Here is a 143,275-nt window from a genome sequence, read left to right as displayed (position 1 = left end):
TCAGAAAGTTCCCTCCCGTCCCTTCCTAATCAATCCCTATCCTCAGACCTCAGGGTGAAACTATTGCTCTTATTTTCCAGCCCTGGATTATTTTTGCTCATTCCAGAATTGGAATTCTACGTTATGTCTATCTATCGATCGATCTATCCATCCATCTATATGATGGAATTCTATATTTTATATATACACACACATATGTTGGAATTCCAGAATTGGAATCATTCTATAGATAGAATGATACAGTATGAACCCCTTTGTGTCTGGCTTCTTTTAATTAGCATAATGCTTTTTAGATTCATCCATATTTTCTAAGTATCAGTAGTACATTCCTTTGTCATTACTTATATTCCATTATATAGATTTATACAATTCATTTCTCCATTCAGCATTTGATTTTGGTTGTTTCAGGTTTCACATACAAGTCTTTGTGACGACATGTTTTTCTTTCTCCTGGTTAAATTAAGTATTCAGGAGTGAGATTGCTGGGTTATATCGTAACTATATGTTAAGTTTATAAGAAACTTCCAAACTGTTTTCCAAGGTATCCCATTTGACATTCCTACCAGCGATGGAAGAGAGTTCCAATTGCTCCACATCCATGCCAGCACTTGTTATGTCACTTGTTTTAGATCTACAGAAAAATCCAAAGGTAGTAAAAGACAGTTCTTGGGTATCCTGCATCTAGTTTCCCTTATTATTAACACCTTACATTGGTATGACATATTTGTTACAATGAGTGAACATTATTAGTACATTTTTATTAACTAAAGTCCATTCTTTACTGAGATTTCTTTAGTTTTTACCTAATGTCTTTCTTCTATTCCAGAATTCCACCCATAATACCGCATTACATCTAGTTATCATGTCTTCTTAGGCTTGCTTCCCTTGGCTGTGATGACAAACTTGAGTTTGAGTTTGATGACAAACTTTGAGTTTGATGACAAACTTGAGTCTCAAGTTTGACAAACTTGAGAAGTATTAGTTATTTTCTAAGATGTCCTCAGTTGGGATTTGTATGATTTTTCCTCAGTATTAGACTAAGGATTTTGGAAAAGAGGACCACAGTGGTAAAGTATCATTCTCATCACATTGTATCAAGGGCACATACTGTCACCATGATTTATGACTGTTAATGACCTCAATCATCTGGCTAAGGACAGAGAAAAAAAGTATTCAACATAGCCACATATTTATTTACCAATTATTTACCAATTCCTTCTGTAGGGTCCAATCTGCTTTATCCAATCCAGTGAATTTTTAATATTTCAGATGTTTTTCAGTTCTAGAATTTCTATTTGGTTCTTTTTTGTCATTTCCATTTCTCTGTTGAGATTCTCCTATCTGTTCACTCATCATGTCCATTTCTTCCTCTATTTTTAAACCTACAAATTGATTTAAAAATCTAGATTTTTGATTTTGGCAGCCCAGGTGGCTCAGCGGTTTAGCGCTGCCTCCAGCCCAGGGCCTGATCCTGGAGACCAGGGATAGAGTCCCATGGTGGGCTCCCTGCATGGAGCCTGCTTCTCCCTCTGCCTGTGTCTCTGCATCTCTGTGTGTGTGTGTGTGTGTGTGTGTGTGTGTGTGTGTCTCATGAATAAACAAATAAAATCTTTAAAAAATAAATAAAAATAAAAATCTAGATTTTTAAAAAAGATATTTATTTATTTATTTATTTATTCATGAGAGACACATAGAGAGAGAGAAGCAGAGACATAGGCAGAGAGGCAGAGAGAGAGAAGCAGGCTCCATGCAGGGGGCCTGATGTATGACTCTATCCCGGGACTCCAGGATCACACCCTGGGCTGAAGGCAGGCACTTAACTGCTAATCCACCCACGTGTCCCCTAAAAACCTGGATTTCTAAGTGTATTTTTATATCAGAGATACATTCAAAATGTACGTATTGATAATAGCTATGTAAAGATTTTATCTACTAATTCTATCATTTTATCAACTCTAGGCCTGTTCTTACTAAGTGTTCTTCCTTCTAGTCTGGTGCACATTTCCCTGCTTTTTTTATGTTTCCAGTAATTTTTGTTTGTTTGCTAGACACTGTTGATATTATGGTGACAGTCTGGATTGTTACCTTCCTTTAAAGAGTGTCATGTTTTTTGTTTCATTTTGTTTTGTTTGTTTTGTCTGGCAGGGAGTTAGCTTTATTTTAAAGAGAGAAAGGCACAGACTTCCTGGGGTCTCAATTGCCTGTCCAGGGGATTGAGTGAGGGCTCCCTAATACAGCTAGGCAGAAATCCAGTAGCCATGAGCACTGTGAGACTACCAAAATCTCTGTTGACCTCATAGCCCTCTGGGAGCTGTTTCCTGCCAGGTTTCTCAGAATCTCACTCTGTGCATATATAGCTTACTTCTCAGCAAAAGACTTAAAGGGACTCCATGAACATTTCACATTAGTGTTTTTTAAAGTTCCTTTAGTGATTACAACACACAGCCAAGGTTGAGAACATTGACCATTATTAACTCCCTAATTGTGAAGGAAATGGGGGAAAAAAATGCTCTGCTACCAAAGAAAATGCAGGACACCTCAAGGTGAACTGGTCTGGGACGAAGTCCTAAAGGATGGTGATAAAGGAGCTCTACTCTCAAATGACACTAATCTGGGATGCCTGGGTGGCTCAGTGGTTGAGCATCTGCCTTCGGCTCAGGGGGTGATCCTAGAGTCCTACATCGGGTTCCCTGCGGGGAGCCTGCTTCTCCCTCTGCCTGTGTCTTTGCCTCTCTCTCTCTCTCTCTCTCTCTCTCTGTGTGTGTGTGTGTGTCTCATTAATAAATAAATAAATTTTTTTAAAAAATAATAAAATAAAATGATGCTAATCTGGGAGACATAAAAGCACAGAATCTAAGATAAATCAATGAGAAAAGTTCAGTGTACTTCCTGCTCTAATAGGAGTAGCTGTGATACTCTTGCTCTGCCTCAGTAGTCTCCTTTAGGACTTTCCTAATCACCAAAAATGTAGACAGTAAAGTGATATCTGGTTTGTTTCTTTGTTTTTTTATTATTTTTTTCTTTATTTATTTATGATAGTCACACAGAGAGAGAGAGAGAGAGGCAGAGACACAGGCAGAGGGAGAAGCAGGCTCCACGCACCGGGAGCCCGACGTGGGATTCGATCCCGGGTCTCCAGGATCGCGCCCTGGGCCAAAGGCAGGCGCCAAACCGCTGCGCCACCCAGGGATCCGTGATATCTGGTTAAAATGAATTCTTGATGCACTAAACCCATCAGGTAGAGGAATTTCCATCAACTCTTAGTGAATTCCTATCAGTCACCAGGTTCCAAGCTCAGAGGATATAGAGAAGTCTAAGAGGTCATTCCTGCCCCTAAAGTAGTTCCCAATCTAGTTGAAATCCCAGTATAGGGGATCCCTGGGTGGCGCAGCGGTTTAGCGCCTGCCTTTGGCCCAGGGCGCGATCCTGGAGACCCGGATCGAATCCCACGTCGGGCTCCCGGTGCATGGAGCCTGCTTCTAACCTCTGCCTGTGTCTCTGCCTCTCTCTCTCTCTCTCTCTCTCTCTCTCTCTGTATGTGTGTGTGACTATCATAAATAAATAAAAATTAAAAAAAAATAAATCCAAGAAATCCCAGTATATAGAGAAGTACATTTCAGACTGTGATATATCCGTGGCACGGTAGAGATACATTCAAAGCACTTTTAGGAGTGTAGGTTTCTAGCTCTGGGTCTGAAAGTCTTCACAAAGGAAATGGTTTTAAGCTGAGTTCCATTAAGGACAAGAAGGATGAAGAAGGTGGGGAAGCAGGGAAGGGAAGGATATTCTAGGCAAAGAGAACATAACATATTCAAGGGAGAATAAATAGAACATTAGGGGAAATTTGGGAAGTTCCGAGTAGAAGCATAGTTTATAGAAAGGCAGAAAGAAGATGCCATCACCCTCCCCATGGGGTGAAATGAATCAAATTTAGGAAGTCAAAAATAACTTAAAAAGAGTTCCTGCTGATTTATAATGAATCACACCTCACTTAGCAGATCCTTAGTAGAAGTTTCACAAAGGTCTGTTGTAGCGGGGGACATCTGAACAGTGTACACAGAACCAGAGGTGTCTGACCATGTGAATCTCATCCGAAGAATGTAACCTCACTGAAGCCACACATCACATTTTAGCCTAAAACTGGAGAGCGATCATTACACCTGGCTGGTGCTCCATGTGTATTGGCAGAGGCAAAATCTCTGGGTGGACTGGGAGGCTCAAGGATCAAAGACACTGGGCCATCGTGCCTCGGAGAACTCTCCTGGTCAGTGATTGGGAGTCTGAGGCCTGCGGCTCCCATCTACTGCAAGTCGTAAAGTCCTGGGGTTCCTCCAAGCCTCAGTCCCCTCCTCCGTGAAATGGGCACATTAAGGCCTGCTCATTTGCTGTCTCATGGGATTCCCAGGAAAGACCAAAAGACCTTCTTTGTGTGGAAAGGCCTTGTAAGGTTTAGAGCCCAATTGTGATGCAAGGAGTTATTATTACTAATAATAAACAAGAAGAATGTGTGACAATGACCAGAACTTCCTGTTGAGACAACAACTCCATGAAACCATTAAGAGAGGTAGGATGTTTGTCGATTCCACAAAGAGAGTTATGCGCTGGTATTGTTTCAACGTCTCCAGGGAATAAAGGGTTTGACAGCAATAAAGAATGAGCCACTTTGTCCCAAAGATTCTTGTCCTCTTTGCAATCATTTCAATAGCTTTCGGTGCCTCCCCCGGCCTTCCCCAGGCCTGTGCTGCCATGACTGAAGAGAATTGAGCAGTACTCAATTAATTTTTTTCTTAACATTTTGTCTTTCCTTGGGCTGGTACTCACATAATTCAAGTCTGTGGCTACTCCTCCCCTCCCCCAGGCAGCCCTCAGACACAGTGCTGGGGCCCTGCAGAACATCGGGTTCCTCAATGGCCTCCCAAGCTGCTTCTACTTACCAAGAAGAGGGAAATGCGTGCCTGACACCAAACCAGTTTGCCAGAACCCCATCATTCCCTTCTATCAGCTCAAGATGAGATGCTTTCATGTGGATCCCAGTTGGCATTTTCAATTTGTTAAAGAAAAGAGTGTGGACAAAGCCTCCTGGGGAACACACGCTGCCCTTCAGAAATACAACAGAAAGATTCTTTCTTGTTGGTCTAATGATGCCTGGTGGTGATTTTGATGACCTTTGGGATGTCTTTTTCATGTCATGGATTCTTTTTTTTTTTTCCTAAGATTTTATTTATTTATTCATGAGAGAGAGACACACACAGACACAGGCAGAGACATATGTCACGGATTCATACACAGTAGCTGACTGCCTTCCCCTACACCCTGTTGTTGAGGGAGCAGAAGGCTAGCTGAGGACAAAACAAACTGACACCCTGCAACCTACCCATCCTTCCACCCACCCACCCCACTCCTGGGTGGGATATGTGTGACATTTCTCCAGGAAGCTCCCAACTGTCTCAATGCTAATGCCTTGCTAGAGGGAAAAACAACCTTAACTTGACAAAGGCAAGGCCTCCAGTGTCTTGTAGGTCCTCTTTAGCACATGAAAGTTCTTTTGAGGGGCACTTGGGTGGCTCAGTGGTTGAGGTGTTGCCTTCTTTGGCTCAGGTCATGATCCTGGGATGAATCCTGCATCAGGCTCCCTGCAGGGAGCCTGCTTCTCCCTCTGCCTATGTCTCTGCCTCTCTCTGTGTGTCTCTCATGAATATATAAAAAAATATTTTAAAACAGAAAGAAAACTCTTGTGAAAATCTCCCTTTTCCTTACCTCTTCCAATTCCCAAGTATCTAATCAGCCACACCTCACAACTCCAGGGCAGCAGCTCTTTCTGTCCACAGGTCCTGTCCTAATAAACCACCTTTTTGCACAAAAGACGTCTCAAGAAATCTTTCCTGGTCTCAAGAAATCTTTCCTGGTTCTAGACCTCATCCACCCCAAACCTCACCTATATTCCAAAACTACATCACTGTTACAAAGAGTTGGTGGGTTCTGGTCCCATATGGTTGATATAGGAAATAAAGGCAGAAGGAACTATAGATAAAATTAAATGTCCTTATAATATACAGCCCATTGACAAAAACTCGAGGCAAGCAGAATATAATGTTCTTCCTGGAAGTTCCCACTGTCTTATTGTAAATGCCTTGCTAGAGGGAAAACAACCTTGGTTTAACAACAGGAGGACCTCTGGTATCCTGTGAGTAATCTTTAGCAAATTAAAATCCTTTTGAAATTTCCCATATCTTTACTTCCCCCAACCTCAAAGTGTATAATTAGTTGCCCCTCAATTCCAGGGCAGCAGTTCCTACAGCCCACAAGTCCTGTTCCCTGTGCTTTAATAAGACAACCTTTTCACATCGAAGACATCTCAAGAATTCTTTCTTGGCCATCAGCTCCAGACCGCACTCCACCAATACCCACACACCAACATTCAAAATCTACATCATGGTGATCCAAAGCCTTTTCCTGAACTTCTTCCAAATTGACACTAAAATAATCAAACTCCTATAATAATGGGGAAAGTCTGTATCACCACTAAGTATTTAGAAAGCGTTCCCTCCTGGCTAGAATTTTATGACACTTCTCAAATTTTAATGGGCCTGCGAATCATCTGGGAATCTTTTAAAAAGCATTTTCTGGGGATGCCTGGCTCCATCATTAAGCATCTGCCTTCAGCTCAGGTCATGATCTCAGGGTCGGTGGGATCGAGGCCAGGTGTTGGGCTCTCTGCTCAGCAGGGCATCTGCTCCTCCCTCTCCTGTGCTCTCTCTCTTAAATAAATAAAATCTTTTTTAAAAATACAGACTCTGACTCAGTAGGCCTGGGATGGGGCCCAAGATTTTGCATTTATAACAAACTCCTGGATGATGCTCATACTGCTGGGCTCTGGACCACGCTGTGAAGAGCCAGAAGTCAGAAGACAAATTCTGAGCAGCTCTCTCAGAACTCAAAGGAAGTGGTTTAAGAGACACACATGATGAAAGAAGAATTGAAAAGGGAGCCAAGAACTACAACGGATCTTCTACATATAGAAAAGAACAGAGGAGATTGAGAAGAAGGATGGAAGTTGCACGTATGCTTCCACTGCAGAAAAACTTACTCATGTAATTCCGCATATTACTCTAGCAAAGCAGAAATACCACACAATTATTTTGATAAATGACCAAAATCATTTGAGATTTTTCAACACTCCATCCTCCTCTTCCTCTCCCTCCTCCTCATCATCATCACTGCCAGAGGATGAATTATTAGAGGTTAGAGGAGAATTTATTTATTTATTTATTTACTTGTTTGTTTATTTATTTGTGAGAGGCACAGAAAGAGAGAGAGGCAGAGGGAGAAGCAGGCTCCCCACAAGGAACCTGATGCGGGACTCGATCCCAGGACCCCGGGATCATGCCCTGAGCCAAAAGCAGACACTCAACCAGCTGAGCCACCCAGGCGTCCCAAGGAGAATGTTTTCTTAAAGTGATAAATGTACTCTGGGTAAAATCAAGTCCAGCAGGATGCTTACTGGTGAGATCCTAGAGCCATTCCCATTCACGTCAGTAATCAAAAAGATGTCCGTGCCCTTCGGTGTGATTAACATTATTCTGCAAATCCTAATCCAGAGAGCCAAATATGAAACTGAAATTAGGTGTGATATTATGGGGGTGATACTCAGTTTCATGTGATCATGGCTTGAACAAAATAGAAGTGTCTTCCTCTCTTGCCTAAATTGGAGGGAACAGAGCAGGATGGCATAGCTGCAATCCTAAGACTCCAGAGACCCAGGCCTTTCTGGTTCTCTGTTCAGTCTCCAACAGAAGAGGCTCTCCCACTGCAGCTCTGCTCTAGTTGGCACACATATTTAATATCTAGACCTCATGAATATGTAGTGCTTCCTTGGTCCTTCCAGCTCTCTTATGCTCTGCCTACTTTACCTAGAATGTGTCACACAGCTACTTGGTTCTATTGTTCTCTAAGGCAGAACACAATTTTTTAAATAACATAGAAATACATGTCACATGAAATCTATTACCTTAACAGATAAAGCTACACAAAAATAAGAAACATATGATAATAACCAGGCCTTTTTTTAAATGAGTGATAATATAAAATTATCCTAACAAATATGAAATTGTATCATAAAAGAATAAGAAATTTACCAGTGTGCTAGACAGATCCATACAGAAAAGAAAGGTCAGAAATAGTCTTGACTATAATTAGAAAGTAGGAGATGCTAAGGCTATTGTTTTCAAATCAATGAGAAACTGCACGGAAAAAAAACAAAATTAGGTGCTTACCTCACACCATTTATAGATTCCAGATGAATAAAAGCTATAAATGTAAAAATGAAACTATGAAGATAGGGCAGGAAAATCTGTGTATGTCTTTAAAAAATCTTGGGTTGAAAAATGATTTTTAAATCTGCCAGCAAAGATGGAACAAAAAATGAAAATGTCAATTGATTTGATTCCTAAACTTCTGGTTTTTTTAAGATTTTATTTTTACGTAATCTCTACACCCAATGTGACCCCAAGATCCAGAGTCATGTGCTCCATTAACTGAGCCAGCCAGTCTCCTGGATTCTTAATTTTAAAGATGTGCATGATTCTTGTAAAGGGCCAAAATTGAACTGGAGTAATGATGTAAAAAGGATCTGGAACAGTCCTTTCTAGACTAGGCTAGTGCTTCACCAAGTCCACGAAGAAGTGTGGATAGGTCACACCAAATGGACACTCTAGTTTTTTCTGTATACTAGCTGAAAGTTGATACACATATATAATTTTTAATTGTTCAAAAAGTATATGATCAGCATGGGTGAATCTTGAAAACAGTACTCTAAATGAAAGTCAAACCTGATAGGCCACAGGTCATGGGATTATTTTTTTAATGAAAATTCCAAAATAAGCAAAACCATAGAGACAGAAAGCTGATTAGTGTTTGCTGAGACTGAGGAGGGAGGGAGTGGGATGGGGTGTGATGCTAATGTATGTGGGGTGCCTTGAGTATGATGAAAACGTTCTGGAATTAGTGGCGATGGTTGCATTAACTTGGTGAATATACTAAAAACCATGAATTGTATACTTTAAAAGGGCACGTTTTATGCTATGAGAATGATATCTCAATAAAAAAAAATGTATATGCTACAATTCACTACCAAGAGTGGATTCGGTTCCTCTTGACTGATCCTCTCACCTCTATAATACAGTGAGTTAAAATAACTCCCTTACATTTACTAAGACTTGGTGCCTGAGCAAGGCTCGCTGAATTTCAGAATTTCAGAATTTCAGAATTTCGCTGAATTTGGCTTGATGGCCAGGGTGGCTAGCTGGGGACATGCCTCCTCACTTGATGATGTGGGCCTCATATAAGATGAGCCAATCCATAAACCCACTAAATCCAATAAACCCACTGGCCAGGTAGATCTAGCCATACATCCACTAAACAACTCAAAAAACTCTGCTTTTAGTTTACAAATTTGAGTAATTATGTCTGAACTTCCAGTGGGTGGATTTGGCCATCTGTGGTTTCAGAGCATTTCTGAACTTTTGGTTCCAAAACCATGGCCTTGAACTCATGAGGATTGGGATCCACTCCCAGAATTCCATCCACATCATTGTCCAGCAACTCCATGTCAGTGGGCCTTTTGTCCGTCGGATATTGTGTAAGTTACAGACGTGGCTTATCAGAGCCGGAAGGAAACTCAGACATAATCAGTCTGACTACTCTAACTCCCGCCTCCTACAATTACATTGAATGGATGAGGTCCAGAAAGGAGAAGGAGCCATCCACAGTTTACCCCCACAAATAAGTGAGGAAACTAGAATTAAGTTAAATTTCTGTGTCCCAGTCCCCAAAGCCCATGTGGTTGTATATCCAATTATTTCTGTTGCAATATTGGCCTCAGTAACTCTAATTGCAATTAAATAGTCTCCCACACAGTGAAAAGCAAATGGAATGGCACAAGCCCAGCATCAAGACAAGGGTCTTAACCCTTTCAGGATGCTCTTGACAATATAGCAATGTGAAATCCAGGCTCAGGACACGCCCCCTTACACAAACACTGTGAGAACATATACCTTCTCCAAGTTCCTAGGACTCAGTAAAAATATCCTTGTTCATAGCTACAGATGGTATTAATAGGAGGGACCCAAGTACCTGCAGAGCACATCTGATAGTCTCATAAAATCCTACTATAGAAAGGAAGCATTTTCCTCCATCTCCCCCATCAATGTAGAGGTTTCTTCTATGATGCCAGATATCCATTCATTCATCCATTCCACCAACACACATTTTCTAAACATCCACAGTGTGCCTGGCCCCATGTTGGACACTGAGACATGGAAATGGATCAAGCATAAGCCTGCCTTCAAGGAGCTCCCAATCTATTGGGAGATGCTCCTATATGACCAGCCCTGATAGAAGGGAAAGGCAAGAATCAGAGAGTTTACACAAAACACCATAGAGACACAGGAGAGGTCATGATTTTGACTCACGGGTCAGGAAAGCTTCACAATTTGGATGACATTTAAGACGCGTCTAGAAAGTCTTCAAATGACAGAGTTGGGGGAAGCTCTTATGACATAGGGAACAGATGAGCCAAGGCACAAACATGGGGAATATGGGGAGCTCAAGAAAGGGGAAGAGACTGGGGTCCCTGGAGCTGTGGTATGCTGACCTGTTCCCAGTGAGTCTCTATCACTAAAATATGGGTTTCTTGGGGTCAGCCAGGGACTGCACATTATCCCCTGCCAAATCTCCAACACCTGGCATAGTTTCTAGTACCTAATCAAAACTCAGCAAACTTTTTCCAAGTGAGTAAGAGCAAAGAAGAGGTAATATGCATTAGCCACTAACTATATGGCAGGCATTGCAGCAAACGCTTTACATACATGAAATAAACCTTATGAACTTGTATTTCTATTATTACCCCCTTTTAACACAGAACATGATAAAGACACAGAGGTTCCCAAAGCTAGTGAGAGGACTGTCTGGTCTTCAGATCCAGGTATCTGCTAGATGAATGTCCCCTCCTGCTTTGGGTCTGTCTCTATACTACCCCACAGACAAGGCTGCATCTAGTTCTTGGACTTCTCTCTCTTAAATGCTGCTCTCTCACTGTAGGGGGGATGAATGGTAGAAGAGGCAGGCAGGGGCCAGGTCATAAACAGCCTTGACTGCCAAGTACAGTGGGAGCTTGGATTGGACCTTAGAGATGGTGGAAGGTTCAACACAAGCCAATACACGTGCCCAGTCGTTTCAGTACTTAGCATGAGTCTTGCCTTGGACTCTGAAGCCAGTACAGATTTCCTAGGAAGAAGGAAATGAAACCCTAAATTCCTTTGTTCTGTGTCATGGCAACACAACCAGATATCCGAGAAGTGGTGAGTGGGACAAAAGCTCCCATGGGTTAAGGCTTTCTCCGCGTGATAGTCTCAAACATCTGGCTCTTTCCTATGCTTTAAATTTAGAACGACTAGATATCTACTTCCTCCTAATCAAGATAAGCCCAGGGCTGAGAATCCAGACAATTGTGCTAGGTCATTTAATTGCCTTCCTTTTGGAAACCTTGAGCCAGCCATAGGGAAATTCTCTGGTCAAAGCAAAGAATAAAGGTCAACACCATGTCGTATCCTGATGTCTTTTACAGACCCCAGGAGCCACGGGAGAAATAAATTCCAGTCAAACGAGTTTTGAATTTTTGTTGTTTTCTTTTTTTTTTTTTTTTTTTTTGAGTGGAGCCAATATCTTAAGATTCTCCAGGTAATGGAAAAATAGACACTAAGAACATGAGAACAACACTGTCTCCAACAGCACAAGGTTTACTTCTCATTGTTGTCTAAAGAAAACCAGGCCAATTCCATCAGGGGGCTGTGTTCCTGAACCCACCATTAAATGATGTGTTATGAAACACTAATGGAAAAAATAGTATTACAAGTTATTCCTACTTTTCCTGGCCGCCCACAATTTTGTTATTAATCGTGCTTGCTTTCGTAAAGCTTTTTTTTTTTTTTTTTTTTTTTTGTACTATGAAAGTAATAGATACTTATTGTTGAAATTCTGGAAAATAAAGAGAAAACCAAAAAAATACAAATCACTGCAACCCTCTATTAACAAGTTGTTTTTTATTTTTATTTATTTATTTTTTAACAAGTTATTTTTTTAAACAAAAATTGAGGTCACCCTGTATATAAAATCTGAAGTACTTTTTTCATTTGTCTTTTATAAGAAACATAATCCTACACATCCAGTATTGTTCAAATACATCATTTTTAGCAGTTCTGTGAGATCGCTCAGTGCAGAAGTGCCATAATTAATTTAACTAACTACCACCCTAGGGATACTCAGGTTGCTTCTAGTCTTTTGATTTTTACAAATGAGTGTGTGAATGTTCTTATATAAATGGCTTCATCCTTCTCTCCAAGGGTTTCTTTAAGAAGTAGAATTCCTAAACCGAGGGGTATGACAAACCTAAGGTTCTTGACAGATATTGCCAAATTGCCTCCCATTCATTCATTCGACACATATCCATTGGGTGTTTAAATGCCAAGCGTGTTTCTGGGCATGAAGTGAACGGGAAACCTAACTTCCTGCCCTCAGGAGCTATATTCTAGTGAGGTACCAACTTAGCTTCCCACCTATGAGTAAACCTGGGGTAATTGGATAGTCTAAAAATGTTCTTTTTTAATTATGGATTTAATTTGCTAGCTTTTAATTAACATGCTTTCCCATCTAGATGGCAATTATCTCCATTCACATGTGTGAATCGTGTGCTCATGCTCATTTTGTATGAAGATGTTTGCCTCTTCTCATTGGCCAAAGCTTGTCATAAATTCTAGACATTAACTTGCTGCCTACCATTTTGTACAAATACTTTTATCTGCATTCTGGATATTTATAGTGCTAATTTTCACTCATTTGGCAAATCCTGAGTGCCTACCAGCATGAGGGATGGAGAGGTGGGCAGACATAGACATGGTCTCACTGGGGAAGACAAACTGCTTCATGAGAGAGTAAGGCAAAGGACTGAGGGAAGGCCTCCTCTTATGACTGAGGGCATGAATCTTGGGGACAACTCCTGAGAAGCAGACGCTGAGACATGGGGCTGGGGGTATCCAGGGAGCACTCTTGGAGGAGGGGGTATCTAGAGGGACAGAGGAAGGCAGAAAGGGAAGGGAAACACTGGCACAAGAATGTGTTGGCCTGTGAAGTCACTCTTGGTTGGTCCTGATCCCTGTGGGCTCCATAGTAAAACCTGCACAATAGAGATTGTCTCCCTGAGGTGAGGGTGGGTGGTCTTTTGTGAATCCAGCCACCAAGTCAGACACTTGGTAATGAGATGCTTCTGAAGGAAGAGAAAGTGGCCTCCTGGGTAGGTAGCCCCAGAAGCAGCAGCTGGGAGCACCAGTGGTCAAGGCTGCTACAGCTGGAAATGGGTGCAGGGGCCTGGAGAGGGGGATCTGGGTGGGGCGCCGTGGTATGTTCCACATGTGTCAGAGAAGCTGAAAGTTCTGGGTGGCAGGAAGGGTGTGACATGGGCAACAAGATCAGTGTTGCAGTTCATAGAGATCAGTTTGGCTTCAGTGTAAAGAATGGGCTGGGAGAGAGGGCAGAGACGGACTGCAGGGTGCAGTGAGTTTGGGGCTTGCACAATACACAAGCCTCCCCACCAATGCCTGGAGTCACTGGGCCCATGATTAGCATGCCAAAGCCTCCAAGAAACCCACAAAACCAAAACTTGATTAACTTCGCTCAAACCCACAATTCTTAAGAAATCACAGAGGAACAGATGAACAGAAAGGACAGCATGAAAAAAAAAAAAAAAAAAAAAAAAGAAAGGACAGCATGACAATACAAGGGGTCAACCCCAATATAAAGAGACTGTGGCCTGGACTATAGGAGGCCAGAACTACAGAGAAGTGGGTGTGGTGAAAGCATATTTAGGAATTAAAGACCACAGCACTTAACTGAAGATTGGATATGGAACAAGAGGGAGAGAAATGTCAAGGATGACTCCTATGTTTCTAATTTGAGCATCTGGATGGTGATGACACATCACTCTCGGAGAAGGTTCGGGTCTGAGATCGAGTGGTAGGGGGGAGGACCGTGCATTTGCAGAGAGATGTTACCCTTAATGTTTAAGTTAGTAAATGCCAGCAAAATGTGGCACATGGGCAGAGCCCTGCATGCAAGACTTGGGTTCTCCATCCAGCTCTACCAACAAATGACTCTATAACCCTGAGCAGGTCCCTTCACCTCAATGAGTCTCAGTTTTCCTGCCCAAAAAATGGAAAAAAAGCCCTATTCTAACTATCTCATACTGCTGTCATTTTGATCAAATAAAAAAATAGATATAAAAATATGCCCTAACTTGTAGAATGCAACCCAAACAGGAGTGGTGTTATGATTGCTACTAGCAATCTTTAGAGGGCACCCCAGCTGTAACACCCCAAGGAATTAAGTCAGAGCAAGCCATGAGGTCAACAGACCCAAAGACATAAATCTAGGAGGTGGTTAAGTTATAAAACTAATTACATAAATTGACTTAGAATCATCCTCACCATTTTGTCAGGCAGGAAACAATTTTCTCCTCTGTCACTAATGTCTCTTCTCTCCCTCTCTCATTCTCACTCAACCAGTCCTTTCAAGCAGGGTCACCTACACCATGCCCTCCCCGCCATCAAAACCTGTTCTCAAGGAATCACCCACTGACTGGAGTTAAACAGAGAGTGTCAGTACAACCCGGAGCGTGTTCTTCCCCACGGATGCTTGCCCCTCCTCAGCAGAGAAGCAAATTCTCTGACAAAGGCCGGGTTCTGAATAATGGAATTGGGGCCCAGGCAGCCCACTCAAAGAAGTCCTGAGGGTGCAGTGAGCTATCACAAAGGACAAACACTGGAGGAGTCCCCTTATATGACATATCTAGAGCAGTCAAATTCATAGAGACAGAAATTTGAAGGGTGGCTGTGGGGTGAGGGTGGGGGAAGTGCGAAGAATAGAGGGTCAGCGTTTAATGGGGACAGAGCTCTGGACGTGGATGGTGGTGATGGTTGCACAATAACACGAATGTATAACTATCACTGAGCTGTACACTTAAGAATGGTTAGGATGGTAGATTTTGTGTGTATTTTGCCATAATAATAATAATAATAATAATAATAATAATGTATTGAGGAGGTTCAGGGTCACATCATTATAAACTTGTCAAACCCATCGAATGTACGATAGAAAGAGAGAAGCCTCATGTAAGCTAGGGACTTTGGGCTATGGAGGTCTCCCAGTTGCAACAAATGTCACGCTATGGAGCAGGAGAGGCTGCGAAGGCGTGGAGGCATGAGGTTTATGGGAAATCTCGATTCCTTCTGCTCAATTTTGCTGTGAACCTAAAACTACTCTAAAAAATAAAAGTATTTTTAAAATTAATAATAATAATAATAGAGAGGCACGAGGCAGTTTGTCCTGGTACTGAAGCAATCATTAGGCAGAGGGAGCTGCTACCACACATGCACATGTACACACACACACACACACACACACACACACACATCACGGACATGCACACAGCCCTGCCCAGCCTTCTCCCTCAGCTGGGTGAGGGGAGCTGGTCACAGTCATTTGGACTCAGTTTGGGGCTCACTCTGGACCTTTGAATATTCAAAGGAATCTTTGTTCTCGCCGTGGAGCCATTCCTCATCCTCTTTCACTCTTACATTAGACATGCTTTGGATCTGATATATGGGGGAAAAAACCATTACCCATTTTACTCATTTTGAATAAACTAAAAATAACGATCCTCCCTAAAAGGAGCCAATAAGGACTCCTTGGAAAGAACAGAGGAAAAAAAGACATGGAATATGAAAAAGAACCCAAGGCTGCACATACAGAAGCCTGGGTTCAAAACCTGGCTCTGCCCCTCATCTGCTGTGTAAGTCGGGCAAGCCCCTGTCCTTCTCTGGGCCACAGGTGCCTCATCTACCGAATGAGGGGATTGTGCTGGAACCTCTGGCCTTTGAGATTCCCTTGGTTCTGACCTACTTTTCTGTGAAAAGTAAGATGGAGAGTTGAGGCATCTTATTTTGCTAGCCATCCAGCAGATGAATCATTTTTATTATTCAGAAACTTTTCCAAATTAATTTTGACGCGATCCTGTGTGGTAAGAAACAGCCAATGTCATCTCTCCTCCCATTCCTGTTCTCATGTCTAGAAATAGCCATTAATACTCACAGTCTCCACTTCCTCCACTCCCGCTACCCACCCTGCAGTCCAGCTCTTGACTCCCCAGCCCTTTGAAACTGCTCTCGTCAAGGTCACCATAACCTCCTGTGGTGGAATCAACACGCATGTCCCAGGTCTTCACTTCCTCCCTCGACCTCTCAGAAACACTTCGCCCTAAGTGCCCACCTCTCTTTCTTGAGATCCTCTCCTCCCTGGGACTGAGAGGGAAAACTCCCTCCGGAGCTCTGAGAGCCAATGCCAGGGTTGGAACCCATGTTATTACCGAAGCCTGGGCCTCCAAGGGGTACATACCACGTCAGTGTTTGTAGGGATTTGCTATCCCCCGGGATTATTTTACCACCAGATTCTAGATTCTCTGGGCGATTCATTCATTTACTCATCTTTCAATTATTTGTCAAGAGCCAACTCTTTTCCAGACACTATATAATACAATGGGGGTAGAGCAAGACTAGCATGACCCCTACCCTCTCAGCATTTATACCTCAGAGCAAGAGTCAGTCATTCAACAGGTAAGTACAAAAGACATGTATGGCTCCAAACACGGTGAGTTCTCTGAAGGAAAATACCAAATTCTGTGAGCAATGGGAACAAGGTGCACCGATAGGAGGTGGGCAAATGCCATCTGGAGAGAGTGCCAATGACAGGAGAAGGAAATGGCAGGATAGAATGGGTGGGAGGGTGGGAGCACTCCAGGCAGAGGGAACAGCACACCCCTCATTGGGGTCTGGCTAGGGGTGGCATCTCAAAAGTGGTACCCAGGGGACTTGACCTTGTCATGTACCAACAACCTCCTGCTTTTACTTACATGGAGGTTTCTGGGGTCACTTGGGGAATCAAATGAAGACTCTGGAGGGATGCCTGGGTGGGTCAGTGGTTGAACATCTGCCTTCCACCCAGGGTGTGATCCTGGAGTCCCAGGATCGAGTCCCACGTTGGGCTCCATGCATGGAGCCTGCTTCTCCCTCTGCCTATGTCCCTGCCTCTCTCTGTGTGCCTCTCATGAATGAATAAATAAAATCTTAAAAAAAAAAAAAAAAAAGGAGAAGAAGAAGAAGAAGAAGAAGAAGAAGAAGAAGAAGAAGAAGAAGAAGAAGAAGAAAACTCTGGAGGACCTATACCCCCATCACCACCCCACCTGAGCCCTCCCTTGGCATCGCCGCTGGGGCCAGGTCCAAAGGAGACTGCGGCTGGACCATCTCAGGGCCAACCAGGGGCCGGAGTGAGTGAGAGGGCAGAGCCATGGACAGGGGGGCAGGCAGGGCTGGATCCCACACAGCCCGGGGGACACCCTGAGGAGCAACCAGTTCCTGCTTCAGAAAAAATACTCTGCTGATCTGTGGAGACTCGGTGGGGAGGTGAGGGAGCGGTGGGGGCAGAAGGGTAACTTGTAGAGGCCAGTTCTTTTATAGGATCCTGCTTATTCCCAACAGGTGTAGAATCAGAAATATTTTGCCATGGAGGGAGGAACAAAGGCCTTTTCCTCAGCTCCCTTGTGGAGGGCAAGCACTCCTATCGTTCGGAAGCCCCACAGGACCCGAGGAGGTGCCCTGGTCCCCCTCCTCAGTGCAAAGATAAGGACACTGAGGCCAGGCAGCCACAGGGACTCCCAGGAAGGATCCTCCCCCTTGGAAGCCACCTGGAGTGGCTGGCTCTGTCCTACAGACCAGGAAGGGGACAGTCACGGGCTGGAGCCCCAGCCCCAGAGGTCTGACCCTGCTCTTGCCTATGCTCCAAGCTGCCTCCTTTGGGATGGCCAGAAGAGTAGAGGCCAAAAGCACGCAGTTGTGGACAAAGCGTGTCCCCAGCAGTGTCCCTGTGGCGGGGAGCAGCCCATGGCCCATGCAGAGAGCTGCCTTCCCCCCCAGCAGCTGGCGAGGGAGCTGGAGCCACGGCCAGTGGGCCCTTCTCCCAGGAACATCCAGCTCAGGAAGGTGGGGGGAGCCCGTGGGAACTGTCCTGCGCCCCCCTCTCCTGAGCCCACAGCCACTGCTGATGCTCCTGGAGAAATTCTGGCCCAACATCGGTGGTGGTAGTCGGGTGCAGGGAGCTGGAGCCACCAGGGGCCCACCACGAGTCCCCCTGGGGCTGGGGCAGGGCCCTGCACCCATAACCTTGTGGAGACAGCAGTGCCCGGAGTGCACGTTCCGAACCTGGAAATCTGGAGCGAGTTCTAGGGGAATTTTTTTTTTAAGATTTTATTTATTTATTTATTTATTTATTTATTTATTTATTTATCTATTTATTCATTCATTCATTCATTCATTCATTCATTCATTCATTCATGAGACACACAGAGAGAAGCAACAGAGACACAGAGGGAGAAGCAGGCTCCCTGCAGGGAGCCCGATGCGGACTTGATCCTGCAACCCCTGGGATCACACCCTGAGCCAAAGGCAGAGGCTCAACCACTGAGCCACCCAGGTGTCCCAAGTTGGGGGAATTTAGACAGATGTTGCTCTTTCCACTTTCCTGCAGAAATTCAGCAAAACCAGGAGGCATCTCACTCCGGGGAGGAGATGAGACAGAGAGGTACAGGAAGAGAAGAAAGACAGGAGGCGTTTGTTTGCAAAGCAGTTGTCCCTCCCTTGCCGGGAGCTCCCCAGGAGGAAGTGGGCCTCCAGGAGGGCGCTGGGCAGCGAAGCTAGCCCTCGGCCAGCCCCGGCTTCCAGCCTCACCCCCGGGTGCCCACAGCGGGGAGCCAGCTCCGCACACGTGGTGCTGGCCCACTGCCGAGCCCTCCCACAGGCCGTTCCTCTGTTTGCAATGCCCTTCCCTCCCTTCTCCCTCTGGAGAGCCTCTACTCAGCCCTCATGGACTGAGCCGGGCTCCCTGCCTCCCACCTGGCCAGGCCACCTGTCACCGGGAAACACCTCCACAGCACGATCCGGCCATGCCACTTGGCTTGGGAGGCAATTAGCGTGTCCTCTTTTCCCCCCCTGAGCCCGTGACAAGTGCTCTACCTCAACTGTCTCCCATCCACTGGGCCAAGCAGAGGGCCCGGTGCAGAAGAACCCTGTAAGTCTTGGAGGATAGATGTGGGGAGAAAGAGATGGAAGGAGGGAAGGAAAGACGTAGGAAGGAAGAAGGAGGAAATATGGATTTCTTCAGGAAATTTGCCAATGCCTAATGCTTCCCGATGGACTTGAGCCAACAACACCTGCTTCTCAGAATTAACATGCCTCCAGAAAATTCCTCCATGAGGCTGGAATAAGGCTGAGCTGAGCACCACAAATCATAATGGCTTAAAGGAGACAGGAGATCATTTCTCACTCACATGAAAGTTGTCCTGAGCATGGAGAGGCTGTTCCTTGAAGTCATCATGCGCCCAAGCCCCTCCGTCCTGTTGCTCCAGGGGTGTTGCACTCGTACTGGTGGTTCAAGACGGTGCACTACCACGTCCCCAGTTGGAGGGGCAGAGGGCAAGGAAGGCACACTCCGCCTTGCAGAGCACGACTGGATTTTGAGTGCCCGGCTCCCCTCACTTCCCAGGGTCACACCTTGTGCAAGAGAGGCTGGGATTTGTGGTCCTGCGTGGAGCATCTGTGTGCTGAGGTGAAAGTTCTATTTCAGTGTAAGAGAGGGGAAATGGATTTTGGAAACAACCAGAAATTTTTTCCAAAATAATAATTGACAGAAAGGGTTTTATTTTTTTTATTTTTTTTATTCTACACATTTCAAAAAATGCCCCAGCATTTTCATTCTATATTTGTCCATCCCAACAAACCTGGGAGGAAACTGCAGGTCAGGGGTGGAAATGGCTTTGGGTGAGGGCGCTTTGAGCAGTGAAGGAATGGGACCAAACCTGAATATAGGCTCTAACATGGCATTTCAGTTCACAACCGCCCAGATACTAGAAGGGAGAAAACGAAGTTATGGCTGGGCAGATGCTTAGAAGGAGGCGATCTGGGGGTCTGAGGTCAACCTCAGTTCAGTGAATCTGCTGTTACATGTCTGTCCTCAGAGCTACTTTAATTGAGGCTAATGTCAGAACAAATAGGTGGGTGGTCATTCTTCCCCGACCTGGTCAAACTGTACCTGGAATGCTGTGTTCCAGAAGCCAGCCCTCAGTGGGAACACTGAGTTACAGAAAGACGTCTGGGTGCTAGACAGACTGCAAAGGGTCTGGACACCCTGTCCCATGAAGAAAGAATCATAGCGGAACACCATGGAGAAGAGCAAAATCTGGGGGATGTAATTCCTTATCTTCTCATCTCACCACAGTGAGATGCCTTCTGGGTGGCTCTGAGGAGCAGGACAAGGATCAGGGGGAGAAAGTCACTGGGAGGCAGAGCCCGTGCAAAGAAAAGGAGGTAAAGAGAATGGAGCAGCAGTGCAGGTGGGGCAGGTGGGCCTGGTGTGGCAGGTGTAGCAGGTATGGCTGGTGTGGCAGGTGGTGAGGCCTCACTGTCAGAAGGCTCTCGACCAGGGATGGAGATACTACAGAAAGGATTCTTTTTTTTTTTTTTTTTTTTTTATATTTATTTATTTATGATAGTCACAGAGAGAGAAAGAGAGAGAGGCAGAGACACAGGCAGAGGGAGAAGCAGGCTCCGTGCACTGGGAGCCTGACGTGGGATTCGATCCCGGGTCTCCAGGATCGCGCCCTGGGCCAAAGGCAGGCGCCAAACCCCTGCGCCACCCAGGGATCCCAGAAAGGATTCTTCTAAGGCAGGAGTTTATACCTGGAAGCTCCGGAGGGCATGTACAGTCAGGTGTGTACATGTGCAGGGCAGTCGCATGCATGCACACATGTGTGCTTGTCATGGACAGGGGTCATAGCTCGCTTGAGATTCCCTAGTCTATGACCCAAATAAGATTCAGCAGGCTGGACCACAAGGCACCTCCGGGGCCCCTGCCTGCTGTAAGATCCCCTACCCTGATGTCAGTGCACAGACATCCCCAGTGAGGAGGGATAAAGAATTCAGTGGCAGGGACGCCTGGGTGGCTCAGAGGTTGAGCATCTGTCTTTGGTTCAGGGCGTGATCCTCGGGTCCTGGGATCGAGTCCCATATCGGGCTCCCTGCATGGAGCCTGCTTCTCCTTCTGCCTGTGTCTCTGCCTCTCTCTGTATGTGTCTCTCATGAATAAATAAATAAAATTAAAAAAAATAAATAGAACCAAGACAACAGAAATGGGGAGGGGAGGAGATTGCCCTGGAAAATGGCCAGCAGGACTGAGGGCCTTTTGATACTCCTCAGATGTGGGGAGTGGATCTGGAGGTGACCCTTTTTTCTTTTAAGATTTTATTTATTTATTAGAGACAGAGAGAGAGACAGAGACATAGGCAGAGGGAGAAACAGGCTCCCCACAGGGAGCCCAATATGGAACTCGATCCCAGATCCCGAGATCACGCCTGAGCCTAAGGCAGATGCTCAACTGCTGAGCCACCCAGGTGTCCCAAGTTTTCTGGCTTAAGTGGCTGAATAAGTGGTACTGCCATTCAGTGAGACAGGTGTAGCAGAACACTTGGTAACACCTGGCTGACCTTGGTGATAATCAAACTGACCATTACGAAAAGTAACAGGGGCAGCACTGGCTCCTACGCCTGAACGATGTGAGGGTAGATTTCACTCACTTAAGTCACACCTGGATCCAGGGCCCAAATCATATCATCAAGTATATTCTCTCTCCTCTTGGCTCAGGCACTCCGTGCTGACTGTTCTTGATGGCTCTTCTTGCATTGTCACAGGCTGACCACCAGCCTCACGGTCAAAAGAGGGCTGCCAACACCTCTCTGAGCTATATCCCTCTAGGTTTAAATCAAAAAGAAATCAAGCATGGGCTTGCGTGTAGCATCTCCCTGAAAGTGCTGAGAGTCACTCTGGTTGGACCAGCTGAGATCACATGCTCGCCCCGAACCAGTCCCTGCGGTTGTGCTCACTGGCTGAGACCTAGGACATGAGCTCTGCTTGGAACCACATGGACCACAGAAACAAAGAGGGGAAGGGGTAGATCCCAAAGAGACACTGTGGCTCTTGCCAGAGTAAAGGGAAACAGATGTCAAGAAGACAAACCACATCTAGCTTTGTGAACAGCAGGAGAAGAATAGGATATGAGTCTGGGCCAGAATGAGTTGTGTAGCAGCACTGGTGCAACCAGAGAGAAACGCTCCCCAGGCGGCAGGGTGGGGGAAGACCCAGGCCGCAGAGACCTGCAAGATCCCGGGGTGCGGGGGGGTAAGAGACGGGCTGAAGAGGGCAAATAATGCCTTGGACTCTGGAGTCATTCTGGACTCCCTGCCTCAGGAACAACAAGCCCAGCCCTAGTGAAGGCCTCCTCTCCCTCCCTGGCGCGTCAGGACCTGGCACTGGAGCAGCCCCTGACGTCCTGCTCCGAGCCACACCCCAGCTCCATCTTTCAACACTAGATTGCCTTGCACCTTCCTCTGCCCTAGTCGTTATCAGGACACGAACATATTTGCCAGTGATAGGAGCCACGGATGCTGCAGAGGAACAAGACCCGCGCCAGGCCCTGGTGGGAGGCCGAGACGTGACACAGCCAGGGTCCTTAAGGGGTGCGAGCGTGTGCTGGGAATGGCAGGCCAACACCTCACTAGGAGTCAGAGGGACAAGTGACCGCGAAGGCGGACAGTGTTGGGGACTCCTCCAGCCTCTCATCAGCAGGAAGGTCTTTTACTCCTTCTCTTGACCCTTCTTTTCCCCTTGAATGAAGACAGGCCAAACGCGGTGGTGAGATGCAGGGACACCGGGAGGAAACTCTGCAAGGGATTTAGTATATGAGAGGCCCTTGACCTTGGCAGGAGAGGTTCAGTGCAGCGTTGGGGACAGAAGCCAAACCACACAGTGTGATAGAATCCCAGCCCTCTCGTGGGGGTTGGGTGCCTGGGGAGGGATGATGCAACGGGAGGAAGTGGCTCTGCGGCCAGCTGCCGTCCTGTCTGTCCTGCCTGCAGAGACCATTCCCCTTCCTCGCCTGCAGGACGAAGTCTCATCTCTTCAGCTTGGCATCCAAGCCCGCCGAGATAGGGCCCCAGCCAGGGCGAGCCTCACCCTCCCAGCCTCCCTTCCCCCGCATTCCAGCAACACCACTACCCACCATTCCTGGCCCTGCCACCCTCCCCTTGGAGCACCCCCCTCACCAATCCATGGCCTGCTCAGCCTCTCAAGGTGGCACAGATGTCACCCTTCTCTGACAAAGATGGGATCATTCCTTTTTTAGGCTCCTTCCTTCTTTCTGCGTCCACCTTGAATCATAATCGCCTGGGTCCGGGTGGGTTTTGCCCACCCAGGTAGGGATGGTGTCTGGTTGTCTGGTGCATGGAGGGGCAAGTAGCCTTGGTGAGTTGTTCTGGGCCGGTGACCGTACGCCTTCTATGGAGCTCCCAGGTCAAGGGGCACATGTGGGCATTCTCAGGTCTCCATCTGTCCCTTCCACTCCCACAGAGCTGGCTTGGGAGAGCTCAGGAAGGAAGCAGAGCAATCAGCAGAGAAGCACAGAGCTTTCTTCCCTTCTCCTCTCTGGAGACTTCCCAGAGGGCAGCTGCATCCTTTCTCTCATTTTAGAACAAGAAGATGCGATTGTGACCAAATTTAGAAAATAACCAAAAATTAAAATAAAATACAACCCATATTTTAAAATCCATTTTGACAGCTCCACCCTGCTACAAGGAGTGTCTCTTCGGAGCCACATGGGTGAGGCATCAGCAGCAGAAGTAGCAGCAAGGCAGGCTGTGATGTCATGGGCTTGGAGGCTGCTGGGGAGCAGAGGGTCTTCTCACCAAAGACACACAGGCTGCCTCACCAGCCCATGGGTGGGATGGGGAGACCCCAGGGGAAGGTGGGGCCCGGCATAGGGCAGAAGCACCCCCACTCAAGGAAGCATCTTCTTGGCTTCTTATTTCTGCTAATAGCTGGGGAGGAAGGATGCTTCTGGAAGCCACCTCAGAGACCAACCACAGTGGATGGGCCCCTCCTTAGCACAATGCTACTTTTAGCACATTCTTCTGCTGTGTTTTGTGGGGAACAGAGGGGAACCCAGGGAACCAAACAAACAGTGTCACTTACCTCATATAATAATAATAGCAACCAGGTATTGGGTGAATAGTATGTGCTAGGAGCTGAACTAGGAGGTTGGTTGGTTGGTTGTTGTTGGTTTGGGTTTTTTTTAAACATTGTTGCCAGGAATTCTACATGAGTTATGTTGCCCCAGACTGATTGTTATAAGGAAAAACAGGTCTTCGTGAGACAATGAAGATGAATTTGTCAGGAACAACGGTAAGTCTTGCTTTGCATGGATAGCATTCCAAAGGCAGTTTCAGTATGGTTGTCAGGAAAGCTACTGTGTCCTCTGGGTATATTAATAAAGACAAAGAGGCCAGATTAAGGGAGGTGATAATCTGAATTTAGTTCCCATCAGCCCAAATGAGACCCATAATCTCTGAGCCTCAGTTTCTTCCCCGATAAATTGGACCTAGAAGTTATCTCCTTTGAAAGGTTGTTGTAAAGTTTAGCAGAGTAATGTATGAAAAGCAACTAATATAATGCCTTGCAAGCAGCTCACACTTAATAAATGGCAATGATCATACTTGTAATTATAAACCCTGGCATTTCAAAATGGAGTTTAGGTTTTCTCCCAGAGGTAGGGAGAATCTGTGGCTACATGCTGTCTTCACACATCTGAACTCTGGTATAGACAGAGGAAGGAGACTAATTTTGCATTTCCTCAAAAGACAGAACCGTGTTCACTTGGCAAAAGCAAATATTGAGCCAATTTCAACCTAATAAAAGGGACGATGGTAACAAAAAAAGAACTGCAAGGAAATAGTTCAAATGGTACTGTCTCTGGGTAGTGAGAATTGAAGCAATTTATTTTTTTAAAAAAAATTATTTATTCATGAGAGATACAGAGAGAGAGAGAGAGAGAGAGAGAGAGAGGCAGAGACACAGACAGAGGGAGAAGCAGGCTCCGTGCAGGGAGCCCGATGTGGGACTCGATCCCGGGACTCCAGGATCACGCCCTGGGCCAAAGACAGATGCTCGACCACTGAGCCACCTAGGCATCCCTAAGCAATTTCTTTATATTCTTGCATAGTTTCTAAATTTTCAGCTAAGCATATATCTTTCTAATAAAATGGAAAAAGTGAAATGTTGGGAGAAGAGACATTGCATGTCAGGGATACGATAGCAGAGAAGGGAGCCTAGACTTCATTTGAGATTGTACCAAATATGAATCTCATTTCCAGGCCGCAAAAACCTGAAATCCTTTCCCAGCGGGGGCAATGCAGCAGGGGAGCATCCTCTCGTGCTCTCATCCTGTGGCACAGAGACACCACTGAGTCCGGCTACAGGAGTGTAGGGCCCAATGGCTCCAAGGGAAGGTCCCAGAGGCCCATGTGGTGGGGAGGGAGCTCTTCACTCCAGCATTCGGGTGGGTCCGCTAGGTCTCCCTTTGGGGCAAGTTACCATCAGAGTGCGGCAGGGTGGAGCCTTCCCTCAACTGGCAATTAAGGAAGCAGCCTGAGTTGGATCTAAAAGGCAAGTGAGCAAGTGCTGGTGATGGGACAGGCATTGGAGCTCGCAGCAACAGATGTGGGTTCCGGCCCCAGTCTCCTCTCCTCTCGCTGTGTGATGCTGGGTAAGCCCCTTCCCTCCCTGGCCCTTGGGGTCCCCATCTACAGTTTCGAGAGGCTGGACACAATGGGTTCTAAACTGTTTTTCAGCTCAGAATCGGCAGCTGGAAGCCCCAGGCTCTTGGCCACACTTTCTCGAAGTCTCCATGGCCCAATGGACCTCAGAAAGTCTTTCAACCCCACTGTTCTATCCCTGCCTTTAATAAAGCCACATCTGGAGTGTATCTCCTCTGATCCGTGTTTTGTACAGTTCTTCACAGCTGGATCCCCATAAATCAATTTGTTCTGCAGAAGAGTTCCCAGAACTGTCCAGAATCTTACCCAGAAAGGGCAGTTTTATTTCCCTTTAGCTTCTGGTTCCAAAAGGAGTTTGCTCAGTCCACTCCATGTCAGGACAGGCTCCCCAGGTCTCCCTAGTCCAATGGCCTGCTGGGGTTTTGCAGAGCGGCCCAGGCTCACACTTCTGTCCCCTACCTGTGGGCACAGAGGATGAACCAGCCTGGGGGCTCCCTTCCCAGCCCCTCTTAGGAAGCGGTGCTCTGACTATACAGTGAAAAGACTGGACTAAAATGACCCCCCCAAGTCTCCTGCAGTTCTTGAGTTCAAAGTTTTCCCACAGATGAATAATTACAAGAAGAGACAAGTTGAAAAGTTAACTTCCCTACAGATGGAGAAGGAAGGAGCCTGGGAAGCCTCCAAGGACTTCTTTTGCTCATTTGTTCAGCCACAAGGCCGCAAACAACACAGAATCTGACTTTTATGAAGAGCAACTGTTCCACAGGCAGAGGTCTGAGATGCTCCTTGTTTCTGATGGCTGCCCTGGTACCCAGGATATCTCTTCGCACAGGCAACTCTGAATCTTTGGTCTGTTCTACTGTTCTGAGCACCTGTTCTACTGGGTGCTCTATGCTCCCAGCTTTGGCCACTTCATCTCATGTAATGTTCACAACCCCTTAGAGTCACGTATTAGGATTGCCTCTATCTTACAGAAGAGGGCTTGCAGTTCAGAGGGGTTAGGTATTTTGCCCAAAGTCACACAGCTGGCAAATGACCAATCAGAATTTATATCCAGATCTGTCCTACAAATTCCAACCTCTTTTAAATCTGGCCTGCTAAATAAAGCCGAATCTAGGTCCCTAATTATTTCCCTCCTAACAAGAATTTGGACTGAGACTCCACTTGGAGGAATTTTTAAAGATAATTTTTACCAAATGTACTTAGTTAGCTTAAGTACATGTATTTTGCTTAAAAAGCCTAATAACATTCAAGGTTTATAATAAAATCAGTGGTCCCCTGCCCACCCATCCCCATCCCATCTAGATCTGGCTCCCAGGAGAGCCTCTACTCAACATTTCAAGTTATTTTTTCCAGTATTTGCTTCTGTATTTCAAATAATATGTCAATCCTGAAATTTTCTGTGATTTTTTTTTTTTTTTTTAGATCATCATTACTGACTTTCTATTATGGAAAACGAAGTTTCCCTCACTACGTCTCTCCCAGTCTGGCTCCCATACAGATACACACAGACACACAGGTACACACATGCATGCACGGAGATACACTGCCCCTTCCTGCCCCTCAGCCCCCCAGGGCCATTTTATTGCCCTCAGAGCATCTGGGAGTAGCCTAAACTAGCTTTGACCTCTCTGCAGCAATGAGGAATGGAGTCATTAACGGAATGACCTTTGGTTAATGGAGTAGATTTTTTTTTTTTTTTTTTTAAGATTTTATGTATTCATGAGAGACACACAGAGAGAGGCAGAAACACAGGCAGAGGGAGAAGCAGGCTCCATGCAGGAAGCCCGACATGGGAGTCCATCCCGGGTCTCCAGGATCAGGCCCTGGGTTTAAGGCAGGCACCAAACCACTGAGCCACCCAGGGATCCCCTAATGGAGTAGATTTAGTGCAAATTTCTATCTTCCCTGCTCCCAGAGCTCCAGTGAAAACCATATTCCCTAAGAATGGTTTGAAGAAATGAAGCTGGCTGGCAGAGAAGGCTCAGACGCGTATTCCCTCTCGAGTCTCTGAGGGGCAGGGCAAACACACTGGGTGGCCTCCTGGGGGGATCCAGAGCAATGAGGGAGGCTTCAGGGAGATGAATTCCAGCTTCACCAGCCATTCGAGAACAGAACAGACCGCCTAAAAAGGGAGGAGCATCCCTCCCAGTGGTAGTGGACAAGCTGGGGTCCCCTGACCATAGATTGGGGACAAGGAAGGATTCCTGCCTCAGGAGCAAGTTGAATATATGACTTCTAAAGTCCCTTCCAATTCCATAACTCAGTAGTTTGCTTCCTTTTATAACAGTTGGCAGACTCCAGTGCTGCTTTGCAATCACTCTTGAGTTAAAAACCAGAGCTGCCCAATAGACACACCCTTCTGGCAATTTCTTTTGGGGATACTGAAACAACTGTCTTAATTCTAATGAGCAATCAGTTCCACTGACCCTTGCCTTGTAAAAGAAGGTTCGAGATGATTCACAGAGGAGTCATGACATGGCAGATGGGACAAAATTCTTTGTCCCACGGGTTTTAAACACTCTGAAGGCAGATAAATGCTGGATGAAGCAATGGCAATTGACCTGGCCACGGCCTGTGGGCCTCCCTGGCTCCGCAGCAAGAATCTCGAGGGAGAGACAGCAGAACTAGATCCCAAGCCCTGCCTTCTCATTCTTGCCTCGTTTGGAAGAAAGAGGGCAGACTGTGGGTGTGGGCAAAAGGGGACTGTGCCCGGACAGCTGCCCATCAGGGAACAGGTCAGAACCTTCGGCCATTCTGCACTTGGGGCACTGCCCCCAGTTGTGCTCCGGACTTGGCGCTTTGGAAAGAAATGTGCCTGCCCGGAGACAGGAGGAGCCCACCGGGGCCTGCCGCACCTCCAAGCGGGCCTGGCTCAGAAACCCCCGGGCCCTAACTGGCAGTGTGGCTAAACCAGACTAAGAGTGAGGGGCCGCTGCGGGCAGGGGGGTGCACTGTAGGCCTGGGCGGTGGTCCCCGGCCCTCCAGGAGGTGGGGCGGACGGAGCCCTTATCCCTGAGCTCTGGCTAAGACCGGCTGCGCTCAGATCCCAGCCCTGCCATCGATTAGCTGAGTTCCCTAAGCTCTGAGTCTCCGTGTCCTGCCTTTAAAACGGTGGGGTAGAGGGGGTGGGGAGGAGGATTAACACCTTCCTCACTGGGTGTTTTGAGAATTAAATTAGATCATTTACATGAATGCCTAGAGCACTGCCCAACTCATGGAATAATAATAATGATAGTAATAATAATAATAATTATATATTGTTTTATATATTACCATTATATTTATGTATATTATATATTGTATATTATATATAATATTATACTATACTAGTAATAATAGCAGTATTATACTATACTTTTTTTAAAGATTTTATTTATTTATTCATGAGAGGCACATAGAGAGAGAGGCAGAGACACAGGCAGAGGGAGAAGCAGGCATCATGCAGGGAGCTTGATGTGGGACTCGATCCCGGGTCTTCAGGATCATGCCCTGAGCCGAAGGCAGATACCAAACTGCTGAGCCACCCAGGCGTCCCTATACTATACTATTATATATATTGCTATTATATTACATAATATAATAGCAATATTATACTATAACTATTAATATTAGTAATATACTATACTATTAATTTTTATATTTTTAAGATATTTTATTTATTTATTTATGAGGGACACAGAGAGAGGCAGAGACACATGCAGAGGGAGAAGCAGGCTCCCTGCAGGGAGCCCGATGTGGGACTCAAATCTGGGACTCTGGGATCACACCCTGAGCCAAAGGCAGACACTCAACCACTGAGCTACCCAGGCGTCCCTATACTATACTATTAATGATAATATTATTATACTATACTATTATATATACTATTATATTACATAAATGTAATTATTATAATATAGTAATAATAATTATATATTACAATTATTATACATACTTATACAATTACAATTATTATTATTAGCAGCAGCAGCAGCAACAGCAGAGAGGAGATAGCAATCCTCATCTGGTTGACTTCACAGGATCAAACAATATAAAACCCTTGAAAACAAAACTAAAGTTGTGTAGAAGTATGAGAGATGTACTGCATCGTGTATTATCCCTCACAGATATCAGGAGACTGAAGAGGCCAGTATTTCCCACCCCACTTGTTAAATAAACACTGTGACCGTGATACAACAAGCCATGTGGCCAGTCTTTAAAACTTTCTATCAAGGTTGGTAACTCATTTTATTTCATGATTTTAAGGAAGATAGAAAAGCCAAATTTTGAAGATATAAGAATACTCTCAAGTATCACTTCCAGATCTGCCTCCTGTGGACCCATTTTGGAGGATTATTTAGACCAGTAGACTTGGCCTCAGTGAAAGCCCTATTGTGTTTTCTGAGCTGACAACACCATCTGCCGTGAGTGTGAGGGTAAGACACCAGTCACTAGCCAACCTGGAGCCTACTTCTTTTTCCCACTTGAATATCTGGCCACTCAAAATACAGTCCACAGACCAGCAGCATTGGCATCATCTGGGAGCTCGTGAGAAATGCATAATCTCAGTCTCCACCCTGGACCTACCAAACATGAATCTGCCAGGTGATCCTATGCACATTCAAGTGTCAGAAGCACTGCTCTCATAGGAGGGAAAAAGGAAGCTAGTTGGTGTGAGCAATTTAAGTTTCACACATACTCAACACATAAAGAAATTCAGAATTGACTCATATGAATAAAACAAATCCTTCCCAGTTGATATCTAAGGAGCTCTTAATGTGACAAAGGTTTCATTTCTCGGGAATTTTTACAAGTTTTTGAAAAGGAACCTTCTTGAATGGTAAGTAGACCTCTGATGACAATGGTGGCATCCCTGAACTTGATTTTCAAATGCACTTGCATTGTCTACATTGTCGTTGAGGTAATAATCACACTGAGGAGCACGCTTCTAGAAATTCAACATGAACTCTGTCACTCTCTCCTTCTGCCCCTCTCTCACTCATGCTCTCGCTCTTTCTCAAATAAATAAATCTTTTAAAAAAGGGAAGGGGGGTGCCTGGGTGGTTCAGTGGTTAAGCGTCTGCCTTTGGCTCAGTTGTGATCCTGGGGTTCTGGGATCAAGTCCCACAGAGAACTCAGCCAAGCAATGCTCAGGCTAATGACCTACAGGTAAATAAGGGCTATTGTAAGCTACTACGTTTGTGGCTATTTGTTTACACAGCAATAGGAAACTAATACGGATTTTGGTACCTGGAAGTGAAATGCTGCTGTAACAAATACCTAGCATGGGGAGTGGCTTTGACATTGAACAGTGGGAGAAAGCTGGAGGAATTTTGCAGAACATGAGAGGAAAGGTTAAATTTCCTTGAACAGACTATTTATAGAAATGTAGATGTTGAGGACACTGTTGGTGAAGCATTAGAAGGATTGTTTTGGAGAAAGTGAGGACCACGTTATTGGAAGCAAGAGTGAGGGGACCCTTGTTCCCTGTGGCAGAAAGCTTCGCAAAACTGCCTCCAGTTATGTAGAATTAATAAAGGCTGACCCTGTTCTATAGTGGAGGAGATATCCAGGCAGTGCCCAAAATCGGCCGGTGCCTCCCCGCTGGTCACAGTAGAATGCAAGAGAAGACAGATAAATAGTGGGAGAGTGCCCACTGCTGATTCTTATGAAGAAGTAAGACTGAAGTAGAAAATGAAGTAGGACTAAATGATCTAGAAAATTCTCAGCCTCTCTAGATGACAAAAGATGCTAAAACTCAGAATGGCTGCAGAATGTGTGGCACAGAGAAAAGGCCACATGTGTGACTGCACTACCTTTTGTTAGAACCTCAAAGTGATCAAAAGGTCAAAATGTCCAGTCACCCCGAGAGCCCTTTCAAGAGTTGAGGGTGTGGGCTTTTCAAACATCTCCTCAACTGAACCAGGGGCATCTAAGGAAGTTTGCAGTCATTATCCTTCAGGCATTTTTAAAAATTTATTTATTCATGAGAGACACAGAGAGAGAGAGGCAGAGACACAGTCAGAGGAAGAAGCAGGCTCCATGCAGGGAGCCCAATGTGGGACTCGATCCCAGGACCCCGAGGATCATGACCTGAGCCGAAGGCAGATGCTCAACCACTGAGTCACTCAGGAGTCCCTCCTTCAGGCATCTTAAGTGGAGTCTAACAGAGAAAAGAGATTCGTTTGAAAAGATCTATGGATGTGGCTTCTGTCTAGTGGAATGAAAAGCAGTGATTTCATACAAGATGCCCAAAGTTCTCGAGAAAACTATTTCAGCAGAAATCCTGCCAACCTGGACTTATAAAGGGACAGAGAGAGTATGAAATGAAAGGAGACTCTTAGATCCCCTCCCTCAAAACTCCACTGCAGGAAGCTGACTGGTAAAACCACTCAGTTGCAGCCATGTTACCCTTTGTAAAAAAAAAAGGGGGGGAGGAAGGAGTGTAAAAAAAAAAGGAAGGAAGGGGTGAGGAGAGCTGTGCGCCTGGAAGAAAGAGGCAAGAATCCCAGAGGATCATTCCCAGGTCTTGAAACTGAATTCAGAGAAGTGAAAATTCACCTGGCTAGATTTCGAAAGTAATATGGACCCAGGGCTCCATCTGACCTTCATTTCCCCCTTTCGGAGATGGAATGTCTGTACCCCTCACCCAGGTCCACAGCTGGAGGGGAGCTGTGTCCTTGCAGCCCCAGCTGCTGGAGGACACCCAGGAGCCTCCGGCTGGACCTGCACCTGCCTCAGGCTTTGGACTTTTAGCTGATGAGATTTAGATTTAGATGATGAACTTTGGACTTCGAACTCATACTGGAATGAGATGAGACACAGGAACCTGGGGGAGGCCCTGAATGTATTTTCCATGTGGTAGGAGTGTACGCTGGGGAGGGGGGCTTGCAGAATGCTAAGATGAGCTCCAAGTGTCCCACCTCCTGGCGAACATGCTCGGTGCCACCGCCTCCCTTTGAGCCTGGGCAGGACCTGGGAATATGACGGGGTAACACTCCACTGAAGAAATTGTGTGGATGTAATTAAAGTCCTGAATTAGATGACTTTCAAGTTATGGGATGGGCCATTATCCTGGGTCAACCTGACCTAATCAGGTGAGCCCTTAAAAGAGATGAGAATCAGCAACAGGCACTCCCCTACGGGCCTTAAAGAAGCAAATGGTCCTGTTGTGGAGAAGGCCACACTGCAGGGAACAGTGACCTTCTAGAACTGAAGTCCTCTGTTCTCTGGCCCCAGGGAATTGAATTCCACCAACAACCAGTGAGCTTGGAGTGAAGTGGGAGAGCTAGGTTCTTGTCTCACGGAGTCAAAGAATGGATCTCGTGGACAAAGGAGAGTGAAGCAATAGAAGTTTACTAAGCAAAGATACAGAGAAGTTCTCAGGAGTAAGCGGGGTCCCGACAGGGTTGCCACTGGGAGCCTGTAGGGTTGGTCTTTTATGGAAAGCCACCCAAGGAACCTAAATCCTTTTAACATCTCTAGTGATAGCACCACTGAGTAAGGACCAGTGATGATAACACCTTCAATGGCTTATTTCCTTTTAAGGGTCCCGTAATTCTCTGTTGGTACAGGTAACTATTATAACAAGACCCCACCTCTGACACCTGGGACAGGATGATCTGGTTTGTTCATCTCTGGTTTCATCTCCATTTTTTGGGATTTTTGTGAGCCTGATTCCGTGGGCCCCTACCTAACCCTGCCTGTCCCTTACTCAGGAGGAGGACCCTGAGTCTCAGATGAGATCCCAGCCACGGTGAACACCTTGACTGCAGCCTTGGGAGCCCCTGAGCAGAGAATCTAGTCAAGGAATCTAACCTACAGAAACTGTAAGATGATGTATTTAAAGTTTTAAGTAGCTACAGTACAAAGGCTTCAAAGCAGTTAATAAAAATACATTCAAAAACCTTTAAAAAAACTATATTCAAAGAACTAAAGGAAAATGTGTTTGTAACAATGAATCAATATACTGGAAATCATTATTTCTTCACATTATTTTTTTCTGCCCCTCTCTTCTTCAAATTGGATAATGTCTGATAATGTGTCTTCTTTCACTTTATTTGATTTCTGCTGCCATCTCAAACTTGCTACTGAGCTTACACAGTCATTTTTATTTCGGTTATTATACTTCTCACCTCTGAATATCCATTTGGTTCTTTTCTGTAGTGTCTGAGTGTCTGTAGTGTCTAAGATCCATCTTAGATGAAATATCAAAGAAAGTCCCCTAAAGAAAGACACCAGAGGGGACTCAGATTCATAGATAGTAATGAAGAGCATGGAAATGACACAGATGTGGGTAAATAGGAAATATAAGAGACTGTGTGTGTGTGTGTGTGTGTGTATTTCTCTTTTATTCTCTTTAAATAATTAAAATAATTTAAAGTAATAATTATACCATTCGATTTAGTTTATAAGATATACGTATGTCCACAATAGCACAGAGGAGGGGATAGGAAAGGGAGCTATATGAATACAAATTTGTTAAATTTTACTGGCATTAACTCGAAACTCTGCTGAAGAAAATTGTGCTAAATTCAGGAAGCATCCTGTAAGCCTTAGGGTAACCACTAAAAGCATAACTAAAAAATGAAGCTAAGAAATCAATATTCTTAAGGACATTCTTAGTCCCACGATGCAGAGGAGGAAGTGCGTCCAGGAAGATGAAAGGCACTGCCATAGCTAGGGCTGGCCCCCAGGACTCCTGGCTCCACGCACCAGGAGTGGGGGCCAATTCACACCTTCCAGTGGGTCAGGTGGAGACACCCAGGCTCAGATTCCCCACCCATCAGTGAAGGGAAATGTTCCTCAAAATGCCAATCACCTCCTGAGCCATAAAAATCTTTCTCTTGACACCCTAAAAAATACTATTTTTAGGGGCGCCTGGCTGGTTCAGTCATTTAACATCTGCCTTTGGCTTGGGTCATGATCCTAGAGTCTGGGGATCAAGCTCCCTGCTCAGCGGGGAGTCTGCTTCTCCCTCTGCCTCTGCCCCCGCCCTCTCCCCTGCTTGTGTTTTTTCTCTCTCACTCGTACACACACACATTCTCTCAAATAAATAAATAAAATCTTTAAAAAATATTTTATTTTTATTAGTCATTCTACTTTAAAAATGACTCTATCTAAGTTAATAGGAGTAAGAGGGGTGACTTCTCAAGCCAAACTAATTAGTGGCCTAATTAGTTGCAAAAAAGCACATGCAGCCTCCTTGCACGATTTTTAGGGATTTGGTCAGCATCCATTTTACGCCTGCCTGAATTTTCTCCTCATGCCCTGGGAGGGGCTGACACCCCTTCATCCAGCTCAGACTGACACGCAGAAAGGGTAAAAGATGCAGAACATAAAATATCTCACTTTAACCACTTATGAGAGAACTGAGCATTGCTGGAAGGGGTTCATACCATAGTCCTGCCTGCCTATGAGCTATTAAATTCCATAAAGATAAAATAACTAAATTATTTAATATTCATTTTTGAATAAACACTCACTGATGTTTACTGTGCTTCACATTTTTTAACGCATTATTTATGAAGCTAAAAATTTAATGAGCCCATACTGCACACCAGAGACTTAAACTAAGCCCACATTTGTTATTTTATTCTCATGCTCCCCTCCACACCTGGTTTCATTACTTTCATTCTGCAGAAGAAGAAACCGAAGTTCAGAGTGGCATCAGACTGATGCTATATCCAGGTCAGTTGGAGTCCTTCTGGGTAATTGTTAAACTGGAGCCCTCAGAGAAGGCCGGATGCTTTTAAAAAAAAGAGACTAAAGGTGACAGGCACTAAGGAGGGCACTTGATGGGATGAGCACTGGGTGTTATGCTATATGTTGGCAAATTGAATTTAAATTTTAAAAAATTAATTTAAAAATTTTTAAAAAAAGAGCCTGAGGCTCTTATCAACATAAGTTGATACTTTTTAATCAAGTGCACCCGTGTCTTCATCACTCACATCTGTCTATATTGCTCACATTACAAAACCAAAAGTCCACCTTGTCCTCATAGTTTTCATTTAATCGTTTACATTGATGTCATCGGGTTGCCAAGATCCCAGAAGTGGATCTGAGATAGTTCACAAATCAGAATTGCTGACACAAACATTAGCAGCAGGGCCCCTGGGTGGCTCAGTGGTTGAGCCTTTGCTCAGGCCATGATCCCAGGGTCCTGGTGAAGGGGGAACAGAGGACTAGCTGAGGACAAAGCATGAGCCCGGGAGGAACACTGACAAGTCCTTGACACAGACAGTGTGACCTTCCTCTAGGGACTCAACTGCCTCGATGTTAATACTTTGCTAAGGGCAAAAGGCAATCTTTGCCTGACCCCCAGGATCCTGTCAGGCTACTTTAACATATAAAAATTTCTTTAGGATGGGGATCCCTGGGTGGCGCAGCGGTTTGGCGCCTGCCTTTGGCCCAGGGCACGGTCCTGGAGACCCGGGATCGAATCCCACGTCTGGCTCCCGGTGCATGGAGCCTGCTTCTCCCTCTGCCTATGTCTCTGCCTCTCTCTCTCTCTCTGTGTGACTATCATAAATAAATAAATTAAAAAAAAATTTCTTTAGGAAATTCCCTTTATCTCTAAACCGCCAAGGTATGTGTTGGTGATCATCCCCCAAGCACATAGCCCACCAATATACATCTGAAGGGTCTCATGACTCAGGTTTTATTAGAAGGTAGTAAATGCCTTTTTTCCCAACAAGAGCCAGCCCCCTCAAGGTCCTGGGAACCTTGCTTCCAAAATTCCTTAGAGCCTTATGCTATCCTCAAACCCTCAAACCCCTCGCAGCTCCCAGATATATCTTCAGCCACCCCTCACAAGCTGACAGCAGCCGCTTTTCTTGCCCACAGATCCTGTCCCTGTGCTTTAATAAGATCACCATTTTGCACCAAAGATGTCTCAAGAATTTTCTTGGAAAAAAAAAGAAGAAAAAAAAAGAATTCTTCCTGGGTCATCGGCTCCAGACCTCACCCCCTCAAACCTCACCTATATTGCAAAACTTCATCACTGGGATCAAGTCCCACATCAGGCCCTCTGCAGGGAACCTGCTTCTTTCTCCCTCTGCCTGTCTATGCCTCTCCTTCTGTGTCTCTCATGAATAAGTAAAATCCTTTAAAAAAAAAAAAAAAAAAAAGAAATGTCAGTAGCAGCTGCTATAGCTCAGATCTGAACATGGGTTTAAGGACCAAATATTATTAATGAACCAATTTGAAAACTGCATTTCACAGAACACATTAAACTTCCCCCTGATGCTGATGTGTGATTAAAACATAAAATGACATAAATGTGTTTTAAAGTCACAGAGGTAATTACTGAAAGCAGCCAGCCATAGCGCGGTAGGCACTGTCAGAAGGCCACCCGTGCGTGCTGGAGACTGACGGTGGCTCCTTAAGTCATGCTGTTCCTTCGGGATTTCAGCTTTGGTTGGTCCTCTTTAGCTAACATAGTAATTCACTGGGGTATGGACTATGGTGGCGACATAGAACCAAATAGCATTCTTTATCTAAATAAATGTGGAGGGGCACTGGGTGGCTCAGCAGTTGAGCGTCTGCCTTCCGCTCAGGGTGTGATCCCGGGATCTGGGATCGAATCCCACATTGGGCTCCTGCAGGCAGCCTGCTTCTCCCTCTGCCTGTGTCTCTCATGAATAAATAAATAGATAAATAAATAAATAAATCTTAGAAAGAGAAAGAAGAAAGAAGAAAAAGAAAGAAAGAAAGAAAGAAAGAAAGAAAGAAAGAAAGAAAGAAAGAGAGAGAAAGAAAGAAAGAAAGAAAGAAGAAAGAAAGAAAAGAAAGAAAGCAAGAAAGAAAGAAAGAAAGAAAGAAAGAAAGAAAGAAAGAAAGAAGAAAATTTCAATGATATGAAATGATATGACTCAATACAAAGTTCCTAGTGTCCATCTGTCTACCCTGAGAAAAACCTAACCCAATGTTTGAGGTGTTAATCAGTTTATGCAGAGTACGCTACGTGAGTCTAATTTCCACACATGCTAGGAATCCTTGCAAATGCTGAAAACAGAATATTTAGTTTTTTGCTAGGAGTAACAGAAAGGCATGACAGTAGAACATACCTCTTGTTAGAAAAATATTTAAAGGTTTTTAATTCTCTGAATACCAAGAGTTAACATTTTATGATCACCCTTTGAAAACAGGGCACTTGGGAGCAATTTTGAAGTTTTCAAAATCAGTACAGAGCTTATTAAATCCAACATCACCTTCACAGATTGTAAAGTGACTTCCTTATCAAAGTAGAGCAGCCAGGTTTCAGGTGGGTCCGTCACTGTCGTCAGCCAAGTCTCTGCTGGGCAGAGTCCAGGGGCCTTCCGTACCTTCAGTGAGCTCCTCGGTACAGTGACACTTCATTACATGTGTTCCTTGAAGAGCCATTTCTGATGTTCTGAGTCGATGCAGTCCCGCAAAAGTGGTACGAAACTGTCACTTAACGCCTTCCTCTCAGCCTGAACGCATTTTTTGGACTGTACGTGAAATAGAGAACCATCCTACAAGAGATAACCAACACTGGATGCTTAAGAGAAAGATAAATAATTCCCCCAGAAAATATCTTTTTCCTTAAAATGTGTTCTTAAGAGCTCAGGTGATTTTTGTCATTTCAGAGATAGTTTACTGAGCGCTAAGTGTCTGCCCTGTGCTAAGGGGACCCAGGACCACACGTGCATAGGGAAGGCCAGGTGGGTAACAGGTGCGCAGGCTCGCCTCTCCTGGAAGCTCCGCACCAGGGTCTCCAACTCCACGGTCAGGCCTGGTGGCGCCACCTGCTGGCTGCTCTGGGGACCTGTCAGACCCTCGGTCTCATTCCTACCTGTTACCTTCAGGGAAATCAGGATCAAAGATCCTTCATTAACCTCTCTCACTTCCCTTAGGTCAACTAATTCCATCCCTGGTGATGTCTTTATCTTAGATTTTTTTAAATTTCATTTATTTATTTATGAGAGACACAGAGAGAGGCAGAGACATAGGAAAAGAGAGAAGCAGACTCCTTGTGGGGAGCCTCATGTGGGACTTGATCTCGGGACTCCAGGATCATGACCTGAGCCAAAGACAGGTGGCTCAACCACTGAGCCACCCAGGTGCTCAGATTTTTAAATGTAGAATCAGGAAACTTGGCTGTAGTCCCAGATCGGCCAGAGAACAGCTGGGTGAGGAGGCACGTCACCTGCGAGGACACGGGTTCTACAGGGACCGTGCCAATTTCCACAATCCCAAAAGATCACAGTCCTCTTTAATGCCTCCCTCTTCTCTTCTTTTTCCCAACTGTTGCTGGCTGCAGCAAGTCTCTCCCCAGTCCCATAGTTTGTCTTTTCCCTCCACCTCTCTCTGCTGAAGCTGTACACCCCCAGGGAACTTAATCGTGGCCAAGGAGCAAATGGACACTACAAGTGATGTACCTGTTCTACGGAGAGAGAAACTTTGGGAATAAAATTATATGTAGAAGAATCTCAAAAATCTTAACCTTTGGGGATCCCTGGGTGGCCCAGTGGTTGAGCATCTGCCTTTGGCCCAGGGCGTGATCCTGGAGACCCAGGATCAAGTCCCACATCGGGCTCCCTGCATGGAGCCTGCTTCTCCCTCTGCCTATGTCTCTGCTTCTCTCTCTGTGTGTCTCTCATGAATAAATAAATAAAATCTTAAAAAAAAAACAATAAAATCTTAACCTTCAAAACACTTAAAGGAGCTCGCAAGCTGCCTTCAGAGTACCATGAAAGGAAATGATTAAGTACAGCATCCCTTTTCCTCCCCTTCCAAGGAAACTTACTTTTCCTTAAATGGAAAATCTAAGATAAAATTTTAATGACATTTCAAACCAATTTTACGATTTCTAGCTTTCATTACTATTCCTTAAGGACTTACAAACAGGTTCTTGTTAGAAGAAAGAAGAGAAGGGGCCAGGGGTGGGGGTGGCAGAGAAACAGACCTGGGGAGTCTTCCCTCTTGTTTTTTATATCATGGATAGCACCATGGTGCAAGGCTTGTCCAGGAGCCTGCAGATTTCACTGCTAACCGTAATACTGTCTACAGGAAAATGTACTCCAGCTTCTAATCATACTTAGAATTAACCCATTTATAAGCAACAGAGACCAATCCTTCCATCCCTGGGGGGCAGGTTGGGAAAGAAAGCTTCCTATGGAGATAAAAGAGAACTAATTTTTTTCTTTTGAATTATTTTCTTTGGATTTCTTCCCTGCTTTTTAGTGAGTCAAAGGATTTGACAGATTCACGAGCCCCCTTACAGCTTATAACAAGTGTGGTGGGGCTAGCCTTTCAGGCCTGAAATAATACCCAGTCCCACACTTGATCTTAGCCAAAAGGCCAAGAGCGATAATACCCAGTTCCAAATCAACAATAACTTCTGATGGAGAGCCAACTCCCTCAGAGAGATGTTTTCTTAGTGATTATCCTGCAAGTAACAATTGATCTCTGCAGAGCCTCGTGGTTTCCGAGGATATTTCTGCTTCACATCTAATCCGCACTAGGGGTGGACAGGCTGCTACTACTGTTCCCATTTTACAGCTGGGAAAGACGAGGCCTTAAGAAATGGAGTAGCTTTTACCCGGGTCTAAGCTCACATCCTTACACTTTGGCTATTTGTTTCACTCATTTAAACCCCATTTCATCTTCAAATGTGTTTGCAACAGCTCGTCTTTCCATTACTGTGGCTACAGGTCTCGGGAGGGTGGGACTACTGGAGGGAAGCCAAAGCACTACTGATGCCTGGTGCTGATGCTGGATGCTGGACTCCAACCACGCTGGGGGAAGCCCCTGGTCTCCCCGTATGTGGCCACATCCCCAAGACAAGGACTATGCCAGGGGGCATGCTTTACTTTCACTCCCCCTTGGTGGCCCACGGGCCGACAGCAAGGAAGGCAGGAGACAGCTCGCTTACCTCTTGCAAGATGAACTTCTGATTCTCTGGGGTGATCTCCTGGCAGAGATGCATGACGAGAACATCCGTTCCTGCATCCACAGCGATGCAGGCCTCTGGCTGGTGGGTGTTATAGCGTATTTCATTCTGGGACGTGTACTCAAAAAACTAAAAACAGAGAGGCCAACGAGCACCAGTTACTCTCTGATGTGGAAAGACGGAAATCGCTGGACAGGAACCTGAGGAGACTCCAGGCTAGAAGAAACTCAAATCGCACCCCTTTGTCTAGGTGTCTGACACCTCGTCTCCTATTTCCCCCATGGGGCCTGTCCTGATGGTTTATCTCCCTTCCTGGGCTGGGATCCTGTTCCAGTCTACAGACCTTCGAGGACTTGCTCCCCTGCTCAGCCTGAAGCTCAGCACTTCACCCAGACAGGCCTGCCCAGGCCACCAGCAATTGCCCTAAACACTGCTTTGCATGGCACTGTGCATCCAAACGTATAATTCTGTTTAAGCATTCATTCTAAGGAAGTTATTTGAAATACAGATCTATTGCTTTTTTTCTTCTTTTTTTTTTTTCTGACAAGAAGTCAGTGGCAGGGTTACATACAATCACAAAGACAGGCAGGCAGGGACTCAGTTATAACTAAATAGTAATATAGCCGTATAAAGGATTATTAAGAGGCCATTAGAACTGATATTCTCAAAGGATGTCTAATAACACATGAAAAGTATGATGAAGTAGAAATAATGGGATAGAAAACATATAGACATTATGATAATAACTATATAAAACAATAATCCAAAGGCCTTGCCTACAAAAAGATGGAAAATAAGTATGTCTTCATTCTAATAGCAGTTGCTGGGTCCTGTCATTTTTTTACTGCTTCTATTTTTTTGTATTTTCCAAATGTTCTGCAATAAGCATATATTACCTCGATAATGCAAAAAAAAATCAAATGTTTAATTTTTTTTAAACAGAGAGATTTCCCCCTCATTTCCCTCTTCAAAGACCCATACCAATAGCCCTTGAGAAAAGATCCTCCTGCTGCCTGCTGCCCTTGGCCCAGGAATGTGAAGCTATAGAGAAGCAGCACCTACCTGGTTCTGACCCATTCCATGACAGATGTACAGAAGGACCTGGTATCCCACGACCTGGTTTTCATTGGGTGGGTTGTAGTCAAAGCAGTAATCTTTCAGTCCTTTGTTCTGGAGCTAAACAAAACATAAAGGTGGCATTTTGGTCCAGGTCCCGATTTATATGTAACACAGATCCCACCCCAGGCTCTGAGGGTAATCACTCCATCGGAGAGGAGTGCCTGCTTTAAGAACTGGACTCAATGGGCAGCCCGGGTGGCCCAGCGGTTTAGCACCACCTTCAGCCCAGGGCCTGATCCTGGAGACTCGGGATCGAGTCCCACGTCAGGCTCCCTGAATGGAGCCTGCTTCTCCCTCTGCCTCTCTCTCTCTCTCTGTTTCTCATGAATAAATAAATAAAATCTTAAAAAAAAAAACTGGACTCAATGGTAATAGCCTCTTACATTTTGAGTTTTGAAAACGCTTTCCCAGTCTATACTATAGGCAAGAATCATAACCTCAGTTTTCAGATGATAAATCTGAGTTGCAGAGAGTTTAACTCTTTTAAAAATATATTTTATTTATTTATTTGAGAGAGAGAGCACAAGGGGAGGGAAGGACAGAGAGAGAGGGAGAAGCAGACTCCCTACTGAGCAGGGAGCCCAGGACCCTGGGATCAAGATCTAGCAGAAGGCAGACACTTAACCTCTTAACCACTTAAGAGCCGAGTTACTCAGGTGTCCCAAGTTTAATTCTGTATGGCCTGAAAGCTTCTATCTCTCCAGTTCTCATTAGTGGAGCCTTATTGCTGCACTAGTCCAAGTATAACTGAGTTGTTGCCTCACACATGCACCTAGGCCTCCTGCGAGTGTGCAACTGCAAAAAGATATCCAGACTGAGAGACTCACCATGCCCCAGATCAGAAGTCCACCATTCTAGACCACAAGAACAACATAATACAGAGCCAATGCCTTGCCCAAGGTCACACAAGTGCAGACACCTGTGTCTGAATCCAGGCCCCCAGCTCCAAATTCAGTGCTCTCCCCATGACTCAACACTACCTAATCTAATATCATCTCTAAGGTACCTTTTAGATCTAAAATGCTTCAAACATTCTAAGAGCAAAAAACCACGCTCCATCATCTTCCCTTTCAAAAGCCTCTAACAAAAGACACATAACTTTCCAAATCCCTTTCTGGAGAGTTCAAAGACTCCCTCAATGAACTCTGTGTGAACCCCACTCTTGCCCTGGCTCTTGTCTACCCTTGACTAGTCTGTTCCTGAAGATAAGATGCAGCCATATAGAAAGAAGGTTGCACAATCCACTAGCTTATAAAGCATAGACTTCCGTGTTCTTGAAGTCTCTGCTTTGTGAAGGAATCTGGGAACAGGAGATGTTTAAAATAATCAGAGCATCTCAGATTTGGAAGGGCTCAAATGTCATCTAGCAAAGTCTTGACCACCAAAGGACCTTGATCTTAAATGAGCTCCCTATGTTCAGAAAGATTTGAAAAGAAACCGCAAAAACATTAAAAGAGGTGGGAACCTCTAAAGATGAAAACTGAGATGAACTAAGGTAGCTGTATCAAGTTGGTGAGGTGTAGAAAAAAATGATATTAAATGACTTTAGAACATTCCGTTTTTTAGAACATCCCATATTTGATTACATTTCCTTAGTGAATTATGTTCTATAAACAAACAGATCTGCAAAGAAATCTTAAACTTCATTCAGTATTACACTGTCAATGGCAATGATGTGTGATTACTTTGAAACTACTTTAAATATAGTTTAAGATAAAGCAAATAAATAATATGCTAATATTTTTTGAAATTAAGATTTTCAGCATAAGAAAAAAGAAATATAAGTATAATATTAAAGAAGAAAAATTTTGTGAGATTGCATTTGAGTTTGAGCATGAGCTCATGATTTGTTTCTCAAAGATATGCAGTTCCTTTCTCTGCTTTCTGAAAAACTATAGTTCCATGCCCTCTCACATGGTCCCCACTGTTCACACGTGGCCACCAGGCACCTGAAATGTGATTAAGTCCACACTGAGATATGCTGTAAGTATAAAATACACAGTAGATTTCAAGATTCAGTATGCACTCAATAAATTTTTACAACAACTACCTGTTGAAATGATGATATTGGGGATATATTGAATTAGATAAAATGTATTATAAACTTCACTTGCTCATTTTAAAAATACGGTTTCTAAAAAATATTCCACTACTTATATGGCTAGCATTATGTTTCTGTTGTAGAGCGTGCTCTAGAGACAAAGACCACTGCTGGCATCCAGACTGTAGGCTCTGACCACTCTTCCCCACTCAAAGGGTCAGGGCTTCTGGGAGGGATGGCAGCAAATGTAGAAGATGAGTGTGGCCAGAATCAAGGAAAGAACAAAATATAAAGAGTCAAGATCACAGAAGCCAAAATAAAGAGATTTTCACTAGCCAAAGATGGGTAACCCAGTTAAGACAAACAACAACAACAACAAATGCACAACAGACTAATTGATCGAAGCACACTGGTCATATAAAAACCCCACTGGTTTACAGTGATGCTCAAGAAAAGAAAAAGCCAAAAAGCAAATGAGCCAACAAACAAAAACAACCCATTCAGTACAATTGGAGGCAGTTAGAGTGCCAACTCTTACTCTGAAAACAGGCAAATAGAAAAGACTTAAAAATGTGTTGTGCCCTTTCTGAATGAACTCAATTTCATGGACACCCAAATGTCCTGGTTAACAAGGGAATGTCCTTCTTTACAGAAGAATCTCAGCTAATAAAGCAGAAGAAATGAAAGCACTAGAAAGAGCACCATTTGGCAATGCCATTTAAAATATGGGTCTAGGGCTCGCTTCAGCAGCACATATGCTAAAACTGGAATGATATGGAGATCAGCATGGCCTCTGCACAAGGATGACATTTCTCTGTGAAGCCTTCCATATTTAAAAAGAAAAAAAAAAGAAATACAAGTTTAGGTAAATGATTATCAACAGCCACCAAAAAAACACAAGAGAGAAGACTGAGGTGACCCCTGATAGCCTGTCCAGGAGAGGCTCCTTGGACCCACTGATCAATCTTATCACCCGAGGCAGGACAACCAGAGGTGAGGTGCTCCTGCTATGACACAAGAGGAGCACAGAGCACGCCCATGAAGTGTTCTCGCCATAAACAGTTGATTCCAACTCCAATCAGACCTTTAGACCTAATTTCCATTTTCAGAACTATGGGTGAGAGAAGCACAATTTAAAAGACACCACAGGGAACCAATTATGTAACTCCAAGGGTGAGATGCTCTACGGGACAACAGATGCTGTTTTTCCAACAAGTATTCGCAAAAGGGCAGAAAATAAAGGGAAGAAATAGGAAGTTATTAACTTATTGATTTATTGTTAATAAGTTATTATTTTGGGTTTTGCTATTTGTGTTGGTGACTTCACTGTTCAAGTTATTAATAACAAAGACAAGACAAAAGACCTTAGGCCTTAGATGAAAGAGTCACGGGAGGAAAGACATGGCAGCCAAACACAACAGGTGGACTGGATTTGGATCCCAGTTGGAATGAGCCAACCACCCCAAGAAAGATGTGAAAAATCGGGCAGATCTGAGTAAAGAGGAGGTAGTAAAGGATATGAAGAAATGACAGCTCATTTGATTGTGTGTGATAATGGTCTGTGGTTCTGTAAGACAATGTCCATACAGACATGCAGGTGGCAGTGAACAGGACTGAAATGACAGGATGCCTGGACAAAGAAAAATATGAGAGGATGGAACAGAGGAGACAGAGAGCAAGACAGGCAAAATCATGATAATTCTAGAATCTCGGGGTCAGGGTTCCTTATACCATTTTCTCTGCTTGAACATTTTCAAGTGAAAATGGAATTTGCTGCATTAATGGTCTGCTTTGTATTTATTTTGTATGTGTATTTAATGTCCATCTCCCTAACTTCTAGAAGGTGGGATAGTGGTTGTCCTTTTGCCATCAAAACTCTGATGCCCAGGGCAGTGCCTAGCACAGGGTAAATTCCATGTAAATATTAAAGTCGGAATATTCTGAAAGTTCTTGATACTCTTGAGGAGCACAAATACGTTGAGTAAGTGAAAATTTCATCAAAAGAGGCGGAGATTTAAAAACAATCAAGAGACCCTGCATATTAGGGAGATCGTTGTTGATGGTGTTTACTTTTTTTTTTTTTTTTTTAAGATGCCTGAAGATGTAATTGGTTCTGATTTAGTTCATAGTTGTGGAGAACTTCTGTTCCATGCAATGTGCTCAGAATTCTCTCTCTCTCGCTCTCTTTTTAAAGTTTCAGGGATAGAGTTTAGTGATTCATCAGTTGTATACAACACCCAGTGCTCATTCCATCACATGCCCTCCTTAATGCCCATCACCCGGTTACCACATCCCCCCACCCACCTCCCCTCCAGCGACCCTCCATTTGTTTCCTATGATTAAGAGTCTCTTATAGAATCTCTCCTTCTGTTTTCATCTTACTTTATTTTTCCTTCCCTTCCCCTATGTTCTTGTTTTGTTTCTCAACTTCCACATGAGTGAAATCATATGGTATCTGTCTTTCTTTGATTGACTTATTTTGCTTAGCATAATATCCTCTAGGTCGTCCATCCACGTTGCAAATGGCAAGATTTCATTCTTTCTGATGGCTGAGTAATATTCTATTGTACATATATGCCACATCTTCTTTATCCATTCATCTGTGGATGGACATCAGGGTTCTTTCCATAGTTGGGCTATTGTGGACATTGCTGCTATAAACATTGGGGTGCAAGTGCCCCTTCGAATCACTGTTTGTATCTGGATAAATACCCAGTAGTGCAATTGCTTGCTGGGTCACTGGGTAGCCCTATTTTTAACTTCTTGAGAAACTTCCACACTATCTTCCAGAGTGGCTGCACCAGTTTGCATTCCCACCAACCAGTGTAAGAGGGTTCCCCTTTCTTTGCATCCTCGCCAACATCTGTTGTTTCCTAGGATTTTGATGGATTCCTATCTTACATCTAGATCTTTGATCCATTTTGAGCTTATTTTTGTGTATAGTGTAAGAAAGTGGTCCAGTTTCATTCTTCTGCATGTGGCTGCCCAATTTTCCCAACACTATTTGTTGAAGAGACTGTCTTTTCTCCATTGAATATTCTTTCTGCTTTGTCAAAGATGAGTTGAACATAGAACATCCTGCTTTGTATCTATCAAAGGCTTCCAGAATGGAATACGGGCACCTCTGATCAACAAGACACAGCAGAGGAGACCTCCCTAAGTTGGTGTAGTTCCTCCCAAGAGCCTAGGCACTGGACATTTTAGTTGACTTCATCCCAGAAACATTTCTTTCAGGTTCTTTGAAATAACTTAAGTGGTTCTTCTTCCTCCACTACTGTCTTTATGAATCCCTGAGTTGGGAATTATTAACTGGTCCAGGCATTGAAGCCTGACAATTGGACATGGAAGCAAAAAGTAAGCCTAAGTTTCCTCATCTATAATACGAGACTTATACTCACCAATTTGGAGACGGCTTCTAGTGCTGACATTCTGGACCCAAGGTCCAAATGTGGGGAGAAGGAAAGACAGTGCATGAATGTGGGGAGGGGAGGGGCCACGAGGAAGGCTAGTAGTCCCTCGCCAAGGGGCCTTCCCCAGCCAGGAGTTGTTGATCAGGAACCCCCTGCCTACCAGGGGCAGGGGCCCGCCTCGCTCACCATCCCGAAGAAGCCAGGCCTGTCTTCAGGCACGTGCAATTCTGGGTACACGTTCTCCAAGAACCACCTGAAGTCCTTACACTGGAGCTTTGCACGGAGCTGCTTCCTCTCTGTCACATCCCCAAAGGGTTCCTGAGAAAACAGCAAAAACGGTGAGTCCCTGAGGGTCACATACCTCCTATCAAAGTCCCATCTCCACGGATGCTCCCCTATTCAACAGCGTTTAAAGGACGCAATGTGTCTGGTGATGAAGTCAGGGAGCTGCAGCGCCCTGGGGCTGCACTGGATCCTTGGTCCCGGGGATTGGTGAGTGCATGATCACAGAGCAGCGAACGGAGCACGTACCCCATGACGTTCTGAATTACTGTTGACCCCTGAGCATTCACTTTCAAACAAGGTTAAGTAGCCTCGATGTAATCACACTCACAGACCTTATGTGCTCAATATACTGAAGTCTGAATCTATACTTAACAGTGGTAAGCACAAAACGCTGTGAGGGTAAGTACTTGTGAAAGGTTAGTTTTCTGGACAAAACCAATGATTCAGAACTTCCAAATAGCTGAATAAAAGCAAGCATCTGTTTAGCATGGCCACAGGAGCAATGCCAAGTGCTGACATATGACTGTCCCTGCACTATAATGTTAAAGCAGTTTACTTTGGGGCACCTGGGGGGCTCAGTCGGTTGGGCATCTGCCTTTGGCTCAGGTCATGATCCTGCGGTCCTACGATTGAGCCCAGAGTTGGGCTCCCTGCTCAGCGGCGAGACTGCTTCTCTCTCTTCCCACTACTTGTGCTCTCTCTTATCTTTCTCCCTCTCTCTCACATAAATAAATAAAATCTTAAAAAAGTATTAAAATTTGACAAGCTAAATATTTAAACAAAATGGTTATGATAGGAAAACATCTGAGCTAACTTTCAGATTTTTTTACTTAAATTTCCCAGTGGTTCCTTCTTTGGGGAGTCATGGTGCCCTCATCTTCAATCAAATTCCCATTTTAACATTCAGCCCAGGCATCCAGATAAAAAAGGTGTACAAGGTGGCCTTCTAAACAGGTTATTCTTTGGGAACCCTCGGGAAGAGGAACTGTGGCTTCTAGAGTGGGTAATGGGAAGGAATAGATATTTCCACCCTGCAGCCTTGGACAGGACAGAAAAGCAACAGACCCTGGCACCTAGAGGCAGAGGGGCCAAGGGGTGGCCAGGAGCAGGTCTGCAGGAGGGCACATGCCCCAGGCTCAGCTCTGCGTGATTCGCCCACAAGGCCCTGGACAAAAATCTCTCAACTTCAGTTCTGTCACCTAAAAAATGAGAACTTCATAGCTACCCTGAAGGGCTGCTGGAAGAATTCAGAAAAAGAGATTTTCTTGGTGGCTGGAAAAGAGAGGCTTTAGAGCACACCTCATCTTGCCAAGTGGCCCTCTTAGTTATGCAGATGCAGGGTGGGTGTTCTGTCCCGGGGCCTGCAGAGCTGGCCAGTGCAGAGGCAGTGCACCTATCTGAAGTTTATTTGGAACCCTAAAATCAAGACCTGTGGTTGCACACCTTTGTCGTCATTCGCAAACATGCAGAGAGCGGCCAAAAATCAGAGTCACCCAGTGTGACAGTCCTAACAGAGGTCATGACTCAGGTCCCATACTGTCACCAAGTGTCCTGTTCACGCTCTGTCTCGTGCCCCGTTTTTTGGGTTTTGCTGTTTGTGTTGGTGACTTCACTGTTCAAAAGCCCCCCAAGCACCATGCTGGAGGGCTCCCTAGAGTTCCTAGGTGTGAAAAGGCTGCGCTGTGTCTGATGGAGAAAATACACGAGTTAGACAGGCCCCATTCAGGCACATGTCATGGTGGTATTGGCCACGAGTCCAATGTAAAGGATCAACAATATATCCTTCATCACGTCTTTCAACAGAAATACACACAAACCAAGTTATGTCTTTTTTTTAAAAATTTTATTTATTCATGAGAGACAGAGAGGCAGAGACACAGGCAGAGGGAGAAGTGGGCTCCCCACAGGGAGCCCAATGTGGGACTCAATCCCAGGACTTCAGGATCACGGCCTGAGCCGAAGGCAGATGCTCAACCACTTGAGCCACCCAGGCGTCCCAAAACCAAGTTATGCCTTGCTCAGTTGGCAAAAATGTCAACCTGCGAGAGGCATGCAGGGAGCTAGCCCTGTAGTCCTGGGTTCAGCAGTCTGGAATTCAGGGTTGGCAATGACTGCACAGACTGTAATTACTGTGAATAATGAGAATCAACTGTGTGTATTATTATTATAAGTAGAAGAATAAAGTTTTCCCACACTGGTATCAGGAGTGCCCAATTTATTCTCTATCTCTGGAACCATAGGTCCGCTATGGTGGGGAGGCCAGACTCAGCTGCTTTTGTTTGATGAGGCCAGCCGGGGTGCAGGCCAGCCGGGGTGCAGGCGGGCCAGGGAACTCACCAAGCGGGCATGGGGGTTGCGATGGTAGTAGAGCTCCTTAAAGTCATCCATCCACACTTCAGCTGCTCGGACGCTGTTGGCCAGAGCCTTGTTGCGGGAGTAGGGAGCTTGCTTGGGGAAAACGTGGCCAACGTGAGAGCACGGGTGTGTCTCCAGGGTCCCACCACATTGCCAGATCTGTGCACAGATTAGGGAGGAGGCCGGTGGGTGAATTGGGGGGTGAGCGCTGGCCTACAATGCCCGCAGCAGGCAGACTGGGCACACAGATGACATGAGGAACACTGCCAGGGCCTGGCCCTCCATGGGGCAGGAGGCCACCTCCCTGGCACACACCGAACACAGATGCAGCCCAAGAGCAAGGACACAGCCCCGAAGACAAATAAGCCATCGAAAGCAAGACCCCAATGTCCATGCACTAAAGCTCATGCACTTGACTCACAGGAACACCCATAGCTGACCTCAGTGGGGACCCCTTTACTCATTATGTAAAACACAGGCTCATTACCTGGTCTCCTAGCCACAGAAGATAGGAAAGCAGCAAGGAAGGAGAGAGGTTTGGAAGGGGGAAAGGAAGAGCTTCTAGAGGCAGGCAGAGCAGCCTGACACCTAGGGAAGAGGCAGAAAGACCATTAAGAGCACACCCCGAACCTCAACCTCAGGCTGAGTTGTCTGAGACCATTTCACGCTGGGGCAGATGGCCACGAACACCCCACTGTCCCCAGGATGTGTGACAGGGGAAAGTATCTGGTACTTAGAATGGAAGTGGGTGAGTTTTCCGTGGAGGGCCAATTCGTATTTACTAACCCTGTCTAAGCAGGAAACCACATAAAATATTGTTGAAATTTATAATTTTCTATTAAAAAGTACAGATATTGACGTAGATTTTTGATACATAAAATGCAAGATTTGGGAAAACCCACCGAAATGCTAGAGGTCTCTCAAAGGGACATCTGTGTACCACATGCAGCAAATTAGTAGGTGGGCTGGTCCCAAAAAGCAGGTTCCTGGTCCCGACCAAAAATCTATCAAACCTGACTTTCTGGTGACAGTACCTGTAAGTCTGCCTTTTTGGCAAGTCTCCCTAATGATTCTGACGCGTGGCAAAGTTTGAAAGTCCCTGTGCTAAAGAGGGTACTTCGTAAGTAATTCAGCAAATCAAGGTTCCAAGAGATGGGATCGGGAGGCAGGGGCCTGTGTTTTAGCCCAGTCTCTGCCACTCACTGTTTGGGTGACCTGGACCCTGTTACCTCCCTCTCTGGGACCCAGTCCTGTCCTGTGGCAGCACGAGAATAGAACTAGGTGACTTGTAAGGCCCTCCCCTGCCCCAAATCTGTGAAAAGTACATTTTTTTAGAAAGTTCAAATAAGAAGACAAAGATGTCTATAGGATGTGTGCATCACTACTCTATCATCTTTCAGGACCGTTAGATACAATCTACCAACATGGAGGAAAAATCTACCAGGTTCTCCTGGCAAATCCTATTATGCTCTGAGAGAGAAGGAGAGGGGGAGAAAGAGAAAGAGAGAGAGAGAACAGGTTAAGAATAAGACCAAAGAAAAGACTGGAATACTTACCCTAAAAGAGAATTCCAGGTTTTCTCCGCCCCAAACTTCCATTCCTGTATCATAAGACCCCAGATATTCAAAATATTTCTTACTCACAGCAAACAGCCCTCCAGCCATCGTTGGAGACCTGGAAGAGAGTGATAACCAGATTGCAACGTGAGCGCAGGAACTCATCACAGTTGAACTCCTGCCCACCCATCTCTAGGCACAGCCTGTGTTCCTGCCCTGGGCCAGGGGCTATGCCGGGCCTGGAGGCATAGATGTGTCCCCACAGTCCCTGCCCTGGGGAAGCTCACAGACATCTCAACACACACTGTGCGTGAGATGACTCAGCTCAAGGTGGGGTCCTTGCGCACACATGAGAAGTCATGCGGCAAGTGAGGGAGGGTTCGGCCTGAAGAATACAGGGGAGTTGGCACAGAAGGGGAATGGGATGGTTCTCCAAGAAGACACCAGCATGAGCAAAGGCCTGAGGGTGAGAGAGAATCTCATACTTCTAGATGCATAGATAACAAGGAGAGTCAAGAAGAGAGATGTGCTCCCCAAGATGATGGCTAGTGCTGGGCTGCGGTGGCCTTGGCCATGCAACCACAGCGCGAGCACAGACGCCCTTAGGGCGGCTGAAAGCACATAAGGCAACGCCATCATCTTAAATCTCCCCCAAGGCCCGTTCCTCCCCTGCATGAGTGGCCACCCCTGCACCCCAGGCTGCCAGCTTTGGCCTGCTTCTTCTGCTTCTGTTTTCTCCCCATGAGGTTCCTGTAGAACCAGTACTGGCTCCAGAAAGGGTCCAAGGCTTCCATCCTACCACAGCAGAAAGCTGGAAAGGTCAACACACCCAGAGATGCAGACTCAAAAGGATGCATTCAGAAATGGAGAACCACATATCAAGAGCCTAACTGTTTTAAAATTGTAAGATCTTCCAGGAGCACTTCTGGGCCTTGGCAATGTATTGGCTTAGCCTGTGTTCCAAGCTCTGGGCCAATGAGAAAAGGGCAACAAGACTCCTTGTGGAAGGGAAGGCTCTAGACTACAAAGCACTTCCATGAGTGTTCACCCTAAAATTCTAGAAGTAGGCAGGGTGGATATGCCTGTATCTATTTCACAGGTGAGGAAACTGAGGCCCAGGGATATTACAGGAAGGGAAGGGGAGCTGGCCATAACATCCCTGAGCACATATGTGTGTATGGGGGGGAATCACGAGAGTTCGTGTCAGCCTCCCAAGCTGAATATGTGACCCTGGATAGGATCCTTCCTACTCTGAGCCTCAGTTTACAAATCTGTTCGGTGAAATGTTGGGAAGGATCTCCTTCAGGACACCTACAGAAGCCTGGGCATCATTCAATCTCTCCCTTCCCCATTCTCATTCGGTCTCTCTCTGTTTTTCCACAGCAGCATTTCTGGAGTCCCCACTTTCCCTCCATCTTCCCCTGCACCATCCTTCCTGACTGGAAGACTACAACACCTCCTAATGATGTCCCTGCCCCCTGCCCCACCCCTGCAGGCCCCTCATCACATTGCATCCAGCAATCTTTATTTTTTATTTTTTTATTTTTTTTATTTTTTTCCAGCAATCTTTAAAGACTGCAACAGGCAATGGTCATTTCCCAGCCCCAATCCCTTCAATGGCTCTACCCTCTCAGGGTAAAGTCCCAAGCCCTGTCCTTGGCCTTCCAGACTGGACATGCCTTGGCCCCATTCATCTCTCATCCCCCATTTCTCAACCAATGTCTCCACAGGCATTTCCCTCTAGTCACCAGTGGGTCATCTCAAGGTCAGAACTCAGGTGGCAGATTCAGAAGCCCATCTGCCAAACATGAGTGCAGACCGAAGACACCATTTCCAAATCAATACACCAGCAATATAGCTGATGTCTGACCTCCATCTGCCTGACTCCTATTATCTGCCTCCCATTTGATCCTGAACTTGGAAGGGGAGGAAGAAGCCATACTATTAACTTCTAACACCTCAAAGAATGAGAGCAACTGATCCCTCTTTGAGCCCACTTTACTCAGACTCAGGTTTACCCACTGGCCATAGGTGGCCCATTCACCCCCAGGTCCATCTCTGCCAGTTGAAAAGGACCTGAAAGTGTGTCTTCAAAATGTTAAGCATGAAATTACCATAGGACCCACCAATTATGCTCCTAGGCATACACCCCCAAAAAACTGATAACAGGGACTCAAACAGATAACAGTATCCTAATATTCACAGCAGCATTGTTTATAATAACCAAATGGTAGAAACAATCCAAGTGTCTATCAGCAGGTGAATGGATAACCAAACATGGATATATATTCAGCCATAAAAAGGAATGGAATTGTAGAAGAATCTTGAAAACATTATGTTAAGTAAAAGAAGACAGACACAAAAGGACAAGTATTGTGTGATTCCACTTATATGAGCTATCTAGACTAGGGAAATTCGTAGAAACAGAACATAGAGCAGAAGTTACCAGGGGCTGGAGAAGGAGAGACATGGGAGTCATTGCTTGATAGGATGATGAAAAAAGTTCTGGAAGAATGCAGAGGTGATGGTTACACGATACTGTGAATGTGCTTGATGTCACTGAATTAAACACTTCAAAATGGCTAAAATGGGAGATTTTACCACAGTTTTTAAAATAAGTAAATAAATAAAATATGCCAAAATGCAATCCATGTGTGTAGCTAAGATTTTTAATAAAAATAAATAAATGCTCTGGAGAAAATGGGAGAGCAACAGCAACCCAGCCCTCCCAAGAGCCCTCCCCAGCACGGCAGCCAGATACAACAAGGCATGCTCACAGAGCGAGCGGCCTGCAAGTCACCCCCTAACCTGATGACATCAATGGGGGACCGCATGCGCATCCTCTCCCTCTCAGGGACCACGTGCCACGTGAACACCAGCCTCCAGTCGAAGCCGCCGATCTGAGGCTCCCTGGGGTTGCCCAGGTACTCAAACGTGTTCCAGTCAATCACATCGATTACAGGGCACACCACAGCCGACTCTTCCTCGTGGATCCTGCAAACACCAGGACACCCCATGTGCCTCACCATGTGGATGGGTGGCAAGAGGACGAGAAGGGAATTTGGGGATGAACTCTCCTCATCCTCTCACTTGGAAGGAGGAGCACCTGTGTGACAAAGGCTTGTGCCTCTTCCTATGGGTCTCTGTAGCCATGGCAGGCCCTGGCAGGTGGTTATCGTAGGGGATGCTCAGGTGACAGGGGAGGCCGAGGAAGCAGGGATTCTGGCCTGAATATGAAGGGTCCCACAGTTTTAATATTCTTATTCCATCTACGGATATTCTGGATAAACTTGAATCTCTCAATGAAAGTCGAGACACGTGAAAATCAAAGATCACTTTTACGACAGATGATCGATTTTCAGTTTCTAAAGATTGCAAGAGGTTTCTTCATTTAATCACAATGAAACATCTTCATGTCAAGAAATAATTACCCCCTTAAAAAACAGAGATGTACCCAGACCAAAGGATCAGCTTTGCAGTTGGAATAAAAATTTGAGTCCTGCCCCTTATTTGCTGTGTGACATTAGCCAAGTCACCTAACCTCTCAGAGCCTGTTTTGTGTGTGGCTAACGCTGGCACAATAATACCTACTCAGAGGGTTCATGGGAGGACTCTCTGAGGGAACATCTATAGAAGATGGCTCGCAGAGCACCTGGTACTATTGCTCTTCTTTTAATTCTTTTTTTTTTTTTTTTTTTTTTTTTTTTTTAATTCTTATTATTGTGAGATATAGCGAAAAACCTGGTCCTCTCACTTCCCGCTGCAGATATCAGCCTGCGTGTGTCTGCTTCATCTCTTCTCCACAATCATGATTGCAGACCCGGGCACCCTTCAGCAGGCTGGCGTATCAGTTTTTTGTATCTGATGGCACACCAGGAAAGATGCACTGAGACTGGGCCGTGTCCAAACGCTGAATTTTTCTGGGTTACATTTTGGGAGCTTTTAGCTGGAATTTGAGACCTAAAAATCCTAAGTCACACAGGGCAATGCTGTGAAGAAACGGGGATGAACCAGACTTGAGCTGTAAGTGTCCTTAGAATAATACTAGAACGGACGACTCACTGACCTCCACCTCTGAAAGGAATAATATGCTGAATGTTAATTGAATTTAAATTTAAAAAAAAATTTTTTTTTTTAAAGAATAGGGCAGCCCTGGTGGCTCAGCGGTTTAGCACCACCTTCAGCCCAGGGCGTGATCCTGGAGACCCAGGATCGAGTCCCACGTCGGGCTCCCTGCATGGAGCCTGCTTCTCCTTCTGCCTGTGTCTCTGCCTCTCTCTATATATATCTCTCATGAATAAATAAAGTCTTTAAAAAAAGGAGAAGAAGATATCAGGAAGTCAGGGTGGGGTGATGTGAATACCAAATTTGGGTGAGAATTACAATATTAGGTGAAATTTCACTGTTCGGGATAGATTATATGAATAAAACCTGTGAATTCCCCAAAGTAAGGAAGATGTAGGGTGAGCACCTACCAACACCTAGTTATTAAATAAACTGGGTCCACTCTTAGATGGTTTGAAGGGACCAACAGCAGACCTCTCTGGGTAGGTTCAAAGAAGCTTCTTACTTAGCCCCTGGCAGAGAAAGAACTCGTGACTTGCGATCAAACTGGCTGGAGGCATGGGGAGTCTAATTTTTATAGAAAATTAGGAGGTGCCAGCATTGGAGTAAAGGCCCCTGGATCCTGGTCACACAACAAGCAGACCCTGTAACAGTACATCCCACAGGTGGGGGGCAGGGGCAGGTGTACTACTAGCACCTGGGGCAGAACCACGCTTTGCTGTGTGGGGCTAAGCTGCCTGACATGAGATGTCTGGTATCCCCAGGACAAGGTTTGCAAAAATGCCAGGAGCACTACTTACCTGACTTGAGAACCAAAGTACACCTTCTATTTTCAAAACCCCCTGGAATAATGGGGTACTGTTCCTATTGGACCATCTGAGTGGCCAGTGTGCCAACTCCGGTGCATACCTAGGTCCCTGGAGAGCTTCTGAACCATCCAGAAGCCCAGGCCCACCCCCAGAGATTCAGATCCAAAGAGTCTGTCATGAGAACAGGAGTTGGTATATTTTACAAGTTCCCCAGGTGGGATTCTTTTGTCTAGAGATACGGAACAAGGACTTGTCTATGGGGAGGGCTGCCTTGCTGCCCTCCACAGGATGGGTTAGAGTGGAATTCTGGGCAGCATTAGCACATCAGCTGCCTTTGACCAGCCTAGAGGAGGCCATCTGTGTGCAGGGTGGGGAAGGGGTGAGGGGTGAACCCACTGGTCCAGATTCCAGAGGGAATTCTTTAGCTGTCACCATGTTCTAAATAACCTCAGACTCCATCACAGGCTTGAGGAACCCTGGATGCTTGCTGCCAGTGAAGCTCATCAGAGCTGAGGAGGAGAAAGAGGCAGCTATGGCCTCCATAGGGGACAGGACCAAACATAGCAGAAGTAGCAGAACAGGGGACAGCCTGGTCTCACACAGGAAGAGAAGCAAGTGGGTCCCAGCTCTTCCAGACAGACTCTAGCAACCAAAGTGCTAGAGGCCATAGGAAGGCAGTTTGCCAACTGCAGAGACCCAGATCCTCCGACCCTTTGCCTGGTCCATAGGGAGGAACCAGATGCAGAGCCCCCTCTGGGGGGGAAGGGAGACCCCCCCAGAGCAGTTCCTAGTCTGCCAGCCTGGCTCCTGACTGCTATGATGCACAATTAGGAGAATGGGGAGAGAAAGAGCGAAGAGAACAAAAGTTGGGGCCCAGTGACAGTAGTTTTGGGGGACAGTCAGATTGGAGGGGTCAGGGGAAGACACTGTGGGACAGCAGGAGGTATGTCGTCCTTGAAGACTTTTCATGGCTCCATAAAAAAATATATATATATATATATATATATTAAAAACTGTATTTTATGACTATATTGGTAAAAGGACAAACACAATTCAGGCTAGATTCATTATTGTGCAGTCATTATCGATATTCATTTTCTTCCTCTGGTTTAAAAAAAAATGCAGGACATCTGGGTGGCTCAGCGGTTGAGCGTCTGCCTTCAGCTCAGGTCATGATCCCGGGATCCGGGATCGAGTCCCACATCAGGCTCCTTACAGGGAGCCTGCTTCTCCCTCTGCCTCTGTCTCTGTCTCTGCCTGTCTCTGTGTATCTCTCATAAATAAATAAAATCTTTAAAAAAATAAAAACAAATTTAAAAAATGCAAAAACATTTTTGTGGGTCTGTTAACATTTCACGGGCCCTAAGCATTGTAGGCACTGAGTATAACAGATAAGACAGCCTTGCTTGAAAGAAATACACCAAAATATATATTCTTTAGCAGTGTGATTCTATATGATTGATTTTTTTTTCTTGGTTGATCGTACTTTCTAAGTGTTCCACAGCAAAGAGGTAAATAGTAATAAAAGCAAACACTCATACATGCTAGCGTCATACATGCTAGCATGTTCTAAAGACTGCATGTGTATTAATTCATTGAATGGCCTCCACAGCCCTGTGGGGCACGGACTGTTATCATGCCCGGTGACAGACAACTGCCCAGGCAGCATCTGACCCCAGGTGCCCGGCAGCCTCTAATGCCCCAGGTAAGGAGCTTCCGCTTCTGCATGATGTTGGGCCCGCACCCACATGCTCACGCACCTCTGCAGCAGCGGCTCGAGCCACCCCTCATGGCACTCACAGTGGCAGTCCAGGAAGGTCAGCACTTCGCCCTTAGCCGCAGACGCGCCCAGAAGCCGGGCTCGCACCAGGCCCTCCCTCTTGTTGGCACGGATAAGACGCACCTTGGGCAGCCCAGATAGCTCATTGGCCAAGCGCTCCTTTAGATGCTCTGCGGAGGCAAGTAAGACAAGCAGGGTCACCGCCCCACACCCCAAGTCATGTCCTGCCAGGGCCTCACTATCCCAAAAAAGAACACACATAAGCCTCCTTTGCTCTGCACCTGGGATGTCCTGACCTCACCCAGAACCAGGGCGGGAAGGGTAAGAAGGCCAGGGCAGGCTGGGGCAGAGGAATTCCAGAACCACCGAATGCTCCCCATCAGAACACACATGCACTAAATTGTATGCTTGAAATGGGTGCATGTGGTATTTGGATATATCTCAACAAAGCTGTTACTCTCTCAGAAATATATCATAGCTTGACGTGTGAGCATTTAAAGAGACAAAACATAAAAATTGCCCAACCACAATGTTTCAGAAAAACTGGCTTACTATAAACTTGGTTTATTTACGTTAATTAATTATGTAAAATGTTATAAAAATTTAAATTATGTGGAATTATGTTAACAAATAATAACCTCCCATGCCTAATTACTGTCTAGGGGATTTACCTATAAGTCACATGAGTCTTAAAACTATCCCATAAGGTAAAGACAACAATTATCCCCATTTATAGACGAGAACACTAGGGCCAGAGAGGCTAGGTAATATGTCAAGATCTCAGAACAAGTGAGCTAAGGAGCCAGGATTTTAACCTGGTAGCCCTGGTTTGAATCCAACAGGCTTAATTTAACACTGCCTCCCAGAGCTTCCTTGTACAATCTCTTATCCTTGTGAAACAAATCCAAAACTTGTCAGGAGGATGTGCTCATTGCATTTTGCGGAAGAGGAAATGAGGCTTTAAAAGTTGAAAAGTCCACAGCAAGGGCTGGCCCCCAGACTTGCAACTCCGCACACGATCTGGGACTGGAGGCCCTGATTCGCACCCCTCTGTGGGTCACATGGAGGTGGGTGGGAACCCATCAGGCAACCTAAAAATGAGACAATCTCTCTAGGTCAATGTGGGCTTTGTCTGAAGTCCTCAATCATCAGCAAAAAGGAAAATTTTATGAACTGTTCTAGGTTGCTTCATAGTTTGTAAAAATGTTTCCCTAAATATTCTTGGCACTCAAAAAAAAAGAGCATTCATTGGTTGATTTTTTTTTTTCAACCCTAAATATAACTGCAAGTAAGCTGACAGCAGGAATAAGGGAGCTGACTTCCCAAGAAAAGCTAATTAGTGGCAGTGCCCAGTAAACACCCAGGAAAACGCAGGTGCAAAAAAAAAAAAAAAGGAAAGAAAGAGAAAAAGAAAATGCATGGGTAGCCGCTCTTTATGGATTTGGATTTGGTCAGCATCAAATTTATGTCTGTCTGAAATGTCTCCCCAAACCCTGGGAGGGGCTGACACTGGTTCAACCCGGCTCAGACTGACACACAGAGGGTGGCAGGGAGGAGGGGCAGATCAGGGCTCTGATCTCCTTACAGGCTGGGGGCGGGCATGTGGCCCACGCTACAAGCCACCACTATGGGGAGGGAAGCCTCGGCCCCACAGGGCCTTACACTGACGTCCATGAGAGAACAGAGCTGCGCCGGAAGGGCTTCAAACCATAGTCCTGTCTGTTGAGGTGCTATTCAGTCCCACGAGGATAAAATAATTAATCTGATCCTTGCTTCTAAACGAATACATTTCTGAAATGTTTTCGGCACTCTACAGGTTTTTAATATTTCATAAAAGAATAAGTTACCATTTAACAAATGCTAGCACTACTCCAGGCACTGAGCCAGCACACGATCAGCCTTCATCTCAATCCTCACAATGACCCTACAAGGTAGGAACTGTTACCCCATTTTATGGGGGCCGAGGTCAAGGTTGACGCTGGACTCGCTCAAGATTGTGTAGCCACAAAGCATTGGAGCTGGGCTCCTCGTGCACTATGATCCAGAACCAGTGCCAACGCAGATTTAAAACAGCCCTGGGGGCAGCCCGGGTGGCTCAGTGGTTTAGCGCCGTCTTCAGCCCAGGGCGTGATTCTGGAGACCCGGGATCGAGTCCCACGTCGGGCTCCCTGCGTGGAGCCTGCTTCTCCCTCTGCTTGTGTCTCTGCCTCTCTCTCTCTCTCTCTCTGTCTCTCATGAATAAATAAACAAAATCTTTAAAAAAAAAAAATCCCTGGGAGCAAGGGAGCAAAGGAGCAAAGGAAATAGATGAGTGCCTACTACGTGCCAGTGGACATGGGGTTCTGTCCGGCATAAGATCTCATTTATTCCTTGTCGCTCTTTGACATAAGTATGGATAAACCCATTCACAGATGAGAAACTGAGGCTCAGAAAAGACAAGTGACTTGTCCCAGGTGTCATGATAGGTTCACAGTAAAGCTCACCTCCAGCCCAGATGCCCTGACCCCAGAACTCAGTGCCCAGTAGGCTTCACTCAGCCTCAAGCTCGGGTCTGGCTTACACGGTGTCATAGAGAATGCCAGCTGTCCCCAAACACCCACTCTCCCTGTGGGTACACACAGCTACCCATCATATAGGCTACAGTTCCCAGCCTCCCTTGCAGCGAGGTGTGGTCAAGTGTCCCCGTTCTGCTCAGTGGGATATGAGGGCAACTTCCCGGTCTGGCTCCCCAGCTCCTTGAAACCCTACTACTACCGGGAATGAGCAGGAGGGGAAGAACCAGCCTGGGGCATGCAGACCAAGGCAGCACCACATTCTCGAGAATGTGCAGCTACGGGGCAGAAGGAGCTGGGCCCCAACACTGTGGAGCCCGCCACGCCGGCCCTAAGACTGTTATGCAAGAGGTGTGATGTGAGAGACACCAATTTTTATCCCGTGTAGATCACTGTTATTTTGACTTTCTGTGAGAACACCCAAACACACCCACCAATTAGGACACATCCTCCTGGCTTTGAAGTCAGACAGACCAGGCCCAGAGCCTGAAGCAGCAGAAGCCCACGAAGCAGTAGCTGCCCAGGGATGGTGATTTGGCTCTCCCTGTTGCTGTGGCCTTGACATTTCTCCTCAGTTGAGCTTAGCTGCCCTCACTTCGGCTAGTCACGTGGCATGTGGCATGACGGCAGCAACCCCAACACCCCACCCATGAGGTGTTGAGTCATGGGTGACTGTGACCTTCCTGTTTCCTCCAACAGCCCTCAGATAATTCCCACGAGGTTTATTAAATTGAAGCCTACACCCCTTATCCTGGCCTCCAAGGCCCTACTGGCCTGACCCACCTGTGCAACCTGGTCCCATGTCACCTCCCCACTGACAGTCGGCCCGAAGAATACCTGTTCACCCTCACTTCTTCCTGCACCTGCTACCAGTTTGCCTCCTTCTCTACATCCTAGCTATTGGCTTAAAACCACCTCCTCAGGGAGGCTTCCTGCCCCCCACCAGCTAGAGGAGGGCCTGTCCCCAAGCTCCACGTAGTCTTCTCCCACTTGTTTCATAGCACTTTCCACCTTGCTATATTACATTTGCTATGTCATTGCATTATGCTATGCTATTTTATATTGTGTATTTTATATTGTGTTGTATTACATTATTCTTTACATGTTCATTGACCATCTCCATCCACATCTCCACTCACCAGAATGTGAATTTTATGAGAGCGGGGATTTGTGTTTCCCACAGAATCCCCAGTGCCTAGAACAGTACCTGGCACACAGCAGAAAATCAAAAAACATTCAGTGAATAAATAAGGGCCAGTCCTGGACTGCATGCAAATTGCTGGACCCCAGGTCACACTGGTCGGGCCTATAGGGATGCTGGCCACTCTCTCAATGGAATGTCTCTCCCTGGCTTCAGTTCTCCTGTCTGGGCTGTCCTTTTTCTTTCTTTCTTTCTTGCTTTCTTGCTTTATTGCTTTTTTTTTTTTTTTTTTTAAGAATTGAGAGAGAAAGAGAGGGAAAGAGAGCTAGGTGAAGGGGAGAGGGAGAGACAAAATCTCAAGCAGACTCCTTGCTAAGCATGGAGCCTGATGTGGGACTTGATCTCAGGGCCCTGAGATCATGACCTGAGCCAAAATCAAGAGTAAGATGCCCAACTGACTGAGCCACCAAGCACCCCTGCGCTGCCCCTTTTGGATCTCATCTCAAACTTGACACATCTAAAGCCAAATGCCCCCTTTCCTTTCCTCTCCCAGACCTGTCATTCCTGCCCTGGATGGCTTTTCCAACTCTGGGATAGCACCACCACTCATCCAGAGACCTAAGCCAGGAGCCTGCAGGTCCTCTAGATGTCATGTCTCCAATGTCCCTCCTCCCCTCCCTACCCCTTCCCTCTACCTGCACCTGACTCCAAGCCTCCACCTGTCACCTGGGCCACCTCTACAGCACCTGGCCTCCCCACAGAGCTTCCCTATACACCATTTTCCCACAGGTATCTCTGGCCCAGAGGGATCCCTCAAAGGGCAAAACTGCTCTCCTGTTTAAAATCCTACCTTTGAAAAAAAAAAAAATCCTACCTTTGCTCTTCCTGCCCCAGGACAAAGTCCCAGGTCGGCCTCATGTCTAATGCTGCTTGTACCCTTCTCATGTCTCATCCCTCTCCTCTGCCTGCCCCCCTGAAGCAGCTGCTCCTTCCTGAACTACCTGCAGGTCCTACGCAATCCAAGCAACACCATGCCTCCGAGCCTTTCCACATTCTGTGCCTCTGTTCAGAACACCCTCCTTCCACCTCTGCTGCCCACAAACCATTCAACCTTCAAGACGTAAGGTCAGGGATCCCTGCGTGGCTCAGCGGTTTAGCACCGCCTTCAGCCCAGGACATGATCCTGGAGACCCGGGATCAAGTCTCACATTGGGCTCCCTGCATGGAGCCTGCTTCTCCCTCTGCCTGTGTCTCTGTCTCCCTCTCTGTGTCTCTCATGAATAAGTAAATAAAATCTTAAAAAGAAACCCCAAAAGACATAAGGTCAGCCACTATTCCTGAGTGTTGTGTGTCCTGTAGCACCATGTGGCAGAGCCGTCAGCACTCCCGCATCCCCAGCCAGCTCTGAGCTCCCCGAAGGCCGGGGCTGGGCACAGGGGGACACAGGAAGCTCTCCCTTCCTGGACCCCTACCACCTCCCATAAGTCACACCTTTGCCTCCCAGACACTACTATGGAAAGCCAGGCCCCTTGGAGAGCCCGTATCCGGGGCTTACCTCTATCACTGTAGTCATCTACAAGGATGACTTCTTCTAGCAGGATGTCTGGGGATGTCTCAAGGACACTGTAAACTGTCCGGAGGAGAGTTGACCAGGCTTCATTATAAAACGCTATGACAACAGAAGTCGTGGGCAAATTCTCATAATCATATTTCTTCTCTTTGCACCTGCAAATACAAGACAGTTTCAGGGATCGAGAACCCGCTGCGGACTGTGTGTACCGGGCCCAGGATGGCGCTGGGGATGGAGGCACGAAGGTGACACAGGTCACGGTTGTGAGGCCTCTTCCTGGAGAGTAGAAAATAATCTGCTGGCACCTTCCAGAGCCCCCCATGTTCCACTAGGAGCCAGAGCAGATTCTAAGAAGGGCTTTAAAATGATGCCAAGAAGCTTGAACTGTGGGACACTGTTTTTAAGCTTTAAAGCCATTTTCAGATTTGAGCAACAGACAAGCAGACTCCAAAGGGAGGGAGACTGCCAATCCTCCCTCCTCCACAGCTCTCTCACCTTCCAGCCCCACTGCCAATTGGCAGGCCTGTGCTCAGCCATGCCCTCTGCCTGGAGCATCCTTTCCTCATTCCTCTCCCTGGGAAACTCTCTGCCCTCTTTCTGCCCCTAGGCCTGCAGGTGCAGGCTGCTACAGGCTGCAAGAGGGGCCCCTGGCCACGCCTCTCTCAGCAGGTGTCACTCACTGGGCTTGCTCAGGGCTCTGGCCCTGGCTGGAGTCTCACTGCGCTCCCCAGCACCACCCTGGCCACACCTCTGCTTGCAAAGGCGGTGTGCTGGCCGCAGAAACTGAAGCCACCACTAGAACACTAGAACAGTCTAGAAGGGCTCCGGGGAGGACCCTGACTACCCCCTCTTCCAGGAGCCCTGCCACCCCTCGCCTCACTCCGTGGTGGCCTGGAGATGGGGGTGAGGGGATGGGCCTTTGACTGGCAATGAGAGGAACCAATAAGCTTTCTCCTTCTTTCCTAGGGTTTCCTGTTACCTTACAGGGAAGTTTCCCTACTGGACAGAGAACTCTCCTCACAGTGGCTGATGACAAACTCCCAGAAACTGGGCCATGCCTGGAAATCATCAGCAAGACATGGCCAGAGACAGGCAGGCACAGAAACCCAAGAAGGGCACCTGCAGGCCCCTGGGCTGGAATGGTAGGCTGGCAGTGCAAGATGGGCAGACATGCCCAAGACCGGCCACACTGCCTGGGCACAAGGGAAGGCCTTACAGACAGGCCGGGCAGCACGTCACAAGAGACGCAGAATCCAGTAGGATGAGGAGTGAAGCTACTCTGCTGACCATGTGACCACAGGCCAGGCGATGTACCACTGTGCCCTTACCTGTAACCAAATATTTCCCAATCACCTACTATGTGCTCAACTGAAAAAAGAAAAAAAAAGCTCTCCTGCTCCCACAGAGCTTACATACAAGGGGACAATAACCAAATAAGCAAGCATGTCAGTAATTTCTGAAAGTGATGGTGCTATGAAGAAAAGCGGGATGCAAAACAGAGCAACTGTTGAGGGGAGTGGGAACAGGGAAAGGGTACAACCTGCAGAATGGGTAATCAGGGAGGGCCTCTTAGAGGAGGTGACATTGAGGATGAGACCTGAAAATGAGGGGCCTGGTCCTTCAAAAAGCAGAGAAAAAGACCTTTAGGTATGCATTTTATGTCTTTGTGGTTTTTCTCCTCTTATTTTCTCCTTTTTCAAACATTCCTTAAGAAAATTTTCAAACATACAAAAAGTAGAGAGGATATTTTAAGAAATTCCTGGGACCTTGTGCCCGACATTCTCAATGCAAGGTCAATCTTGCTTCATCTATGCCCCCACCCATTCCCTCCATCCCAGACTAGTTTTAAGCAAAACCCAGCATAGCCCAGCATCCATAAATATTTCAATAGATCTCTCTAAGAGATAAGGACTCTTATGATAAAACACAAGAAAACTGAAACACCTTAAAAAACTAGTGACTCCTAAGTGCTTCCATATCTCCAATCTAAAATATTTCATAAAAATTCAGACGGTAACAGTTGGAAGACACACCATTCTTTTAAGAATCTCCATGTTGTGGGGATCCCTGGGTGGCTCAGCGGTTTGGCGCCTGCCTTTGGCCCAGGGCGCTGTCCTGGAGTCCCGGGATCGAGTCCCGTGTCGGGCTCCTGGCATGGAACTTGCTTCTCCCTCTGCCTGTGTCTCTGCCTCTCTCTCTCTCTATGTCTATCATGAATAAATAAATAAAAACTTTTTAAAAAAAAAAAAGAATCTCTATGTTGCTTAACAGTAGAATGAGTTGATTTTAAGATGCATTCAAATCTCAGAAATGTTTATATATGAAAAAATGACTTAAAATTAATGCAGTGTAATACTTTAACTCCCAAAACACTTCCCATGTTAGCATTTATTGAGACTAGGCTCAGAGAGGTGAACTACTGGGGCAGTTCACAGAATTCCTGCGAGTATGTACCTGCCCAAGGTCCTTATGCCCAGACACCTTCCCTCCAGGATGCTCAGCCAGGATCTAAATATAGATCCCAACATCGTCCCTCCCTGCCCAGCCCTCCTTCTTACAAGACTTGGGCAATTTCTCCTGTCCTTCCTCTCAGGGTCCTGCTCTAGGCCCTCCTTCCTAAACTCCAGAACAGCTTCTGCTGAGAGCTTTGCTGTCACTGGGATGGCTTTTGCACATGAACAGGCTTATCTGGGAGACTCTGTGAGAGGCTGGCTCTTCTCAACCACCTTTATATATCTGCTGCATTTGCAGGCCTTGCTCTGGACACTTGAGGAAAAGCCAGCCAAGGATGGAACATCACAGCTCTGATGTCTTGAAGTGACAGGGCATCCCCAGCAGCAGGATCCGAGTCCTTGGACACCATGGGCTTCCAATTCATGGAAGCAGTTATTTAGCACTGTGCTCCACAGTGGGGAGTCCAGCCCATGCTCAAGGGGAGGAGAAGTAGGCTCCATTCTTTGCAGGGGAAGATAGCAAAGAATGTGTGGATATGTTTTAAAACCACAACACAGGGTCAGAATGCAGCAGAATGTGTCTTCCAAGATCATGTGCTAAGACACTGAAGTTTCCTCTTTGTTTCCTCCCATGGATCATCCATTCTGTCAGAAGCCAGCTCCACTGCAGTGAAATGAGGATACTCAAGCATCCTAGGGGGAGGTTTCTGTCTCGAGGGCCACCAACCAACAGCCTGTCCTAACCAACCAGCATGGACTGAGCCCTCTTGAAAGCAGCTCTTCCAGCCCCAATTAAGCCTTGAGATGATGAAAGCCCCAGGCAGCATTTTGACTGTGATCTCATGAGAGATTCAGAGCCAGAACCACCCAGCTAAGCCACTCCCAAATTCCTGACCCACAGAGATTATGTGAAATCCCAAATGTTTATTGTTGCTTTAGGCCACTAAGTTTATGGTACTGCATAGGCTGAAATAAATCACAAGGAAACTGTCAGCTAAACCCAAACTGAGAGACGTTTTATAAACCAATAGGCCTGTACTCAAAAAATGCCAGTGTCCTAAGGGACAGAGATAGGCCTAAAGAGACACAACTAAATGTCACCCTTGATTCTCAATTAGATAACAGAGCAGGAAGGAAAAGCTGCACCAAAAATTGGCACAGTTGAAAAAATTCAGTATTGTAGAAATGTCCTGAATTCGATAACTACGTCATGGTATTACAAGAGAATGTCCCTGTCCTAGAAAACACATGCAGAAGTAACAAAGGATAAAGGGTGCTTATCGCTGAAATTTATTCTCAAATGTGTATAATACTATAGTACAGAGAGAGGAAAAAAAATAAATGGGGCAAAATAATGAATGGATCTAGGCAAAGGATGTACAGTAGTTTCTTATGCTATTTTTCAATTTCCTCTGGCTTTGAATTTTTCAAAATCAAAAGTTTAATATAATAATAAGGAAAAAAATGTTATGGTTGCCAAGGGTATATCCAAGCACCAAGCTGATTCTGATTCTAAAAATATGTATGTCAAGGCTAATGGCCCTGACAAAGGCCCTGTTCTATCTCACTCTTTCTCAGTTCCACCAAAATAGCTGCCCTCCTCCAAATATGTTACAATAAATGGAAAACATATATATGTATAAAAATATTAATAAGTGTATCTGCATTTTAAAAGCCCCTGACGAGTAGTCAGAGTGCATGAAGAAGCCAGAGCCCACGAGAAGCTTGAGATAGAATTGCTTGGACTCCATGAAAAAAAAAATGTGTTTCTGGGCAACCTAAAGATTTTATTTAAAAAAAAAAAAAGGCAAAAATTTAGTTTCTCCACAGGCCCAAGGAGGAATGAATGGGAAATAAGGACAGTAAACTGAGGTTTTCAAAAATGAAGTTTATTCAATTTAAGCAATTGTCCTAATGTGTGAAATCACATCCTTACTGTTCAGTATTAAAATGTATTTCTTGCAGGATGGGAAATAAGTAGGAGGGCAGAAAAAGCTCTGCATGACCAAATAACGTCTGTCCCTCCTCAGTATCTTTGCTTATGTGTTTTCACTGCTCTGCAAAACCCCAAAGCCCATGACCACTGTTCTCGAATGTCTAGGTATGCTCTCTATTTGCCTCCCTTTAAATCACAAGAGTTCTGGGTACCAGTTGGCAAAACATACTTAGAGCTTCAAAATGTTCCTCTTCTCTTTAATCTCATATCAATATATCTAAGACCTTCTTACAGACACCCCTAAGGAAGTCTGCAGTAACAATCTTTCTTTGTAACATTATTTATAACAGTGAAAAGCTATAAAAAATTTGAACATCGGACAAGAAAATGCGAAACAGTGCAGCTGCATGAAGAAAGGCTACAAGACCATCCAAAACCACGTTTTCAGAGACTATTTGACAGTAAAGGAGAACAGCCTCACTGTAACGGTAAATCAAAAAAGCAGGGTACAAATCTATACACAGCAGTGTGTGTGCCGTGCTCACGTGCTCACATGCAAACAATAAACAATAGAAAGAAATATGCCAAAAATGTTAACAATGGAGATCTCTGAGCAGCAGAATTATTACGGATTCTTTCTTCTTTACAGTTTTCTGCATTTTAAGATTGTTCTACAATGAACATGCATGATTTTTATAATCACAAAGATTATTTTTAAAAGATTGGATCATATTTCTTTAGCTTCCCATAGCAAATGTCCTCACTGAATGATAATTTCACACTCTGACCACTCCTTTTCTCTTGGCCTGGTAGAGTTTCTCCTTCTTTCTTTAAACATACCTTAAAGGCATTCTCCTTCACAAAGTTCAATATATCCTTCTGGAATGTCTAAGTTTGTTTCCAGGAAAAATACTTTCCCCCCCTTTTCCTTTTTTTTTTTTTTTTTAAAGCAAAATCCCAAAAGTTCAAATTGCAAAATAAACGCTGCTGAAAAAGAATATGCAATTCACTTTCATTGCGTGATCAAAACAAATTGAAAGGCTTTTACAAATGTACAAGTCTGACCTTCTAGAACTGTGAATTAACTAAGTCTTTGATTCAGTGACCCAACTTTTCATTTAGATCAGTTAACCAAAAAAATTATTTAATAACTCTGATGTGCCTATCCCTATCTTAGGTGCTTTGATGGAATATAAAATAATTATATGGCATCCTTCTCCTGGCTGATAAAAAGCGGTGCATCCTCTAATTAAATAAAAACAGCTATGCATCCATCACTCAGGGTTCCACTTTTGCCTAGGGGACAATAGGAAGCTCAGAGCCAAATTCACTGCTAAATCATAGTGAGCCATCCTTTCCTTAACTTTCTGGTATAATCCGTGTGTTTTGTAAGGGCAGTGGCTGAACTGCGGTTTTTGCCATATTTTCCGCATGCTTTGTATTGTACTGGTAATAATAATATTTATTGAGTGCTGACCACATCATGGGCAGTGTGCTAAGCACTTATGTGTTATTCCACTTTCCCTCCACAACAACCCTCTTGGGTGGAGAATATCATAATCTCCATTAACACAATACAGGTCTATTATAAGGATGTGAATGAATGGATGCAGTAAATGCCTCCTCATTTTCTTTTATGTTTATATTCATGTTATCACATAAATGTCTTTAAAAAGAAAAAAAGAAAAGAAAACTTGGGGCACCTAGGTGGCTCAGTCTGTTGGGCATCTGCCTTCAGTTCGTGTCATGGTCCTATAGTCCTGGGATCGAGTCCCATGCTAGACTCCCTGCTCACCTGGAAACCTCCTTCTCCCTCCCTCTCTCTCTGCGTGCCTCTCCCTCTGTTTTGCTCTCTCTCATATCCTTTCTTCATGTTACTGCATTTTCTCTTTCAGGAACCATGTCTCCCAGACTCTCAGTTTGCGTGGTCTGTGCAAGGCTACACACAAGTACACGCACATACACAGATGTATATACACACACACCCCTAGGAAGGTCACATGCTCCCCAGGCCTGACCAAGGAACATTTTCCTGATGACATCAGGTGGGTCCCTGAATCCAGGGCCCAGAATAATCCAAACTTTGTCCTTATCCCACACTTTTCTGTTACAGAAGTCAATATATTTTCTTTTATATTCAAGTCAGTTTGCATTGGGCTTTCAGTCGCTTTCAACCAAAAGAACTACAGCTAATAGAGAAATAGAGGGTTTTTTGGTTTGTTTTTTGTTTTGTTTTGTTTAAGTGAATGTAGGACTCTCACTTCTAGCAATATGGAAGAGTACAATGCTTGGGAAACCCTGTTGGAAAATTCTTGATAAGATACTGAAAAAAAGAATTAAATGGATGGCTCAGCTTACAGAAAAAGAAAAAAAGTCATCAGAGTTCAGGAAAATATAAAGATACAAATCTAGATATTAGAGTTATGAGACAAAGAGCATTAAATGAATAGGCTTAAGATGCTTAAATAAATAAAAGAGGCCATCAAAAGAATGCCAAAGAAACAAGAATGATAGGCAAATTTCACTTAATATCGACATCTCACAGCAATGGTGCAAGTCAGGGGACCATAAAAAACTATCTTCAAATGCCAAACTACCTATCTAGAATGATATACCCAAATAAAATTATCTTTCAAGAACAAGAGCAAAATAAGAATATTTAAAAAAAAAAAAATATTTTCAGATAAGTAAAACTGAGAGTTTACAGCAATGGCTTTTCTCTACAGTAATGAATATATGATATGCTTCAAGAAGGAAAAGAACCCCAGAAAGTTCTCTGAGATCCAAAGATCACCCAGCATTCAGGAATGAATGAAGGGCAGAGACAATAATAACCTCAAGGTAAATGTAAACAAAATAATGCAGCATTTTAAAAATGTTTTAACGTGTTAGTTTAAAAAGCAAGACAGAAAAATAAATAAATAAATAAATAAATAAATAAATAAATAAATAAATAAATGCAAGCAAGACAGGGCAGCCCTAGTGGCCCAGCGGTTTAGCACCGCCTTTGGCCCAGGGTGTGATCCTGGAGACCCGGGATTGGGTCCCACGTCAGGCTCCCTGCATGGAGCCTGCTTCTCACTTTGCCTGTGTCTCTGCCTCTCTCTCTCTCTCTCTCTCTCTCTCTCCCATCAATAAATAAATAAAATCTTTAAAGAAATAAATAAAAAGTAAGACAGAGGAGTGCCTGGATGGTTCAGTAGACTAAGCACCTGCCTTCAGCTCAGGTCATGATCTTCGGGTCCTGGGCTCAAGCCCAGCATCCTCACATCGGGCTCCCTGTTCAGCAAGGAGTCTGCTTCTCCCTCTCTCTCTGCCCCTTCTGCTCTCTCTCTCTTATTTGCTCTCTCAAATAAATAAATAAAATCTTTGAAAAAAATAAAAAGCAAGACAGAATTAAAATCCTGCAGTAAAATGGCATATAAGTTGGGAAAGAAGGTGATCAACGTTAAAACATCCTAAGGCCCATAGTTAGTGATTAACTTTAGATCCTGCTGAGTCGAATACGTTTTTAAATTTACCACTCACGATGAGAAATAACAGAACTGCCAAATTAGTAGAGAAGAAAAAGTGGAATGAGAAGAGGAGAGAAAGACTTCTATTGACTCAAAAAGGCAGCATTTTAAAAAAAGGAAAAAGCAAAACATTTAGAAAGTATAAAATAGGATGGCATAATCAAAATAATCAAACCTTAAGTGTCTTGTAAGCATGAGAAATATATATACACATATACATATAGACATTTTATATATATATATATACACACACATATATACATATATATATATATATATATATACACATATGGACATAATTAGTTAAAAGTCAAAGATTGTCAGTCTGGATGTTTTCTTTAATGATCACACTAAATCTAGCAACATGCTATTTAGAGACAAGCCTGAAACATAAGGACATAGAATGAATGAGCGTAAAAGGATGGAAAAAGGTATCATGAAAATACTAACTAAACCTGAACACCGTTCTGCAGACCAAAAGCAGTGGCTCAAAGAAAGGATGCTACTCGGACAACCACAGATGGCTCTGGGAAAGATTAATAAAATAACCTGTGGTTTACAACCTTGTTGGGGAAGCAAAGAAACATCAGTCTGACCTCTGCACCATGTGTGATGTTGCTCGAAAGATACCGTTGTGATGACAACAGTCAAGCAGGCTGCCTCTCTGCAAGAACGGAAATCCTAACCAATTCCTTCCTGCCAACCCCAGTAAGGTGAACTTTTCTTTTGCTGAATTACCTATTTAGACTTATTCTGAAACTCTTCACCATCCCAGCACCCAAGTCCTGATCCCTGAACTCAGATGCACATCTGCAATTACCACATTAATGAGGCTAACACCAGAGCAAGCATCCAAGGAACACCTATGTATTGTTGGCACGCTTTCCTCAACAGCAGTTCAAAATTCTTCTTCTACAGCAGAGAACGTCTGATGCTCGCATATGGCATGTCCCTCCCCGTGCCTGTAGAAATGCCCAGGGCACTGTCCCTCCACCACAGTTTTCTCATCTCCTAAATAGGTCAGAATGCAAACAAGAATGACATTATAGTGATTATCTTAAGGCTTCTCTGATCTACAAAAACTGACGTCCTTTGCAAATATTGGTACATCAGCAACTATTTACTCATGACACATCTTACAAGTGATTGTAATGTCATCACGGTTTCAGGTGCAGTCAGTCTGTTTTGAATCCCTATTTTGCCTACATTCTGGTATTCTCCCGCTTGCTCAAAAGCACCCACCCTTAATCTTCTGAGTAATTAAAACCCCGAAGACCCTAAGACAGTAGTTTGCAACCCTATGTGCACAGTAACCTCAACCTGGGCCCTACCTACAGAAATTTCTATTTAATTATTCTGAGGAAGGTCCCTGGCATCAAAATTTCTCAAAGTTCCCCAAGGCCACAAATCCAGTTTTCTGGCTCCCCACTTTGGCCTGCTGCCATCTCAGACAGAAAGTTCTGTTTCCTTGCTCGGCTCAGAGGAGATGGTGTTTGTGAGTCTTGCAACAGAAATAAATAACAGGAACAGAAATAAAGCTGTGCTCTAATCCACCGGCATGTGCATTATCAGACTTACAAAAAAGCTGGGGTCTACACCAAATTTTAAGGAATTAGAGCTCACGCTGAAGCATCTCTACAGGTCTGGCCCATCCAAGAGAGGACACGCAGTATCAAGGCTTGCAGACACCAAGAGTCCCTGTGTAGTTCCCAACTCCTTGCCTATGGTAGCAGGTTCACCCGCTGTAGTGTAAAAGGCAGGCTAAAAATGTGTGTGAACCTATGTACATACTCACGTTTGAATATATTCTCACTCACATACCCATAGGTATATTTTTCAAAATCTATTTCTTTTTCTCCAAGATTTTATTTATTTATGAGAGAGAGAGAGAGAGAGAGAGAGAGAATGAACAGGGAAGAGGGGCAGAGGGAGAGGGAGAAGCAGACTCCCCACTGTGCAGGAAACCCCATGTGAGGCTCCATCCCAGGACCCTGAGATCATGACGCAGATGCTTAATCAACTGAGCCACCCAGGTGTCCCTCAAAATCTATTCCTATACCTGGAAAAGTCTAAAAGGATACACAGCAAAACGTTAACAGCAGTTCTCCTGGGGCAGTAGGTTTATAGATAATTTTTATTTATTTATTTTCCTTCTATGTATACACCAACATTTCTAGAGTGAACATGTATTGCTTTTATAATTAAAATAGATAAGTAATTGCTTGTACCCCAAAAGGGAGGAGGGAATAAAAGATCTGGGTTCTAGATCAGCTCTGCCCCAGATCTGCAAATTACCTTGGGAGCACGGCTTCTCCTCTCTGGTTAGACTGGATGCTCCCTGGGGGCCTTTCCCTTTGTGACACTCAAGGATCTTAACCATCCCTAAGCAGAGGCTTATCAGTTAGAGTCCCAAGGGACTCCCCCACCTGCACCTCCACTCCAATCGCAAATTTATATTCTGCTGTTCTAGTTTCTGAGGCTAAAACCACAGGCCCTGATTAGGTGCCTACCTTTGTATGAACTATAATAAAAGTGAGTCTCCATAAAAGGCCCTGACCTTTCAGGCCACACTGAAGTTATGGCTCAAGGCCTGGCCTGGCTGAGACCAACACAGATCAAGCTCACCTTTCTCTCCAGCTAGGCGAGAATAATCCAACAAGCCTTGCTGCAGGAATTAAAGGCAGGAGGCATTCATACTTCTTATCATGCTGGGTTTGGATTAACTTCCCAGAGTCCATGCAAAAGCAGGATCTATAAGCAAATCCTGATAGGACGCAGGGCAGCTGTGTCACCATGGAGACGGGATACCATAAGCCCCGCAGGTTATCCACAGTGCTTGAAAGAGGTTTCTCAACCTGGGACAATAAAGCAAGTTGGAACCAGGAAAAGAAAAACTTTACCACCGATCCCTGGATGACTCTTAAAAAGCAACCTCCTGACTACATTGTTGGCAACCGGGAAGGGAGGAAATGTAGCTAAGAATTGAGCGCACGGTGTGTTAAATGTTTTGTTTTATTAACTCATCGGTTGTTTTATTTCTACTCATTCCTCATTTTGCAGACAGGGAAAGTAGGGGGAACTGCACCAACACTAACAAAGTTCTAATCAAAAAGATTAACAGTGAAAACGCCTCAGGCCAAAGCACCAGGCTACACATGAACAGATACCGCAAAATAGGAAGGACAGTGAAGTGCAAGTCCATCACAATTCTGCCAAAGGTGGGTGGGGAGCCACTTCTAAAGAAAGTACCCATGCTTTCTCTGGCCAAGGATTCACCCACCCCCAAATCCTGCAATCGGCACAGTGCCAAGGGGGCCAGGAGGGTCATATCCCCCACAGCCAGCTGCACCACTTCCTACCTGTGGGGCCTTAGGTGAGTCACCTGTCCTCCATGAAACCTCTGCCACACCTCTAAAGCTGGAATGCCAGAAAACAGGGAGCAGCAGCAGGTGCCTGGTGCACACAGGAGGCTGCCCCATTGGCTACTCGCCAATCTCTGAGGTCTCTTTTCCTCAAAGCTTTTAAGAATGGGCTCAAGAGGGGACCTGGAAGATCCCCACCAACGAGGGAAGGAGAGAGAAAGCCAGGAGGTCTTGCTCCCTTTTCTTAGGCAGTGGGCACAACCTGCTGGGCCAGCAACTCCAATAGGAATTAGGCGTCTGGCCACACAGGCTTGGGGCCTGCCGGGTGCACAGGAGTATGCTGAGCTGGCCCTCAGCCAGAGGGAGACTTTCCCACCACCTCCTCCCTGCCTTCCTCTGCCTAAAGCTCAGCAATCCAGCTCCCAGTGAGGGGGAACCCTGGACTTGGCCTTCCAGGGCGACCTTTCAACTCTCCAGCTGGAGTGCCCTCCCTTCCTGGTTCATTCAAGGGCCTGGCACACCCAGATAAGTGAAAGGGGAGCCTATCTCCAACTCTAAGAGTTCTGAGTTTCACCAAGGTAGGGACATACTGGCAGAGCTGGGGGTACGGCGAAACCAGGAAGCACCCTTAGACCTGCCTGCCTAGCTCCAAGCCCCCGGCCACTTTTTCAGGGCCGAAAGACAGACAGACCTTCTTTCTCAAGGGGGAAGGAGACAAGAGACCACCTAGTGAAAGATCCATCAATTTCTGAGGCTTTGGGGAATCCCTGAGTGGCTCAGCGGTTTAGCACCTGCCTTCAGCCCGGGGTGTGATCCTGGAGTTCCGGGATCGAGTCCCGCATCGGGCTCCCTGCGTGGAGCCTGCTTCTCCCTCTGCCTGTGTCTCTGCCTCTCTCTCTCTGCCTTTCATGAATAAATAAATAAAATCTTAAAAAAAAAAAAAAAGGAAGCTCTATAATTAAAAAAAATATTCTGGGACTTTGCTATTTTCATTTTTTAAAAAACTCTCGTGTCCCGTCCCCCTCCTCGCACAGGAGCCCTTCCACTGCGCACTTCCGAGGAAGGCTCAGCAAGACGCGCGATCCCCAGGCATTCCGAGACCCTGGTTCCACCCTGCCCCTTCAGATAGAGAAACTGAGGCCGAGGCCCCCGCGGGCCGCGTGCTCCGCCCCCAGCCTCCGCCGCGCCAGCCCCCGCGGACTCACAGCGGGTTCCAGCGCTCGGGCAGGCGGCGGTGCAGCGAGATGCGGTCGCTAAGGTAGATGTTGATCTGGTGCAGCCGCACGCTCTCCTCCTGCAGCCGCAGCTCCTCGCCCTGCAGCTGCAGCCGCACCGCCTCGCCCCGCGCGCCCAGGGCGTCGCTGGGCACCGGCGGCCGCGGCAGGACCGGGGCGCGCCGCCCGGGGCGCGGGGCGCGCGGGGGTCCCGGCTCGGCCGCCCCGGCCCCGCGCCGCGCCCGCAGCACCGAGCCCAGCCCGGCCAGCGCCAGCAGCGCCAGCAGCGCCAGCAGCGCCTCCCGGCCGCGCCGCAGCCCCCGCGGGCAGCGCCTCCGCGCCGCGCGCCCCCACATGCGCCCGCCAGCTGGGGCCAGCGCTCGGCTCGCCCGGAGGCGGCGGCGCAGACCCGGACCCGGATCCCGGAACCGCAGCCCCGCGCCGCCCCGCCCCCGGCCCGCCCCACCTGCGGGCCGCCCCTTCCCCGCCCCCCGCGGGCGCCGGGCCTCCCCTGGGGCCCCGCGGGCTGGCCGGGCCTCGCCCCTCCCCGGGGCCGCGTGCGTTGGGAAGGCGGTGGCGGCCGGTCAAAGCCTGAGCTCAGCGCCCCGCACGTCGTCCGCGCGGAGTAGCGGCTGAGTGCACCCTGCAGGATGCTGTGAATTTTACTCCCTTATCCCCTCTGACCCTAACAGGGGTAGTAGTAGCATTATCGACTCCGTTTTACAGATGAGGAGACTGAGGCACAGTGAGGCAGATACACCCCAGATGGCCCCGGGGGGCGGGGGGGGATCCCTGGGTGGCTCAGCGGTTTGGCGCCTGCCTTGGGCCCAGGGGCTGATCTTTTTTTTTTTTTTTTTTTTCCCCAGGGCCTGATCTTGGAGACCCTGGATCGAGTCCCACATCGGGCTCCCTGCATGGAGCCTGCTTCTCCCTCTGCCTGTGTCTGTGTCTCTCATGAATAAATAAAATCTTTATATAAAAAAAAGATGGTCCCTGGGGGCCTGTCGGCCTAATTATAAATTAATTTTTTATTGGTGTTCAATTTGCCAACATACAGAATAACACCCAGTGCTCATCCCAAGTGCCCCCCTCAGTGCCCGTCACCCAGTCACCCCCACCCGCCCGCCCACCTCCCTTCCACCACCCCTAGTTCGTTTCCCAGAGTTAGGAGTCTCTCATGTTCTGTCTCCCTTTCTGATATTTCCCACTCATTTTTTCTCCTTTCCCCTTTATTCCCTTCCACTGTTTTTTTATATTCCCCAAATGAATAAGACCATATAATGTTTGTCCTTCTCCGCGGAAGGTGCAATACTGCTTAGATCCCTTAAATAACACACCTTCCCCTGGCACCCTGTTGGTCAATCTCGGTGTTTTTTACTCCTCACTTTACAAAAGCCTCCAAGATACTGATCACGGGAATGAGCTCCCTCAGAGAAACATATGCAGAGGCACCCATCATATGATCGCACACCACCCCAGGCCATTCATTCCCCTGACCTTGGTCAGAAGTTTCCTTTGAGGGGATTGAACAAATGAAGGAGCCACCAGGCTGCTGGAAATACTTAACAGTTTCAAGACTAGAGTGAGGCATGAGGCTGTCTCCAAGGCAGAAGATTGTAGGATGGGCAAGGCAAAACAAAATCAGTGATCAAAATAAACAGTATTTCAAAAAAAAAAAATCAAAATGAAAGCAAAAAAAAAAAATCTCTGATGAACAAAACACAAAAATTTTAAATAAAGGTAGAATCTGATGCTGTGCTCGCATGGCTCATCTCACTGGCCTCACTCACGCTAAACACAGCCCTGATTCCATGTCTTGATTTTGGTGGGGATTACAAGGATATATAAGTAAAAAAATATCAAGTTTTTCTTCTTTTTTAAGATTTTATTTATTTATTCATGAGAGACACAGAGAGAAGCAGAGATGTAGGCAGAGGGAGAGGCTCCCTACAGGGAGCCTGATGAGGAACTCGATCCCAGGATCCTTGGGATCGCGACCTGAGCCAAAGGCAGACATTCAACTACTGAACCACCCAGGCGTCTCCAAGTTCTTCTTTTAAAAATAAGCACTTGACTTATGAAAGTTGTAAGTCAATTCAAAACATAAAGAATAAATAAAAAGACAGAACTAACAGAAATGAAAAAAGGGAGAAGCCCTGGCCTCCAGCACAAATGCTGAAGTCCTCAACTTGACAGGAAGAGGCCCTCAGAATGTGACTCCAAACTCTGCAAGGTCTACCCCATACCACTCTGGAAGAAGGGAGAGGAGTCTCGCTGTTCCATATTTTTGCACATGCTGTTCTCCCTGCTTGGAATGCCCTGGCCCACCTGGCCCACCTCTATCCACCCTTCGAGGCCAAGCCAAAAGTCACCTCTTCTGTGAGGCCTTCAGCAACTTCCACGGCCTTATAGGCAAGTACGTTTCAAGATTTCATCATCCTTGTGTGTATGGGTTCCACCAGAGAAACAGAACCAGGAGGAAATATGTTAAGAGATTTATAGAAAGGAATTGACTTACACAATTGCCCGGGCTGGCTAAGCAAGTCCAAAATCTGTAGGGCAGGCCATCAGGAAGTGAAGCAAGAATCTGCATGAGCTGAATCTGCAGTCCATGGGCAGAATTTCTTCTTTTCTAAGGCAGTCTCAGTTCTGCTGTTAAGGCCTTTCAACTGATTGGGTCAGGCCCATATAGATAATTTCCATTAGTTAACATCAACTGATTACAGACGTCAGTTATACCTGCAAAATATCTTCATGGCAACATCTAGGTTAGTGTTTGATCCAACACACTGGGGATTAAAGCCTAGCTAAGCTGACGCATCAAACTGACCATCTCTATTAGTTTCCCAGGGTGGCCATAACAAAGTACCACAATCTGGGTGGCTGTATTCCCTTTCAGTTCTGGAGGCTAGAAGTCTAAAATCAATCTGTCCTACCAGCAAGGCCATGCCTTCTTGGAAGGCTCTAGGGGGGATTGCATTCCATACTTTTCTCTTAGTTTCTGGTGTTGCTTGAAATCTTTGCCATTGCTTGGTTTATGCAAGCATCACTCCAATCTCTGCCACCATTGTCATTCTTCTGATGTGCATCTGTCTCTATGTGTCTTCTATTCTTCTTCTAAGGACACCAGTCAAATTGGATTTGGGCCCACTCTAATGACCTCATCTTAACTTAATTATGTCTGTAAAGACCCTATTTCCAAATAAGGTCACATTCCTGGGTACCAAGACTTAGGACTTCAACATATCTTGTTGGGGGACTCAATTCAATCGGTAACACCATCATACTTTGTTACAATGCTTGGTATGCTGGATCGTGTTTAATTTAACCATAGCCTGTAACAACAACAACAACAACAACAAACAACAACAACAAAAAGTAAGGGACTTAGAGTACAGGCTGTGGTCACTTCATGATCACAGAGCTTAGTATAGTATCAGACACAGAGAAAGCACTCAATTAATGGCTGCTTTTGTGTCCCCTGCTCCCTTCCGTAGGCATTTGTTTGAATTCCCCAGAGAGGTATCTGATGGAAGGCACAACCTGGTGAAGTGCAGGGAGGAGTTACTCCCAAAATGTAACGAACATAAATTCTTCAGGTCTTGTTGGAAGGGCCTGGGTGGTAACCAAATATGGGAATTTTCAAAAGTCTGCTCCTAGAAACCCCAGGGGACCACCCAGGAAGGTTAAAAAAAAAAAAAAGGCTGGTTGGGTGGGGCTCGAGTTCCCTTCCTTAAAACCAGAGTGTTGACACTTTTATCTGCTTAATGCTTTGAGCTTCCTTCTTAGATTATAGCACCCTCCTTCCCAATGACCAGAAGAACCTGTAACAACACCAAATGAATTGTGCCACTCAAGCCACAGCAGGTCAGTGGCAGAACAGGAAATAAAACGGAGTAAAGGTGTGGCAGACACAGGTGGATGTCTGCCAACACCCATTCTCCTCTCCTTCCTTAACAGTAGAATCATGGGTTTTTGTTTGTTCCTCTGGGCCCATGGTCTTCAAACATAAAGACTAGAATCTCCAGCCTCGTTTGCAGGCAGGGCATGACCACGGGACTGAGCATGCAGCCAATGGGCTGTAAGTGGGGTTGGTGCTTCTGAGCAATGTCCTTAAAGGAAACTTCCTTACCTTCCCTCTTCCTGCTGGCTGGACTGTGGATATGAAGACTAGAGTTCAAGCAACCACCTCAGGTCATGAGGTCAAAGTCATGCAAGGAGGGTGGTGAAACAACAGACCAGAAGGAACCCAGGTCCCTAACACTGTGGACAGTGAACCAGTCCTGATGGGCTCCTTCCAGGCTTTGCGTGTGTGAGGGAGAAAGAAGCTTCAGTCTTGTCTGAGCCACTGTTTTTATGGGGTTTCTGTCCCACCCAGCCAAATCTAATCGCAAGTGATATGCAGGATAAACTGCATAAGAATTCCTCCCAAATCTGGCTCTGACAGATGTCAGATGTGTGGCTGGTTTTAAAACAAGGCTGCAAATTATTTGACACTCCCTTGCCTCCAATTGGGGCATACCTGTAACTGCTTCAACCATTAGATGATGATAGAAGTGAAGCTCTGTGACCTCACTGGCTAGGAATAAGAAGCCAGGAAGCTTCCATCTTGTTTAGAGGATCACTGTTCTTGGAGCCTTGAGCTTCCAGAGAAGAAGTCCAACTATATTGGTATCATCCAGTTGTGCCCAAACCTCTGCTGACCCAGCCAGTCCTGGCATCGAACAGGTGAGTGAAGAAGCCATCTTGGAAGTGGCACCCTAGCCATTCAAGTCACCCTGGCCATTCAGGTCACCTCATCTGTGACCCCAGACATCATGGAATGGAGAACAGAGGTGCCCTTTTCAAATTCTTGACCCACAGGATCCATGAGTACAATATAAGGTAGTTGTCATTTTATACCATGAAGTTTGGGGATGATCTGTTATTGAGCAATAGATAACTAGAACAAATGGATGATTTTAGTCAATGGGATTTATTTATTTATTTATTTATTTATTTATTTATTTATTTATTATTCATGAGAGACAGAGGGAGAGGTAGAGACACAGGCAGAGGGAGAAGCAGGCTCCCTGCAGGAAGCCCGATGAGGGACTTGATCCTAAGACCCCAGGATCACGACCTGAGCCAAAGGCAGACACTCAACAACTGAGCCACCCAGGCGCCCCTAGTAAACAGTTTTTTAATTCAGGAAATATTTATTAATCATCCACTATGTGCCAGGCACCATGCTAGGGTCTAGGCATGCTATAAAGAGCAAGTTTCAAAGAGAAACAAAACCAAATACTAGTTAAAGTGATGAGGACAGATCTTAATCAGTAATGCACTATTGCAGTAGGGAAGAGGGCCCAGCACTAACTGATCCAACTTTGATTTATACACAATGACTGAACATTCTAAATAGAGTCAGGGAAGTGAAAAATTACAAAGGAATGATCAGTGTAAATGCTGATAATGCCAGCTGTGTCTGTGGCTGGCACGTATCAAAGTTAGGATTCTATTCTCACGCAAAACCTGGGAGGCAAGAGGCCCTATCCTTCCCAATGATTACATTTGTAAAGGAAAGGCTTTTAGTCCTCGGAAAAGACATTCTAGATTTATAGGAAATACACATACATCTCAAAGGGCTAGAGAAAGGATTTATAATTGTAAGCCCTTCTTACTAAACTCTCTAAGAAAGGGTAGTTGGGGCCGACAGTTAGCTGTTGGCTATGATAAACAGTCAATTCTTTGGATAGCCGTGAGCTTCTTCCAGCAGATACTTAAGGGGGGCTGGGGTCATGCTGCCAGTTCAGTCTTGAGCTGTTAAAAACTCTGTTGCCGTTTAAGTCTTTAATATGAAAGCAGGTAGGTATATAAAACCGTCTGCGTTCAGAGCCTTTCCTCTTTATAGGCCAAGCTTGAGGCCTAGATGAGAAATGGGCTCACGGGAGCCTGGCTAGGGTTTGATCAAGAAGAGAGTCTTTGTCACAAGAGAGATTTTTGACATCATGGTGCTTAGAATGCAATGGAATAGACAGGTATTAAAAAGGTAACCTTCTAGAGTTGTGGTTAGCATGTTGAAGAGGAATTACAGGTGCTAAAAGGGCTTATAATAGATTAGTTGAGGATTTTAGAAAGGCCCCTCTGAGAAAGTAATGTTTACATGGATATCTGAATGTTAAAGTGATATCAGGGATTTGAAATCATATTTTAGGTTAACGTGGAACTCCCTTTGCTAGTTCCCAGCTCAGGGCAATGAATAAGCTGTTTTTTTGTTTTTTAATTTTTTACATCCTGGGAAGCTACTTCCAAAGCTTTTTTTTATCAAATATTCTCTATTCTCAAGACGACCACAGCCAAAAAAAGTTAAGAGGCATAAATCTGGTCCAATGCTTTCATTTTATGGATGGGGAGCCTGAGACACAGAGTAGGGAAAGGGCCCTCCAATAATCTGGTGTCTCAGGTACAGGTATGATCTCACCTGCTGCCCTTGTAGATTCATAGCTGCCCTGGAGGAAAGTGGCCTGCCCACCAGCTGGAGGAGAATGGGCTTAGAGTGAACCTACAAAGCAGCTCCCACGTAGGACAACCTGCTGCAGACACCAACTGGTAGGAGGTGATTCCACCCATGGGACAGAGTCTGCCAGTTGGTACTAGAAGGCAGGTGTGAGAGGAAAGGCCTGGAGCTGTGCCTTCTGGACTCCGTCCAGACGCTCAACACAATTAAGATCTGCGGTCAGATTAGAAAACAGACAAGGATTACAACTCATAATGTCTTGGATCACCTTACCAAATTGGAATGCTTCCTAATACAAGCTCGGCTGCAGAGAAGGAAGTGACGGGCCTGACACGACACGGGTTCAAGTCCCAGCTCATAGTAAGAGCTGTCATTTACTGAGCATCTGTGTGTGCCGTAAAACACCAGACCTTATTCTTCATGTCCCATCTCATTTCACTGTCCTGACAACATTGCATGGTAGACAGAAAAGGAAGTTTTGGCTCAGGGAGGGGAGATGATTTTAGCCAGGGCTGAAGGACATGGCAGTGGCAGAGCAATGATCTGAGTCCAGGCCCCTTGATTCTGAATTCAGGATTTTCCACCACACAGGATTTACTGGTAGACTGCTATGAGATCAAAAGGCAACTTAGCTTCATGTGTAGACGCACAACTTCACAGCTCCCTTGCCTGACATCATACCTCAGCCCCATCACATTGCTCTGTGACCCTATGCAAGTCACTTAACCTCTCTTGACTCAGTTTGCTCATCTGTAAAATGGTGGTAATAAAAATAGCACCTCTCAAGTAGGATTTTGGGAGGACTGAGTGATGTAGTCCACACAGCCAGCCTCCCCAGGCTCAAAGCAGGGTGGGAAGAATTTCTGGAAGGGCAAACGGAAGGAGTCCAGCACTTTGCCATTCAAAGAGTGGTCCATAGACCAGCAGCACTGGAACCACCTGGGAGCAATTGGAAATAGTACAGCTTGTTAGTACAGGTAAAGTACTAGGGGTGGTCAACAGTGACAAGCTGGCACCCACAGACAGCCAATTCAGCTGGGACCTTAATTCTTTTTGCTCCACTTCCCAAATTGAGTACCTTTCCTTTCCTTGGGTTTGTTGTTCTTTTGGAGAGCTTATTTGTTTTTTTGGCTACACCATATCATTTCATCAGCTGTTCAACCAACAAGCAGACTTCTCTAGAAGGCACTTGTGATTTGTTGTATTAGCTCCCTTCAAAGGGGTCATTACATCCCTTTTAGAGTTTAACCTGATGTACGGTAGATGTGGTGTTTCAAACATTGGTGGAGCAAAGATGGCTGATTCAATCAATGATTAGGGCAACTTGATAGCCATTTGGAAAAAAATAAACTTACATCCCAACCTCACACCCTACACCAAAACGAATTCCAAATGATCTAAAGATGTTAAAATAAAATAATAAAAAAAATCCAACAAGTATTGGATGCAAAATCCCAGAGACCATTGTAGAAAAGATATATAAAGTTGACTACATAAAAATCTTAGTATTCTGTAAGGCCCAAAATAATATAAACTCAAGAGACAAAAGACAAATCAGAAAGAGATATTCGCAGATGGCATTTATCCAACAAAGCAACAGGGAAATAAAAAGAACAGAAATAAAAATGGCTGAATGATTTAAATAGACAGTTCCCCCAATAAAGAAATGAAAATGGTCTAGAAACGTATCACCATGTGTTCAATTTCTCTATTTAAAATGAATGCAAATTAAACTTACTCTGAAATATTTTTTCACTTATCAGATTGACAAAGATTTAAAAGGTTATTCATTCCAGTGTTGGCAAGGATGTGAATAAACAGGCTGTATATTCCTAACACTGTTGGTAGGAATGCAAACTGGTATAACCTTTTAGAAAGCAATTAGGCAACATTTATTAGAAGTGTTAATGTTCGGGCAGCTCTGGTGGCCCAGCGGTTTAGGGCCACCCTTGGCCCAGGGTGTGATCCTGGAGATTCGGTCGGGCTCCCTGCATGGAGCCTGCTTCTCCTGTGTCTCTGCCTCTCTCTGTGTCTGTCATGAATAAATAAATAAAATATTTTTTTAAAAAAAGAAGTGTTAATGTTCATATCCTTTTGTTTTTTGCTTTTTCAAGAATTTTATTTAAATTCAATTTGCCAATATATAGCATAACACCCCGTGCTCATCCCATCAAGTGCCCTCCTTAGTGCCCATCACCCACTTACCCCATCCCCACCACCCACCTCCCCTTCTGCAACCCTTTGTTTCCCAGAGTTAGGAGTCTCTCATGCTTTGTCTTCCTCTTTAATTTTCCCCCACTCAGTTTCCCCCCTTTCCTTATGGTCCCTTTCACTATTTCTTATATTCCACATATGAGTGAGACCATGTTAATATCCTTTTGATTCTGCATGTCACATCAACAGAAATAGATTCACAAGTGCTCAAGAGATGGGCTTACAGGAAGCTTATTGCTGTATTGTGTATAAAAACAAGAAGTTGTTAATAACCCAAATGCCCATTAATACGAGATTATAAAATAAAGTATTGCACATTCATACACTAATATACCACAGTATCCCTAACAAGAATAACACTAATTCTAGGTGTTCAACATACAAATGTGTTTAAGATGCAGTGTCAAGAAAAGCAAGCTATAGAACTGTATAGATGGTATGATCCTATGTTAATAAAATATGTTAACATATATAAAGGAAAAATCTCTAAAGAAATATTCACCAAACTATTAACTATTATATTTATTTCTGGTGAATGAGATTCTGTGGGACTTTCCTTTTCATTCAACTTATTCATTTTTTTCAAATATTTGTTAATTACTTACCACCTATGTATCATTGATCTCAAGGTGCTCACATTCTATATTTGCACAACATTGGAATTCTTCTCAACGAACATTATTGTCATATTAGGGAAAACAAATTAGACATTTAAAAGTAAATAAATACTCTAGAGATTATTTTACTTCCTGGCCCTTCCTACCTCCTCTCTAATCCACTGCACAGATCTCTGGAATTCAGTACCCCTGCTCCCTCACTTTTCCTACCACTACCCAGATCTTGCCCAGTCTTTCTGCCCAACTGGTGGCCAAGCTCTCTCATGAAGCTGTCAGTGATACCTCCAAATTGAGACACCTTCTTCTGAATTGACAGTGAAAGCTCATAAACTATCCGCTCTGCAATCATGTGGAATTCCCTGGGATCCAGGGGCCATCCCTATCATCCCTAATATGCCATCACACACACAATGCCTAGTGCACAGAAGGCACTCAATAAGCGTTGATTGGATGAGGACTGTGTTGGTGATGGAGGTGCACGCCTCAGATCACCCTTCAAGAGAACCTGCTGGGGGGAGCACAGCTGATAGAGCCTCCAGCTGCTATGCCTTCCAATCCTTTATGAATTTCTTGCTGAGGCTATGTTTCCCCTGGTTTCTCTCAGCCAGTGACTTAAGCATGGGTGGTACAAGAACCCAACTGCTACTGTCTGATGCAAGACACCCTAGTAGGCCATCTTTACCTGGGGACTCCCCATTGGCTTGGCCAAGACATTTCCAAAACTGCAGAGCACTCTGGAGCCATCCTACCCCAGCCTCTCCCATTCCCCTCTCCCAGTTGTAGCATCTGCATTAAGGTCTGAAGGCCCTCCTTTCCTTTTCCTCCTTCTTCCTCCTTTATCCAAGCATTTCTCTTAGGTAAAAGACAAACAAACCCACCTTGGCATTTGGTTCTCAGAGGACCCAAAACAACACAGGGATCAATGAAAAAATACTGGAAGAGAGTTCATACATAATAAGACTACAGATACACTTGCATAAGAGATTTATGTACAAAGATGTGCTGGATCCATGCTTCAAAACCTATGTGCATGTGAATCATCTGGGGATCAGGTTGATGTGCCAACACCATCTGGTTCAAAAGGTCTGGGGTGGATGTAAGATGCCATGTTTTTAAGAAGCTTTCAGGTGGTATGGAGGCTGCTGGTCCAAAGACCACATTTTGAGCAGCAAGGTACTGGAATAAGTATATGCACCACTGGATCTCTCTCATCTGATGACTGTGGGGATCATAGCAGCAGGCTTCAACCTCTCTCTGGGTAACAGTTGGGTTCAGCCAAGGAGGAGCACTAGAGGGCAGGAGGAGGGTGAGGGCAAAGATTTTATTCCTCTGGGGACTGTTCCCTACGAGGTTATTGTAGGTTGGCTGCGTCTCTCTACCCCAGGTCCTAACTCCTATCAGCTAGATCTCTCCATTTTCTCTCTTACAGAATTTCAGTAACTGTTCCCTTCCTTCCTCCTTCAGGCCTGGGGTGGCAATGGCTCCCTACTGTTAGCAGCTTTGGACGACTGCACCAGTTCTTGGGGCACTTAGTAAACTCTGCCCGCAGTTCTGTAATTAGTCCTTTAATAAATGTTCCTCATTTCTTCAGCCAAGTGTACCATCTGTCTCCTGCTGGGACCCTGACTGCTGTAAGCACTGTCAGCGCAAGATTTTTTATAACAAGCAGAGCACAAGGTAACTGTGCATCATTTAAAAATGATTAAATAAATTATGGTACATCTTCTTAATGGTGTTACATGCTACCACTAAAAAGGATACATTAGATCTGTATTCATATTCACCTACCTATGGAAAGTTGCCCAAGCCATTTGTTAAATTTTTTTAAAAAGCAAGATTCTGAATAGTCTGCATAGTATGAATTCATTCATTCAAAAAGTAAAATATGCATTTGTTAAGGCAGAGATTGCAGGGGGTGACAACCCTGCCTCTAAACGAACCAAACAAAAAGAAGGGTACAGTGGCAGGGGGAGTGGTGAGGATTTTCCAACTCCCATCTCTTTCCATCACTTATTTCTGCTTTCCTGTGCAGTAGCTTCATTCCCAGGCAGACTGTCTTCAAGTGGCGGCAGAGCAAACACCAGCATGGCTTACAACATCTGGACATCCTGACAGCTGACAACCTCAGCAGAGAGGTCTTGTTCCCAACTGCTTTAGCAAAAAAAATCCTGGGCTGAAGCAATCAGGGTAGGCTTGGGCATATGCTAACCACTGAATCATTCTTACAGAGTGGGTAGGGAGGCTCCCTAAAAGAAAGAGGACATTTCTTCCGGAGTGGGAGAAGCAGGGCAGGTGTAACAGCAGATATTCACTCTTAAGGGAATATTTGTAGTAGACATTTTTAAAAAAATATTTTATTCTTCCATTCATGAGAGATAGAGAGAGAGGCAGAGACACAGGCAGAGGGAGAAGCAGGCTCCCTGCTGGGAGCCCGATGTGGGACTCATCCCAGGACCCCAGGAACACACCCTGAGCAGAAGGCAGATGCCTAACCGCTGAGTCACCCAGGTGTCTCGGTGGTAGACTTTGTTATTCTTTTTGGCCGCCCAGCATCTGAAACCCCTTCCTATCCAGGAGAGTCTCCTACCTTCTAGGGCACCTATACTAGAGCCTACCTCCGGCTATACATGCTGAAAATGCCAGAAATGCACTTTCTCAGCCTCCCATTTTATCAGGCAAAACACAGGACCCAGGCTGAGCCATTGACATGCTCTAATCTCAGGCTGGAGATTGTAATTCTGGAGCTGGTAATTCCAGAAAGGGCCTGTGCAGACTTCATCCTGGTATAGGGAGCAGCCATGGCATGATGTGAAGCATCGTTCTTGGTTGTGGGGCTTCCAAGATTGGCCCTCATGGGATCTGTGAGCTACAAAAAGAACCTGGTATTAAATCCCCTTTCTACTTAAATTATCCAGAGGGGGGATCCCTGGGTGGCGCAGCGGTTTGGCGCCTGCCTTTGGCCCAGGGCGCGATCCTGGAGATCCGGGATCGAGTCCCGCGTCGGGCTCCCGGTGCGTGGAGCCTGCTTCTCCCTCTGCCTGTGTCTCTGCCTCTCTCTCTCTCACTGTGTGCCTATCATGAATAAATAAAAAAAAAATTAAAAAAAATTATCCAGAGGGTTAATTTCTACAGCTTGCCATCAAGACGGTTGATCGATGCCTATATGTACATATACATGTTTGTATACGTGTGAAATATCCTTGGAAAGATGAGACAAATGTGAATATTACCTATGGGGAGGAGCACTAGGAAAGTGGGAAGAGTTGGAAAGGGGCTTTTTACTTTTGTCTTATGCCCTCTGTACCGTTGGAATTTACATTTTACCACACATATAACTTTATAATGAAATAACTAGTTAGTAAAAAGATACCTGAATAAATAGAATAAAAGGATGAGGTTATTCAGGATTATCACAGAAACAAATGTATTCATTCGACCTTCGAAAGGAAATCATCCTCACCTCTGCTGTGGATGGAGCCAAATCTGGAAGCGAGTGAGCGAGCGTGTACCACCTCAGACACTTGGCCTACGTGATTAGCTCTAGCCCTGTCCCTCCCTGCTCACTTTCCACGGCTCCTCATTACTCTCAGAATAAATCCCACAGTCATCCTGGCACTGAAGCCCTCAGCAATGTGAGCCCTGTGTACTTTTGAGACTTCTCATCTTTAAACTTTTGCTTAGAAGACTTTTTCTTCCAGTCCTGCTGGCCCACCCAGATCCTAAGGGTATTACCACCTTCTCTGATGGGCCAATGCCATGACCCTTTTTCTGGTCCTCATCAAGTGTTGATCTGTGTTATAATTCTATGTGTACAGGACTTAGTCATTTACACATTATGTACCCTGCACATCTGGCCTTCTGCTAGGCTTTCAGACCACAGCTCAGAGTCTCTGGAAACGGGTTACCCCATATCAGAATGTTAATGTTATCACAATGAGCAGGCGGTGTAGGCGTTTGCAAACAGGGCGCTCTTGTTAGAAGTTATTGTTCCCCCTGCCTGGATTGCACTCTCCCCCAAATGTCACCATGGCTCCATTTTTCAATTTCCTTGGATCTCTCTACAAGTGTCACATTCTCAGCGACACCTCTACCCACCCTATTATAACATCCCATCCTCTATCCGATTTACTTGGACTTACGCTCTAATTTATTGTTTCAATAGCACTCAAGTTACTTGTTTGTGTATTTACAGTTTGTCTTTTTCTACCGTCAGCTCCAGCTTCTCCAGCACCTAGAACAGTGTGCATAGTTGGCACTCCAATTTTTGTCGAGCTCAGAGCATTGGATTGGATGTCGGAAGACCAGGGTCCCAGTCACAGCGCTCCTGGAGGGTGTCATGTGCCTCAGTCTCCCTTAAGCTCAGGTGTCTCCTCTGTAAATTGGGGGTGGTCACCTGAGCCCTGGTTGGTGGCTGACAGTATGCTGCGAGGATCAAACACAGGTCTCAAACTTCAGTAGGTATCAGAATCACGGGGGAGAGGGGGTTGAGGGGAGGCTTGTTAAAATACAGGTGCCGCCCCCTCTCCCCCAATATAATTTCTGATCCCGTAGGTGTGGGGTAGGGTCAGGAAATCTGCATTTGTGGCAACGTCCCAGAGGGAGCTGATTCAAGAATCAGCGGTTAAAAGCGAGAGGCACAGGAGGCGCTTGTAGCCTCAATCCTCAGGTGAAGGCCCCGCAGGACGTCCCGGGGCGGGGGGCGGGGAGTGTGGGGTACAGGGTGGACCACCCGAGCCTCACTTCAGCCAACCACTATTTGGGAAGCCGCAGCGAAGCGCAGGCGCCGGCGGACCCAGACCCGGGGGCTCTGAGCTCCCAGCGCGAGCGGGCTGCAGCAGCCGCCCCGACCTCCGACCTCCGCGCCGGGCAGAAGTCCCCGGAGCAGCCGGGCAGGGCCGCACCCGCAGAGGCGCACCCGCCGCCGGAACTCGCGGTCCCTCCACGCGCGGCGAGGACGCGTGCCCCGGCCCTGGCGCGCGCCCGGCACACAGTAGGATTGCGGCTCCCACGCGCGCCCGGCACACAGTAGGGGCGCGGCCCCGGCCCCCGCACGTGCCCGGCACACAGTAGGCACACAGTAGGGGCGCGGACCAGCCCCCCACCCCCGCGCGCCCAGCACGCAGTAGGACCGCGCCCCCCCCCCCCCCCGCGCGCCCGGCACACAGTAGACGCTTGGTCCCGGCTCCCCCCCCCCACCTCCCCGCGCTCCCGGCACACAGTAGACGCGCGGCCCCGGCTCCCCCCCACCTCCCCGCGCTCCCGGCACGCAGTAGACGCTTGGTCCCGGCTCCCCCCCCCCCCCACCGCCCCGCGCTCCAGGCACACAGTAGACGCGCGGCCCCGGCTCCCCCCACCGCCCCACCTCCCCGCGCTCCAGGCACACAGTAGACGCGCGGCCCCGGCTCCCCCCACCTCCCCGCGCTCCCGGCACGCAGTAGGCGCGCGGCCCCGGCTCCCCCCCCCCCCACCTCCCCGCGCTCCAGGCACACAGTAGACGCGCGGCCCCGGCTCCCCCCACCTCCCCGCGCTCCCGGCACACAGTAGACGCGCGGTCCCGGCTCCCCCCCCCACCTCCCCGCGCTCCAGGCACACAGTAGGCGCGCGGCCCCGGCTTCCCACCCCCCCCCCCCCCCCCCGAGCTCCCGGCACACAGTAGACGCGCGGCCCCGGCTCCCCCCCCCCTCCCCGCGCTCCCGGCACGCAGTAGGCGCGCGGTCCCGGCTCCCCCCCACCTCCCCGCGCTCCCGGCACACAGTAGACGCGCGGCCCCGGCTCCCCCCCCCTCCCCGCGCTCCCGGCACACAGTAGGCGCGCGGTCCCGGCTCCCCCCCACCTCCCCGCGCTCCCGGCACGCAGTAGACGCGCGGCCCCGGCTCCCCCCACCTCCCCGCGCTCCCGGCACACAGTAGACGCGCGGTCCCGGCTTCCCACCCCCCCCCCCCCCCCCCCGAGCTCCCGGCACACAGTAGACGCGCGGCCCCGGCTCCCCCCCCCCCTCCCCGCGCTCCCGGCACGCAGTAGGCGCGCGGTCCCGGCTCCCCCCCACCTCCCCGCGCTCCCGGCACACAGTAGACGCGCGGCCCCGGCTCCCCCCCCCCTCCCCGCGCTCCCGGCACACAGTAGGCGCGCGGTCCCGGCTCCCCCCCACCTCCCCGCGCTCCCGGCACGCAGTAGACGCGCGGCCCCGGCTCCCCCCACCTCCCCGCGCTCCAGGCACACAGTAGACGCGCGGCCCCGGCTCCCCCCTCCCCCCCCCCCCCCGCGCTCCCGGCACACAGTAGACGCGCGGCCCCGGCTCCCCCCACCTCCCCGCGCTCCAGGCACACAGTAGACGCGCGGCCCCGGCTCCCCCCCCCCCCCACCTCCCCGCGCTCCCGGCACGCAGTAGACGCGCGGCCCCGGCTCCCCCCCCCCCCCCCCGCGCTCCCGGCACGCAGTAGACGCGCGGGCGGCGGGCGGAAGGGGGCGCTGGCGCGCGGTATCCGGGGGCGGAGCCGGCGCGGCGGGCCGGGCGGACGGGCGCGGGCCGCGGGCCGCGATGGGCGAGGGCGGGCTGCCCCCGGCCTTCCAGCTGCTGCTGCGCGCCTGCGACCAGGGCGACACGGAGACGGCGCGGCGGCTGCTGGAGCCGGGGGCGGCGGAGCCGGCGGAGCGCAGCGCGGAGCCCGAGGCGGGCGCGGAGCCCGCGGGGGCCGAGGCGGCCGGGCCCGGGGCGGCGGCGGCGGCCGGGGCGCCGGTGCCCGTGGACTGCTCGGACGAGGCGGGCAACACGGCGCTGCAGTTCGCCGCGGCCGGGGGCCACGAGCCGCTCGTGCGCTTCTTGCTGCGCCGCGGCGCCTCGGTCAACAGCCGCAACCACTACGGCTGGAGCGCGCTCATGCAGGCAGCCAGGTGAGCTCGGGTCGGGCCCCCAGGGCTGGCGTCGGGCCGACCCCGGGGCGAGCGGGCTCAGGTGGCCGCCCCGCCCGGAGCCCCTCCCGCAGACGCCCCGGGAGCTAAAGAGTCAGGGACTCGTTCGAGAGAGCTGGACTAGTGAACTTGGAGCAGCTCGGGATCCTAGAAGTGGAAGCGCTTTTTAATGATAAAACCAGAATTTTTTTTTTTTTTAAAGATTTTATTTATTCATGAGACAGAGAGAGAGAAAGAGATAGAGAGAGAGAGACAGGCAGAGGGAGAAGCAGGCTCCATGCAGGAGCCCAACGTGGGACTCGATCCCAGGTCTCCAGGATCAGGCCCTGGGCTGAAGGCGGTGCTAAGCCGCTGAGCCACCCGGGCATCCCTAAAATCAGAATCCTAGGAACAGTGGGCCTTTCGAGAAACAATCTGAAGACCTCGTCGAATAGAATCTCAGAGACACATGATCTTAGGGGTGTTCATTCATGCCTTCTTGCAACCTAGGTTTCCTAAGAACCTACCTACTCCTCTCCCTAGCCTAAGCGAGGGGGACCCTGCTGGATCCGGGGAGTCCCACCGACAGCAGCTCGCGCACGCGTGGGCAGGCCAAAGAGATAGGGCTCAATGAGTGGGGAAAGTGCAGGGAGCTCTGGGCAGGGCAGACCCAGTTTGGGGAAGTGGAGGAAGGTTTTTGGTAAGGAGGATGCATTTATTCAGGTTGAGACTCTATAGGAATTAACCAGGACAGAAGAAGTGGGAGGTGGGAATGGGGTGATAGGAGGCCCATGCAAAGGTTTGGAAGCAAAAGTGAACGTAAGGCATTGGTAGGACTGCTAGAACCGTGATCAGTACTAGGAGAGGGCTAGAAGTAGTGGGAGATGAGCCTCCCCTGGAGAGGAAGGCAGATGCCATGTGGCTGGGCTGAGAAGGATGTGCTATCCTAAGGGCATTGGGGAGTAATAGATGGTTCTAGGCAGAGTGAGCGACACAATCAGATTTATGTTTTGGAAAGAAAGATCACTTTCACTGCAGTGTGAGGACGGATTGGAGGGATGGGCTAGAGTCGGAGAGCCTGGTTAGCAGCAGTCTAGGGAGAAGTGATGGTAGCCTGGACCCGAGCAGAGACAGCCGTGGGAGAGCAGTGAGGTGTTCGAGATGTATTCAGGAAGCAGGGCGAACAGGACTTGAAGCCCTGGTGGGAAGGAACTCCGGTGTACAGTAAAGTCACTCACCCCTGTTGGCCATCTTTTCAGGCCCCACCCACTCCTCAGTTTGGTCTCTGGTGGATGTTTTAGTAGCAGGAATGGTTACATTCATGTTTTTTCCTCTTCTGGACATGATAAGCTTTATTGAGCACTTTTTGTGTCCAGCACGGTGCTAAGTGCTTTAAGTGAGGTAAGTCATTCAATCTGCAGAAACCTCAGGACGTGTAGGTACTGTCGTCATCCCCATTTTACAGATGAGGAATTGAGGCTCAGAGAGTTAACTTGCCCAAGGCCACACAACTCATACTGTGGCAGAGTCACATTCACACTGAGGTGGGTGACCCCAGAGCCTGTGCTCTCAGCCTGTGCTCTCGGCCACCAATCTTGTAACCGACTGTTTCCCCTTAGTGTCGGCCACAGGGAAGCTACTCTCCAAATTGGCCAAATGCTAAAGGGACAGGTTGCATGGTGTTTGCTTTGGCCCCAACTTCACCCTTGGCCTCTTTTGTTCTCCTGCTCTCTCCATTTCTCTACCTGATAGTGAGTGTGGCCTCTGTGCCCAGTGCTTTGGGTGGTAGGCGTTTTTGCCCGGTCTTTAAACACAAGTGTTAATTGCCAAAATTAATTGGTAATCACAGCAGCTGTTCAGAAATTCCCACGCTTCCCTATCCTCAGTAATTACCTATTAGAAGCTTAGCATCCACAAAACTATCTCAGCCTTCCTTGAATTCTTTTAAGTTTCCATCGTAATTGAATGACCTCCCGGGCTACCTGTGAGTTCAGAAATGTCCATCCAAATGTCAGCACTTCTGTTCAGTTCACTTCTTTCCTTTCTGTCTGAACACTTTTTATATCAGAAGAGCTGGGGTTTCAGATTTTCGGGTCTAGGTTCCAACTTTTGACTCCATCACTTTCAAAAGGAGACACTCTGCTTTCCACTCAAATCTTCAGTTTCCTCATCTGTGAAAAAGGCATTATTAGTTTATTTTAGGGTTTATTAAGATCAAATGAGATAAAAATGTGACAGTACTTTTTAATCTGCTGTAAGGAATTATACTAGATTTTATTTTAAGCTTGATAACTAAATAGTGGGATTTTTAAAAATTCTCTACTTCGGTGCAGGATACATGAGTTCTGTAGTCATTTCCCTGGCCTTCATCCAGACCATCCTCTGCTTGGTGATGCTAGTTATTCATTTGACAGAACCTACTGAGCCCCACTGTAGGTCAGCCACCAGTCCTGTCCTCGGAGAGCGTACAGTCTAACAGGAAGACACAGTGGTAGAGGTGAGGACTGGGAATGGTGGGTGCCCGGATGAAGGGCACCTGAACTCTGGAAGCTGCTCAGAGGAGGTGAGCTCTGAGCTGAATCCTAAAGCAGGATGAAGGGCCTACTGAGATCTGGACAGGAGGGTACTCCGGGCAGGGAGGCAGGATGGCAGAGGTGTGGGAGGAGTAGAATTGGTAGGTACATATAGGCCAGTGAGGAGGGGATGACATGGGGGTTGGGCAGAAATGAAGTTGACCAAGTCCCAGTGGACAGGCCTCTTCGAGCAGTGGGAAGCTGGAGAGTGGCCGTCAGGTTTGGGTTTGGCGAGTATTCTTTTAGGTTTGGGCATCCCCACCACAGGGGATGGGCAGGAAGGACCGAGACTGGAGGCAGGGAGACAGATTGGGGTTGCAGCTTTCTGCATTTGCATTTCTGTCCTTTTGCTCCTTCTCTGCTCTTGGAGAAGAGGAGGGACAGGCCCATCCCCCTACAGCTGGAGGAGCCAGTTCACCCAGCTGTCTCCCTCCAGAGGCTGAGGTGACCTGGTGCTGTTAAGGTTCATGTCCCCAAAGGTATTTACAAGTTCAGGTCAGAGTTTGGCATTGGCTCTGCCTCCACGGGGAGAAGGGAGGCCCTGGGCTTACAGGAGGTACCAAACTCACTTCCGGAAAGGAGGGGAATGCAACCAGAGATTCAGAATGCGGCCTCGCAGATGCAGATGTTCTGCAGGCCTTATGGTCTGGTGCCGCCGGCCCCTCTCGTCATTCTTTCCCAGTTAGTCCTAAGGCTCCTTCCAGCTCTGACGCTGGCCGCGCTGAGCCAAGTGTGCCAGCCCAAACCCTGCAAAACAGATCTTTTCTGCCCTCTGGCGGCAAAAGAAGGTTTGATCTTTGCTGGGAAGAGGCATCTGTTTTCCTGTATTGGAGTTGGTGGTCGCCCAGCTGGCTCCCTGGCAGCTCCAGTTTCCTGGAGGAAAGCCCCGCCCAGGCCCAGTTCCTGCCCCTGGCAGCGGGCATTCCTGCCAGCAGGTGGCAGCAGACCTCCGGTGAGAGGTGCCTGAGCCCGGTTCTGCTGACCCAGCGGGGCTACACCTCTTGGCGTGGGGTGCACTGGCTCCTCTTGAAGCACCTTCCTTGTGCGTTTGAGGATGGGTAGACAGGAGCCAGACATGAGCCCTGCCCACGGGAATCAGTACAGGCAGAGAAGTAGATGCCAAGGCCACAAAGCAGAATAAAATGAACTCTCTGAGATGTGGAAAGCAACGATATAGTGGAAAGGGTGAGGGCCTAAGGTTTCAGACAGCCCTGGGTGCTGACACTGACACGGCCTCTGGCCAGCTGCGTGACTTTGGTACTTGGTGTAAATATAAAAGGTAAAATTAGTATTTTAACATCTGATGCTTAGGCAGCGCTCCTTTGGCCAAGCACCGTGTTGAGTGCTTATCTGTATTATGTATTTTTACCTAGTAACTCATTTAATCCTCAACAGCCATTGAAGTAGATACAGTTCTAACACTATTTTTCAGGTGAGGCAGTGAAGGCACGTAGAAGCTGAAGGTCTTTCTCAAGGTGGTACAGCTAGTGATTGGCAGAGCTGGATTTGAACCCAGACAGAGCAGCTGTTCACCTTTGTGATGGTGGATAGGCAGGGCCAGCACAGCACCTGGCACCAGAAGACCTCTTACTATGAGTGGCTATTATGACTTTAATGATGAATGACAAATGAGAATTACATAAGCTGTCTCCCTGTCAGTGTTACATGTTTGTGTCACTAATTCTCCATATTCCTGGCAGATTTGGGCACGTGAGTGTGGCACACCTCCTTTTGGATCACGGAGCTGACGTCAATGCCCAGAACCGGCTCGGAGCCAGTGTGCTCACCGTGGCCTCTCGGGGTGGCCACCTGGGTGTGGTGAAGCTACTCCTGGAAGCTGGTGCCTTTGTGGACCATCCCAACCCCTCAGGCGAGCAGCCAGGGGCAGGGGACAGCAGGGACGAGCTGTTGGACATCACAGCCCTGATGGCCGCCATCCAGCACGGACATGAGGCCGTGGTGCGTCTACTGATGGAGTGGGGCGCAGACCCCAACCACGCAGCCCGAACCGTGGGCTGGAGCCCACTGATGCTGTCGGCTCTCATTGGGAGGCTCAGCATGGCCCAGCAGCTGGTGGAGAAAGGGGCCAACCCTGACCACCTCAGCGTGCTGGAGAAGACCGCCTTCGAGGTTGCACTTGACCGCAAGCACAGGGACCTTGCAGACTACCTGGACCCGCTGACCACTGTCAGGCCCAAGACAGGTCAGGCTGTGCTACTACCAACCCTTCCCTACCCCGTGGCTTCATAGAGTCTCTTAAATTGTGTTTAAATGACAAAAGCTGAGGATTGCCCAACCAGAGGGCAGGTACAAATCAGAATCAGTGGATCTTAAGATGTGCTATGCAGTTGGGAGTGCCCATTGCTTGCAGATTCCTGGGCCTCCAAAGAGCAGTTTGGTATCTGTGGGAAGAGTCTAGAACCCCCACAGCAAGGCCCTTCCTTTTTTTTTTTTTTTTAAGATTTTATTTATTTGAGACAGAACATGTGCACTTGAGCAGCGGGAGGGGCAGAGGGAGACAGAGAAGCAGACTCCCTGCTGAGCAGGGAGCCTGATGCGGGGCTCAAAGCAGGACCCTGAAATCATGACTTGAGCCGAAGGCAGCCGCTTAACTGACAGCCACACAGGTGCCCCACGGTCCCTTCTTTCTAACCAGATGATTCTGATGCAGGAAGTTCTAGAGTCTAGACTCTAGAACAAGAATCAGCAGACTTTTTCTATAAAGGACCAGATAGTAAATATTTTAGACTTTGAGGGCCAGCCTCTGTCAGAACCACTCAGTTCCACAAGAGTGAAAGCAGCCATACATTATATGTCAACGAGTGGGTATGGCTGTGTTCCAATAAAACTATAATTACCAAAACAAGCTGAGGAGCCGATTTGACCAAGACTATAGTTTGTGGACCTCTGCTCTAGAACAGTGTGCCCTCTGCCTGTGAAGACCGTGGCCTTATAGGGGAGACAGGGAAGATATAGGAAGTAAGCATATTAAATGTGATAAGTTACATAGTACGTTTGGTGGGCGTACCATGGTGGGGGGAACGGGCAAGGTTGAGGTGTGGGATGGGGGTTGGGACGGTGCAGGCTGTGGTGTGGTGGGTGGCCTGGAGCACAGGAGATTGCAGCTGACTTGCAGGAGCTGAGTGAGCACTCCAAATAGGCTCTCAGGGAAGAGCCTCTGGGTAGGCCAGCAGCAAGGGCAAAGGCTGTGTTATTACAGATAGGTTATTAAATACATAATCATTAGCCCGTAGCTGTTTTTGTGAGATGCCAGGAAATTTGCCTGGAAGACACCTCAGTTCTCTCCCTCATGTTAGCTGCAGGACAGGGTGTCCCCCTACCCCCACTATGGTTGTTCCTTGGGCTGGGCAGGGTCCGCAGAACTGCTCTGCTATCGATGCCAACCCTGGCATCCGGAACGAGGGAGGGACAAGTCCAGGGTCACGTGACGTCAATGGCACAGCTGCCCCAGCCTCCTGGGGTCAGGCTAGAGGGTCAGTGATTCTTTTGTATCAGATGGTTGCTTAGCAACTAACAAGAAGGCCAAGTGACACAGTTTTTCAACCAAGGGTCCTGGCATGAGAGGGCCCCGCCCACAGCAAATTAGACTCTGAGACACCTAAAGGAATGTGACATATTTAAAACAAAGATGCAGAATCTTTCTTAATAGTATTACACAAGGAGAATTAGACATTTGGTTCCATGGCCTGTCTGTACTTCTCTGTAAGAACTCTGGAGTTAGGGGATCCCTCCTGGAGACCCGGGATCGAATCCCACGTCGGGCTCCCGGTGCTTGGAGCCTGCTTCTCCCTCTGCCTGTGTCTCTGCCTCTCTCTCTCTCTCTCTCTGTGTGTGACTATCATAAATAAATAAAGAAAAAAAAATTAAAAAAAAAAGAACTCTGGGGTTAATGTCATTTCTGGGGTTGATGCTAGTTCTAGTAAAGAGAACAAAAATTGCTGTTTGGGTGAGGCCTAAGGCTTTCTTTTTTTTTAATATTTAAATTTTTTTATTTTTATTTATTTATGATAGTCACAGAGAGAGAGAGAGAGAGAGAGGCAGAGACACAGGCAGAGGGAGAAGCAGGCTCCATGCACCGGGAGCCCGACGTGGGATTTGATCCCGGGTCTCCAGGATCGCGCCCTGGGCCAAAGGCAGGCGCTAAACCACTGCGCCACCCAGGGATCCCAGGCCTAAGGCTTTCTGAAGCATTTCCCATATGTATTATTGATCCCTGCAACCACCACATGGTCCCCATATTAACGTGTTATCCTCATCATCAGCATGCTGCTGATGAGGAGACTGATCATTCTGGAAACAAACACACACTCAAATTCTGATATGCTCACTCCAGACTTGGTGATCCCTGCACTGGGCTGCAGCTTCTTCCCAGCTGCCTGAGGGGGCTGACCTGGATCAGAGATTTAGCCCAGAGTTACAGTTCCTCTCCCAGCCACTCCATCTCTAGAGTTAGTCAAAGATTGCAGGAAGTCTTGCATTTGGCCACCTGCGAGGGGATGATGGGTCCTGAGGATGTCTGCTTTCTGACAGTAGCACAGTACCTACTAGCCCAAGCTTGGAGGAAGGTAACAGATGAGCAGATGAGGGAGGGGCGAGCACGGGGTGGGTGCAGCAAGGCAAGGTTTGGGGGTAGACATGGCTCCCGTACCAGCTGGGCTGAAGGGACCAGCATGAAAACATCAGGTGGGCAGTGGTCTGCAGGGGGCCATGTCTGCAAGTCTGGGGCAGGGGTAACTTGCCGTCATTCAGATTGCTTCTTCTTTGGGAAAAACAAAAATTAACATTGGCTTTTCTGGTGGCCACATCCACGACCTCCCACTGGCTCAGCTGTTCAGTGTCTCAAGGGCCCTCTCTGGAATTATTTCATGGTTGTACATTTAGTTTTTACTAGAAAAGAATTGCTTTTTAAAAAAATTTTCATAGGAATCCAAATGTTTTCCAAGACTATACTTTTCCATTACATCTAAGAGGGGACATCCCAAAGTTTGGAATGCCCCAAAATGATTGCTTTGGGTGTGGGATGAGGAAATGTTCTACTTATTTATGTTTTTTTGGCCAGATGACTTCCCAAGATCTACCTCTGGAGCATTTGCAGGCACTCTCTGATAATGACTCTTCCAGCAACGGCCACCGGATTCGTCTGTTACATGGGTCTCTGATCAGATTGCTTTTGGAACGTAGATCTCTTTTAAAACTAGGCTGTATTGTTACATGCATGTGACTTTTTCTGTTCTATGAAACCTTTTTTGGTTCACTTTTAAAATCTTTCTTTACCTAGATGAGGAGAAAAGGCGGCCTGATATTTTCCACGCATTGAAAATGGGTAAGCGCTTTAGAAAATATTTTTGGAGATTTATGAATATAGGGACACATCCTCCCAACCTAGTATTTGTAGTGCTTTTCAAGGCCACCCAGGGTGTTTGAGAAAGAAACAAGTGTTTTGTTATTTCCTGACTCGGTAGTTTCACACAGGGAGGTTCAGCCCCTGGAGACTGGTAGTTATTATGGTGCTTTATACACAAGTTCCAGACTACCCTCCCTGCCACTCCCATCCCCAGCCAAACCCTGTGGCTATGTTCTGGCTTTTCCCTACCTATGAAATGCCTCACTGCATACCTACCCACTCCACTATCTTTGTGATGAAGCCTAAAATCTCCTCTCCTGATTTAGACCCTACCTCTGGGAAGCCCTCCTTGATCTCACCCCCCAGGGAGCTCTGAGCTCTCTGCATGTACGTTGCCTTTCATGTTTCCTTCATCTGTTCTCTTAGGATATCAATAACACTGCTCTCTTTTAGTAAAACTATCTGGGTGCTTGCCTCCAACCCTCATAGATTGAGAGATGTGCGCATTGGGACTACCTCTTCTTCACTTTTGTAGCCCTTGTGATGCCCAGCACAGAGGCAGGCTGAGCACCTGTTTGTTACATAAACCTGCTGGATAAGTAAATCCAGGCCCACAGATCACCAGGTCTCCTGCTTCTGTTTGCAGGAAACTTCCAGCTGGTCAAAGAGATTGCAGATGAAGACCCCAACTATGTGAACCTGGTCAACGGGGATGGGGCGACCCCATTGATGCTGGCAGCTGTCATGGGGCAGCTGCCTCTGGTGCAGCTGCTGGTGGAGAGGCATGCTGACGTCGACAAGCAGGACAGCGTGCACGGCTGGACGGCCCTCATGCAGGCCACCTACCATGGGTCAGTGCCAGCTCCACGCCCTCAGAGGGAGGCTGCGGATGCCCTGAGCCGAGATAGGGTTCTTGATGGGGGCTTTTTGGTCCTGAGACACTGCAGACAAACTCTAGGGCTGTAAAGACCTTGAGGCACACACAAAAAATCAAAGCCACGCAGGCTCATTCTATCCTGCATTCCTCCTCTGCTGTGTCCTGATTCCTGTTACCTCATCACCCCATTTACCAGTGACTATAAAGACCCCATGCAGCAGGAACATTTTATGCAGGAAGAGAAGTTTCTGTAGGTTGATTTCAGTTGAACACAGTAATGGGTCTGTTTGGAGTGTTCACACTGATGTCCTTAAGTCTGTGTCCTTTTGGAAATGCACATTGGCCATTCATACCATTGGCTCCTCGGCGACCGGTGGTGAGACTTGTCTTAACCCTCTCCTTTGGAAGAGGTCCACCATTGGCTGGTGCTTCTGAATCCCTTCTCATCCTGTCCTCCTGGAGGCTGCCTTTTCCAGGTAGACTGACCCAGGGGCTGGGAGCTACAGACAGTCTTACAGTGACTAGGTGGTCTGAATCCAGATTACCAGCCCTTTCCTTGCCCTCTTTCAGGTTATCACAGCACTTTCCTATGTCATCTCGAAAGGGTTTGTCTTTCAGTTTGGTGAGCCTCAGACTTCTGCATTAGACACCTTGGCCTATGTGAGGCTTCCACGGAGGGGCGGGGGGAAGGATTGGGGGCAGAAGGAGTAGGGACCTGCGTGTGGTAATGGTGACCCTGTGGTTTTCCTTTTGTTTGTGGAAGGAATACCTAGGCTTTGGATTGCATCACGTTCAAGGCCGATCTGCCCATAGGGGATGGGGACAAGGAGTATGAGACTGTTTGCAGCTTTTCAGAGCCTCCTTTCAGGCTTGAAGATGGGCCAGCAGTTAATATCATCAGCTTCTTGCCCAGGAGCAAAGCCAGGCTTTTGCCTTCAGTGCATCTAACTCCAGCTTTTTCTTTCCTCCCCAGGAATAAGGAAATTGTCAAATATCTGCTAAACCAAGGGGCTGATGTCACTCTTCGTGCAAAAAACGGGTACACGGCCTTTGACCTAGTGATGCTGCTGAGCGATCCTGGTGGGTTGTTTCAGGGAAAGTGTCGTAAACCTGCGTGGCCTCTCTCTGGCTAGGAAAGGAATTAATTGCTTTTGTTTTAAGCCCTTGCTTACTGTTGGGGGAAGTCACTCTCAAGCTCCAAGGGCTCACCACGTGTCCTCAGGCAAGTCCCTTCCCTCCTCAGCAAAGGCTTGGCTGGTCCCAGGTAGTCCCTTAGGCTCCTCCAGCGCCACCCTTTGGAGAGTCTCCCAGGAGGGAAGCCAGTGAGACATACATCTGCCCTAGCAGTCCACACAAGTCCTAGAAAGGTAACTGGGCTCATAGCTGGAAACCCTGACTCAGGGGGAAATAAAAATACCCCTTTGATGAGCAGAATCAGAGCTGGAGCAGTGGCCTCCTCTGCTGCATTGTGTAGGTGGAGGCTGCTGGGTCAAGGGCACCATGCTAGGAGTGTGGCTGTCACTAGTCCCACCTTTCTTGGTCCCCACTGGCACCTGCTGCTCCCCTTGAGCCCCAACCCGTGTGACAGGCCCTCCTCTGGCACCTGAGGCATCCAGTTAGGCAGCTCAAGAGTTAGCGTCTGTCTGTCTGTTTATCCTCTCTCCCATTGCCTTGGAGTTTCAGCCCAGGGAGGTTGAGAGGCTGGAAGGCCTTTCTGATCCACAGACTTTGAACCCGGAGCCAGATCCCGACCTGCTGGCTGTGGGAGAGGACTACTTCCGCAGTCCCAAGTGGATTTATTTACTCCTGCCTCTCGGCAGGCTGGTGGCAGGCTGGAGTGCCCTACCTCATCACCAGCATTGCTGCCCTCCTCACCCCTGCTGCAGGCATTGCCACCCTTACCCCATCCCTGCTCAGGCCCCACATGTCTCAGATGCATACTTGGTTCCATTTCATCCTCACAGGGCATGTGAAGGGAAGCAGAACTGCATATCCCCTTGTGGAGGGGAGGTGACGAGGGCCAGGGGAAATGACCTGACCCAGCTGGCGAGGCGGGGTCTCTGCCCAAGCTCAGTGAACTCACTCTGCCTCACTGGAGACCCTTCTGGTATGCCAAGAGTTGGTGTCATCAGAACCCGTCTCCTGCATCACACATGCTTTTCTTTTCTTTTCATTTCTTTTTTTTTTTTTCTTAGATTTTATTTATTAATGAGAAAGAGAGAGAGAGGCAGAGGGAGAAGCAGGCTTCATGCAGGGAGCCTGATGCGGGACTCGATCCCAGGTCTCCAGGATCACACCCCGGGCTGAAAGCGGCGCTAAACCGCTGAGCCACCGGGGCTGCCCCACGCATGCTTTTCTTGAACAAACTCCTGTCTCGCTGTGCCTCTTCTCTGTTACCCCCTCCCCCCGACCACTTCCCCACCCCTTGCACAGTAAGACAGTCTCTCCCTAGTTGATTTTTTTTCTAGTGGGTTTTTTAATGAAGTTTTTGCCTGAAATTTTGAAGAAACACATGCATATTATTGAACACTGGGAGAGAAAAAAGTCAACAAGAGGAAAACACCGTTAATAGTTTGTAGCATTTTCTTCTCAGTTTTGTTTATTGTGAGGTTTTTTGGTAAAAATAATAACAGTTAATAATAATAACAATAATAATAATAATAGCAATACTTAACCTTTTTTAAGTACTTACCTTATGCCAGAAATCCCCTCGGATCCTCCAGACACCTTTATGTGATGCCTACTGTCACCCCTTTTACAGAGACATGGAGAGGTTCCCTCATTTACCTGCAGTTAATGCAGCCAGGGAGGGGCAGAGGGAAAATCGAAGCCCCTGCCATCTGGCTGCAGAGTCTGTATTTTTAAAACACTACTCCTCTTTCTGTGGGGAGAGAGCTTCTGGGTTTTCCTTCTGGTTAAGGAAGGTTTTCCTTCTGAGCCCTGCTGGCCTGTGCGCCGGCATCTGAAGACCAGACTCTGGAGCGCAGGGTTGAGTTCGAAGGCCGAGGGGGTCGTCTTGAGCCCTCTCTCCATGGCCCAACAGACGTATTTGCAGGTAAAGCGCTGCCTTTTATGTCCATAGACACAGAACTTGTTCGACTGCTGGCGTCTGTCTGCATGCAGGTGAATAGAGACAAGGGCCGGCCCAGCCACCCACCACCTCCACCTCACTCGAAGACCCGACAGCCCTGGAGTGTCCCAGTGCTGCCCGATGACAAAGGCGGGCTTAAGGTTAGCCTTTTCCCATCCTCAAGGGCTATAGAGAGAGCCTGGCTGATGGGGTGGGGGATGCCTGCTGCTTTCTGCTGACCCAGGGCTGGTTTAGGCTAGAGTGAAGGTGGCCCAGCAGGAGCAGGAAGTGAGCAGGGGGTGGGCATCGGGGGAAACGGAGGTGATCCTAACGCATTATGGTTGCTTTGCAAAATGTGGGTTCATGTTGTCAGATTGTCCCATTATTGCAGGAGAAGCTAGAAAACCATATTTTGATGTGGAGACTGAATTTATAGATGTCGGGAACTAAGAATTTTGCCTGATATAGTACTGAGCCGGCTGAACCAAATGCCTCTCCTCCCAGGCCACGTGTGTGTGGCATCTGCATCTGCACGTGGGATACTGCTGCTGGCACAGTTCTCGGGTCTCCCCGCAGCCCACGGGCCTCCAGCCACTGCTTTCTGGAAATAACAGAACAACCTCCAGTTGCTCGTTTCTAACTGCAAGCCAAGTATCTTTCTTTGAATTTCTCAGCCTCCCCATTCTGTTCTACTTGCCTGAAGTCAAACTTACCTCTCCATCCTGTCTGGGGTCCCAGTGCCTCCACAGGTCTGCAGACTTTATATTCTTTTCCTATTCATAACTCACGCAAGCCCCAGGTCTTCCTTTCAGTGTTGTTTGCATGGGTCCCTGCAGTCCTGCCCTCCCTGCCATCTCCCTCGGCCAGGCCCTCACAGCCTCCCCTCCCACTGTGTCATAGCCTCCGAGCTGTCACGGGGCTAGGGGACACCCTGGGGGGTGGCACTAGTCCTCTATCTAAGTGGGGAGGCATCAGCTGGTGGAGCAGATGGCCCAGGCCTTGCCATGGACACCCAATACCTCTCACACTGTCACGGGAATGGGGGGAAGAGGTGACTGATGTTACGGTGTTCGTCATTGCCTCTTGTCCATCTGTGTGTCTCTGACTCACTGTAAGACTGAACAAGTTGGCACCCCACCTGGGTCTCCATTTCTCAATCTGTGCAATGCAGAGATTGATGAGATGAAGGGTGGCAGGTAGGGTCCACTGTCAGAGGTGGGCTCCCAAGGCTGAGTCAGGAACGATTTAGAGAGAACCATGGCTTTGTGGGAGAGGGTGTGGTGGCTGATTGGTAGAACTTGTCTCGTGCCCAGGAGAGCAGAGGGGAAGGGTGAATAAAGTGTAGTCAGCATCCCTAGGATGGGTGCTCTGGATCATGACCTCTGCTCTGTGTTCCCTTGGCAGTCCTGGTGGAACCGAATGTCCAATCGGTTCCGGAAGCTCAAACTGATGCAGACCCTGCCCCGTGGGCTCTCCAGCAACCAGCCTTTGCCTTTCTGTGATGAGCCAGAGTCAGCGCTGGACTCCACAATGAGGGCGGCCCCCCAGGATAAGACAAGCCGCCCGGGGCTTCATGATGTGGCCCCCACAGTGAAAGAGAATGGTGAGAAAAAACTGCATGTGCTGTAGTATTTCCAGAATGGTCAAACCCAAATTCTCTGCCCTTTGTCCTACCTCCTGGGCTGATGTCAGAGCTGAGATGATATTGGAATGGGACACTGGAGTAAAGTGGCTGGTCTGGGGAAGGACAGACAGGGACACAAATACGGTGTGGTAGAATGGGGACATAAGTGTCAAGAGTCCCTGGTTTCTGTCCCCCACACCGTGCTGAGGGACCTGAGGCTAGTCACGGCCTCTCTCTTGCCTTCGATAGGCGATTTTAGCAGCTATCAAACGTGATTGGTCTCTGGCACTGGAAGTGTTTTGAAATAGAATGAGTTATCCAGGGTGAGGATTTGGGGGGGTGGATGGTGAGCTTCGCACCACTGGAGGTATTCAACAAATGGGATGACTTTGCCAGGGCATGAAAGGAGATTTCCATGCTGATTCGACAGTTGATTAGATCATAGCCCTCTGACAGACCCCACACCCAGACTAGCTCCTTCAGCACCACTGTTTGAGACAGACTATTGAGCTGGATGCACCACTGTCTGACCCGGCATGGCAGTGGCTTATGGAAAAGTTGAGAACATGCTTTGAGAGATACATTTTAAATGCTTTCCTTCTATTCAAATATTGAATACCAATTATCATTAAATATTTAATCACCCAGGAGAGTTGATTTTCCAGGATGAAGGCTGACCTGGTCACTCATCCTCATGCCGTGAACTTGTTGGGAGGGTCATTTCAGGAAATTTCCATTTGTCTCTCAGGTCCTGGGAGCACAAGAGGAGACAAAGAAGATGTGTTATTGACAACCATGGTGAGTGTGGGGCTTTCCTAAAAGCATTTCAGGTCTCTCACAATCATTAGTTGATTGATTTACAAGGCTAGATGTAGACATGTCTGTCTGTGGTGGTCACACATGGGGCTGATAGCCAAACGTGTAACAGTGGAACAGCTCTGGCACTGAGGAATCAGAACCAGCCCTAAACTGTGGGTCAGGCTGTGCTGGTGCTTAGTGGCCAGATGTAGGCCCTGGTGGTGTTTGCAGGGAGGCAGCAATGAGGACAGGGCTCTGAAGAGTAGGACTTGATGGGTGATGTTGGACTCACCATTTTGGTTATAGGGAGTCGAGGGGAGAAGAGTCACGGAGGAGGCTGTGTTTCCAGCCTGAGAAGCCTCAGTCTCCTCATCTGTGAACTAGAGATGTGTCTGGATTAGGTTTTGCTACGAGTAACAGAAGGTCCTCAAATAACAATGGCATGAATGAAACAGCAGCTTATTTTTCTCAAATGCAGTTCAGGACTGATACGTTGACCCAGGTAGGGACCTGGTTGGTTCCTTCTACCCGTGCTTGGCTTCTGTTACCAAGATGACTCCCAGAGCTGTGGCCATTGCTGCCTTATTCCAGCCAGCAGGAGCGATGAGGGGAGAAACAAGTGGCCACAGGCGGCACATACCAGGTGTCAAGTTTCCTGGGAACTCCCACATCACTTCTGCTTATATCCATTCAGCCAACGTCCGGTCACATGGCCACATCCCACTGCACCGGAGGCCGAGAAATGAAGTCTCTGTTACAGGTGCTTGTGTCCCATCTCAATGCCAGGGGTGTCTACTAAGGAAGCTGTGGAAGATGGATACTGGGGGACAGCTAGCAGTCTCTGACAAGGGATGCTCTCCCTCACGGTTGTTCCTTTGAATAAGATTATCCCCAGGAACTTCTTAGCGTAGTGCCTGGCCAGAATGAGCTCTCTGTTATCTGCTCTGTGACCTTAGACGTGTGACTTCACCTCCCTGGGCCTCACGTTCCTCAAATTTTAAAATGAGAGCCTCCTGGTTGGGGTTGAACTCGTCCATTTAGCTCGGAGATCCTGACGTGGGGGCCGGCCAGGAGAGGGCAGTATTGGAGAAGAGAAGGGAGCAGAGGCTGGGGAAGGCCGCCTTCCTGCTGCCTCGGTCCCCGAGTTGCCAGTGCTGAGCGCTCCAGGGATCCACTCCCTCCGCCCCGCCCGGCTGTGCAGTAGGTGTGCACCCGCCTCTAGGCCAGTTTACCAAGGTGGGAGCTTGGGCTGCGTGACGTTTGATAATCTCATTAAGTAGCGGTAATTACTCCAGTGAAGACAAGGGCTGTTACTGAAATTTGGGAAGATGCGGTGAACTGTAAAGAAGAAGCATAAAATCACCCTTGCTGACACATACATGATCATGACACGTCGTGTGCTATTTATCTCTTGAATATTTTGCTGACCCTGTTTTAGCACCTACGAGCGTATCTGTCATATATAACGACGGCAAATACGTCCCGGCACTAAGTGCCAGCCGCTACTCAGAGCACGTAACATACATTCACTCCTGCAGTCTCCCCGGCAGCCCTGCGAGGTCGGCCCTGTCCTCTTCCCCATGCTGTGCCGAGCCGGCCTTATTACCGGTTTGTCTGACCATCTGTTGCATGTCATTAAACACTCTTTAGCCACGTCACGTCCAGTGGCTGTGCGATACGACATTCCATCAAGGGAACGTGCCTCACTGACCGGTGGAGCCTCACCTGTTTGGACTTTTTGGGAGTTTTAGTTTTTCGTTATTGTTTTCACAGATCTGATGAATATTCTTATGCCTCAATTTCCCCCGCTTGCCTGACGGTTTCCTTGGGGTAAATATCTAGGAATAGAATTTCTGGGTCAGTGGGTGTGAATGTCATTGGCTTGCAGAAAGTTTGCAATGATTTAGACCCTGTCCCCGAGGAGTGAAAATGCCCATCTGTGGTGGGTTTGCAGCTGCGAGCGTCCCTAGTGCTCGCCCGGCCCAGCCCCCATTGCTGGAGGAGGTTGCTGAGGTCCACACGGGACAGCACCATTCCCAGACTCGCAGAAAAGCTCGGGACGGCCAGGGTGGGACCCAGGATGGCCACACGCCTGCCTTGGCACTTGCTGTCCTACCTCCCCGTGCCCTGTGGAAGGCACCAGCATGCTGGCCTGCCCCTCGGCAGATGGAGGATGGCCAGGGAGCCCTGCCGAGTGGGCGTTTGCAGCCATCCTTGTGGAGACGCAAGCCTGCCCGGCTCCCGAGGCAGGTTTAGCTGTGGGATGCCCTTCCCTGCAAAGCACCATCTGGCACCAAGTCCACTGTCTTTTCTTAATTAAAGTTAGTGTGGACCGTGTGGATGCTTTTCCTTGACAATCCACCAGTCGCCATTGTATGGATTTTATACTAGTCCTAAGTCACATTTCCAAAATATAAAATTACAGTTAAAAATGTCAGCAGTGGGAGGTGTGGCTGGAGTAGGAAGGGTGTGGTGGGATGGGGAAGGGAGTGAGTGCTGGGCTCACAGGGAGCCGGCCTGGGCCGCCCGCCCCCCATCCCCACCCCACCCCACCCCACCGTGCCCTGCCTCCTCCTCCTGAGACCCCTGGCTCTGCATGCATATCCTGCTCCTCTGGCTGCCAGACCTGGCCCATGCTGTTCCCTGGGCCTGCAGCGCCCTTCCCCCAACCCCCTCAGGGTCCCTGTCACAGCACACTCAGCCTCCCTTGGGCCCACCTCAGCCCACCATCCCCTCTGTCTCCATTTTAACTGCTGTGATGGACCCAAAAGAAGCTGAGGGCTGGAGCAGAGTAAACAAGGGTATTGCTCACTTGCTGGGAAGAGAGCAGAGGAGACCACATGGGTTCTGGCCGGGTGTGTGTTGGGGATGACGGGGTAACTGATGGTGCCATTCTCTGAGAAGCAGCAGAAACCTGGAATCTTCTGTGTAGAGCTGGGAGCCCCCGAGGGGCTCATCTAACCCACAGCCTATCTTTTTCAGCTGCGCAATGGAGCCCCCTTCCCCAGACTCCCGAGTGACAAGCTGAAGGCAGTCATCCCCCCTTTCTTACCCCCTTCCAGCTTTGAGCTGTGGAGCTCCGATCGGTCCCGGACATGTCACAGCAGGAAAGCAGAGCCCATGAAGACTGTGCTGTCCCAGAGAGCCGGCCGGGGCGCCCCCATGGGCGTGGCTGGTGGGAGCACAGACGCTGTAAGTCGCCCAGCGGACGTGCTTTGACATGTCACTCACTGAAGTTGGGGTGTGTTGCAGGCAGAAGGGACATCAGACCTGCTAATCCAGCAAGGCCAAAGCTTTTCTTTTCTTTTTTTTTAAGATTTAATTTATTTATTTGAGAGAGAGCAAGAGTACATGAGCAGGGAGAGGGGCAAAGAGAGGGAGAAGCAGACTCCCCGCTGAGCAGGGAGCTCGATGGTGTTTTCTCATACCCACAAGGAGTGTGACTTTAACTTTTTGCCCTTAGCGGTCTGGACTTTGTGACCCTTGGTGTGTCTCGGTAATGTCCTGAGGTAGTCCCTCTTGATGTGGGAGATTATCTCCACGTGTGTAGACTGTCTACACCATAGATACGGTAAATGGCAAACCAAAGGTGAGGATTTAGGACCTTGCGCTGCCACTGTGTGATGAATGACTGGAACTCCGAGCCTCCATCTCTCTGTAAAATGGGGTTGACCTTTGCTTGCTTGCTGCTGCCTCTTGGGGCTGTTGCAACAGCAAATCTCTAGTGGGAGAGTGAGAGCCTGGCCTCTGAAGGTGCTCGAAACAGGCAGGGCTGGTTTGCATCTAGTGTGCATTGTGGGAGGGGTTGAGTGATCGTGAAAGTGGGGTGAGTTGGGGAATGTTACATCACAGGATCTCAGCCTGAGCTAATAGTCTGGTTGCCAGCAGATAGAAATGAACTCTCCTCTTTTGGGGGGCTCCTGGCAGGCTGAGCACGAGTTGGCAGGGGTGTGCCGGGCATGCAGGCATCAGCTAGGGTGAGCCAGTGGAATCTGGGTTCCTCCCCACTGTGATGATGTGTGTCCAGAGAAGGGAATAACAAACCCTAACCACAACACACAACACCCACCTTCTTCTTGCAGACTCCTGGCAGGCCGGTTAAATTTCCATCTCTCTCCAGAAGCCCTGCCTCTCCTGCCAATTCTGGAAACTTCAACCACTCACCTCATTCCTCAGGTGGCTCCAGTGGGGCAGGGGGCTCAAGCAGGCACGGTGGGGAGCTGCATAACCGCTCAGGTGGGTACCAGGCAGGGCCACTCAGGGAAGCCCCTTGGGGCTGCGGGTGTGACCTGCCCTCTGCACTTGCTCGGTGGGCAATCCCAGGAACAACTGCATGCGCCCTGTTTTCCTCCTCCATGTGGCTCAGGGCTTTTTCAGTGAATTCAGTTTTGCCCTTTGCCCTCCAGAATGGCACTGCTCCTACATGTGAAATATTTACAGCAGTATGTGGTACCTAGTTATTGCTTTACTGATGTTGGTTATCGGTGTTCTCCCTGGGATCCTGTCTGGCCCTTGATATTATCATTTCTCCCTCTTCTTTCATAGTAATGCAAGGTTACTGGTGGGTTTGGGGCACCTGGGAGAGGGAACAGGGCAATCTAGTCTGCGAATTATGGGATGAGGAAGTTATTGACAGCTGTGGGAGTGGGCTTGGTAAAGCTCTGGAGAGGGTGGGGGCGGGGGCGGGGGCGGTCAGAGGCCACACAAGCTGGCTGCAGCGTGGGAAAAGCGAGGATTGTACCTGCACTGCCTCTTTTAACACCTGTCACCATGATGCCTTCAGAACACAAGGGCTGCTGTGTCCTGATGTCCTGATTAACTGATGCCTGTTAATGCATTATATAAAAAGAAATTTTTTTGTGAAAAAAACTCTTTAGAAAAAAGAAAGCAAAGCATCACATTCCTCTCTTTTTATTTTTACAAATATTTTCTTTGTAATATATCTGATGGGTTTGGCCTGGAGAGTCTGCCTTCAGTTTTCATGCGCAGTCCTCTTGTGGTCAGCCCTGACCCCCAGCCACACGGGGTCAGGGGGCGTCTGGGAAACACGTTTCCATCTCAGCAAGGGCAGCACACAAGGTCCACCATGCTTACGTTGCTGGACCCTGGGTCCCTGGCCATCATTTCTCTTCCTTTTTCCTCAGGTGGCAGCATAGACAGCGTCCTGTCACAAATCGCTGCCCAGAGGAAAAAAGCAGCCGGATTATCAGAACAGAAGCCCAGCCACCCATCAGGTCCTGTTGGGCCAGCGCCAGGGTCCAGCTCATCTGAACTCCCAGTCTCCCCAGCAGGCAGCGGAGGTCCTGGTGGCAAGGTGCGTGTTCTGGTTCCATCTCCTCCTGTTTGACTCCCAGGTTCTGTCCTCACAGGGCCCACGTACTAGGGAGCCCGGGCAGTGCTGCCGCAGTCATAGGATGGCCCTAAAGACAGGGCCCTTGCAGCGGGCTGCTCCGGAACTTTTTGGGGAGGGCTGATCATGCAGGTGGCTGCCAGGATCCCAGCCGGTGCCCTCGGGCCCTGCACACGTGGGTCTACCTCCCACCTGCTCTGGAGGGCACCTCTGGGTGCCTCGTTCAGCCTCACACTGTGTACGTTTATTCATTGTCTAGAGCGAAGAGGTGTGGAGTGTGGGATCAGGAGCAGACTGCCTGGGATCAGATCTCAGCCCCACACCTGAGCGTTTCCGGGGTGAGGGGTGGGCGGCACCTGCTGAGCCTGCGTCAGCTGTAAGTGCTGACGTGAGCAGCAGTAGTAGTCATGCTTTGACGTCATTCCTTCACTGTGCACATTTCTGGGGTGTCTGCTTTGAGCCTAGCACTGCTAGCAGTAAGGGTGTAGCAGTGAACCGGGGGTGACTGCTCTCGGACTATCACTGCAGACTCCGGCAGTGAGAAGGGGGGATGCTGCGGGGGCACAGATGGGGACCACTACCCAAGCTTAAGGGCATCAGTGACACCTAAAGGAGGTCTGAAGGATGAGGAGCCAGATAAGGGGGCAGGAGGCAGGGATGAGGCTGCTCCAGAGTGAGGAGTAGCACGTGTGGCACTTTAGCCGGGGAAGAGCTGAAAGAATGTTGGAAGACAGGCCACCTCCCTGCTCTGGCACCATTCCTCCATTAATGCAGCCCAAGAGCCATCCACACGTTGTTAATCTCTATGGAGTTTGCAACAGACAGGAAACTGCAAATGCCTCTCTGGAGTGGGAAGTTGTTTAGTGTCTTTAGATCTGCCCCTCCACTTTCCGAGCCCCTCCACCTGAGTTGTTACTGGAGAGAGTCCCCCCAACTCCAGTGTGGATTCCTGGTGGTGAGTATAAATGGACTCTTCCACCAGGTGGCCCACCAGGTGCCTTCCTCCAGTGGTGCCATGTAGCCCATTTCATCCTCTGAGAGGACGTCCAGGCACTATTCCACTCTTCATATTTTTTAGATGTCTTAAGCTTTTTTCCCTGAGAAAAGTTAGATCATCTGAAAGCCTCACCCCTGGCCCCTTGCCCAGAAATGTCTCCAGAGATTATGTTTTAATGGATGTATGAGAAATAGACTTTATTTTCTGCCCACTCCTGTTGGTTACATAACTTTTTGTTACTCAAAGCCCCTTTTGCAATCAGACCTACATAATTAGATTCCCTTTACAATATAGCTCCAGAGAAAGTTTCTTTTTCCCTACGCATTAGCATGGTTTCCATTATATTGAAAATTACTCGTGTAATAGGATCTATGTAATCCTTGTAGAATTCAGCTCTAAAAAATGTCTCTACTGTTACTTTCCTACATTTTCTTTCCTCAGATAAAAAGAATTATATAACTATTGTATTTCTCTTTTTGCGTTTGCTGCTAGGAAACTCAGAGCTACTAATTAAAGTAAGTCTTCTGATCTGGGCTTTGACATAGTTTTCCTCTTCTCTGTTGTTTAAAATTAACTTTTTCTATTTTGATGATTTTATGATATGTTAGACATTAATGGTTTCCTTTAACCAGTGTTCAAAATAGGTAAGCGTCTAAATTATAAGTTAACTATTATCTCACTTGGCTGCATCTTGTCAAATAATATAACCTATGTACAAGCATATTCTAATGAAAGGAGATTGTGTCAAAAAATGCATTCAGGAAACGAACTGGGGAAACCATTCGGTTCAGTAATCACCTGATATTCTTTAAAAAAAAAAAAGATTTTATTTATTCATTTGAGAGAGATACACAGAGAGAGACAGAGACAGAAAGAGCAGGGGGTGGAGAGGGACAAGCAGACTTTCTGCTGAGCAAGGAGCCGGACTTGAGACTCAATCCCAGGACCCTGGGATCATGACCCGTGCCAAAAGCAAATGCTTAACTGACTGAGCCATCCAGGTGCCCTGATCACCTGATATTCTTAACAATATGCTGTAGTCTTGGGGAGCTATCTAAAAATTCAGATTTCTGGGTTCCTCACAGCAAAACTGAATGAGATGCTTCAAGACAGGGTCTGAGGACTCTGATTTTTCCCCTAGAGGATATTGCAGCCAACCCCATCCAGGTCTCTTAGAAACCACTGCCCTAAATCAAAGGACACAAGAGTGGGCTTTCTGTCAAAGGCTCCAGCAGGAAAATGGAGACATGAAGTGCTTTTCAAAGACTCCCCTAGGAAGAATTAGAAATTAGTATTCAAAATAGGAGCCTCCTGAATCTGGTTTTTGTACTTTGCTGAAGACAAGCACCACCACAATGGTGGAATATTCACAAAGTATGGCTTCTATCATGTTTATGAATCAGCCTAAAGTGAATCTGAGGAGGAACAGAATCGGCGGGGGTGGTCAGAGTGTGTCCATGCTTCCCAGACCTCTAGAAGCCCAAAGTCCCACTGAATAGATCAGATCTCTGTTTCCACCCTAAAGCTTAGTGGTTTAAAACAAAAAGCATTTCTTTAGCTCATGAACCTGTAGGTCAGCATTTCAGTCTGGACTTAGCTAGTCAGTCCTTCTGGTCTGGAGTGAGGGGGATCACTTACACATTTAGCTGTTGGCTGGGGTGACCAGGATGACTGGGCCATGTGTGCCCACAACAAGCTTAGATGTGTTCTTATGGCAACAACCAAAGACATGAGTTGAAAACCAACCATGTTGTTTAAGCAAGTCAGCACACCCACTGCAGGAAAACACACAGAGTTACATGGGAGGAGTTGAGATGACACCATTAACATAGTTAGTCTGCTATACTGAGAACATAGGGAATAGTTCAGATATTTCTGAGCATCTCAAATAATCATATTAATCTGTCCCCAACCCCCAACAAATATTGCTGCCCATAAGGTCAAGAGTATCATGTTTCTTTGCTTTGATATATCTGTTTAGTAGGGATTTACTAAGTGTCTCCTGTTTTAATCAGAAGCTTTATTATTGAATGTCTTTCTTTATAAAAAAGCAGAAAGAAGAATTTATTAACAATATAGGGAACTAATTGACAAAGTCTTTCAAAATCTAAGAGAGGGGACTTCTTGTTCCACTCTGGGACGTAGTTAGAAGTAGCATTAAAGGGTTAGCAGAAGGAGAGGTGTACCCATTTCCTAGCATTAGAACTGTTTCTCTTAGCTTCTACTATCCAATCAAGATGTCCAGTCTTACCAAAAATTACAAGACATACAAAAGGGCACGAAAATCTGCACTCTCAAGAAACACAGTGTCATCAGGATCTGACTCAGATATGACACAGGAGTGGGAATTACCTGACAGTGTATTTAAAAAAAACTACAATTAATTGTTAAATACTCTAATGGAAAATTTGAGCATGAAATGTCATAAATTGTTTCAGCAGATAGGTGGAAACTCTAAGAAAGAATCAAATGAAAACTCTAGAAACAGAAAACATGTAACAGAGATAAGGCATGTTCTTCAGTACACTAGACACAGCCAAGGTAAGAATCCACGAAGTTGAAGACAGGGAAATAGAAGTCACTTGAACTGAAACACAGAGGAAAAAAGAAGTTAAGAACAACAACCAAAAACAGTTGTGGGATAATATCAAGTGCTCCCACATACAAGTAGTAAGGGTCCCTGAAGAAAAAGAGAAAGATAGAAGGAATATCTTAAAATAATGCCTGAAAGTTTCCCCAAATTAATGATAGATGCCACATCACAGATCCAAGAAGTTCAGAAAACACTATAGGATAAATGTCATAAAGAATACACCTAGCCATATTCTAGTTAAGCTACCAAATAACTCTCAAAATTCAACAATAAGAGGAACATCTGGGTAGCTTAGTTGGTTATGTGTCCGACTCTTATTCTTAGCTCAGGTCTTGATCTCAGGGTCATGAGTTCAAGCTCTGCTTTAGGCTCCACCCTGGACATGAAGCCTACTTAAAAATATATTTTTTAAAACTCAACAAGAAAACAATCAACAAATTATAAAAATATATTGTGCAAAGTGTCTGGATATTTCATCAAAAATATGCAAATGGTGAAACATACGAAAAAATGTTGAACATTAGCTATTGGGGAAAATGCAAATTAAAATCACAGCAGGGGCACCTGGATGGCACAGTCGGTAAAGCATCTGCCTTTGGCTCAGGTCATGATCCCAGGGTCCTGGGATCCAGCCCCACATGGTTCCCTGCTCAGTGGGGAGTCTGCTTCTCCCTCTCCCGCTCCTCCTGCTTGTGCATGCTCTTTCTCTTTCTCTGTCAAATAAATAAATAAAATCTTTAAAAAAATAATAAAACCCACAAAAAGATATCAGTATAAATTGGAAAAAAATGGGAAAAAATATATAGTTATAGGTGCTAGTGAGCACATGGAGCTACTGGCATTCAGTTGCCAGTGGGAATGCAAAACAGTATGGCCACCTTGAAAAAGTTTGGCAGTTTCCATCAGGCTCCAGCTCAGTGAGGAGTCTACTTGTCCTTCTCCCTCTGCCCCTCAACCATGCTCGTGTTCTCTCTCTCGCTCTGCTTTCTCTTTCAAATAAATAAATAAAAATTTTTTTTAAAAAAAGGGAAAAAGTTTTACAATTTCTTATAAAACTAAATATACACTTATCATACGAACTGGCTATCTCCCTTTCTCCTAGGTACTTACCCAAGTGTATTTCCAAAGATTTATTTTATTTTTTACTTTGAGAAAGAGAGAGAGAGCACAAGCATTGGGGAGGGAAAATCAGGCCCAGGACCCTGGGGATCATGACCTGAGCCAAAAGCAGACACTTAATCAACTGAGCCACCCAGGCGCCCCTCAGATGCATTTTCAAAAACCATTTGTGCCAAAATCTATTTGTGAATGTTTAGAGCAATTTTCTCCATCATGATGCCAGACTGGAGACATGTCATCAACAGGCAAATGGATAAACTAACTGTGGCACATCCATATGATGGGACATTGCTCAGTAGTGGAAAGCAGCTTGAACAGATCTTCAAGGCAGTTTGCTGCACCAGACCCAAAAATCTACAGATTGTATAATTCCATTTATGTGATGTTTTAGAAAGGACAAGACCGTAGGGATGGAACATAGATCATTTATTTCCATGGTTTGGGATGAGGAGGAGATTGACTAGAAAAGAATAGGCCAAGGGAATCTCAGTGGTGATGGAACTGAACTGTTCAGTATGCACAGCTCAGCATTTATCAAAACCCAGAGAATTATACATGACAGTTATTTTTGTGGTATACAAATTTTAAAAAATAGTATCAACCAGGAACCAAAGATGGAAGCAGACCATGACAACAGATCTAGCTATATTACAGATGACTGACACCACCACACGTTGGGGAGTGGGGTGGGGGAGAGACTATGTCGGGTGGATATGGTAAGGCCAAATAAAGACAAATAACCATACCCAAACTCTGTATTCTAGTTGATATATTTTTTTCTCATAGGATATGGGTTAAATTTTGAAACCATTTTACATGTAGATACTTTTTGTATACGTATATATGCTTTACATATATACTGGGGCTGAACAAATAAGTAAATAAAATGAGCCCCGTTTTTAACTGTAAGAGATTTAATCAAAGAAGAAATGCTAGAACAAACCCCATGGATGTTGGACTGTTGTCAGAGGTGTCAGTGTGAATCAGTATGAATGCATGCTTGTCAATATGTGTGCTTATATGTATACAGATATAGTAGTAAGTGTGGCTACATATATACTTGGCTTACTGTGCTTTATTTCCTTGCTCTGTCCACTGAGAGCACCTAGAAGCAGTGACATCCCAGTAGCCATGAGCAACCTAGTACCCAGATTTTGGTTTCTAAATACCACTCTCCAATAAAAGGGACCACAGCCTTGGAGAAGTGCTTTATTCCAGTACTGGATCAGTGAAAATATAGGATGAGCCTGAGGCATTTTTATGGTGTCAGAAAGAATTTTAAAAAGGTGGGCATGTCAAAAGGACATAGGAGCCAACCTGAAAGATCTCAGTGGCCAAAACTGGAACAATTTGAACAATAAAATAAATAGCAAGCTATTAGATTATAGCCCAAAGAATAAAATAAATATCCATGAGCCCATACTGATAAGGAATAAATAACTGAATAAACAGGGAAAAGGAACAACTCTTCCTTACAGAATTCCAAATAATAAATGGGAAAGAAAGAAGGGAAATAGCAGATCTTGTATCATTAGAACATCACAGTAGTAATTGTTATAGACAAGATCAACTGAAGAATGCTAAAATTACTGGGAGAAACATGGTTTAGCTCAAAGCCTCCTGCTCCCCAAATACTTTTTCATTATAGAGTGCAAAGGTCATAGCTTCATCATGGAGAAACTGGACAGATGCCACCTAACTAAGTGATGAAAGGCAACATTATCAGTAATAAGAAAGGGGTGCTTGGAGACTCCTGGCATGATGCAGTAAGAATGGCTCATTCCCCCTAGGGCCATTAACCCCCAAGTCCACAAGCAAATCTAGTTATGAGAAAATAGAAAACAGACCCAAACTGAGGGACACTCTGTGAGCACCCCGACTCTCCGACAGCATCGAGGTCCTGAAAGATAAGAGGGAGCTGTCACAGGTTGGAGGAGGTCAAGGGGACACGATAAGTCAGTGCAACATGGGATCCTGGACCAGAATTGGGCCGTTAAGTGGAACAACCAGTGAGATCTGAGTGAAGTCCGCAGGTTAGCCAGTAGTATTATAAGACTGTTAATTTCTTAGTTTTGATGATTGTGCTACGGTTATGTAAGCTATTAACGTCAGGGGAAAGGATACACAGGAATGCTCTGTTCTATCTTTGCAACTCTTCTAAAATCTAAAATTATTTAAAAATCAAAAGGCGCCTTTTTTTTTTTTTTTTAAAGCTAAATGACACACATACAAAGAAGGGAAAAATGATGTGTTCTTTGGTGAAAGGTTGGCAATGACTGGTTTAGATGAAGGAACGTTAGGAGCGGAAAGGGACTTCATGTATTTATGAGCCACACTTGCACTGAGAGCTGGGTTAGCTGAGAGGTAAGGGGACTTGGCCAAGGACACAGCACCGGTAGCTGTATGGGCAGGACCAGCACCTGGTGTCCTGGCTCCTCACGTGCCACGTTTTCCACCTCACCCCCTGCCTCTCTGCTCCAGGGGAGGATCTTCCTGTGACTGTTCTGACAGTCCTATTCCTGCTTTGCATGGGTTTTGCAGTAGATTTCATAGTCCTGGTTAGAAATCTTGCTGAGTCAGATGTCGCTCGTGTTCCCTGTCGGTGTCTGTCTTAATCGCTTCTACCCTCCAGGTGATGGCTTACATTATTTGTCTTGTTCTTTTCAGCAGAAACTGGAGACGAGCAAAAGGCCTCCGTCTGGAACTTCCACTACCTCCAAAAGCACCTCCCCTACACTCACACCCTCCCCTTCACCCAAGGGGCACACGGCTGAGTCCTCGGTGTCGTCCTCTTCATCCCATCGGCAGTCCAAGAGCAGCGGGGGCTCCAGCAGTGGCACCATCACTGATGAGGGTGAGTCCCCCAAAGTCCTGAAATGCCACGCCTTCCTCTTTACCATTGTGACCTGGCAGGTACTCTTAATTCTACAGCCATCCTCAGTCAGGTTTTTAAAATTTCCAACAAAAATACCTATCCCTTTTCTTCCCTGAATCTGCCTTGTATTTTTATCTTTACTGTGCTGACGGTATGGTAAGCTCCCTTAAATAGTTTTTGAACTATATGTTCAAGGTGAATTTTGTTTGTTTACACAAACATGTACTTGTAGAAATACATCTCCAAGACCAGTTATGGACCTTTCCCTGGACCTTGTATAAGTCAGAAGTCTATCATTTGCAAGTAATGCAGTCTTCACTCAAACTGGTTTAAACAAAAGCAAACAACAGAATTTGTTGGCTCTCATAATGGAAGTGTCTAGGGTGTACTTCAGGCATGTGTAGGTCCAGGTACTTTGGGAGTGTTTCTCTCCGTATCTCAGGTAGGCTGTCTCTAAGCGGTGGCAAAGTTGTCCCCCAGAAACTTCAAGCTTGCTTACTTTTGCTGCTAACTTGGCAACACCAGCAGAAAGAGTGCTACTTTCTTAGCAGGTCCAGCGAACTTCTGGGGTAAATGTAGTTGGCCTGCCTTGGCTCTATTTACAATGACGGGTCATTTGCCCATGCTTGATGTGTGTCCATGGCAGTGGAATGTGTCGATTGGTCAGGCACAGGTCATGTGTCTGCTTTTGTAGCTGGGGTCAGAGTCTATGGAGAGAAGTGGCTCCTCAGAGGAAAATCACAGTGCTATTTCCAGAAGGAGGAGAGGATGAATGGTGGGCAAGCAGAAGCAGTAACTGTCCCCTATAACCAGAACTTTGGAACTTAGGAGTGTGAATTGGCAGTCCCTTCCGTGGGGATGATGCAAAAGGGAAGATTGACTGGACCAGGGCAGGAGTGGAGGCTCAGCTGCAAGGCCCCAGATAAAGATAGGAAGAGATAAAGACAAAGGGAGAGGAAGAAGCCTGTCCTTTAAACTGCCCTCTGTGGTCCAGGGGTAGGAATAGAGCGGGGAGAGAGAGTAGAGCTTTGGTGAGAGATGGAGCCCAGGCAGGTGCCAATCGAGTAGTATGTCAGAGAAGGGAGAGAAATTTCAGGTGTGCGAGGGCCTCACACTCCTGCAAGGGCACCTGGCTGCAGCTGCCAGGAGAAGGGGGCTGAGCACGCTCTGCCCAGCAGGTTAGATAAGCTGAGAGCAACTACCCAGGCTGTGGTCTGGACTGAGTTGATAAATGCATGCTGCCATTGGCATCTTCTTTATTTGGGGGTTGCTTTTATTGTTTTGTGATATCTAATGCAATCATTAATAACAGCTTTAGAGAGTCACTAGCAAACCACATTCTCCCCTAACTGTGTTTTCTATGTGGAGTGTAAGGTTCCCTGCCCATGAATTCTCCTACCTTGGAGGCTTTTTAGGAATGTAAACTCCTAGAGGTTCAGTTAGGTACTCATACCCCACCTTTGAGACTGTATCTGTATGCACTGTCTGTGCCCATGCTTTTCCTTCTCCTTCATTTTTTTTTAAAGATTTTATTTATTTATTCATGAGAGAGAGAGAGGCAGAGACACAGGCAGAGGGAGATGCAGGCTCCATGCAGGGAGCCTGATATGGGACTCGATCCCGGGACTCCAGGATCAGGCCCTGGGCCGAAGGCAGCACTAAACCACTGAGCCACCCAGGGATCCCCTCCTTCATTGTTTAAAAAAGGATTGCAAAGCCCTAGTTGAGATAAAAATAAAAGAGGACCTGACAGCAATTTCTTTTTAATTTCTCTGGCGTAGAAAGCCTAGTTTTCTCTTCGAGTTCTGTGTCCTGAAGCAACAAGACCTCTGTCCTATGGGCATGAGATTGTCACTGGAACTGGACAGAGCTGCAACCTGTACCCCAAACATTTACAACATTCTTGTGGGAAACATGTGGCCCCAGTCAAGGACCGCCTACAGGCCTCTGCCTGCCCCATCTTCCACCTGCTGCCCTCTCTAGACTCTCTAAGTAGTGGTGAAGCCTGTGCACTGGGTGCCTTAACTTGTGCTGGGTGTTAGGATAGCTCACAGTCAGGCCAGGGATTCGGACGCATGCAACATAATAGCCTTATATGATTTTGACACAAATAGGATCAAATCTGTGTTATCAGCAAACACGGAGTTGCCATGGCAGACTTCACCGAAGAACAAGCATTCAGGCCAGGCCAGAGGGCTGAGAAGAGGCAGGGCAGTGGCTGGCCAGAGTCAGTTGTTGAATTTACAGGAAATGTACAAGCCAGCGATTAAACACAACTATTAAAAGTCATTACACGAAAACACTACCACCTAGATATAGAATAATTACAGGTATTATATGTGTAATATCTGTATATTACATATAAACATATTCACTTATATATAATATATAAAAATACATGTTATATATTTACATATTATGTAAAATATATAAAATATATTATATAATATAAATATACCTGAAAACAAAATATACATAAAGCGTATGTAAATATAAAACATAAAATCAATATAAAACATAAAGCAGGGCAGCCCAGGTGGCCCAGCAGTTTAGCACTGCCTTCAGCCCAGGGCATGATCCTGGAGACCTGGGATCGAGTCCCACGTCAGGCACCCTGCATGGAGCCTGCTTCTCCCTCTGCCTGTGTCTCTGCCTCTCTCTCTCTCTCTCTCTCTCTCTGTCTCTCTCTCTCTGTCTCTCATGAATAAATAAATAAAAATTAAAAAAAAAAACATAAAGCATATATAACATAAAATCTATAAATATAAAAATGTAATATATAATATATAAATTATATATAAATGTACACAAGCAAACGTATATTAAAAACATATATAAAAGAATCCAAGAAAAGAAATAAAAAGTCAAATTATGTGAATTTACATAATGACACTAATCATATTAAATTAGGGGTATGTGGTATTTAAAACAAATTGTATTATTAACTACTTTAGTACATTTTACTAATATCTGTGCTCTTTATGCGATAGGAATACTATATAATGGTACATTACTATGCACATCCTTTCCCAGTTCCACTTCCAGGAACATGGGTTGTGTTGGCATCTTGAAATCAGCCAGGAAGGGGTATTGACTCCATGACGTCAGCAAGTGCCACTGATCAGGGTTTGGTTTATTGTTTCAAAGACCATTATGATGTAATCTAGACAATGATGGAGAGAATGTGCATTTTGCAGGCGAAGGTTAAAAGTGTGTCTGTTATATTGTGACTAACACAAAAAAATTGAGAAAATCTTCTCCCAGGATTTTAAAACCATTATCTCACTCGGCAGAGTTGCTCACGTGTAGGTCCAATATGCGTCTTCATTGTTCCATTTCATCTTACATGTTCCCATAAACAAAACTATCCGCCAACACCCATGTTGGAACGATACTCACTGGCGAGGGATTCAAGAGGAGGGCAAAAATCAGTGAGAGCATTCAATGAGGTGCCTGGAATGCCATGCAAGCATTGGCCAGATGGAATTTATAAGAAACGATATCGTGTAGTATATTCTGATACGTAAATTGTGTGCTACACACCCCTTATCTCAATAAAATCTGCAACAAACTTATGCACCTACCTATCTACCTACCTATGTACATACATATATTTTCCCTCGGAGAGCCAGTTGTTAGCCATTTACCAGCATGCTGCTGTGGAGGGAGCCCCAGGAGCAAAGGTTGGGCATCATGCAACTGTCAGCGGATTCTGTGTGGACTGGGACTCCATTCATCTCATACATCCTAGCTCAGTAGCACTCTTCTGTGAGTCCTCACCCAGTCCTTCAAGCTGGTTGGCCGTCCTCCCTGTCCCCACACCCCCTTGGTGATACCCCTCATCATGCAGTTGTCACCAGTGATGACAGAGAGAGGTGTCAGAAGGGGTCGGGTGCATAGCACAGGCCTGGGAGCTGGACCACTTGGTGTGAATTCCTGCTCTGCCACAGACTGGCAGTATGATCTCATCCAAGATGTGGTAGCCAGCCTTGTGACGCCTGGCTTCCCCATCTGTAAATGGGGACAATGATAGGATGGATCTCAGGGGGTTGTTGGAAAGAGCAAATGGGTTATCCATGTGCAGGGTGCCTGATGGTGCATCAGCCTCATCATTTTTATCTTCCCAGCCACTGAGCTCCTTCACAGCACAGACCTTTCCATCTGTGCACTCCCAACATGTAGTAGGCATGTTGCTAGCTGCTGTTGAATGAATGAATTACAAAAGGAACTCAGGCCCCCTAACCTCCAGTCCACTCTTCTGTGAATTGCACCCACTGCCCCAGGACCTTTGCACTTGCTGTTCCTTCTGCCTAAATACTGCCTGGTGATCTTTCCCTTGGTATTGCACAGTTCACTCCTTCATTTACTGCTCAAATGGTACTTTATAAAGGAGACCTTCGTTATCCGCCCTCTATAATAAACAACATTCTCCCATTCCCTGTCATCTACCCGTACCCTTCCTTGCTGCCTTTGGCCTGGCAGCCTGCTTATCTGTTTTGGTCTCTGTTGAGTCCCTAATGCCTCGTCTGGTAAATCCCTGTCGAATGTGTGAATGGATGTTTTTTCAAGCCAGCCCCCCCCCCCCCCCCGCTTTCTTGCTGATGCTATTCTTGTCTCCTTTCTTCACCCTCCTCCTCTGAAATCTTGCTATCCAGAATCTTCTGTTTTCCCCTGCTCTGGGCCCCTCTGGCTCTGCTGTTCCACTCGGGTGTATCCATCCTTCCTTTGGGAAGCCCACAGCCTCCTCACACTGGGCCAAACTCCAGTTCTGGTCTGAAGCCACCTACTTGTTCTCTTAAGTTTTTTCTCCGCCTCGCTGACAACTTGCTGGCATTAGCATTTGCCACAGGTGCGGCCACCAGCATCAAGAAATCACAATTAAAAGCCATTCTTGGACAGAAAGTAGAGTTTTAGTACCAGCAGCTAGAACTCGGAGAACTTGGGGGTTGTAGCCGTTGGAGGGTCACCTGGCCACGGACCTCCCCATCTTCTGTTTCCACCACCCAGTTTGGGATTTGGGGAGATGCCAAGGGCGTGCACGGAGGGGAAGTGTGGCTGACAGGTGGCTCAGACTCACCCCCAGCTGCATCCCCATGAGCGGAGCTTAGATCTGCTTTCTGTGTTGGGGTTTCTTGTGACATTTCATTTGAAATAAGACTGCCACTGCTTTATGAGTTTGAAGACCACTGTTCTGATGCATTTTGCCAAATTCTAAAATATCTTTTCACATCTTTCCCTCTCAAAGATGAACTGACTGGAATCCTTAAGAAATTATCCCTTGAGAAATATCAGCCCATTTTTGAGGAGCAAGAGGTAAGGGTGTTATTTTTGAATGTCCATCTGAATGTTACTGTAAAAAAATATCTTAAATATATGGGTTTTCATCCTGCAAGCTTCGATTGATCTTTTTCACTGAGACAGCTGAGGAAATGGAGTTTGTGTTCAGCACATTTAGTTCAGTTCATCACAGTGAAATCCTGGGGGCCTTATGGCTTGTTTTGTTGTAATAGAATTTTGTAATTTTGAGCACTTCTCTCCCTAGTAAAGTTTGTGTCTGTCCTGCACACACTTTTGTTGAAGGGGATCAACTGGCAGGCTTTTAGATTTAAAGTGGGTCAAAAGCAAATCCTAATGAATCTGTGCTAAGTGTCTGGATGTAGGGTCTGTGTTAATCCAACAGAGTTCCTTTGGCTTAAAAGCGCTCACAATCACATTTAAAAAAAAAAAATTACCGTTCTGCAGTTTGGCAGTTTCTCAAATGTTAAACATAGAATTACCATGTAACCCAGCAAGCCCACTCCTGGGTATATGCCCAAGAGAACTGAAAACATATGTCCCCACAAAAAACTTATACACGAATGTTCACAGCAGCATTATTCACAATAGCCAACAAGTGGGAAACAACCCAAATGTCCATCAATTGATGAATGGCCAGATGCGTTATCACTGTACCATGGAATATAATTCGGCCATAAAAATGAATGAAGTGCTGACACGCGCTACAACACGGATGAACCTGGAACACATTATGCCAAGTGGAAGAAGCCAGACACAAAAGGCCACATATGGTATGATTCCATTTATATAAATGTCCAGAATAAGCAAATCTGTAGAGACAGAAAGTAATTAGTGGTTGCCAGGGAGTGGGGGGAGGAGTGACTGCTTATATGGGTGTGAGTTTCTTTTTGGAGTGATGAAAATGTTCTAAAATTGAGTGTGATGGTTGCACAACTCTGAATATACTAAAAATCACTGAATTGTACACTTTATTTAATTAAACATTTTTTTTCATTTGCATAGAGTTGACCCACGATGTCACATTAATTTTAGGTGTACAACTCAGTGATTCGACAGGCTAATCTTTCATACTGTGTTCACCACAAGCAGAGCCACCCTCCTTCCTGTTACATCACTATTGCAATACCACTGACTGTGTTCCTTGTGAGTTGTACACTCTAAATGAGTGGACATTGTCGTTAGGTGAATTATATCTCAATAAGTTTTTGAAAAACTTACCATTTTGGCCAAATAAAGCTCCTCTGCAGGGCCACTAGCCACCAGGGTATAATTACTGGTTTAGAATATTCTGGTGCCTGGTCAAGTATATGACAACTGTCATAATTACGATAGCAATCCTGAGAATCACTCACTGTCCCTGACAAGCTTGAGATGCTACTGAAGAGTTTGTATTTTGTTTTCAGCAGCAGAGTGCAGTGGCTTTCTTCCTCTTTTGCTTTCTTGCTGTGTCCAGCATGTCCTTCTTGCCTCTTTGGCATTTTCAACCTTAGCAGTGATGTTTCTCGTTGCCAAGAAATCTTTCCTGTGTGCTACTGGCAGCCTGCTTTTGTTTGCTGTGTCCTGTGCCCTCTTGGAGTACACAGAGAACACATCTCAAGGTGTGCCTCTGTTTCTTGAGGTGTCTTTGTTTCACAAGGCAGCATTTGTCCTGAGTTCTTGGCTGCATCCCCGTTTTGCAGCTGGCATGCCTGGGGGCACACCTGCCCTTCGCCATTCTCTTTTTCTCACAGTTGTCCCTTGTAGTGAAATGAAGTATGTTCCAGATGAAATTTGATGCTTTTGGAGGTTTTTTTTTGGGGGGGGAGGGTGTTTTTGTTTTTGGTTTTTTTGGTTTTTTTTTGCTTTTGCAATTTTGAAGGGAAGGGAGACCATGCAGATTTGCTGTGGTCTTCACTCACCCACTTGAAAGTCTCCATAGCCTTTGGGATCAGGGAGGGTGCTAAGGCCTCAGGCAGCACTTGGGGAGGGTTGGGAGCCCTGGCTGGAGGATTTCTGAGTGTATTGGGTGGTGTGAGGTTTAGCAGATGCAGTGCCCTTGTCAGGAGCCAGCTCAGCTGTCATGCCTCCCCAACCCCCCCCCAGCCCCACCCAAGTGCTTAGCTCCTCTCTGGACAACATATAAGCTAGGGTAGCAGTGTGTGAGAGTTGCTGTCTATCCATACAGAGATCCTGTGTGCCCTCGAAGGCTTTCATGGGACTCGGGTTTTTTGTTTTTGTTTTTTTTTTGGGGGGGACTCAGGTTTTAACACCATTGATTGCCCCTGCCCTCACCTCCACACCCATCCCCACAGGTACAGAGCACTGGTTAGTCCCTTAAGAAACTCCTTAAAATACCTGACATGCAGTTAGTGCTTTTCCCTCATTTCCAGGGCTCATAAATATTTCTCCCTATTATTTTATGCTTTTAGTCCTTGCTGAGAATTTGAAGAATAATGAAGTTAATACATTTTCTCATCTTGCCATACTGAAACTAAAGACAGACTACTTTAAATTTTCAACTCTCTACCTGCATCAGGATGGATTTGGTTACATATATTGAAAAATCCCCAAATAATAGTATCTTGAACAGAAGGGAAGGTTATTTTCCCCACAGCAAGTATTCAGGGGAGTCATCTAAACTCTGTCTAGCTCTGTGCTCCACCATCACTAAAGTGTATGGTTCATCCTCCAAGTCTAGTATGGCTGCTAGCGCTCCAGCCATTACATCCATATTCCAGGCAGCAGGATGGAAGGAGACAGTGGGAAGACACATGCTCTCCTTTTTAAGAGACTTCCTCAAAGTATCATAAACCCTCTTATATCTCATTAGCCGGAAGTCTGTCCGTTGCCATACTCCTATGCAAGGGAAACTCAGAAATACAGTGCCTTAGCTTCATGGAAATGTGCCTGGCTGGCAACTAGGATGCTTTACTAAAAAAAAAAAGAAGAAGAAGAAGAAGAAAGAAAGAAAAGAAAAAAAGTAGGACATGAATATTGAAAGGACACAGATGTTTCTGCCTCATTCTGCTAACCCTTCAGAAGTACTCACGTGAGGAGAATTTCGTCTCTGGTGCTCTCCACCTAAAACGAGCTGTGAGGATTTGGCAGCCCCCAGGGGTGACAAAGGTCAGGGTTGAGAAGGCCAGTGCAGGTGGGGAAGCAACAGAACACTGGTGGACGCGCTCGTTCAGCCAGCCAGGTCCCTGCCCCCTCCCAGGCCCCCTCCCAGAGCCTGACCCCAGCAGAGCAGAAACACCCAGAGCATTCTGGGAGCGCAGGGAAGGGGGTCTGCGGAGTGAGGGCCAGGGGACACCTCAGCCAAGCCTCGGCTGAGCTTTGAGGGGCGGGAGCAGGGCTGGCGGGCCCCTGGGAAGGGGGGCAGACGTGCGCAGAGACCACCAGCCCTGGCCTGGCCGCGGCCCCCCGGACGCTGGCTCGTCTGAGCGGAGAGAGAGCCCGCGTAGGCGGGGCCGGCCGGCCTGGCCGCGCTCCTGTGTGGACGGTCTGGGGGCAGCCGAGGGCCGGCAAGGCCCGTGGCCTGTGTGGGTGGCGGGCCAGGCTCGTGGGGCAGTGAGGGGCAGACTCGGGGACAGACCCCGGTTCCTGGGCAAGAGGGCAGAGAGGTGCTGAGGAGCTGGCCGTGGGGGCGGGGGCGGGGGGAGGCGCAGGCCGTGTCGGTCAAAGCCCTGTCGTCTGTTCTTCCAGCCCCGCAGCCCCGGCTGAGCCGTGAAGTCCCGGAGCCGTGCCGGGAGGCACCTCAGGGGCTTGGGGCGGGGGGCGCGGCCCCTACCCACCGGCTCAGCCTGCTTCAGGTTCTTTCAATCCGGGAAGGTAAAATGACTATTAAAACACAGAGGGAATGGTAGGGGACATGTTTCCAGAAAAAAAAATACCTCTACCTCCATCAATTGTTTTGAAGACTTTTTTTTTTTTTTTAATTTACTGATGAGAGACAGAGACACGGAGAGAGGCAGAGACACAGGCAGAGGGAGAAGCAGGCTCCATGCAGGGAGCCCGACGTGGGACTCGATCCTGGGTCTCCAGGATCACGCCCTGGGCCAAAGACAGTGCTAAACCGCTGGGCCACCCGGGCTGCCCTGAATGCCTACTTTTAAAGTGAAGAACTGAGGATTTCCAATAAGTTACAAAAGTTTTCTTTTAAATTGTTGCAATATTATGTCACGTAAAACTATCATGTTTTTATAATTTAGCTTGTAAAGCTCCAGGTAGAACCTACAACCACCCGTAAGTTAGGTTGGGGGAGGGTTCGTACATTTCAGGTGGGAGACTGAGGCAAGGCCCCTGCCCTGGTGCCCAGGTGCAGGCGGGGCCTGAGGCCCTGTCCGGCTGTGTCCACGCAGCACCGTGGGGGGCAGCGCCACCTCCTCTCCCGAGCCCAGGCCGGACGGGGGGCTGTGCGCAGCCCAGCTCACTTCCACCTCTCCCAGGTGACTGCCCTTTGGGGGTCTAATTTGCGAGGACCCATACGGGGGACACAACTGCTTAATTCTTAGGGAACGTCAAGTCGCATTAGCACGGAGGCCGCTGCCCTGCGGAAACGGCGAGAGGGCGGCCGAGCAGCCGCGGCACCGAGGGGTGATGTGGCCCGCAGGGAAGAGCAGGGGCTCTGGGACCCGCTGCCCGGGCTCCAGGCTTGGCTTCCACGGACCGGCCCCTTCACTTTGCAGACTGAATCTCTCCGTACCTCAGTTTCCCTGTCCCCCAACAGGGGAGAGTAGCAATCACACCTTCTGTCATCAGGTTTGAACGACTCAGTCTGTAAAATACTCATGGCGTGAGCTTCCGCATCCTCCCCTCGTCACCTCGCGGTGAGGCCCTAGGACAGACGTGGGGTGCACACCGCAGCATGAGGCCGGCACCGGCCACGTCTGACCCTCAGAGGACGGGCGCCGCCACCCACCAGCCACACAGCCGGGCGGCCCGTGCACCCTTCGCCCGGAGCCGAGGCCAAGCTGGGACAGAAACGTTAGGGTCTCTCCTGTAGCAGCCGAGGCCCGCGCGGCTTTGAGGCGCCCTTGTTCTCAGCCCTTCTCCGCTTCCGTTCTCCGTGGCCCTTCTTCCTTTATCGCTTCTGCTTATTGATTTGCTCACTGCGTCTTCCCACAGTCTGCCCCCCCCTTGTCCTGTGGGGGGGAGCGTGCCGAGTCCTGCCACATACGCACATTTGCTGTGAGGTTTCCAGGATTGCTGGAAACGCAGCAGCACTGGGATCAACTATCTATCTTCCTTCTTTCCTTCCTTTCTTTCTTTCTTTCTTTCTTTCTAAAGATTGTATTTATTATTTACTTATTTATTTATTAGAGCAAGTGTAAGCAGGGGGAGCAGCAGAGGAAGAGGGAGCAGCAGACTCCCCGGTGAGCAGGGAGCCGGATGCAGGGCTCCACCCCAGGACCCTGGGGTTATGACCGGAGCCCAAGGCAGGCACCCCTGGGATCAGCTTTCTACTAGCAGACTTGGATTTGCAGCACGCCGGCCACCCGGACTATGGTCTCCGAGACTCCTCTCCCTTGCTCAGTGGTCAGGGTCTTTCCACAATGCACCTGTCCTGGAATTCCTGGGCCTAGAGCCGAGGAGAGTTAGTTCTTAATAATACTTTAAACCAAACTCGTGGTAAAATCAGGAATTGGAAGTAGTAAGTCATAATTAATTCACTGCTAATAAGCACGCATGGCCCATAATCATATTTCCATTGTGGTTGGGAAGAAAGAGGTGTGGCGTCAAGCCGACGGCAGCGAGCCCCCCTTCTGTTTTCCCAGGTGGATATGGAGGCATTCCTCACGCTCACGGATGGCGACCTGAAGGAGCTGGGTATTAAGACCGACGGGTCCAGGCAGCAGATTTTGGCAGCGATTTCTGAACTGAATGCAGGCAAGGTACTGTTCTCCGTCTTCTTCTCCTGTTTCAGACGGCAGAGAGCGTCACTAGGATCCTGAGCGCTCTGTGATCCCAGGGACATTTGGGGTCCGATTGCATCTCCTCTGGCACATCTGGCAGAGGACGGCACACTTCTCCACACTGAGCGCTCACTACCCCCGCCCCCACCCCCCCACCCCCCCACCCCCCGCTCCTTTTCCAGACCTCTCCTCCCTTAGGTGCCGCTAAAACCCTCCCTGTGGTACTTTCAGTCCACGTGGCTGAGTGTTGCCCTCCAGTGACAGTGGAAGCAGAGCTCGTGGTGAGGAGGGGCCTTGGAGTCAGGCCCTCCTGGGCGTGAGCCCCCTCCTCCCCTTACTCACCGTGTCCCCTACGAGCCATCACCTACCCTTGCTCTCCTCATCCACTGCGGATGGTGGGGAGGCGACGGGGTCGTTGCCAGGACCAAAATGCCTACAGCGCCCCTGGCACGCACAGACCCGTCAATCACTGTTGTTATTGTTGGCGCCCCGCATTCCTGTCTAATGTGAAGTTTCTGTTTCATCAGCTTTAAACCAAAGATTAACAACGCACCCCCCACCAAGGGCACACATGCGAGAAACAATTGGAAAAAAATGCACAAGAAGCAAACCACCACTCACTTTGCAAACCTTAGAGCACGGCTGGGGTTGGGCTATTCCAGCTCCTTTGCTTTCTCCTTTTTTCCCTAACGTGGGATGGACTTTTCTGCCTCACTGCCACAACCTAGAGGACTTGCTTACCTGTTGCGTTTTCACGCTTTGCCTGACAGCCCCCGTCTGGGGAGGCAATCACGCCCTGCGTCCGGGGATTTGCCATTACAAATAGCGCCTTAACGGCTCTCTCTGCCTCGTTCCTTTTTCCTCTGTTGTTTTGTTCCTCAGGCTGTGCTCCTTGATACGAGGTTATGTCAGAGAGCATGACCGGTCCTACGGTTCTGTGTATTGCCGGGTATGCACAGAAATATCGAACAGACTTAGAGTGCCAGCAGCAAATAAATATTCATGTAGCACTTCATCATTCACAAGACACTTCACATACGTTTCCCCAGTTAATCCGAGGAGGCCGCATCCTCACCGTTCCCATGTCCAGCTGGTGAGGGAGCAGAGCCTCAGGGTGGGAGGCGGGCCGGCAAGTGAGGCAGGACCTGCACCCTGGTCTTCTTCATATGTTCCCACACGCCGTGCTATGTGGAGGTGGCTCCTGCCAGCCCCACTGGGGCTGGGGGTCGTTGTGTCTGTTGCTGTCACCATTATGATCATTTTATCTGTTGATCGGCTATAAGGTGGTCCTTCAGGGTGATTTAATTGGCAGTGCTTCCAACACGTGTGTTTTATCTTGAGTTTTTACTGTCTGTTCTTTTTCTTCTGTTAGTGGCCTGTTGCTAAACACTGCTCATCTGTTCCGTGGGCCCGGGCTGCTTCACTTTACAGACAGGGAAGCTGAGGCTCAGAGATGGAGAGTGAGCCCTGACACCCAGACCAGACCATTTCTGCTCTGCTATCAGATGTGAGGGGCAGGGGAGGGGGTGAGGCAGGCATGGGGGTTGCTGGAAGTTGCTGGAAATGGACCAGTCTTGGCTGGTAGTGAAGCCCCAGGGTGGCTCATGGGGCCTCAATCAACCAGAACAAGCCGTACAGTCTTTGGAGCGTTAGATCTAGTCATGAAAAATAGCCCTTGGAAAAATAGTCTTGGAAAAATATCCATGTCCCAAGCATTATAGGGGTGTTGAGCACCGAGGATACCTTGTGCCCAGCACTGCTCTGAGCATGTCACATCTACTCATTCATTTAACTTCACAAAAGCCACTGAGGCCAGGTCCAGTTTGTAGGTGGAGGAACTGCGGCACAGAGAGATTAAGGAACTTGACTGAGATCACACAACTGGTAAGTGGCAGAGTCAGAATTGGAACCCAGAGTTTGTATGCTGACCACTATGCTGCCCTGCCTCAGTGTGAGCCACAAGTGCATATAAAGGAGAGCTCCTGACCTTGAGTGGGGACTGGCAAGGCAAGGTTCTGGAGACATCCCCAAGGAGGTGGCAGGAGGGCTGGGATCTAAAGAAAGATGGAAACCTTCAGGTAGAAAGGTAGAAGAGTGCAGACTAGGCAGGAGGAAGCACATGTGCAAAGGCCCTGTGGTGAGATGATGTGCCATGCATTTCAAGAACTAAGGAAGTGCTGGACCTGAGAGCAAGAGGTATGGTGTGAGGGAAGGCCAGAGGAGACAGATGAGGGCCCCCGGTGGTTGAGGGTGACCCAGTCAAGTAAGGGCAAGGGCTTTGCAGAGGGAGTAGGTGAGTGATGGTAGAGAGATTTGGCTCAAGGGTTACAGGACCCTTTCTGCTCTTGTCCTCCAGAGGCTAGACATGTGAGCCAAGGAGAAGATGGAGGTGGGGGAAGCCAAGCCAGTCAAGGAAAGACAGGAAAGGTTCTAGTTGTAGGGCCAGTGAGGATCATGGAGGGCGTGAGAAGACTGGCCAGGAGCTGGGCGCCACTAGAGTGTGACTAGATGGTAGGGAGTGGGGCAGGTTGTGGTAGATGGTAGCTGCTAATGCTTCCAGAACCTCTCCTCTGCCCTCAGTGGCCATGGCCTTTGTGGCCCAGGATCACAGAAAGAAGACAGACTGGGCTGGTTTGCAAATCTTAGGAAACTTAACTGCCATGATCAGAGTGGATGATGTGCCATCTCAAGCCCACTCCAAAGGAGAACATTTTTCTTAACATTTGCACAAACTGGGACCTTTTTTCATTTTCTCTCAAATTCATTGCCCCATACTCTGTTTCTGTAACAGTCTGTCTCCTGTACCAAACAAGGCCCAGCATAGAGAAGCAGAAGCGTCGACAGCTACTGGTTCTTAGTTCAGGCTGCATACCAGAGGACCATCTACCGGGTGGCTTGTGGGCAACAGGAATTGGTTCTCACTGCACGGAGGCTGACCATTTCAGATCAGGGTCCCGGCGTGGTTGAGATCTGTGAGGGTCCTCTTCCAAGCTGCAGACTGCCCACTTCTCATTGTGTCCTCACACGGCGGAGAGCAGGGAAGCAAGGTGTCCCCTCTGTCGTCCTAGAAGGACTCTGCTGCCGTCACAAGAGTCCCACCCTGGTGACCTCATCCAAGCTTCGTCACCTCCCAAATGCCCTCACCCCTCACACCATCACATTGGGGGCAGGGTTTCCACATACGAATGCGAGGTGTGGGGACACATTCCTCCGTAGCAGTGGTCTTCTTCGGGGGCACCGGATGACTAGCTCCCAACCAAGAGACCTGGATGCTTCTGACCTGCTAGATCGAGGGGACAGCTCTGTCCCACTCCCATCCCTCCCACAGGCTGCATCCACCCTCAAAGTCAGGCCGTTCCACATGGAAGCATCCAGAGGGAGGGTCTGAACTACAAAAGTCCTGTGGAAGTGAGGACCGTGCATCACAGTGTGCCATGGAGCAAAAGCATGATCGGGAGAAGCTAAATATTACAAAAGCAGTTTATCTTCTGCACTACTTGGGGTTACCATTGCAGCTATTTGCAGCTATTTGCTACTTTTTAAGGCAAAGTTCTCAGGCCGAGCGTGGCTTCCAGGAGCCCTTTGGATGGCCTTTGGATGGCCTGAGCCTCAGCTGTTCTGGGCCAGACCCGCTGGCCAGATTTTAGGGCATCCTGCCTCTTTCTTGATTGCCTTAGGACACCCACTCCCCCTTCAGCATTCACACTCTTTTGCAACCCAACCTCAGCCAGTGGAGTGCCCAATGGCTCAAATGCTCTGGACACATTCAAGAACCCAGACCAGGACCCATGAGAGAGGGGAGGCCCAGCTTTCCTTGTCCACCAGTGTCTTCATGGCTGTGGTCCACAGAGCGCTGGGGGCGGCTGTGGACCCAATTTAGGGTTCGCCACCAGCATTTTTTAAAACAATAGCGTAGAAAATATCAATATTCTTTGCGGGTAGGAGGGTAAAATTTGTTTCGGTTGTGTATATTTACACATAATGAGGTTGTGATCTAAAATGTGTTTCTTACACAATCGAAAATAGTTTGAACATTTTAGCTTAAAACGTTTTGTGTTTTGTTCTGTTTTGTTGGTGAATATGAACCAAAAACCTGGCTCCACCATAAGAATACCAGCAAAGCAGTCCTCTAAGCCATGGGCCTTCCGGCTGAACCTCCCCACTCCAGTATTCCAGCTGTGATGTGTACTCAGGTCCACTTATTAGTTTATTAGTTTCAAACAAGTTTGTATGTTGGAGAAGGTCAACCAGAAATTTCACCTTTAGTTGGTCCTAAGCCATCGCTTCTGTGTATTGCCGTTTTGTGTGTGTATGTGCACGTTCAAAGCAGTGCACGCTCATTTTACTAAATTTGCACAGTGCCAAAAAGGTGAAAAGAGTTTTTAAAGGAATCACGATCCAACCACCCAGAGGCCAGTGCTGTTCACATTTGGGAAGATCACTGCAGTGTTTTGTGCCAAATGTTTTTCTCTCTGTGGCTGAGATAAATTTGGATCTATAATTTTACATCCTACTTTCTTCATTTAACATTAAATATATGCAGTTACCCATGTCATTAAAAACTCTTTTTAATATAATACATTTGCATGGATGTACTAAAATTACCTTATTTTAAATCCCTAGTAGTTGGATATGTAGATATCTGAACTTTCTATTAATAGTGCTGCAGTGGGCAACTTTGTGTATAAGTCTAATTATCTCCTCAGAATAGATGTCTAAAAGTGGAATTGTGGAGTCAAAGAGTCTAAATCAAGGTATATGGCACTTCTTCCTGAATTACTTTCCAGAAAGAGCCAGTGAACATCCCCACCAGCTGTGGGCGTGTGACTCCAGTGTCAGTGAATCCCCGCCAGTCCTGAGTACTCTCAGTTTACTTTTAAATTTTTATTAGTTTGGGAGGCTAAATAGTGTGCTTCATTTTAATTTCTATTTCTTTAGGTACTGGATAGACCGAACACTTTTTTTCTACTTTTCATGGCCGTTCGCTTTTTTCCTTTTAAGAATTATCAGGCAGGTCCTTTGAAACTCAGGGGCTTCTAAGGGGCAGATATTGTCATCATCTTCAGTCAGCTGTGGACACGAACAATGATGGTTTTCATTATCTACAACTCTCTCCTAAGTAGGAGGCATTGCTGGGACCCTGGCTCACCCTGACCCCGTCTCTCAGGCAATTCAGGCTAAGGTAGCATTTAACAGTGACCTTGCCGTCACCCTCCTGTTTATTTGTTAGCCCCCTGCAGTTTGTAGGGTGTCACCTCATTCATTATCTCTGGTGGAGCCCCCTCATGGCCTCAGCGTGTCCTCCTATCCCCATTTTACAGATAGGAAACCCAGCAGCATGGGGTCCTGCCTGGAATGCCACCGCGAGGGAGCTGTAGACTAGGGAGTCACGGTCCTCTGACCCCACATCCAGTGCTCTGCCCTCTGCCCTGTTGGACTCCAGGGGAGGCCTTTTTCTGGCTTATTTAACTTACTTGGAAGGATTGGCATGCCGGGAGGTCTTACTGCCTGTTCAGGTGTCCAGGAGGCCTTGATGGGAGATGAGGTCCCCGCTCTCAGGGTTCATGGAGGAGCCATCTGGGGTCTGGAGAGTCCACCCATGGAGAGTCCACAAATTGTACAAAGAAGAGACAATTTGTAATCCAAGCTCATTCTGTGGACTTCTTTTTTCCCTGTCTACTCTTAGAGAACAATCTGCCAGAGATTATTCATTTTTAATCTGCTTTACATTTGGAGTGCATTTGTTGGTTTTAAAAAATACGTGTTTAGTCCACACTGCTGTCCTCTGAGGACAGGACCTGTCAGCCTCCTGCTGCTCACACAGGGTCTGATGTCACCAGCCACCTTTTGAGTACTATTATTATCCCCATTTTATAGATAGGGAAATGAAGGCTCAGAGAGATAAAGGGTCTTGCCTCAGGGTCACCCAGATAGCAAATGGGAGGAATGGGATTTGAACCCAGGCTGTTTGATTCCAGTCTCTGCTCTTAACCTCTGTGTGTCATTGCCTCGCAGCCAGGCATTCAGTGAAGATGTTCTCTGGGCTGAAAGAAACATCCACCCTCTCCCTCTTTTCCCATCTCAAAACATGTGCGTTGAGGGGGTAGGGATGGGGGGAATGTTGCAGGGATAGAGTGAGAAGTGAATCACTGTGAAGAGCAACCTGACATCTTTTGGGCAAGAGGGAGTAAGGCAGTTCAAACTCTCCCTGTGTAGCAGAAAGAAGTTCAGCTCCCACTCAAATTCCCTGGAAATCGGAGAGCTAGAAAGACACACAGAGTGAGTCTGGAGGAAACCTCCCTTGCAGGCCATGTGACCTGGGGCAAGTCGGTCCTGCTCCCTGGGCTCTGTGTCCTGTCCTTGTCTGAGGGATTGGACCCCTGCATCTTAGGGGCCCTCTCCAGCCTTGACGTGCTGTGACCGTGGGTGGTGGGGGACATTCTGAGTCAGCATGTTTTTATTAAACTCAGTACTCTTATAATTAGATAATTTATTTTCCCCAAGACACCCATGGGTTTCTCAAGTATGAGTCGAGCATTAACAATACTATGTCAATTGAACTAATAGTTAAAAGATTTAACAAGACTTTGTGTCTGTTTTCAATTTCCTCCACAGGGACGCGAGAGACAAATTTTACAGGAAACCATTCACAACTTCCACTCTTCCTTTGAGAGCAGCGCCAGCAATACCAGGGCCCCTGGAAACAATCCCTGTACATGATCTTCCCTCCCGTGGTCACCAGCCTGAGCTTTCTGAATCCCAGTATTGTCCTGTCATAGCAGTGCTCCAGCCACCATCAGCTCTTCCCCATTCCCTGAAACATGCCACGCTTGGACACACCACCATGCCTGTGTCACATTCCCTCTGCCTGTCTTCTCTTGCCTGCTGTAGTAGTTGGTGACCCTTGCTGCTGTCACGCAAACGCAGTAGACTTAGCCTCACATGAAGTCCTGTATGGCTGCTTCTGCTTGGCAGGTGGCTTCCCGCTGTGATTTGGGGACCCACTTCCTTCCACCTCATGGCCCTGTCATCCCCAGGGGCCTCAGCATCTGGCTGGCAGTTTCTGGCTGGCAGAAATGGGAAATGCATGGTGGAGAAGGCACAGCCATTCTTAACTACCTTCCTCTTGACTGCTAGTGTTCCATCCACTCCTGTTCACGTTCCATTGGCCACCAGTAGTCACAAGGCCCCACCTGGCTGCAGAGGAGGCTGGGAAATGCAATCTTTGTTCAGGCAGTGGCTGCCCAGCTGCAAGTCTGCACTTAGCTGGGGCAGCACATGTTCTAGAGGAATCTTAGCCTTCCCTGGCATGTGTTCCTGTAAAACTTCTAACTTGTTCTTTGGTATACAAGTCACCTACCCAGTGAAGCCTTTCTTGACTCCCTTACATAGAACTAACTTTTCAGCCCACACGGTCCCTTACTGCTTGTTTGTAACTCTGTTCTAATGCTTGGCTGCGCCTACAGCATACAACATACAAGTGTTCAGGACATGTATGTTGAATGCATTTTTCTTCATTGCAACAGCAACCTTTTCTGTAGGAAAAAAGAGTAGGTCCACTGTGTGATCTTGGATTCCCTTCTCCTCTCTGGCCTTCAGTGTCCTCACCTGCAAGATCAGGGGTTGGGCAGGATGATGCTGTGATAGTCTACGCACCTCACCCCATGTCACTGTAGGGCTTCCTGCACTTCAAGTGGGAGCAGAAGACCCTAATACATTACGTTGTGGAAGGATTTTGGTGCTCAAACTTTCTAGACAAAGGAACCAAGTGTTTGGAATTTCTTGTACACCCCATTAATGCTGTTCCTCAGAAGGGAATTGGTGCTTATAGTTCTCTGCGGTGTCATATTACTTTAGTGGGCTCCGACTTCTAAAACCCAGTAGCTTTTGGAAGTGTTTTCAAATGAGTAATTTGGCCAACATTTGCTGCATTTCTGTAATGTGCTGGGTGCCGGGGGTACAGAGACAAACTAGAGCCAGCCCACCCTTGGGGACCTTGATAGGCACGAGAAGACGTGAGTGGACAGTCCCAACCTCGAGAGACAGCATGGCACAGGGGAGCTTGTGCTCTAGACTCGGGCTCCAAGTTCACCTGCAGCCCCATGCCTGGCCAGCTGCGTGGCCTGGGACAGGTCACTTAACCTCTTGCTCGGAGCTGAGAGCCACCGTGCAGAAAGCATTGGGTCTGCACAAAGTCTGCAGTTGACCGCAGCCTTCACAGAGTTCCCATCTTTGCCACGAGCCCCGCCAGGCCACATGATGACCTCCTTGGGAGGTGTGGTCTCTCGTGTCCCTCCCCAGCCACGAAGGTCTGCTCCCCCTTCACGGCTTCTCGAGGCAGCCATGACCACGTCGCCCAGAGCCACCTCATGCTCACCCTCCACCTGTTGAGCCAGCTCGTCCTCCATCCTCTCAGCCTCCCACCAGCCCCAGCCGACTTGCACCGTGACTGGAGAGGGCGGTTTCTCTCTAGCCGTCACTGACAGGCTTCTTTATAAAGGTCCCTCAAGGCCAGGCCTTTAAGGAGACGTGGTCATTGGACACCTACTGCGTGCATCAGCCTGACCTCCCCACCACCCCAGGGAATCCTGCGCACCCGGGAGACCCAGAGGGAAGCTGCGTGCTGGTTACACAGCCCGGGTGGGCAGAGCTGGCCAAGAGCTGGACTGGCGGGCTCCCGGGCCCACGCCTCTTCCACTGATCCACGTAGCCTCCTGGAGCTGGAAGCGCCCGGGGTTCTCACTGTTGTACTCGTGGCTTCGGGGGTTGGTTATCAATAGGCCGTGGGTTGTTTGCCCCTGAAATACATTGGCCCCCAAGTTATGTGCTTTGAGTTCTTGTGTCTGCTGCTTGCTGCTGTCCTGTTTTTTTTTTTCTTTTTTTTTTTTTTTCATGAGCCTGATATTTGTGCAGCTTCCTTTCAGGTAAGTTTATTTGAACATCCATCATACACAAAGAGCTATGCTGGAGGGGGTCCGCTTTCCACAGTGCAAGCTCCCCTGATCTCATCCGATGACCCGAGATGACCAGCAGGGCTGATTCCCATTTTGCAGATGGAAAAACTGAGGCTCAGGGAGGCACCTCTCTTGTCTTTTTCACTGGACTCAAGTGGTTCTTTCCTTCCAGGCAGTTTGTGTGCTGCCTGGTGAGATTCCTGGCACCCTTTCCAGGCCGTGTTCTCTCCCCTTCCTGGTGACACCCCACCACCCCACGTGTACCTTCCGCCTGCCTGCAAGAGGCTGTTCTCCATAGTGTTTCCCTTGCTCAGTGACCTTAGCCAGCATTCCCAAAGTGTGTTCTTTGGAACACTAGTTCCATAGGATATTAATGGGTTTTTCATCAAGAAAAAGGCAGCATATATGTGAAAGTGCGGTGAGGCTTTGTGATCAAATAGGTTTGATGGGCACGTCGGTTAAAGCCCGGTCACATGATTGTCCAGGTGCAGGACATCTCCCAACCTTCAGCATGCCCACGTGTGCTGGGCCTCTTCATGGGGGCCATGTAGCAGGTGGCACTTCCCGTATGTTCGCTCACAGAGCGCTGCTTCACTGTGCTCTTACAAGACAGGTTCCTTGGACACTGTCAGGGAAATCTGCTTTGACTGTGGCAGCCGTGAGGACTCACAGCCCCTGGGAGCAGGGGAGGGGACACTGAAGGGCCATGGCTGGGTCAGGGGTCCTTGGTCCTCCTGTGTCCCCAGCATCTCTTGGCAGAGGTGCCCTGGTTGGCAGTAGGACGTCAGGGTAGGGGAGTCTCCTGACTGAGGTGTTTGGGACCCCGCTCAGAGGACTCCGCATCTGTTGCAGGGTGTCTTCAGCAGGGTAGAGGGCCCTCTCTCCCGGCCTTAGTGCAGTATCCCGCCTGCTGTGTGCTAGCTGTCCAGCCACGCTTCCCCAGGGGATGCTCCCACCTTTCCCCAGACCGTTACATGGAGGCCAGCTACTTTTGCAAGGAGAGCGTTTACTCTTGCATCCCTTCACTCGCCAGACATGCACTGAGCATCCAGCCTGTGCCTGCCTCTGCTTGTGTTTTGGATCCAGGGGTGAAAATACACTCAATCCAGCCCTTAAGTAACCCCCAGTGTCTTCAGAGGTGTAGATAAAACTCTGCAGTGCCGTGTGAGAAGTCTTGTAATGAAGGGCTGTGCCAGGTCCATGGCTCCAAGAGCATCGTCCGTGATGGCTCAGGTTTGACCCCATAGGAGAGCGCTGGCGGATGAGGAAGCCAACGGGCCCCCAGACCGCGGGGGGGGGGGGGGGACAGCCTGTGTGAAGTGAGTCCACATGTGACATTTGTGGATTACATATTGCTGGCGTTGAGTTAAATACCTGTTTTTCTGACTTGGGTTGGTTTTGTTTTGTTTTTGATTTGGGTTCTTTTCTTTGCATAGAAGCGATCTGTCCCCCTGGAAAGAGCACTGAATCTAGAGTCAACTCCAGCACCTGGTTTTGGCTCAGCCACTTATATTGAGTAACAGTGGGCTTGTTTCTTCCTGAATCTCAGTTTCCCTTTTGGTTAAGAGGAGTTAGTGCTCCCCAAGGTGCTAAAGATCAGATGCAAGTGAGAAAGCCCTTTTCACACTGTGTGAAGCTGTGCACATTTGAGAAATCGCCACTGTGGTTGCACATCTGAAATCAATCTCCATCTCCCTCCCTCTGGCTCCCCATCCCCATCTCCCCGTCCCCTTGTCCTCCCTCCACCACCTCCCACTTGCCCAGATGTAGCAGCAGCTGGGGTGGGGAGCAGGGAGTAAGGCCAGAAGAAGAGGCCTCCTGCCAGAGGGAGCAGCAGCTTAGATGGCTTGTGCTGGCATCGGAGCCCGAGGAAGCAAGGCTTGACAGCGGATCCCCACGCTCCAGCAGTCCTAACTCGGGGTGTTCATGTCTTTGGGATTCCCAGCAAGGTGGACAGAAAGAAGCAGGAGGGCTTTCCAGCCAAATTGCAGGAGCTGATCCAGCAGACAAGGAGGCAGGAAACCCTTCCAGTTTTCTCTTCCCTTGGAGCTGCCCAAGGACACAGCTACGCAGGCCAGGATTGGAGCACACAGCTGTGGGCACCTACCCTGACCCGCGCCACCCAGAATGCCTCCTAAAGCTCGAGACCCTTCTAGGGAAGCTTTTGCAGCCCAGCCTGAAGATGTTGTGAAGCATCACCCGTGCCCATCTGTCTTTGTCCCTTTCAAGCAACGTAATCACGTCTTTTTAACTAATAGATCTTGTTGAACATGTAAGGATACCTGATGTTTTTCCCTGATAAAGTCAATACTAAATTCTGTAGGACAGGCCGGAGAATGAATCTCCTCCCTGGAGGAGGTGGGAGGTGAATCACTTCCTCTGGGCGAGTTCTCCTTAAATATTTCTGGAGGGCTTGCCAGACTGTCCTCAGGGGGCCTCTTCTCCTCTGTACCATGCAGTCTAAGAGAGGATTAGACCCTGCCTTGAATTTCAGCCCCTCGTCTAAGCAGCCAGGTGCTATAGACAGTGATTCACCAAAGCTTGGGATGACAGAAGGGCAATCAGCACAATCACTGGAAGCCCAGTTCATCTGTCTCCAGTTCTTTTTAAGGTAGAGACCACCCAGGGCTCGCTCCTCAGGGCCCTGCCCAGTGGGGTGAGCCAACGCCAGCAGGTTCCCAGTTCGGTCAGAGCCAGTTCCCTAGGGCTGATGGACAAGGGGCATGGCTGTCCTCTTCTGGGAGACCTTGTCCTCCCCTCCTGGGTGAGGCTGGGGTAGAGTTTAGCCTTATCTAAGTCCTCAGCAAGGCGACTATATCTTTTGATAAGAGACCAGATTGTCTTTTTTTTTTTTTAAGATTTTATTTATTTACTCATGAGAAACAGAGAGAGAGAGAGAGAGAGAGAGAGAGAGAGGCAGAGACACAGGCAGAGGGAGAAGCAGGCTCCATGCAGGGACCCCGACGTGGGACTTGATCCCAGGTCTCCAGGATCACACCCTGGACGGAAGGCGGCGCTAAACCACTGAGCCACCCAGCTCAGCTGCCCCAGGTTGCCATTTTGCTGCAGCCCCCCAGAGTTGGGTTTCCATGTGGCTCACCACCACACCTTACTTTTTATTATTATTTTAGTGTTATTTCCACGCAGGGACTTGATTCTGTAAAGGATTTTTGTCTGCCAAATGTATATTAAATAACAGTGAATTTGTCTTCCCACTTTGATTTTGCTTGTCGAAGGCACAACTGCTGCTCAGATTTCTTCCAGTGATAACCATTACGGAGCAGGTGCCTGCGGTGTGTGGTTCATCTGTGAGCTCCCTTGCCTCCCTTACAATTGCCCCGTCAGGCCGGCCTTCAGATTCCCTTCCTACCAATCCAGTGACTGTGGCACACAGATTTTGTTTTTTCATCATAAGTATACTCTTTAGTCCTTATCACCTATTTCATCCACCCGCCCCCCACCGCCCCTCCAGTAACCACTAGTTCTTTGTGGTTAAGAGTCTATTTCTTGGTCTGTCTCTCTTTTTTTTCCTTTTGTTCATTTGTTTTGTGGCCCACAGATATTAATCTTACCAAGGCCGTTAACAAGGCACAGTGGGTTTGAATGCAGGTCTCACCTCTTCACTCCTAGGAGGAGTCACATTTTCTCCATGCTGTCTTGCTGCCTTTCAACACAGAGAGAAGAGAAACGTTAAATTGGTTTAATCCCAGCCAACAACAAAAATAAAACCTGTTAGTCTGTATGGCTTGTTCACAATTTTTTTTGGCAGGCGGGGGGTGGGGGTAGTGCTCATGA

The 143,275-nt window shown here is 47.4% G+C and overlaps 2 protein-coding genes, 1 long non-coding RNA gene and 1 other non-coding gene across 7 annotated transcripts; 2 read left to right on the top strand and 2 right to left on the bottom strand.

The window, feature by feature from the left end:
- Positions 1–37,864: 37,864 nt before the first annotated feature.
- On the bottom strand, positions 37,865–76,231 carry GALNT12 (polypeptide N-acetylgalactosaminyltransferase 12). 2 transcript variants are annotated; one of them, XM_072842076.1, is made up of 10 exons: positions 75,867–76,231; positions 63,381–63,550; positions 58,113–58,302; positions 54,287–54,472; positions 51,479–51,596; positions 49,905–50,081; positions 47,469–47,600; positions 41,775–41,888; positions 40,695–40,841; positions 37,865–38,292 (listed from the first exon to the last, which is right to left on the bottom strand). In XM_072842076.1, the coding sequence occupies exons 1-10, from the start codon at positions 76,229–76,231 to the stop codon at positions 38,155–38,157; spliced, it is 1,737 nt and encodes a 578-aa protein (XP_072698177.1). In that variant the 3' UTR covers positions 37,865–38,154. The 2 variants fall into 2 exon arrangements, with proteins under 2 accessions (XP_072698177.1, XP_072698178.1); XM_072842077.1 differs by lacking the exon at positions 75,867–76,231 and adding an exon at positions 73,925–74,109.
- Positions 44,607–44,708, top strand: LOC140642034 (U6 spliceosomal RNA). The gene has a single exon (XR_012038616.1). It is a non-coding gene; the product is annotated as a U6 spliceosomal RNA (small nuclear RNA).
- A 15,491-nt stretch (positions 76,232–91,722) lies between the features above and the next one.
- On the top strand, positions 91,723–139,349 carry ANKS6 (ankyrin repeat and sterile alpha motif domain containing 6). Its single transcript, XM_072842075.1, has 15 exons — positions 91,723–92,096; positions 96,367–96,869; positions 99,966–100,010; positions 100,678–100,882; positions 101,882–101,988; positions 103,991–104,139; positions 105,383–105,581; positions 106,351–106,400; positions 109,383–109,592; positions 110,483–110,636; positions 111,545–111,714; positions 119,130–119,313; positions 124,580–124,647; positions 130,389–130,505; positions 137,142–139,349. Exons 1-15 carry the CDS (start codon positions 91,744–91,746, stop codon positions 137,244–137,246), a joined length of 2,619 nt encoding a protein of 872 aa, XP_072698176.1. The 5' UTR covers positions 91,723–91,743; the 3' UTR covers positions 137,247–139,349.
- LOC140641742 (uncharacterized) lies at positions 106,182–110,816 on the bottom strand. 3 transcript variants are annotated; one of them, XR_012038342.1, is made up of 5 exons: positions 110,565–110,816; positions 108,126–108,238; positions 107,041–107,738; positions 106,693–106,780; positions 106,182–106,353 (listed from the first exon to the last, which is right to left on the bottom strand). It is a non-coding gene; the product is annotated as an uncharacterized lncRNA (long non-coding RNA). The 3 variants fall into 3 exon arrangements; XR_012038341.1 differs by lacking the exon at positions 108,126–108,238 and having other exon boundaries at positions 110,565–110,815; XR_012038343.1 differs by lacking the exons at positions 107,041–107,738; positions 108,126–108,238 and having other exon boundaries at positions 110,565–110,798.
- Positions 139,350–143,275: the final 3,926 nt, after the last annotated feature.

The sequence above is a fragment of the Canis lupus genome, chromosome 10, assembly GCF_048164855.1.
Source record: "Canis lupus baileyi chromosome 10, mCanLup2.hap1, whole genome shotgun sequence".
NCBI lineage: Eukaryota > Metazoa > Chordata > Mammalia > Carnivora > Canidae > Canis > Canis lupus.
This window is presented reverse-complemented; position numbering and strand designations above follow the sequence as displayed.

Coding starts and splice junctions, on each gene's coding strand:
- GALNT12 (XM_072842076.1), bottom strand. CDS start 76,231: ATGTGGGGGCGCGCGGCGCGGAGGCGCTGCCCGCGGGGGCTGCGGCGC. Junction 63,551..75,866: donor CCCGAGCGCTGGAACCCGCT/GTGAGTCCGCGG, acceptor TTGTATTTGCAG/GTGCAAAGAGAAGAAATATG. Junction 54,473..58,112: donor CTCGAGCCGCTGCTGCAGAG/GTGCGTGAGCAT, acceptor TGGTGTTTGCAG/GATCCACGAGGAAGAGTCGG.
- ANKS6 (XM_072842075.1), top strand. CDS start 91,744: ATGGGCGAGGGCGGGCTGCCCCCGGCCTTCCAGCTGCTGCTGCGCGCC. Junction 92,097..96,366: donor GCGCTCATGCAGGCAGCCAG/GTGAGCTCGGGT, acceptor TATTCCTGGCAG/ATTTGGGCACGTGAGTGTGG. Junction 96,870..99,965: donor CACTGTCAGGCCCAAGACAG/GTCAGGCTGTGC, acceptor TTCTTTACCTAG/ATGAGGAGAAAAGGCGGCCT.